The 144,179-nt window shown below is 38.2% G+C and overlaps 3 protein-coding genes and 3 long non-coding RNA genes across 12 annotated transcripts in view; 3 read left to right on the top strand and 3 right to left on the bottom strand.

The window, feature by feature from the left end:
• Positions 1 to 46,029: 46,029 nt before the first annotated feature.
• LOC127961435 (ras association domain-containing protein 10-like) lies at positions 46,030 to 48,904 on the bottom strand. The gene has a single exon (XM_052560518.1). It carries the CDS (start codon positions 48,688 to 48,690, stop codon positions 47,344 to 47,346), a length of 1,347 nt encoding a protein of 448 aa, XP_052416478.1. The 5' UTR covers positions 48,691 to 48,904; the 3' UTR covers positions 46,030 to 47,343.
• A 3,467-nt stretch (positions 48,905 to 52,371) lies between these two features.
• Positions 52,372 to 126,824, bottom strand: LOC127961682 (transcriptional enhancer factor TEF-1). Of its 6 annotated transcripts, none has more exons than XM_052560910.1 (15): positions 126,634 to 126,823; positions 126,095 to 126,202; positions 104,626 to 104,878; positions 78,078 to 78,142; positions 75,456 to 75,518; positions 75,301 to 75,363; positions 70,296 to 70,307; positions 68,238 to 68,372; positions 67,896 to 67,942; positions 66,419 to 66,480; positions 66,194 to 66,318; positions 63,893 to 64,066; positions 61,252 to 61,392; positions 60,605 to 60,757; positions 52,372 to 56,119 (listed from the first exon to the last, which is right to left on the bottom strand). In XM_052560910.1, exons 3-15 carry the CDS (start codon positions 104,771 to 104,773, stop codon positions 56,006 to 56,008), a joined length of 1,302 nt encoding a protein of 433 aa, XP_052416870.1. In that variant the 5' UTR covers positions 104,774 to 104,878; positions 126,095 to 126,202; positions 126,634 to 126,823; the 3' UTR covers positions 52,372 to 56,005. The 6 variants fall into 6 exon arrangements, with proteins under 6 accessions (XP_052416870.1, XP_052416871.1, XP_052416872.1 ...); XM_052560911.1 differs by lacking the exon at positions 126,634 to 126,823 and adding an exon at positions 126,340 to 126,550; XM_052560912.1 differs by lacking the exon at positions 126,095 to 126,202 and having other exon boundaries at positions 126,634 to 126,824.
• Positions 83,305 to 84,474, top strand: LOC127961686 (uncharacterized). Its single transcript, XR_008154489.1, has 3 exons — positions 83,305 to 83,442; positions 83,886 to 84,139; positions 84,352 to 84,474. It is a non-coding gene; the product is annotated as an uncharacterized LOC127961686 (long non-coding RNA).
• LOC127961684 (uncharacterized) lies at positions 84,527 to 86,036 on the top strand. The gene is made up of 3 exons (XR_008154486.1): positions 84,527 to 84,577; positions 84,706 to 84,775; positions 85,480 to 86,036. It is a non-coding gene; the product is annotated as an uncharacterized LOC127961684 (long non-coding RNA).
• LOC127961685 (uncharacterized) lies at positions 118,432 to 125,948 on the top strand. 2 transcript variants are annotated; one of them, XR_008154488.1, is made up of 3 exons: positions 118,432 to 120,152; positions 123,581 to 123,739; positions 125,613 to 125,948. It is a non-coding gene; the product is annotated as an uncharacterized LOC127961685 (long non-coding RNA). The 2 variants fall into 2 exon arrangements; XR_008154487.1 differs by having other exon boundaries at positions 125,608 to 125,948.
• Positions 126,825 to 140,352: 13,528 nt separating the features above from the next.
• The window catches only part of parvab (parvin, alpha b), a 10,492-nt gene continuing 6,665 nt past the window's right edge, over positions 140,353 to 144,179 (bottom strand). Inside the window, exons 8-13 of the mRNA XM_052562384.1 lie at positions 143,932 to 143,951; positions 143,069 to 143,130; positions 142,911 to 142,979; positions 142,721 to 142,822; positions 141,575 to 141,647; positions 140,353 to 140,556 (exon numbers count right to left, since the gene is read on the bottom strand). Coding sequence (XP_052418344.1) covers positions 140,480 to 140,556; positions 141,575 to 141,647; positions 142,721 to 142,822; positions 142,911 to 142,979; positions 143,069 to 143,130; positions 143,932 to 143,951 — 403 coding nt within the window. The 3' untranslated portion in view covers positions 140,353 to 140,479. The remainder of the gene's footprint in view (positions 140,557 to 141,574; positions 141,648 to 142,720; positions 142,823 to 142,910; positions 142,980 to 143,068; positions 143,131 to 143,931; positions 143,952 to 144,179) is intronic.

Below are 144,179 nucleotides of genomic sequence, written 5' to 3'. Positions count from 1 at the left end.
AGTTCGATGGCATGAGTGTGTAAAAAAGAGACAACAACGGTGCTGAGTATTATGAGAGAGATGGACTGAGCGAGTGTGATTACCTACATCTGATAAGGCATTCATTCTTTAGATCAATCTCATATACACAATAAAACATTAGTTTGAATGTCTGCTGAGGAAAGCCATATCTTTGTCATACTACCTTTTCATTTTCATTTGGCTGTCTTAATGTTTTTTTTTTTTTACCTTGTTTCAAACTCTTTCAACGTAAAATCTTTACTGCTGACTTTACTACAACAACAGTTTCAATGTACAAACCTGATTCCAAAAAAGTTGGGACACTGTACACATTGTGAATAAAAACAGAATGCACATCTCAAAAAAGTTGGGACAAGGCCATATTTACCACTTTGTGGCATCCCCTCTTCTTTTTATAACAGTCTGCAGACGTCTGGGGACTGAGGAGACAAGTTGCTCAAGATTAGGAATCGGAAAGTTGTCCCATTCTTGTCTAATACAGGCTTCTAGCTGCTCAACTGTCTTAGGTCTTCTTTGTCGCATCTTCCTCTTTGTGATGCGCCAAATATTTTTTATGGGTGAAAGATCTGGACTGCAGGCTGGCCATTTCAGTACCCGGATCCTTCTTCTACACAGCCATAATGTTGTAACTGATGCAGTATGTGGTCTGGCATTGTCATGTTGGAAAATGAAAGGTCTTCCCTGAAAGAGATGACGTCTGGATGGGAGCATATGTTGTTCTAGAACTTGGATATACCTTTCAGCATCGATTGTGCCTTTCCAGATGTGTAAGCTGCCCATGCCACACACACTCATGCAACCCCATACCATCAGAGATGCAGGCTTCTGAACTGAGCTCTGATAACAACTTGGGTTGTCCTTGTCCTCTTTAGTTCGGATGACATGGCGTCGCAGTTTTTCAAAGTTTTCCCCTTTGCCACAGTACATTTTAAATGAGCCTTGGCCAAGAGAAAATGCTTGCGCTTCTGGATCATGTTTAGATATGGCTTCTCTTTTGACCTATAGAGTTTTAGCCGGGATGGACCCGAAAATCACGGGTATCCAGTGTGGTTTTCCAGCCTTGACCCTTATGCACAGATGTTCCAGATTCTCTGAATCTTTCGATGATATTATGCACTGTAAATTATTTTCTTTGCAATTTTTCTCTGAGAAACTCTTTTCTGATATTGTTCCACTATTTTTCACCACAGAATTGGGGGAATTGGTGATCCTCTGCCCATCTTGACTTCTGAGAGACACTGCCCCTCTGAGAGGCTCTTTTTATACCCAATCATGTTGCCAATTGACCTAATAAGTTGCAAATTGATCCTTCAGCTGTTCCTTATATGTACATTTAACTTTTCCGGCCTGTCCCAACTTGTTTGGAATGTGTAGCTTTCATGAAATCTAAAATTAGCCAATATTCGGCATGACATTTCGAAATGTCTCACTTTTTGTACAGTAACCCAACTTTTTTGGAAGCAGGTTTGTAGCAATGTAACTAAAATCACCATCACAAACACACACACACACACCATTTCTCAGTACTAAATATGGCTATTAAATACTACTGTTATTAATATAAAATATTGTTTACTGAATAATAATATTTGGTAAAGAACAACAGCCATTACAAAAGTTGCTAGGCAATTCAGTCAAAGATGTAAAGTGTAAATGGAAAATTAATACACACACAATAATAATAATAATAAAATATATCTGACACAAATAGGGGCCATTCACATAGGGCCAGCATCCTGCAGAGTTTAGCTCCATCTTGTCCCAAAATACTGTACCTGTCTGAAAGATTCTAGCAATCCTAAAGACCTTGATTACCTTAGTTCATGATTGTTTATTTGAGGTTGGAGCTAAACTCTGCGTGAGAATTGGCCTTCCAGGAACATAATTGGACATCCCTGCCTTAAAAGGGGCATGGTAATGGAAGAATTAATAAACAAAATGAACGGATAGAACTTTCTGTAGCTTCTATAATATGAACAGGTCTCTGAGTATAAAAAAAATGCATTTCCGCTTGTAGCTAGTCACTCATATTTAATGCAATTTAGTTCTTCTTGCTTGTCAAGTAACATCAGTCCATTCCTGACAATATAAAAGCCTTTGCTAATTTGTGGAATGTGTCACTTTTCTGTGTCGGCTTGCTAGACTGCTGCTGTGTCACTAATACAGCTGGGCACCGAAGAGAGCTGCTTTTCATTAACTCCCTACCAAACCACCAGAGTCCTACAGGGGGCCAATCAGCAATGGCAATGGGCTGACCTGCTCAAGCACACTTCACCTGAATCAGTGACTGTTACGGGGCCCTTAGAGCTGTAGGCACGAGGTTTTCCGAATGCTTTGTTTCTGAGAGTAGAAAGATCAGAGGCCCACTGTGGAGACACAGCAAAGTGTCCTCAAGAATTACACTGGGCTCCACCTCATTAGACGTTACTGTATGAGAGTAATGACAGGTGTACCAGGCCCGTGGGGCACTGCTGTGGACTTTGACCCCATTCACAGTGTGGGACAGCAGAGTCTCAACCATGGTAGATTTCCAGCTTTGTAAAATGGCAGTCTGTGGATGGGAGCAAATTACAAATTTAAACAGCTTCTATGGTAACATTGATGTGATTAAACTGATTGAAGTGCATCAGACAGGGCCTGGTCAAATTTTTCCACTATGAGAAAAACACAAAAGTTTGGGGTGGCTTAACTTTAAGCCTTTATAAATAAAGCATTATAAAAGTAGTAGTTAATGCATCAATTATGCCTTGTAATGAATCGTCTTGGTTACAAATGTAACCCTCGTTCCCTGAAGGAGGGAACGGAGACGTTACGAATGGGGATCTCGCCCGAGAGCCCAATCACCTTCGAGTGGTACAAAACGAGCCAATGGTACACAAAGTACCTTGGTCTGCGGAATTTGCATCGCGAGCTCCGCCCCGCAGAGCGGGTATATCAGGAGCAACGCGAGCAACTCGCATTCAAGTCTTCGCTGAGGAGCCGAGCCCGTGACCCGGCCGTTCAGCGGAACAGCGATGTGGCAAGGGGACGTACCGTCTCCGTTCCCTCCTTCAGGGAACAAGGGTTACATACGTAACCAAGACGTTCCCTTTCAGTCGGTCACGTTCGACGTTACGAATGGGGTCCCTTACAAAACGCCACATGGCTGTCTTCCAGCGACCCGTGTGAGTGATAGCACCCTGTCGTGAGGCCAGCACGAGTGAGGGCCTACAGCTCGCACAGAATACGCTGGGTAGCATATTCCAGCTGGACATATGCTAGCAGGCTGCCTGCCCGTGGGAGGACTTACAGAAGTAGGTATCTACCAAGGTGGTGATACATAAGAACTCTGAGGTACCCAGCCCGCAGGGTGGAATTTTCAACGACAGAGCTGGCAAGGGCTTGCCAAGGGAAAGACACATGCTGCGGAGAGACTTACTGTGGACATACACACGTGGGATTACCCAGAAGGGGAATCACGACACATGGAGGCACCTAGTCCCACACATGGCTGACCAAAGGGCATGTACGCAAGTGTTGGACATCAACAGTGCTGGAGGAACCCAGGGTTCTGACTGAGGAACTCACCTGAGGGGAATAGCGCACGCATCCAGTCCGCGGAGTGGAATGGCGCAGCAAGCGGATTGACACCGAGCAGGTCCTTACTGGCCCGAATGGGCGAGTATCTGGGAGGACACGGGCTTTACACGGAGATTATAAAATCTTGCGAATGTGTTAGGTGTCGCCCAGCCCGCAGCTCTACAGATGTCTGCTAGCGAGGCGCCATGCGCCAGCGCCCAGGAGGAAGCTACGCTCCTAGTTGAGTGAGCTCTCACCCCTAGGGGGCATGGCAGGTCTCGAGCCTGATAAGCCAGGACAATAGCATCCACTATCCAGTGGGATAACCTCTGCTTGGAGACAGCCTTTCCCTTCTGCTGGCCTCCGTAACAGACAAAGAGCTGGTCTGAGGTCCTAAGGCACCGAGTTCTGTCCACGTAGGTGCGGAGCGCACGTACTGGACAGAGCAGCGCCAGGGCTGGGTCTGCCTCCTCCAGGGGCAGCGCTTGCAAGTTCACCACCTGATCCCTAAAAGGAGTGGTGGGAACTTTGGGCACGTACCCAGGCCGGGGTCTCAAGATAACGTGAGAGTTAGCCGGCCCGAATTCCAGGCACGCTTCGTCAACTGAAAATGCCTGCAGGTCCCCGACCCTCTTCACCGAAGCCAAAGCCGTCAGGAGCGCAGTTTTCAAAGATAAAAACTTTAGCTCTACTGAGAGCAAGGGTTCGAAGGGAGCTCTCTGCAGTGCTGATAGAACCACTGTGAGGTCCCAAGAGGGGACTTGCTGAGGGCGAGGCGGATTGAGCCTCCTTGCTCCTCTCAGGAACCTGATGATCAGATCGTGCCTTCCAAGAGACTTACCTTCAACAGGGTCATGGTGAGCCGAAATGGCAGCCACATAGACCTTGAGGGTGGAAGGAGACAGCCTTCGTTCCAACCCCTCCTGAAGAAAGGAAAGCACTGACCCAATCGGGCACTTCCAGGGGTCCTCACGCCGTGAAGAACACCAAGTGACGAAGAGGTTCCACTTCAAAGCATAGGCATGTCTGGTGGACACGGCTCTAGCTGAAGTGATGGTAGCTACCACCTGTGGTGGCAAGGTACCTAAACCTTCCATGACCCGTCCAGAACCCACACATGTAGGTTCCATAGATCGGGACGTGGGTGCCAGAGGGTGCCCCGTCTCTGAGAAAGAAGGTCCCTCCTCAGAGGAATAGGCCAGGGAGGGGCTGTCGCGAGGAGTACAAGTTCGGGGAACCAGGTCCGGCCGGGCCAAAAAGGCGCAACCATGAGGACCTGCTCCTCGTCCTCCCTGATCTTGCACAACGTCTGTGCAAGAAGGCTCACTGGGGGAAACGCATACTTGCGCAGGCCCAGCGGCCAGCTGTGTGCCAGGGCGTCCGTGCCGAGGGTGCCCTCGGTCAGGGAGTAAAACAACTGGCAGTGGGAATTTTCTGGAGAGGCAAACAGGTCTACCTGGGCGTCTCCGAAGTGTTCCCAAATCAGCTGAACCGACTGTGGGTGGAGTCTCCATTCCCCGGGGCGAGACTGCTGTCGTGAGAGCTCGTCGGCTGCACGATTGAGCCTGCCTGGAATGTGAATGGCACGAAGCGACCTCAGATGCTTGTGACTCCACAGGAGGAGATGGCGAGCGAGTTGCGACATGCGGCGGGAGCGTAGACCACCCTGATGGTTGGATGTACGCTACGGTCGCAGTGTTGTCCGTACGGACCAGAACGTTCTTGTCCTTCAGCAGGGCCCTGAAGCGGTGCAGAGCAAGACGTACTGCTAGCAACTCGAGGCAATTGACATGCCACTGAAGTCGGGGTCCTGGCCAGGAGCCTGACGCAGCATGCCCATTGCACATGGCACCCCAGCCCGTGGCAGAGGCATCTGTTGACACAACAACATGTCTGGACACCGGTTCTAGGGGCACGCCGGCCCGTAGAAACGAGGGGTCCAACCACGGGGTGAAGTATCGACGGCAGGCCGGAGTGATGGTCACTCGGAGCGTGCCCTGTTGCCATGCCCATCTCGGGACTCGGTCGTGAAGCCAGTGCTGAAGCGGTCTCATATGGAGTAGCCCGAGCGGTATGACTGCCGCCGCGGACGCCATATGCCCCAGGAGCCTCTGAAACAGTTTCAGTGGAACCGCTCTCTTGCCCTCGAATTGTCTCAGGCAACTCAGCAGTGACTGCGCGCGCTCGTTTGTAAGCTGCGCGAACATGGCGACCGAGTCTATTTCCATACCGAGAAAAGAGATCCTCTGCACAGGGGAGAGTTTGCTCTTTTCCCAGTTGACCTGAAGACCCAGTCGGGCGAGGTGTCTGAGCACCAGATCCCTGTGCTCGCACAACCGCTCTCGAGAGTGAGCTAGGATCAGCCAGTCGTCGAGGTAGTTGAGGATACGGACACCCTGTTCCCTGAGAGGAGCCAGGGCCCCCTCCGCAACCTTCGTAAAGACGCGGGGAGAGAGGGCCAACCCGAATGGGAGAACCTTGTACTGATATGCCTGCCCCTCGAAAGCAAACCGAAGAAACGGTCTGTGTCGAGGAAGAATGGAGACATGAAAGTACGCGTCCTTCAGGTCGACCGCTGCAAACCAATCCATCGGACGAATGCATTCGAAAATGCGCTTGGGCGTTAGCATCTTGAACGGGAGTCTGTGCAGAGCTCGGTTCAAGGCACGCAGGTCCAGGATTGGCCGTAACCCACCTGTCTTCTTGGGTACTATGAAGTAAGGGCTGTAAAAGCCGGACTTCATGTCGGCTGGAGGGACCGGCTCTATCGCGCCCTTTGCCTGCAGGGTCGCGACCTCCGCGCGCATGACAGGGGCATCTTTGCCCACCATGGTCGCGTGGACACCCCGAAACCTGGGGGGACGCCGGGCGAACTGAATCGCGTAGCCGAGCCTGAGCGTCCGGATGAGCCAGCGGGAAGGCCTGGGGAGCTCTAGCCAGGCTCCCAGGAACCGAACCAGCGGGGTCAAGGGGACTACAGGCGTACCCACAGTGGGGCAGCGTGGTGGAGCAGACAGCCCCGGCATGGGAGGCATAGCGTCCCTTAGCGGGGGCGGAGTGCGGGCACTCGTCTGACTCCAAGTGGCAAAGAGGGCATGAGAAGGCGAAGCGTTCTTGAGCCATCTTTGCATGGAAATTGGCAAGGGGAGAGGGGAACGAGAGCGGCGAGGAAGCACGTCGCCAGCTGTCATTCGTGGCCTCTTGGGACCCGGAGGTAGAGGAAACAGCTCTTTTAGTGAAGATTTGGGTACCACTGGCCGCAGGGCCAGTGGCGGAACAAAAGGAAAACGAGAACAAAGGATTCTCCCCCGGCCCTCCTCCGGGGGAAGGAGTGGTCCTGCTACCATCTCCTGATGAGCTGATGTCTCCAACTCCAGGTCGCCCGTCTCAGGAACGCCGCTTGGCCTGGCGTTTGGCAGGTTTAGGGGCAGAGACGGGTTGCGCCGCCCTTCTGCGGCCATCTCCTCGCTGCGGCCGGGGGGAAGGCTGCTGCTGTGGCCGAGCGGGAGTGGAGGAGGCCGCAGGGGGGCGCCCCCGGCGACGAGCAGGCTGAGGTTGCGCCGGCGGTGGGGTGGAAGCAGCAGAGGGCCGCCGGGGCAGGATGTGTCTGAAGGCCTCAGACTGCTTCTGGGCGGCAGAGAACTGCTGGGCAAAGCTCTCTACCGCGTCGCCGAAGAGGCCATCCTGGGAGACCGGGGAGTTGAGGAGCTGAGCCCGATCAGACTCCCTCATATCTGCCAGGTTCAGCCATAGGTGGCGCTCCTGGACCACCAAAGTGGACATCACCTGACCCAAGGAGCGCGCAGTGACCTTCGTCGCCCGGAGAGCGAGGTCGGTTGCAGTGCGCGCCTCCTGCAAAACCCCTGGGTCAGCACTGCCCTCATGCAGCTGCCGGAGCAGCTTGGCCTGATAGACCTGCAGAGAGGCCATGGCATGCAGGGCAGAAGCGGCCTGGCCCGCAGCTCTGTAAGCCTTGGCCACAAGCGTGGATGAGAACTTACAGGCTTTGGAGGGCAGCTTGGGACCACCACGCCAAGCGGAGGCGCTCTGTGGACACAGTTGCATCGCAACAGAGCGCTCCACCGGGGGAATCCCAGCATACCCCTTGGCCGCCCCGCCATCGAGGGCAGTGAAGGCGGAGGAAGAACCAGAACGGTTTCGGGCAGTTAAAGGTGCCCTCCATGAACTAGTTACTTCCTGGTGCACTTCCGGGAAGAAAGGAACCAGAGGGGGGTGCTGGCGATCCGCATGAGCAGCCCCCAGGAACCAATCATCCAGCCTCGAGCGCTCAGGACAGGGTGGAGGATTCCACTCAAGCCCGATGCTCTCCGCTGCCCGGGAAAGCACGGCCGTCAGCTCGGGATCAGACTCGGACAACGCTGGCACTCCCGAGGGAGGCAACGCAGCCGAACCCTCATCTCCCGAGGACTCAAGCCCGCCTTGTGATGCGGCGATCGACATACGGTCCTCTTCGCGAGCCCCGAATGAGATGTCAGGAGCCTGAGAGGGTCCAGCAAACTCATCCGGGAACTCAACCGGCTGCGGCGTATGTGAGGGGGGTGTGGCCCGAGGAGGTTCGCTCGTCAGGGAAGCCCACACGGTAACCCTCAGATCACCCTGGCCACCAGCTGAAGTAGCTCTCTTACGAGAAAAAGAGCTAGAACGGGGTGTGGCAGAGGGGACTCTATACCTTTTAAGGTAATCGAGTCTCGATCTCAACGCCGAGATGGTCATGTCCCCGCAATGAGAACATGAGCCATCCACGAACGCAGTCTCAGCGTGCTGGAAGCCCAGACACGTGACACAGCGATCGTGACCGTCACGAGGAGCGATATATCGACCGCACCCAGAAACACACGGGCGAAATGACATCTTTAAAAAGACGCAAATCGGCCCGTATCTCTTTTGTGAGAGAAATTTGTCTCTTTTAGAGGTGTTGAAGCGCTCAGGGGAACGCGGGAGCTGTCGCAGGAAACCCAGACGAACCGCTGAATCGCGCCGTCACACCAACACCAGCTCTTGCTTGTAAACACTCCGGTGATTGCAGCAAGCGATGTGCTCGGCTCCGAAGCGAAAGCTTGAATGCGAGTTGCTCGCGTTGCTCCTTATATACCCGCTCTGCGGGGCGGAGCTCGCGATGCAAATTCCGCAGACCAAGGTACTTTGTGTACCATTGGCTCGTTTTGTACCACTCGAAGGTGATTGGGCTCTCGGGCGAGATCCCCATTCGTAACGTCGAACGTGACCGACTGAAAGGGAACTAATAATGCATTGTAGGATCTCATCAATGATTATAACCACAGTTATAATAAATTATAATACTTATCTATATATTAAATTATAATGCATTAAAACACATGACAAACAAACCTTCAAATCCTATAGTGCATTAAGGATACATTTTTAATGGTGTAAAAATAAAGGCATGTTTCTGAATTGTCTTGTGTATACTGCCAAGACTGCATTTATTTGTTTTTAGTTATCAAAAATACAGTGCAAACAGTAATATTCTGAAACGTAAAAAAAAAAAAATTCAGATGACTCTTTTCTATTTTACTATATTAAATTTTCCCTATGATGAAAATTCACCATCATTACTCCAGTCTTCAGTGTCACATGATCGTTAAGAAATTATTCTAATATGCTGATTTGGTGAAACATTTTAGTATTATTAACAATGTTAAAACCGATTGTGCTGACATGATATTTCATTGTATATTTTTTTTTTTCATTTTGTTTTGTAAAAATATAGAAAGCGTCTGCTGAAGGATTCAATGCACATTTTAATAAATTTAATGCGTCCTTGTTGAATAAAAGTATAAACGTTTTTTAAATGTTTAAAATATTTTTAATAATTAATAAATTATTTAATTTCTTTAAAAAAAAATCTTATATACACAACATAGTCATATATAATATAACAATTTGCATCTGCTAAACCTGATAAGGGCAAATTTTGAGTAAACCAAAGTTTAATACTTAATAATAAATCTTGCCTGAACAAGTAGTAATAATTACTGTAATGCAGTCAAAAGTTCCTGTGCTATTGTTACTAACATTTTCCTATCTTGGGGATTATGTATTCAGTGTTTATTGGCTTAACAGACTCTTACCTGAAAAGTGAAAAATTCTGCCTGAAAATTATGTCCTCTCATTTGTGTCAGTGCCCAACTTTGAGTTTACCCTGTATTACTTCAGTTCCAACATTTCATCCCATCATCCTCAGCTCGCCTCTATCTCAGGAAAGCCAGAAGTCTTGCAAGTCACAACATGGACAAGCCCCAGTCAAAACAAACAATGCTCATTGTGAGAAATGATTGGTTTCATACTTGTATTAAGGAGCAGTATTCATTCCCAAGGTGAGATGCCAGAGTCACAGTTTGTTTTAACATTAACCATTCAGGTAAATTAAATCATCAGAGCCCCAATATATTTTATATTGGTCTTATCGAAAATCATTGTTTCTTTTTTGTGTAATTTTCTAAAGCAAACAACATTTCCCCTAATAAATAAATAAACAATTTTATTTAAAATTAATTCGAAATTAACTTTTCTTGAAACTTAAGTGTTGATGTGCACAGAAAGATTAATTAATTAATTAATTCAATTTTTTTTAAAGACACTACAATAAACATGTTCTTTATTTAAAGTTAGTAAACTAAATTAAAATAAACAAAATTTTTGTTCAATTATGCAAATCTTGTTTTATATCATAGCTAATTTTGCTTTTGTTTATTGTAAATTAAAGTTTTAAAAAGTCTAATTCTCTCTCTCTCTCTCTCTCTCTCTCTCTCTCTCTCTCTATATATATATATATATATATATATATATATATATATATATATATATATATATATATAGAAAATGTATAGAGAATTTGGGTACATTTGAACATATTTTGCCATTGAGATGACTAGGAAAAAATGGTCCAATTAACCCCTATTTTGATCTTAAATTTATTGATACATAAAGTGTTCTGCTTTGATAGGTAGTAGAAAAGTAATAGCAGGCCTAATAATAGTCTAAACATATAAAGCTACTGTAGACTATTTGCTCTGGGATAAGAGAGACACATATAGGGCACAGAAAGGTAGCTTATTTTTGCTGAACAATTATTTTTATACAATATCCTCTAGATTTCAGGCAGTCTGGATATTTTTTTTGTTTTATTTGTACTTTTTTTATGAGTAAGATGATAATACTTTGTTTCTTTGTGTTTTTTTTTTTTTATGAGACCTGACCCAGTGCAAAACCTAAGCATATTTCTCAGCAATCTGATTCGGTTCCATTGTGTCACATATGATGAGACTGATAAGAAAGAGCTTTATATAGATTTAAATGTGTTCTAGGTTACTGTGGATACTGGCAACGGGTTGATTTCTTCTGTTCTGAAAGGCAAACATGAGTTTAAATGCTGCCATTGAATAAAGAGCTCAACCTTTATTTTGCCAAACTTGTGCTGAATTGGAATAATCCTCTCGATGACCCTCGGTGACCCAGTTCTCAATGTCAGCAAATCATGTGTTGACATGGGAACAGAGAGGAATGCCAGGTATGAACACGTTTCGGAAGTTGCTCGGTGTGGGTGTTTTGACTGTGTCCACAGATGTGTGACTGAAGGAGTGCTGGAGATGTTGACCTCGAAGGAAACAGATTAAGCCTAACCTTACTCAATAATAGCTATAAAACAAAGGAATGCATGCAGGGAGGATGTAAGGGTATGCACAAATGTTTCCAAGGATAGTTGGAATTTTCACTGCTACTTTAATTATTCACAATGATTTGTTGTGATTGTTTTACATATAATATTTCCAAATGATTCCAATAAATAAATAAGCAACACACTGGAAAAAAACTGTAAAAATGGTGCACAATGTATTGTATTAATATGAAGGAATTATCTGTTCCCTTTCAGTCAGTTGCTCTCAACGTCACGTCGGATGACCGACGAATTGGGATATCGCTTCCATAGACCAATCTACTTCGAGTGTAAACTAAACAAGCCAATCCACATTGGCATGCAATTATTGCATCCAGCTGCAGCTGATCACAGTGTGGGCATAAAAAGGCAGCAGGTGCAATACATACCAGCTTTTCGCTGAGGAGCTGAGCGACAACATTGTTCTCCTCTATTCAAGTGTCTTACAGGTACTTGAGATACGAGTTCAACCCGCTCTTGGAAGCTTTTGGTGTTGTCAGTATGTAGCTTCAGCGGTGGTCGTTCCTGTGTCGAGTGGGTTGCATACTTCAGGCTGCACTACCCCCTGTTATGCTGCAAGCGGCAATTCCCCTGTACATTCCCCTGAGAGTTGCGGACAGCCCAACACCGGATCTTACTCATCCTTCTCCTTTGCCAGCCAGCAGCAGCGGGTGGTTCGAGGGTGTCAAACTAAGGCCCTACTCACGCACCCTCTGCCAACTTGTGGAACCAAGTAAGATTTGTAATGCACACTCAGAACCCTCTCCAGTCTGGTCAAAAGCACCCCGAGTTGGGTCCTGCATTCCACCACGCTGCCCCACTGTGGGTATGGCGGTGGTTCCACTGGTCCCCCTTGCACGGTATCTGGGTCCCTGGCTACCGCTACCCAGCCCGTCTCGCTGGCTTCTGTGGAGCATCAGACTCGGTTATGCGATTCAGTTCACCTGGCGTACCCCCAAGTTCAGCGGCATCTGCTACACAACAGTGAATGGGGCCAATGATACTGTCTTGCATATAGAGGTCGCAGTCCTACTGGCAAAGGAAGCGATAGAGCCTGTCCCTCCAGCCGATATGAGGTTTTACAGCCCTTACTTAATTGTACCCAAGAAAGGTGGTAGTTTATGGGCAATCTTGGACCTGAGAGTCTTGAACCGGGCCCTTCATGGGTTACCGTTCAAGATGTTGAAACAGAAACGCAACTTTGGGTGCATCCGTCCCCGAAATTGATTTGCAGCAATTGACCTGAAGGATGCATATTTTCATGTGCAGATCCTTCCGTGCCACTGTCCTTTTCTGCGGTTTGCGTTCTTAGGGCAGGCATATCCTTTGGAATGTCCCTGTCCCCCTGTGTGTTAACGAAAGTCACGAAGGCGGCTTTTGTTCCCCTAAGAGAGCAGGGTGTTCATATGGCAGCTGCCGCAGCACTTACACCACTAGGGCTATTGCATATGAGACCGATTCAGCACTGGCTTAATGGCAGAGTCCCGAGGAGGGCACAGAAGCAGAGCATTCACTAGGTCAAAGTAACACCGGTCTGTTGCTAAACCTTCAGCCCGTGGTCAGATCTTACATTTCTTTTGGCAGGAGTGCCTCTGGAACAGGTCTCCAGGCATTCTGTTGATTACACGGATGCCTCCACCACCAGCTGGGGGGCCACATACAATGGGCACGCAGTGTCGGGGTATGGATGGGCCCCCATCTGCACTGGTATATCAATTTCCTAGTGTTGTTTGCAGCACACCTTGCCTTGAGCTGTCTCGAAGGGTGCTTACGAGGCAATCACATGCTTGTCCGATCGGACAACACAGCGACCATTGCGTACATAAACCGACAAGGTGGTCTGCGCTCCTGTCTCATGTAGCAACTCACCCGCCACCTCCTTCTTTGGAGTTGGAAAGTCACTTCATTCCATTCACATTCCAGGCCTGCTTAACCATATGGCCGACAAGTTGTCTTAAACTATGCTCCCAGGAGAGTGGTGACTCTATCCTCGTATGGACCAGCTGATTTGAAGATGTTTCGGAGCTGCTCAGGTAGACCTGTTTGCCTCACCAGAGAACTCTCACTGCCAGTTGTTCTATTCCCTGTCCGAGGGAACACTTGGCACAGATGCACTGGCACACAGCTGGCCGCAGGACCTGCGCAAGTATGTGTTTCCCCCAGTGAGTCTTCTCGCACAGACGCTGTGCAAGGTCAGGGAGTACGAGGAGAGACTGTATGCCTACAACTCCCTTCAGGAGTAGTAGGCATATAGGGGCAGGGGTGTGCCCATTCAGGTTGCAAGCTCACTCAACTTGGAATGTTTCATCCTTCTGGGCGCTGGCTCGGGGTGCCTCACTGACAGATATTTGTAGAGCTGCAGGCTGGGTGACCCCAAATACATTTGCTAGATACTAATATTGTGTGTAGGCGATCCACCTGTGTTCTCACCACAAACGGGAAGTGGCACTTATATAGCGCTTTTCTAGGCACTCAACGCACTTTACATTATAAGGGGGTATCTCCTCATTCACCACCAGTGTGCAGCATCCACCTGGCCATATTGTGCCAGGAACGCCCACCACACACCAGTTTACTGATGGAGAGACAGAGTGATGAAGCCAATCAGCAGATATGAGGATTGTTAGGAGGCCATGATGGTCAGAGGCCAATGGGTGAATCTGGCCAGGATGCCTCTACTCTTTTCGAAAGACATCCTGGGATTTTTACTGACCACAGAGAGTCAGGACCTCAGTTTAACGTCTAATCTGAAGTATGGTGCTTGTTGACAGCTTCAGTGAGCAACCGGTCTTGAGTTCCAGGGTGATATGTCTGCCAGGTATAGCCTCAGAGCCCGCGTTTCCCTGGCAGACTTCAGCCATTTCCAAGAGGTTTACATTCACTTACAATTTTCCATATGCACCTAAACGAATGTTGAGTGTGTATTTGCTCCTGAGACCTCCTTCAGGAAGGATGGAGCTTCAGCAACATCCCTGTTTCAAGTGGAATGGGTACATTTTCCCAGTGTTATCCAATCTCACTGAGTGGGAGGTGCTTCGACAATGTTGAATGGAACTAATTGTTGTGAGCCCCCACCTACACCAAAAGGGGGTGCAGGTGGCTTGCACAGGGCACTGGAAGGGGCAGCATCCATGTCACTTTGGTAGGAATCCCAGTTCGTCAGTCATCCGTTGTGACGTCGAGAGTGACCGACTGAGAGGAACGTCTCAGTTATGTATGGTGTATAACCTGTATATGGAACTTTGCACTTCATTGCAGTGTTTTTTTTTTTTTTATTATTATTATTTTTATGGTTAACAGAAATGTTTGAAAAATTGCTGGACAATGCCCTAGCAAATGACATTTTTTTACACAGGGTTGCACAGCCTGAGTAACCTATGGAGTATAATTATATAACTATATTAATTATACATGTGCAAGAGTGTATAACCAAACACAATGTCTTTGGAATGAAATTGCATCAGAAGAATAGCCTCAAAAACTGTTTAAAAATGTAATTAAATCACAAATAGCACTAAGGCTGTGTCATAAACATCATGATCCAACTGCTATTAGTCTTCTTCAAAAGTGCAGGTACTCAAATAAATGTCATAATTCATTATTTATAGTTGATTTTTTTTAAACACAACTGTGAATTTATTAGCTTACTTCATGGGAACTTGCCATCGGCTGTCATCTGCCTTGAAAGCACTTTGAGTGTTTTTGTGCCTCACTACTCCTTGTTTGCTATGACACATGATGCCATTAGGAGAAAGGTTAAATGGGGAAACCACTCACGACTGAAAAAGACCGAAAAAGAAACATGTACTGTATACATTTCCAACGGTTTATCAACAACTGCATAATACACCACCTCAAGGGTTTTCTGTCACTTTGTTGGGTAACAAATACACATGGAAGAGTTCTGTTTAAACTTTTCCTGCCCGGTGTGTGGTAACATTGTTTGCCAAAAGAATTTGTCCTACATAATTTTTGAAATTTAATACAAACCTTTTGTGACAGGAAACAAACTTACCAGCCTGAACTGATAAAGCACGGGACTCCAGCAATTGTTTGGATGTGAGATACTATGGGACAGGCCTCAGGGACTATCCATTCACTTTTATGGAGGCACAGATAATTCAAGGAGCTCCAGCAACACCCAGACATTCTCATGTTGTTCTTTTACAAATGACACAGAAATCATGTGTGGAGCCCACGATAAAGACACAGGCTATAGGCAGAGATGATTGCTCCTATACGCGTATGTGGAAAAGCTCATCTTCTTTCAGAAGGAGGGTGTGGTAGTGAATCTAATCTGTCCTTGTGAGCATGTCTGACACTATCTCATCTTCAAATTTTTTTAAGCTTTGTCTTGAACTTGGCATTATCTCATCGAAGATAAGGTAGATGCACAGATGTTTACATTAATACACTACAAATACATTTCACTAGAAATACATTTTGCATTGAGTTGTAAATATCACTGCTTTGTCGTGTGATTATGTAAAAACATCCTATATCCTTTGCACTGTGCAGATATCTTTAGCAATAAATCACCAGTGTAGTATTATATCTATAGATATAGTAATGTTATAGCAATAGATCTTCAGTAGAATATTCATTCATGCTGTTTTTTATACATTATGGTGAACGCTTTATTAAGAACCATTATTGATTCCTGGTTTTGTTTAATTTAATAGTTTACTCAAAAGTTGATATTTTAATTACTTTATTTATTTATTTATTTATTTATTTATTTATTTATATTGATGCTTTGGGAATATTGGTCTACATAAAAATTTAAAATAGCAATTAATACTTTATATATGTAATATTTTATATATTATTTTATGTATTTTTAATAATATATATTATTTACAATTTTATTTTATTTTATTTTATCAATGTAAAAATAAAACACCTTTAACTTAAAGGTCCCATTTTTCTCGCTTTTTTGAAGCCTTGATTGTGTTTACAGTGTTCAATATAACATGTGTTTATGTTTCGCGCGTAAAAAAAAAACAGTATTTTTCACACAATTCACCTATCTGTATACCGCTGTTTTCACTGTCATAAAAACGGGCTGATGACTTCCTTGTTCTATAAAGTCCCTCCTTCAGAAATACGTAATGAGTTCTGATTGGGCCAGTGGTTCCTGTGTTGTGATTCGACAGCAGCTGAGCGCGCGCGGCCCTCCTGCAAACGCGATTGGACTAGTTTTGAGAAGCAAGTAAATTCGTTTTTTTTGCACAGACCTAAAATCTACTTAACAAAGCTTAACCGAGTTAAACATAAATTGTAACCATTAATCTCCAAGTACAGCGTCCCTGGGAAGGCCAAACAAAGATGATTGGACTCCGAGATGAAAATAACAGTGTTTCAACGACATGGCGTCAAACACAAACAGCTCTTCCTCTTCTCCGTTGGAGCGCAACAAGGCCACACCCTCTTTTTGAATTCATGTGGGCGGAGGTTAGTCAAAAAACTGTTTTAGTGACATCATTACTGCAGGAACTATGCACTATTACTGCAGGAGGGATGTAGTCCAAACGGGTCGTTTTTTGTAGGCAAATTCTGTTAAATCAAATATCTCGCTTGGCATTGAACTTTGAGCTTTAGAATTTTACAGATATTATTTATACTCTAACAACAACATTAAACACTAACTAAAGTTTAAAACATGGGATCACAAAGAAGGGGACCTTTGAAAGCTTTAGTTCAGAATAAGTATACATTTGCTGAAAATATCTTTTCAACTTATAAAAAAAAAAAATGTTGTATGTTATGAAAAAATAACATTAAAATTAAGGAAATGTTAGTTAAATTATTTTGTTAAAGTAATGGAAACATACCTGTACCTGATGTGTAGCAGACTCAAAAGCTAAATTAAATTAAATTAAATATTCAACTCCTCTGTCTTGCTTAAGCTAATTTTATATCTAAGGTTTTATCTACAGCAATTAAATAAGAATTTCAGCTAATTACAGATTACAATTAACAAATATTTTATAACACTTTTGAATTAGTTTTTATTTTTATATTTTCCTTTTTATTTCATTTATTTATTTTTTTAAAGACTTAGTCATTTTGATGTGTGTTTTTGTCATTTTTAGTAGTTTTTGTTTCTATATATAATAATAATAAATAAATAAATAAATATTAATGTTTATTTGATTTCAAGATTTAATTTCAGTTTCAGGTTAAGTTTAAATTAACTATTACCCTGTAAATGATGCACAAAAAAAAATCCTGCTCACTTCATTTTATTTATTTATTATTAATATTTTGTTGTTGTTGTTTTCTTTAAACATTACATTACATCAACACTGATGCTGTTATCAACTTTAATTAAATAACATTAATAAACTACTTATTGTGGCAAAATTGTTAGTTATTATGCACTGGGCAGTTAAAATGGATAAACAGTACAATGTTAATAATAAATAAATATTGTTAGAGTTTATGGTTGTTTATTTTTATTTAAAAATGAGTTTGAATAATCATAGACTTTAAAATGCTATAAATATTTTCTCTTTCTAAGATTTAAAGGCTAAAACAACAACAACAAATATTTAGACATTAAAAGCGTTTGCAAAGTAGCAGAAATAAAAATAGAAAAATATTTTTAAGATAAATAATTTCCTTTTAATTTGAACAATTGAACAAATACCTATACAAACTAAAATGTACGTGTCCAATACACAGATGTACATACTCTGCACTGACATCATGCACATTTGCTGTAGACAAAAGGAATTTCACACTGGCTACATCATGTAACACAAACTAGCCAATTAACAATTAGTCCCAAAATACTTCACATTGTCTGCATGGTCTTTGGCTTTGTTCTTATCTCACTCTCAAGTGAAGTATAAATGGTTCTTTGTGGTCGTCATTTAGGGGTGAAGCCAAAATGTAAAGAGTGAACTTAGTTTTACCTTCCTGACGACATGCCTGACCTCGAGACCATCTCCAACCTTTGACATCTGACCGTCCCATGGGGCACTAATGATGACTAAATCATCAGCTAAAAAGCACACCTGGTGCCTATATGCTTCATAAAAGACCAGTTAAGCATTTAAATAAAAATCTATTTGTATCACTCTTTTGTGTCTTTGAAGCAATAAAAAAAAAGTCATACAGTAGGTAGCACGCGTATATTTGCAGCAATAGAACAACAATACATTGAATAGGTCAAAATCAAAAAAAATTCTCTAATGGCAAAAATCATTAGGATATTAAGTAAAGATCATGTTCAAAAAATATTTTGTAAATATTTTCCTGCAAATATATAAAAACTGAAGCAATATGCAGTGCTAAGGACTTCATTTGGACAACTTTAAGGTGATTTACTAAATATTTAGAATTTATTGATTTTTATTAATTTTTTTTTGCAACCTCAGATTCCAGATTTTTTAAATAGACGTATCTCGGCCAAATAATGTATAAATAAATTTTTTTAAATGACCTTTCTGACTGGTTTTGTGGCCCAAGGTCACATTTAGATTTTCAAATGCTTGGTTACCACTTTATAAATATATAGAAAATATACTGCAAGATAAAAGAAAAAGAAACTCTCCAAAACTCATAGGGTTGGTTTTTGCTCATGTAATCACCAATGTATATGCGAAATGGGTAATACAATACAACACAATACAATAAATAAGTAAAAAGTAAATATAAAAATCCCTGTTTGTTAACAATGCATGTGCCAACAATATAATTGTGAATTTGATCATAAGTAAGCATACCCCTGCAGGGCTACAATAAGGTTCTCATATAATTCCAACCATATAAAATCAGAAGGAAAGCCCGCTCAATGAGGAATTCCCACGCTTGACTTAACCCACCACGTCCTCAGAGTAACAAAAGAGCTAAATCATGTCGTACTGCTTCCCACAGATGGGCTGCCTTCTCTGTTGACAAAGGCATGCAAAATAGTATTTACAGATGGCAGAGCGGGATCTTGTTCTGCAGCATAAAGGCTTCCCTTTTGAGAACCGTTTTAGGGCCATGAGAAAACATCTGAGCTGAAGTGTGTGGCGCTTGTACTGCGATCCACATCCCTTCCTCCCTCCAGGACCACATTGCTGTAGTCTTTCACAGCAGTCTGTGGATTTAGGAAGCAGATGCTCACAGAGACGCCACTGCTGTGAGGTCATATAGAGGATGTGACATGCATGTTATGTTCAGTCCCCTGCCGCTCATATTCTCTCAAAGGACAGTCCAATGAGTGTATGTGGCATTTGTTTGCACTGTCAGACTTCTGGAGGCCCTGTGGTAAAAATGCACTGAACTCTCACATCACTGAGACAAGGGTACGCAGTGAATCTGATCTCATAGGATTGACCTTTGCCCTTTTGCATGCATTTGTTTTGTTCCCCAAACTGTAGCTTGATCTGAGAATGTTTGCAATCTTTCTCAATATGTCGATAAGGTCTAAGGTCATGTTAAAGCTTTAAACTTTGTTCTTTTATGGGTCAAAGGTCATAAACAATTCAGTTTCAGGTAACAATTTATTCTGTCCTTGTTACATACTGTATATACACTTACTATAGTAATAACAGTAAATGATGCATAATGCAACATACATGCAACTAACCCTAATCCTAACACTATGGTACATGTTACATTGTACAAAAAATGTATAATAACACTAAAAAGACATCATGAATTAAAATGCATTCCTGTTTTGCTCTCCATGTAAACACTTTTAATGTTGTTCTGCACTCTCAGAAAAACATACAAAAACTGTCACCACACGTTTGCAATTTTGTACATTATTTTCCCCATAGGGTGATTATTAGTACCTTACAGATATAGGCCCTGAATGTTAATATGTTGTTATAACACAAAGTGTACACATTAGTACCTAAATAATACATATTAATTAGTCAATTTGCCAAAATCAGATGACACAAAAAATGTGTTAAATCTATTTTTGTTCAGCTTTATAATGAACTGATGATTATAAGTTATTTTTCTATAGTTTTGAAAGCTTTTTGTTTGTTGGTGTCAACACAGAGTCCCTACACAGAGAGTGTTTGGCACAATTTTCAGAAAAAAAAAAATACAATTCCACATCATTGCACAACTTCTCAGTTGTTCTCCATCTGTGGTCTGATATTATGAAGCTATTCCCTTCAGAAGGGTCCAGTTTGGGTAAATGGATGGGCATCAGTCAAATTATAGTTTAGCAATTTTAGTTTAAAATGTGTTAGATGTGTTGTAATAATGTCATATGAAGCTGTAGTTTTCAGTGAATAATTTGGGATGTTTGGTCTGTTCCTCACATAAACTAATATATATATATATATATATATATATATATATATATATATATATATATATATATATATATATATATATATATATATATATATATATATATATATATAAAACAAATCTGCCATTTGTTTTTTTTAACATCAGTTCATTAATGACTGATTTTTTAATTTTGTGAACTGGGGTCTCATTTATAAACTTTGCTTATGCACAAAATGGGCATAGAAACATTCATAGGAAACTTGTGCTTTATAAAAATAAACTTTGTGTAAATATGTACGCACTGTACGGACATTCTAGTTAGACCATGCATACAAACTCTTTTTCCTGTAGTGAGAAAAGTAATGAATTAAACAACAATTTTAAACTCTGTTTTCATGATATACACATTTACATTAAATACTCCAATTGCATTAATGAAGATAAGCACTAAAATTACATAATTTTACACAAAAACACAACTGCATAATTTTATTAACAATAGGCTGCACAATTTTCCTGTGGTATGACCGTGAGGAGTGCTATAGGTGCACAATAATTCATCTTTAAACTAAACTACAGATCACATGTTATGACAAATATTTTAGCGAGAACAATCAATGATCAATGATGCACACTTATTTGGGGGACACTGCTGGATTCAGAGGTCGAACGGTCCATTTTCTGGTATAAAACCAATGATAATAGCTTACAACCGCAGCTGCACGGAGGTGTTGATGTTGTGTGAAGGCATCTCAACAACATAATGAAAAATACAACTATATTTGAAGGATATACAGTAACTAGGAGAAAACAGTAAGATTTGCACGTTTCCTTTTTAAGATACTTTATCCGTGATTTGCCAAATCAGACAATTGCAATAAATAGAGAAAAGATGTTTATTAGCAAAACTGTAAACATTTACTTGGATTTTAATTGTTTAAAACAATTGAAATACTATCTGGCCAGTGTAAAGCATGAGATCAACTCTATCCTAAAATATATCTGAGAGCAACTTTAAACCATTTAGTTTTTATGGATATTTTCATATATTTATTATAAAACATAACTAGATAATTTTTTGCAATTCAATTAGGTCTGCATGGCACAAATTGCATTATAGTTCCCATATCATATGTCATTCATATTTTATTCTCTCGGTGTTAAACATGGTGTCACCTGCGTGTGAATATGCATGGAAATGATATGCAGATGGGTTATGCATAGTAAAACAAGGTGTTGTAAGCTCCATATATAGTGATTTCAGGGAGGAGTTGAGGTGGAGAAGCACATATGCACAATCTTCCTCTAACAGGGATTCATAAAGGGATTTTTGCACTGGTTCTGGGGTACGCATGGTTTTATAAATCTGAAAACTTTTGTCCCTACGCAAAATCTAGCTTTGGTGCCTTCATAAACTTTTAGGATGAAATTTACAGAGAGACCCCTGGTCTTGTCATGAATTTAAACATAAACAAAAATTATGCATAAAAAATGCCAGATGCTTATGGCCAAAAGGCAGTTGCTATCCAACACGTCTCCATGAGTGTTCATAGCTTGTTTAGTTTCTTTTTTTATTTCTTAAAATAAACACACACACACACACACACACATTCAAGATCCATGCTGAGATTTTGATATAGACCGCAGAATATCCAGCTTGGAAAGTGTCACTCATCTGGCTCCTCTGTGTCAGCTATTACTGAAGCACAGTAGGACCCTGCAGACAGTGACACCACACAGGAAGAGCTCCAAAACATCCACTGGGAACAGAGGAAGTGGAGAACAAAGAACAGATGCTGTGAGGGCTTCAACCAGTCAGTCATAAATCGTGTGAAATCACAGATGATTCGAACTGCTATATCGAGGGTTGATCATGAGGAAGATTTATCTCCGTACAAAGAACCCTTGTGCATGGTGCATTGAGCTTCATGACATGGTCTTGGGTGATATATGTGAGATACCAGATGTAAAAAATCTGAGAATAATAGCTTTAGTGTAATGTAAAATACGTCTTGTCAACAACTAAAACTAGCTGGTTGTCAATAGGCAATTTGTCACCATGAGAACAACCCCGTCACCTAAATAATACTATGCAACTTTAAGAATGTCAAGCAAACCAGCCTCGCAAACACAGAGAGGTCAAAAAGAATACAGCAGTAAAAGAATACAAATTCATTCATTTAGTATCAATGTCTGAACAAAGTAGAAAGTTTAAGCTGATGTACTCATGTAAAGCAAGCAAAATAAGTTCTGTGTACCTTAAAAAATGAAATCAGTGTTAACTGAATCATAAGAAATCTAGAGAGAATCCAATGCTAAATATCACCTCCATATGCTCTGCAAGTATAGAGGATGCAGTCAGTTACAGCACCTCAGAGCCTATTTCTCATAAATCTGTGCATAGAGAATCTACATCAGCATTGTGTTAACTGGGCTTTTTCAGCTTTCAAGGGGAGCTTTGGCTATATATATAATTTTTTTATATCTGCCTCAATTGTTTATACATGGATGTTAAAATTCCATGAACATCTTGGTGTTTCTTTTTAATGTTTTTTATGCACATAATTTTTATATCACAAAATGTACGAATAAGAGTATGGTAAAGTTTGCTTACATAGGTCACATGGGTTTTTCCGATGTGCTCCAGGGATTTATTCAGTAAATATGTTTCCATAAGAATTTATTTCTTATAAAATTCAAAATAATAAAAATCTGTCTTAAATGAGTGCTACATTTTGATGCACATTTAACTGCATGTGCATCTGGGCATTTCCATCCAAGGTTTTTTTTTTTCATTATTGCAAAATGTGCATAAAAATATTTGGATGCTAAGTATAAGCCATTGTTACATATCAAAACAAAATAAATCAGTCATTAGTCATTACTAGATGATAACTGCTTGGATAGTTGAAATTAACTTAATATATATACTTATTTTGAGTCTTTATTTTATATCTGTTGCGTTAACGCTGGGAGGAATAAATCTGTTCTCCACCTTGAGTTTTACAGGGTAACACCCATTTAGAGCAAACAAAGGCTGGAGCATTAAGAATGTCAACCAACAGCCCTAAACTGATTTTTCTAGTTTCTGATATCAAACTGCTGCTATAAATCACACAAGAGTAAATAAAAGAGAAAACTTCAGCCTTGCACAGCTCGTCAGTGCACTGAGGTTGTTAAAGTTGACAGTTGGAAAGCTTATGGTTCTTACAGTGCACCTATAGGCATGCGCAGATCAGAGCTATGAGTCATGTGAGAAAAGAGCAAAGAAATATTCTGAGTTTGAGTTTAAGAGCTAACTTACATGATAACATACACATATATAACTATAAGTTTCAATAAATGAATGTATGAAAAACCTAATGAGTTGTTTTATAGGGGATCATAACTGTATTATAACAGGTGGTTGAAGAGATGAGATGGACATACATTTTGCGTATATGTCAAAAATCTCTTAATTTAGCAGACTGTTTATGCTGCTCCAGTCTCTATTTTTGGCAGGATCATCTGATAGTGTTCCCCTGATCAAAGGCCTGTGCTCTTATCACACAGCAGTCAGACTTCAGCTGAGGGCTGGATACAGTGAGAAGGATCTTTCAGAGAGACAGCAGTAGATTGGCTGCAGGACATGTCTTGCACTGTCTTTGAAATTCTAGAGAGCAATGTGGTTTTGGTCCAGTGCTCTAAGGCATGACATGCATGACTCCTAAAAAAAAAAAAAAAAAAATTTTTATTATAAAGGGCCCCAAAATCAGCTGTTGCATACAGTGTGACAAATCATTAATCAACTGTTATATTTTCTTTGTAAAGCAGTAAAGCAGAATTTTGGATTAATTCTGGTCAGACAGTTTGTCGAAACAGTAAATTAACCAGTTCTTAATTTCAAATTTAATTTGATTCACTACATACAATTTTTTGTTTTCGTGCCATATAGCTTGTTTACTCCTCTGACTGTGAAAATAAATTATATCCTTTAATACTGAATTGATTAAAATGTATGGTTAAATTATATTGGATAGTACACTAGCCTTTAAAATTTGGAGTCAGTGTCACATTGTGATGAACTTTTATGTTTAGTTTAGTTTCCTGTTCTAGTCTCGTAGTCCATTGTAGTTTCTTTGTTGATTAGCTCTTTGATCATTCTCACCTGTGTCTTGTTTCCCTGTTTGGACTGTGTGTATTTAAGCCCATGTGTGTTCAGTGTTCATTGTTCATTGTTTGGTCTTATCATTACATGGTTGTTTTGTTGGACTTATACGTTTCTCTTTATGAAAACAGACCAAAAATATTAATGGTTTGTGTCTGTTCAAGCCAATGTGAATGTTCTGCACACACACACACACACACACATAAATAAAAATGCAAATTAACTCCATGACAGTAGATGGTGCTAACAGAAAAGCAGATTTGTAGCATTAACCTGGTAAACAAACCACCTTTCAGAATTGCCTTTCTGGAATTATGCTTTTTATGGAGAAACTACGGTGGCCGAGAGATTAACACGCTGCAACTAAAGAAAACACATTCAAATTGAAAAAACACCAGCAAATGAAAAAAAAACATCTTCATCTGTGTTGCAAATCATCAAAACACATGCATATAAAGAAATGCTCTGCAAATCCTCACAACACATGCACATTAAGAAACAATTAATGAAGCATTGGAAATGTATTTTCATTAAACCTGAAATTATATTTAGCTGAGGATATTAAAGTTAGCCATCTTAAGTAACGTTTTACATTTAATCATGTAATTATTCAGCTTATTTAGGCTAATAATATCCAAAAGATAAAGGAATCATGCAATCAGGGTGTAAAGACAAAAACAAAAACAAAAAAACTCACCTTTCAGTTCACCAACAACTCCACCGACCAGTAGCAACTGCACGATAAGCAAATTATATGCATGTGTTGTGAGGATTTGCAACACTTGCGTTGTCAAACTGATGAAGATGTATTTTTTTTATTTGCTGGTGTTTTTTCAATTTGCATGTGTTTTCTTAAATTGCAGCGCGTTGAGCTCTCTCAGTCACCGTAAGAAACAGTATTTGCCTGTTTGTAATAAGCAGTTAAGCAATTTTTTTTTTAAACATAAGAGTAAACTGACAAGAAGGCAAGTTCCAGATCTGCTGTTCACTATTGCTCATCAAAATGCTCTTGTTTGTGAATCAGTGACTCTGGGCATGTGACCAAAAGCGCAAATTCTATTGGTTTGTCTGCTTTATTTACAGTGCAGTGTAAAAGAAAGTAGAACACCTTTTGTTAAAAAATTATATATTTTTTTATATTTGCAATTGGTTATTCAGGAGTTTGGACAGACTTTGACACCATGGCTCCACATTATGATCACTATCACACGGAAAGTAGTGATCGTAAGAAAACTTTCACTATATCATTTCATGGTGTCTTTAACAATCTGCAGTAGCTCCGAGGCACATCTATGATCAGTGCAGGTTTGCTAGGAGAATTTCTTCATTCAGTCTAGGTTAATATGATCATTACCTAACCTTGCAGAGTGTGTTCACTAAACAAACTAACCTGTTAACTAGGCAAGTGAGTGCAGTTCATGAACGTACAGCCCTACGGGTGCTGGCAGTCAGCCACAGCCTTTCAAACATTCAGAAGTCTTTACCTGCGCTTGAGTGTTCTTAGAGAAAATGTTGAATCATTCCAAAATATCTCTGACAGCAGTAAGGTCTGGATATTGACATTGTTAACAAAGGATACAGAAATTACAAATGTTTGCATGTTGTGTGAGCTATTTTTACAGAACTTTTTTTTTATTTAGATTAATGTAATTTATATATACACTAATGTTCATAGCTAATTCCTGCTAACTCTTTATTGTGTTTGCAGACCTTAACAAATGAAAGTCAAGGCCCAGTCTTATCTTTATTCCTGATCCTTTTTGTGTTTATTACAGAGGGCAAGGTCAATTCCAGGATTGGCTCAAGTGTTGGGGAGTAAAAGTGTCAATATTACTAACTTAACTACATTTTTCAGCAGTGTGACAGTATCTTATCTGTTGCGAGATACTTTGCTAAGTAGGGGTGCAGCGTGACAAATTGCTAAAAGACTCACATTTTCTTTCAGGTCACACTGAGTTGCACACACAGCTTTACTAACGACCACCGTGATCAACTGCAATATCCAAATTTCTTTATATGGCTTCAGATAACTTTCAGATATCCTTCTTTCATAAATGTATGGTTTGCTAAATCTTATTCACTTTAATCAGTTGCTAAATTTGGACAGTTTGTTTAAATGAACCAGTTCAAAAACAATTCAACCAATATACAGTGCACACACACATCTTCCAGTCACAGACTATACAAAGCTGGTTATGCTCCAGTGATGTAGGTATGTTACTGGTTACTTTTGCCCCTTCATGGACAAAGATGGCTTGCAGGGAGTCACTCGCTGGTGGTGACGATATGTTTTTCTTTAAGGGTGGAGGCCAGGCTTCCAAGGACTTTAGTTGGTGTTGGAAGGATGTCATTCCATGATGTAGCCTGTGATATCCTCAGTCCTCTAAGATGAGATATTATGAACTGTAAAGGGCCACAGCACCTGTAAGGCTAAAGTGCAGACACCAGGCCTTTGGTCTTCCAGTTAGTTGAGTGTTGTCAATGGCCCATAGTCCATCACTGACCTCCTTCCGCAGTTGTTGTACCTGTTCTTTGCATAATGCCACCTACCAAGGCTTTTCACATGCTGCTCAGATACTGTTGGGATAGGGTCATGAACTTGGTGTCACTGAACTCTCCCTTGACAATAGAGATGCTACATGATTTTTTAGGTTTTATCTTCATTCAAGCCCATTCTTCTAGTATATGGCACAGTGGTGGTCAGAGTAGTAATGTCATCCATATAGGCTCTGAGGGGAGGGAGGCGCAAGTCTGAGTTAAGCAGCACCCAACTCCCATCTTAAGGAGGCATTTCTCAAGTCAAGTCAAAATGTATTTCTATAACACATTTAGAACAACAGAGTTGTGCTAAAGTACAGTACAACACAGCACAGTATATAAAAAGCATAAGAGGAAAAATAAACACATTAAAATAGATTTAGCGCAAACTTAAACTGACATTAATCAAAAGGAAACAAATAAGATTTGAGAACAGATTTAAAACTGGCTAGTGAAAAAGCAATAATTTTTCTGCATAAAAATGTTTTGTGCCATATACATACTGCCCTGACTGTGAAAATAAATTATCTCATACATCATGTGTTAAAATGTAAATACTTAAATTACATTGAAACGTACACTGTTCAAAAGTTTTGAATCAAGATTATTATAATTTTTTAGATAAATGAATACCTTAATTCAGCAAATTGATTAAAAGTAAAAGTCGAGACATATCAAAAAAAAAAAAAAAAAAGGTGTTCTTGTGATCCTTCGACACTGGAGAATCCTAAAGAAAAAAATCCACAAAAATACTAAGCATATGTTTAAATGTTTTCAGTATTGATAATAATAGGAAAAGTTTCTCCAGCACAAAATCAGCATATTAGAATGATTTCTGAAGGATCATGTGACAGTGAAGACTAGAGTAATGATGCTGAAAATTTTGCTTTGCCATGACAGGAATACATTGCTTTGGTTAGAAATAAATTTATAAACTTTTTTTTCAAAAACGTTAAAATAAAAAAATCTTACCGTTTTCAAAATTATGAACGGTAGTATATATATCTGTCCCATTACTGCTCATTTCGAAAGAGTAGTTTGACTATATTTTACCTACTTTAAAGTACTGGTATGTAGTTCAGGAAGATACAGTTTCAAAGTGCTGTAGTTTCCCAAACACTGTCTCTCTGCATGACACAGAACTCAACCCCTGTGGCACAACCGTCACAGAGGAATTTCACACACACATCAAATATCCATAACTCTCTCTGTGTGTGTGTGTGTGTGTGTGTGTGTGTGTGTGTGTGTGTGTGTGTGTGTGTGTCTTTGTAAATTACTGTACAAACTTCATGCCAAATCTATTGTCACGTTCAGAGCACGGTGTATGGTCTGAATGCTCATGCAAAATAATTACTTTTTCATGCAACCACCATGGAAAGTTAGGGCCATAATTTTCCCTTTTCACCAGTTTTCCCAGTCCTTTTATAAACTTTCAAGAAGAAATTCAGATGACTTGAGGTCTGGTTTCCAGACCTGACAGCACCTAAACCCTAGAAATAGAGAAAAAAAGAAAAATAAACTCTATTTCTTTCAACCTTTCCATTTATGTACTGTCAGGTCCATATATATTTGGACACTGGTAAAATGTAAAATGTTAGCTGGCCAAAACATTCAAATTACAGTTATATATACACATTATGAGCTTTAATTTGAAGGTATTCTCATTACATTTGGAGGAAAGGTTAAGGAATTAAATCTCTTTAACATGTATCTGCCATCTTTTTTAGGGGACCGCAAGTAATTGTACAGTCGACTCAAAAGCCTTTTCATGGACAAATGTGGGCTGTTCCTTCGTTATTTCTACATCATTAAATCAGGTATAAGATCTGGATTTGATTCTTGTGTATAAAAATGCTTGTAATTCCTAAGCATTTTATATTATATTTTAGTTCAACACCTTGAATTAAATATTAAAGTTTTTTTTTTTTTCATATCCATTGTAGAGGTGAACTGTATAAAGACAAAAAGCACAAAAACTCATTCAGTGTCCGAATACTTCCAGATCTAACTGTATTTCTTCTTTCTATCCTGTACTGTGTCATTTCTGTTACCTTTCAGTTGGTCACTCTTGACGTCACATCGGTGACCGACGAATTGGGAAATCAAATTCAAAGGCCAATCTACCTTGAGTGTAAACTGAACTAAGCTTCTGTTGCATGTCACCACTTGCCCACCACCTCCTCCTACAGAGTCAGAAGGTTCTAAGGTCACTTCATGCCATCCAGATCCTGGGCCTGCTCAACTATATGGCCAACGATCTGTCTCGAGCTACATTACCAGGAGACTTGCGACTCCATCCCTGTATGGTCCAGCAGACATTTCAGAGCCGCTCTCCAGAGACGTCTCACTGCCAGCTGTTCTACTCCCTGACTGAGGGAACACTCGGCACAGATGCACTAGCACACAGCTGGCCTCAGGTCCTGAACAAGTATGCATTTCCCCCAGTGAGCCATCTTGCACAGACTCTGTGCAAGGTCAGGGAGGATGAGGACCAGGTCTTGCTTGTGGTGCCACATTGGCCCACTTGGACCTGGTGCTCCCCATGACATTCCCTCCCTGGCAGATTCCTCTGAGGAAGGATCTACTGACTCAGAGACAAGGCACCCTGTGGCACCCACGTCCACATCTCTGTAAACTTCAAGTCTGGTCCCTGGACAGGACGTGGAGGTTCTTGGTGACCTACCCCAAGAGGTAGTGAACACCATCACTTCGGCTAGAGAACCGTCTATGAGACACGCTTATGCCTTGAAGTGGAATATCTTCGTTGAGGGGTGTTCTTCTTGCGAGATGCCCCGGAGATGCCCGATCAGGGTCGTACTTTCCTTTTTGCAGCAAGGGCCGGAGCAAAGGCTGTTTCCCACCACCCTCAAAGTCCAGGTTGCTGCAATTGCTCGTACCATGACCTAGAAGGGAAGTCGGTGGGTAAGCCCAAGGTTTCCACTACTCCCTTCAGGGATCAGAGCTTTGCTCTGTCCCGTCCAAGCCCTGAGATGCTATGTAGACCGGACACAAACCTTTAGGACCTCAGACCAGCTCTTTGGCTGTTATGGAGGCTGGCAGAAGGGGGAAGGCCATCTCTAAGCAGAGGATTGCTCACAGGATTGTGGATGCCATCACCCTGGCTTATCAGGCACAGGGTGTGCCCTGACCTTTCAGATTGTGAGCTCACTCAACTAGAAGTGTTGCATCCTCCTGGGCACTGCCCTAGGGTGCCTCGCTGACAGATATTTGTAGAGCTGCAGGCTGGGCGACCCTTTACACGTTCACTAGATTTTATAGCCTTCGTGTGGAGCCGGTATACACCTGTGTTCTCACTTCAAAAGCGGCCCCAGTTAGTGTCGGCTTGCTAAAACCGCTCCATAGAGTCCATCTCGTAGACCAGGGATAGGAAACTCCGGTCCTGGAGGGCCACTATCCTGCAGAATTTAGCTTTAACCCTCATAAAAACTCACTTGCCTGTATCTATCTAGTAATCCCGAAAACACAGATTGCCTTGTTCAGGTGTGTTTAATTAGGGTTGGAGCTAAACTCTGCAGGACAGTGGCCCTCCAGGACCGAAGTTGCCTATCCCTGTAGTAGACCCTGTAGAGTTCCTCTGTCCCCTAAACAGCCAGATGTGGCAGAGCATCTGGTGCCAGGTCTTCACTCACTGAATCCATAAGAACTGGTAGAAGGCTGGGATCCATATGAGAGATCTAAGTAGATCCCATATGTTTAAAGTCCACAGTCCAAGTTTTTTTCCTTGAGCTATTTGCTCCTGAGACCTCCTTCAGTAAGGATGGAGCTTCAGCAACATCCCTGTTCCAAGTGGAATGGGTACGTTTTCCTAGTGTTATCCAACTCACTGAGTTGGAGGTGCTTCAACACGTCCCATCGCCACAGCTGTTGTACCACCACTGAGAGGCTGAGTCACCTGCTCGACTTCTCAGCGAAAACCTGGTATGCATTGCACCTGCTGTTTTCTTATACTCACGCTGTGATCAGCTGCAGCTAGATTGGCTAATTTAGTTTACGCATGAAGTAGATTGGTCTGTCATAGGGATATTCCAATTTGTGACATTTCCGTTCCCTCCTTCAGGGAATGAATGTTACCATTCATAACCTAGACATTATTTCATCATATTTTATCATTTATATATACACATTCATGAAATGTATGCACAGTTTAATGTTAAAGTACATTTTAAGTCTTTCTTTTAATATTCCTTTGTAAAAAAAGCTTACAAGGAACATGTAAAGTACTTGATTATAATTTTACTTGTGTTGTGTTATTCACTATTACATTTTAAAATATTATATTTTATAATGTACTGTATGATAAAGAGGTCCCGTATCAACAAGGAGACATGCTAAAGTTCAGCTGATTGAAATTGATATAAATGTAAAATAATTATTTTATTTCATTGCAATTAACATACAATTTTATTATATAAATATATATATATATACAGTTTTGTTCAAAATAATAGCAGTACAATGTGACTAACCAGAATAATCAAGGTTTTTCGTATATTTTTTTATTGCTACGTGGCAAACAAGTTACCAGTAGGTTCAGTAGATTCTCAGAAAACAAATGAGACCCAGCATTCATGATATGCACGCTCTTAAGGCTGTGCAATTGGGCAATTAGTTGAAAGGGGTGTGTTCAAAAAAATAGCAGTGTGGCATTCAATCACTGAGGTCATCAATTTTGTGAAGAAACAGGTGTGAATCAGGTGGCCCCTATTTAAGGATGAAGCCAACACTTGTTGAACATGCATTTGAAAGCTGAGGAAAATTGGTCGTTCAAGAAATTGTTCAGAAGAACAGCGTACTTTGATTAAAAAGTTGATTAGAGAGGGGAAAACCTATAAAGAGGTGCAAAAAATGATAGGCTGTTCAGCTAAAATGATCTCCAATGCCTTAAAATGGAGAGCAAAACCAGAGAGACGTGGAAGAAAACGGAAGACAACCATCAAAATGGATAGAAGAATAACCAGAATGGCAAAGGCTCAGCCAATGATCACCTCCAGGATGATCAAAGACAGTCTGGAGTTACCTGTAAGTACTGTGACAGTTAGAAGACGTCTGTGTGAAGCTAATCTATTTTCAAGAATCCCCCGCAAAGTCCCTCTGTTAAAAAAAAGGCATGTGCAGAAGAGGTTAAAATTTGCCAAAGAACACATCAACTGGCCTAAAGAGAAATGGAGGAACATTTTGTGGACTGATGAGAGTAAAATTGTTCTTTTTGGGTCCAAGGGCCACAGGCAGTTTGTGAGACGACCCCCAAACTCTGAATTCAAGCCACAGTACACAGTGAAGACAGTGAAGCATGGAGGTGCAAGCATCATGATATGGGCATGTTTCTCCTACTATGGTGTTGGGCCTATTTATCGCATACCAGGGATCATGGATCAGTTTGCATATGTTAAAATACTTGAAGAGGTCATGTTGCCCTATGCTGAAGAGGACATGCCCTTGAAATGGTTGTTTCAACAAGACAATGACCCAAAACACACTAGTAAACGGGCAAAGTCTTGGTTCCAAACCAACAAAATTAATGTTATGGAGTGGCCAGCCCAATCTCCAGACCTTAATCCAATTGAGAACTTGTGGGGTGATATCAAAAATGCTGTTTCTGAAGCAAAACCAAGAAATGTGAATGAATTGTGGAATGTTGTTAAAGAATCATGGAGTGGAATAACAGCTGAGAGGTGCCACAAGTTGGTTGACTCCATGCCACACAGATGTCAAGCAGTTTTAAAAAACTGTGGTCATACAACTAAATATTAGTTTAGTGATTCACAGGATTGCTAAATCCCAGAAAAAAAAAATGTTTGTACAAAATAGTTTTGAGTTTGTACAGTCAAAGGTAGACACTGCTATTTTTTTGAACACACCCCTTTCAACTAATTGCCCAATTGCACAGCCTTAAGAGCGTGCATATCATGAATGCTGGGTCTTGTTTGTTTTCTGACAACTACTGAACCTACTGGTAACTTGTTTGCCACGTAGCAATAAAAAATATACTAAAAACCTTGATTATTCTGGTTAGTCACATTGTACTGCTATTATTTTGAACAATACTGTATATATATATATTTTTTTTTTTTTTTTTTTTTTTTTTTTTACAATTAGGTTTTTGAAAATACTGCATCCAGTTTGCACTTATAGTCCAAGTCCAAGAACCTTAAAAATGGCATTATAACCTTTCCAACATCTTTTTTCTGCAGTTATGGTGTTTCCATTAATTGTGACATTATTTAGAAGTTTTGAATTGAGCAGCTGGATATAAAGCTTCCATATACAGTATGCCCAGTTTAAACTCAACACAACATTCCCTTTTTTTGAATGTTTTACAATTTGTGAATAGAAAAGTAATGGGATTTACCCAGCCTCTTCTCAATAGTGTCTTAATTTATTTTTAAACCAATTTAATTTACTAGCCAAACCAGGCACCCAGAGCTAAATAACAGTTGAGTCCACAGCCTTTTCTGAGACACAAGAGGCCAGTATGGTCTCTAGGGCACAACATACTTCAGTTGCAGCGATTAGACTTTACTTTTCAGTACTAGGCACTGGTCCATGACCTACCTGACACCATTCTTTGTTATAGCATCTCTATTCATCCTCCCAGTTTGAGTGGGATTAGCTCTAATGAAGGTCCTCTGCCATTGGCCCTGGTCAAAGCAGCAGCCTGTTGTCCTACAGCCTGCACACAACTTTAAAAAAAAAGTATAATGTCTCTTTGTCATGTTTAACTTTCATTATAGGTATAATTAATAAAAAGATACGTCAAAGGATGATTACTTGAAATGAGATTCAAGGGTAGGCCTATATTGAGCATACAGTTTATAAATATTCAATGAGCTAATTCAACAAACTCACAAACTATAATTGCAATGAAATTTTAGATTTTAAAAGGTAAACCCTTTACAAATAAAGGTCTCATTAGAGTTAATGAATTTACGAACATAGTGAACAATATGTTTTTACTGCATTTTCAACCTTAGATATTTAAAATGTTAATGTTAGTTCATAGTGCATTAACTAATCTCAACAGATATAACTTTTGATTTTAATAATCTATTAATAAATGTTCAACATATATTAACTAAAAATAATACAGTAAATGTAAGTACTGTTCATGTTAACTAATTTAGTAAACTAGTTTTAAAAAATGAAACCTTACCTTATAGTGCTAAATGCAGACAGAATTCTTTATTTAGGGTGAATAAATACTTAAAATTAAAATCATTGTTTAAGTTGAACAATGTTGATTAAGATGTAATGTCTTAAAAGAATTGCTGCATCACTGCAGACAAAACTGCAAAAACTGTGGGGAAAACCAGTGAAATGTTATTGTTCCTCCCCTTGCCAGAATAAACCTCTTCATATGCTATCTAGTTTTATATTTATCTTAAGGGCAGCATATCTTGAATCAGGCTGGGTCTGAGTAGGAGGCATGTTCATTTTGTTCATTACTGCATCAGAATGGCTCTCCATGCCCTCCAGATACAAACACACAGACACTACTGAGGCTGACTCACTGTGTGCTGTGAGCCAATCTGATAAGAAGGCTTTCTTTGGGGGTTTACTTCAATGTGGGTCCCACATACTCCTTACACATTGTGTCAAGACTCAGTGTGATTATTTTCATTTCAGAAATGTGATGCACAGACGGTGTGTCTACGGGTGTGTGCTTAACAATTAAGCGACTGTGTAAGTGAGAGAGTCTATTCAATAACAGAGCAGTCGTCAATTATCTACAGGGAAAACAGAGATAGTCTAGACAGATAAAGATGAATTCATACCACAAATCATAACACAACAGTTTTTATACACAAAAAAAATTATTATATGATGTATTACTGTACACAAATGTCATAATTTCAACACCATTTAGCATTACTTTGGAAGTTAACTATTGATCTATGCTTGCACGTCTGCTCTTGCATTATACTTTCATGACTGCGTCTCAACAAACTTAAGCACACTTTTAAAAAGTGCACGTTTGTTCTGACATTCTTTTGTTGTGCTTTAAAGAAGTTTACTTATTTAAATGTGTTGACTAACATAAAGTACATGTAAATACTTAATTGTACTTATTGAAGAAGAAAAGTTTTGTTTATGTGCTATAAATTATATCTCAAAAGTCAGAATCTAGAGATAAAGATTTTTTTTGGTGTCCACGCCATAGTTTTGTCTCTCTTCATGTTTTTATTTTTTTCTTGCCCAAATTTTAAAAGCATATCCCGTGGAAGCAGAACAATGTGTGAGCACTGATGCTATCTGAGTAACAGAAGGATGCGGCTCTAGGCAGATGAAAGGCAGTATTGTGCATGTTGTCCACAGGTCTGCTGCAGTGAAAAGCAGCTCTCAGAGGCTGAGAAAGTGAGCAGGCACTCGAGGCTGCCAAAGCCACCATGTTTCCAGCACTGCAAGCTCTGCCTTTCAACACTCAAGTTTCTCATGGAGGTAAAGTTGAAAAAAAAGAAGAAGAAATTTCAAAACATCAAGGTCATTAGGTCAAGTGCAGAAATCTATGAGAGCTGTAGACTACCTGTATTATGTTGATAAAACATCCTAAGAAAATTGTGTAGGCTGTGTAATAGATCTTGTACATGCATACATCCTCCTTAAAAAAACATCCAAAAAATTTAATTTCATTGAACTTGTTCTTTGAGTTTGAGCTTTTTGCATGCAAATGCAAACATAGAGGCAGCTTTGTGCATCCCTCCCATGAGAGCATGTCCAAAAGGCCTTGACAATTTTCTAAGAGAATTCAGCCATCTAAAGCACTGAATAGAGTTTACTGAATGTCCAGCTTGACTCTGTGGACATCTGCTAAAGGATGAGGCGTGGACGACAGACAACGTCTCCCCTTACACATGTCAGACATTAACACTTGACCCTCAATCTGCTACAGATGGATCTGGTTTCACTCACTCTGGTGTTTGTGTGTGCAACACAACCTACTGTGAGTGTACAGAGGAATACAGGCCTCAGATAACTACTACCTGAGCAGATTAACTTACCCTCCATTCACTGTGACACCGGATAGTGTTCACACATACAAAGTATGTGGCTGCATGCAGTTTGCATGAAAATTATGCTATTGGTGTTAGAGCAATGCAAGGAGTGTAATATATGTGCCAACATTAATTACATCTTTAAAGTAGTTCTGCTCAAGAAATAGTTTAAACATTTCAAAAATTGAGTTCGAGTTTAATCAAAGGTCACCTAATACAACAGATGAATTAAAAGGTTCAAATCATTACAATTTTTTTTTTTTTTTTTTTTTTTTTTTTAATCTTTTGAAATACGTTTAATTAAAATAAGGTCCTTGATTCCTTCGGTCTGACCTTTAACATTGATGTGAAAATGTCTATGTGTTTGGTCTTGGCAACTGCTGTAGCGCAAGTGTGGACTTGTTATTGCCAATAGATATACAGATGTGTTGCTGAATAGACATACATAAATCCCATAGCGTATCTAGACAGGTGGAGCTGGGGGAGGTGGAGGGTCTCAGAGGAACTCTAAATAATAAACAAGGCTATTCAAATGTTGAGAAAGCAATATTTAGGCCGCAGAGGCCAATCATTTTAATATATCCTGTTGTCAGAAATCCTGATTCTTCAAAAAATAAATGTATCACTAGAGACACTGACAAATGTAGTAACTTTAAAGCTTCTCTGTGGAGGGCTTTTATATTCAGTTAAACCAAGTCAATATAATCTGCACTGTAGGGTACACTTTAATTTTGTCTAATATGACTGGAAAGAGAGATTTGAGCATATGGACAACAGTCTTTTGATAAACTTTATTTATAGGGCCTTAGCCTGACTAAATATGAATATATAAGTGATAGTGCACTAGTGAAATACAAGGTCATTATCTGCTGCGAATATTGCATCTGAATTTAACAAACTTTTCCACTTCAAATCCCTATGAACTCCCTGACCTGACTGCATACAAAAAGTTTCTGCTTAATCCCAGCTATCATCTTTGCTGACCCAGTATGGCTATATTTATTAGTTTTATATCCTGGTCTCCTTTAGAACATCAGTGAAGAAAGAGATTCCCTCAGTGTGCGGGTGTTGGAAGAGAGATATGACCACTTTAGCTCGCAGGTTTGTAATCTAATCCCATGTTTTAAAAAGGGAACCCATTTAGCCATCATATTTCTGAGTGCTATTTCTCTGAAGCAATGCCAGAATTCCCATTCTTAGTCACTGTAGTATGTCGTATCCACAGAGGTACGCTTCAAGGTGACAATCATGGGCATTCCATCCAAAACAACCTGAAGGAAGTTATAAATTATTTACACAGTGTTATGAAAACCCATGAAACTCTGTGCTGCTGTAAGATGAACTAATTCAGAAACAATAAGAGCTCATACAGCAAATGGTTCAAATGAAGTGATATATCAACAAGAACATGGTTAATAGTAATTTTGCATGGCTATACTTTCAGGAAAAGAGATACAGTTGGCAACCTGCCATTTATTCACACTAATTTGAAAATTTCCTTTTGCATAATATTGCAATATTATATTAGTAAAAAAAAAAAACTATTACTATTTATTATTATTATTAAATTAAATGGGAATCATCATACTGTGCATACATATATGTGATTGCTTATATAATTTGACATTTTAATCAAAATCTATGGGTCTTGTTATTGAGATTTTGACAACTTTCCCATGTGGCACGTAACCACAAGCTCTGCTCCTTAAACCAAGAGCTGAAATTATATGTCTCTAGAGAACTAAACAAATTACATAAAACCCACAGCTTTACACATGACATACTGTAATCCTGCAGAGACAGGTACACATTAAATAAACATGATTCACGGTTTACTACCGGTGTACTCGAAGACAGAGATAAGTACTGCTACAGTTTCACTCAGGTTTTCCAACACAGGAAACTAACAAGTTGATGAATGATGCATAAAATTGCATTTGCAAGGGTAAACATTTAGTTTGTGGTCTGATCCCAAAACTGGAACCCAACATGAACATCTGCAGTAGAAAATGCAGAAACAATCTAAGAGCATTTGTGAGGGTGAAGACCACAAACTTTGTAAGAGGCCCATCCCTCAGGAAGTAAATAGATGCCTAATAGGAACTAAAAAGTACTTATGTTAGCGTTTGGTTCAATGAAGCATGACTGACATGCTTGGTTGTACAGCCTTTGTTCTAAATCAGTTTAAGGTGGCTCAGTGGCTTTCAGCCTGGGGGGCGACCAAATTAGCTGACTGAGACACATTAGCAGTCCACAGCATGCTTGTAAATCTCTTTTCAGAAGAGGCCATGTTTGAGATTTCATCAAAATAAGTGAAAGAAGAATCAAGTTAGAAAATGCAGCATCAATTATTAAACTAGTTTTAGTTACATTTTCTGAAATTAATTTTGAATGGTGCTCGTCTGTGCGCAATGCACCACTATGATGCTGAATTGGATGGTTGCTATGGTATTTACATAAGGCTAAGCAGTTGCTTTGGTGTTCTTGGTATTAGCCTGGGTGTTGCTAGGGTGTTTAAGGGGTGTTATTTACTGGTTCAAATAGTGATACAATGGCCCCTGACTATGGCTCAGGTTGTACTTAGAAAAGAATAGCATTCATAGATAGATACTTCCTAACAAAAATATGTTCTAAGACATGTTTAGCTAACATTCCAATTAAATTATGAAAATGTTATTTCTGAATGTTCTCTGAGTAGCATCAATTTGGCTGCACAGGTAATCTCAACTTTTTTTTTTATTGAGAATTTTATATAACCTAAAATGGGATTCTAAAACTGACGTTCATGGGAAAATGTTGAGAGAACCTTTCCAAAACAGCGAAAGTTCTGAGAATGTTCCCATGATTATGCACAAGATATGATCTATCATCATGTCCAGAGTAGGATTGGTCATGACAAGTGACACGCCAAAGTTTAATACTAAGAGTGAGGAGTGTTGCGGGATGAGAAATTACAGTGGGTATGGCGTCAGACCTGGGAGAGGCTTTTAAACAGATTAAATGTAAAACAAGCATCAATTGTGAAAAAAAAGTGATCATGGGGATGAAAGTGTACAGAAGAACAAGGTATCTGATGTCCTTGTAATTATAAGAAATAGTGAAGGCAAGGAGTGTCAAAGGGATTCAGGCCAAGCATAAGGGACAAGGTCCTGGCAGCCACAAAAGCTTCAGTCCGGGGTCCATGGGGTAGTGTCGTCTTTGTAGTGGTTGTGCTTCTCTCGGATGGTCAATTCCAGCCCAAAGGTGGATGCAGCACAGGATCATAGGTCTGGCAACTTGTGATTGTCTCCTCCTGGATCTACGAGGACATCAGCATCCATGAATGGGGGAAAGAGGCACATTCTGCATTTACCAGCAGGAGTGAGGCATTCTAACTCCCACAACAGGCCAGAACAGGGACAGAGAAACACGGTTTCAGTTTACAGCCTCAACAAAATCACAGGGTAACTGAAAATATAAGATAATCATCCCCCCCCCCCCCCCCCCCCATTGTGGTTCAGAGCCCATTTCCAGTGATTCTCCATCCAGATCTTTACGAATATCCAGGCGGAAACATCCTACGAACTTTCACAAAATTAGTAACGTGACATTCAGCCAAGTATGGTGACCCATACTCAGAATTTGTGCTCTGCATTTAACCCATCCAAAGTGCACACACACAGGAGTGAACTCAAAGCAATGAGCAATGACAGAGACAGTGGGTGTGGCATCAGGTCTCAGAGAGACCTAATTTAACATAAAAAACCCAATATGAAGTTGCAAAAATAGGTTTGGGAGTAGCCTAATCATTTGGTCCTGTTAATCATCATTATGAGGCTATATAAGCATCAGTCACTGCGCTGTCCCAGCAACAGTTCTTCTGGCATTCCTCCACCTCCCCATCTCCTCCTCTATTTCTCCCTCTATGTAGTACTGCACTGTGGGTGCTGACCTCGGAGCTCAAATCCGAGCCTTGGGTTCTAGCCTCCATTGAAAACAGCAAGCAAAATACATTTTCCATTAACCATCAAGACTGGATGGGCAGGCGAACTAGTGAAATGTCCAAATAAGGTAAAGTAAGTGTTTATGGGAATAAAAGTGTCCAAATAAACATGGTACCTCTGGTGTCCTAGATGTGACAGGAAATCATGAAGGCAGCGAGACACTTGCATCCCTCTTCAGACCAGGGTGCAAGGGATGGAGGCTTCTTTGTAGCAGCTCTGCTTCCCTGGAACTGCTGCCTTTGAAAGGCACACTGATGGTGATGACATGTGCTTCCTGCACTGGGCTATAGGTCCAGTGACATAGGGTAGGGTAATAGGGTAATCCTAATACATAGGGTAATCCTTCCCTGCTCCCCTCTTGGACCTACAAAGATACTACCATGCATGCATAAGGGAAAAGAGACCAGTCTCTCAAGGAGAGGCATGCTCAGGATTTAATGGTGACTGTGACAAGGTTTTATTCACTTCAGGTGTGCCTCATCACACCCCTCCTCTCTCACACATGCTCCCATTAGGAGCCTGGCAAAGGGGCAATCTAAGGAACAGGGTGGCCCTGATAATACAGGCACGGGTTCACAGGAGTTGTTCTAACCCTAAGTACAGAATGAGAAATATAGCAACAGTGATGCTTGCCTTAGCAAACACCACCAATGAGGGTGCTGTGGGCCAGAGTAAAATTTAATGAGATGATAAAGCACAGCCACATAAATTAATCTCAAGGAGATGAGTGTTGATGAATAAGAAATTTCTCATTTCACTTCAGCTTCATCATGAGGTTCTCATTTCTTGACAAGACAGAACTTGTCGTTTAGCTCAGCATCAGTGGAGAGACTGCATACTGCACAATGGGAGTGGAACCTAATTTGCAAACATTCTTATCTCTGCCTCACTGACCAGGAAAATAAAAGTCTGGCATTTTCATTTGAGCAGCATACCATCTCAACAATTATAGTCATCCATTATGATTTGTATATCTAATGTGCTTAGAGATCTCACCGAATGGAACCAGGTATGCAGCAGGCTCACATTTAGTGAGTTTGTGTGTATTTGTGTGTTTGTAACCCACCCTGTGTAGTGACCACAGCTGGCTCTCACTCTCCTCTTCCACTCCACTTCCTCCACTTCATCCATACAATACGGCCCACCTCAAATACCCTCCCGCACACACACACACACACACACACTCCGACCACAGCTGCCCTGCAGAGAGAAGGCCACAAGGCACAATGAATGACAGCTTGACCTGCTGTCTCCTCTGCATGCTCTCCTTGAAGCACCTTTACAGCCTGACCCATGAAATTTCATTTGAATGCTTCTCTCCCCCTCACGGCTCAGCATTAATAACAATCCAAATGGAAGAAGGGTGGGTAACTGTGCGAGAGTGTTTGCATATGACAATTTTACTAATAAAAGAAGCAAAAGATTCATCAATTCATTAGTGCCTGCATATCAGTGTTTCCCGAACTGCTATTCACCACCACTGCTGTGGTGACACCTAAAGAAATTATCTTACTCATCTTTTTCAGTTTTGCTGAGAAAAAAAAAAAAAAAAAGCTGAAGTCTAAATTGAATGTGATGGTAAGGAAAGAAATGATCTTTGCTGGCACAGACAGCATGACCATGTCTGATTTGCAAACTAATGGCTCTTTGCAAGCCTTTATGTTCTTTAAATGAAACTCATGAGTCAACAGACTGAATCAGTCAAACAAATCCCTCACTGAATGAATCATTGAATCTCTCTGGCTGCTTGCTGAATTAACACCTGACTCATTTGAACGTGAACTGAAAGTGTTGTCATTTCGGTTATGTCTTCTTCAGAATAACTTAAGATGTGTTTTGTCTCATTGTTCATATAAGAATGTGCAGTTGTAAGAAACACAATGTTTTAAGATTAATCAATGCAAGGTGAAATTAAAAGAAAATATTAACCCAAAAATGAATCACTCAAATATTAAAATATTTTTGTATTTCCTTAATATTAATATTTCATTAATTCATTCATATTTCATATAATCTAACTGAATATGAATTTTGTGGGAAAAACACGAAGAAGTCGGTAAGGGCGGTAACCTTAAAAAAGATACTATGATGTGTACTAAAATGTACCTTTAAAATACTAAAAGGCACTGTTTAGAGGTAAGTAAGGTACAACAATGTACATCCTAATAAAATACTGTCCTAATGACAGTTTTAGTGAATAGTTTGCAGAGATGTATAGTAACGAAGTAGAACTACTTCGCTACTGTACTTAAGTACTAAAAGGCGGTATCTGTACTTTTCTAGAGTATTATTTTTTTCTCCTACTTCCACTTTTACTTCGGTACATATTTTCGCTGAGTTTAATACTTTTACTCCGATATTTTTTTTATGTGCTGCATCGTTACTCGTTACAATTATAATAATGTTACGAATCATTCCATTACAAACCACTGCCAGAACTGTAGATGGCAGGTTTGATGAAGCTGGCACATCATTGAGCGAATCAAGCGATAAGAAGACTGCGCGTGCTGACTGAACTGCTGTGAAGAGAGAGATGAACACCGAGCCGAGCCAGATAATGATTCGTTCACGAGTCAAGAACCGGTTGCATCGGTTTTCGGATGACCAGTAACGTTAGTTCTTTCTGACAGTTCGATTCATTGAAGAAAACAGTTCACCGATTCTTTTGCGTTCGATGCAATGGCGTCATTGGCGTTGACTGCACATGGGCTCATAACATTAACACATAATCAGTTCAGAATCAATCACCAAAAGAATCAGTTCGGTTCCAGACGCTCTGTGTGTCGGTTTGCTTCACGCTAAATCAAACATGCGCAGTATCATCAGCTCCTCGGTTCACGAATCGGACAGAAACGGTTCTTGACTCGTGAACGAGTCATTATCTGGCTCGGCTCGGTGTTCATCTTCAGTTCTCTCTTCATCAGTTCAGTCAGTGTACTGTTTGAGTCAATGAATTACTCCGGGATATTGGTTTGTTTTAACTCCGAGGGAGTGTCAGACACATTAAACAAGTTAAGCTTAATTCATCTGTGGATTAATGCGTATTGGAGACGCGAACTGTTTAAAACGATTCAGTTCGATTTGGTGAACTGTTTCAAAAAGATCCGGTTACATCGAATGATTCGTTCGCGAACCAGATATCACAAACTGCTTTGTTTTTAACTGTCTTAAAACAGACACGGAAGAGAAGACAATGCTGAATAAAGTCATAGTTTTTGCTATTTTTGGACCAAAATGTATTTTCGATGCTTCAAAAAATTCGAAATGACCCTCTGATGTCTTATGGGTTTGAAACAACATGAGGGTAAGTTATTAATGACATCATTTTGCAAATTGGGCTAACTAACCCTAGTAACCGTTTTTTGTTTACAAGAAGTTACAGTCAAAGGAATTGTGATTGTCCTTTAGGTTAATAATTTGAAATAGTAAAAACAATATGTTCAAACTTTTGACTACTTTCTTTAATAGCTACATAACACAATACTTCTACTTTTACTTTCAGTACTTGAGTAGTAAATTTTAATATAGACTACTTGCAATACTTAAGTACAAAAAATGTTGAATACTTTAGTACTTCTACTTAAGTGTGGTGCTTAAAGAGCACTTCTACTTCTACTCAAGTCACTTTTTTGATAGAGCACTTGTACTTTTACTCAAGTATGGTTCTCTAGTACTTTATACATCTCTGATAGTTTGTAACTTCTTTTCTGAGAGTGCAAGTATTGCTCAATGTGTCAAACTTTGCAAACTTTTTAGCTGGCACAAACACTATATGCAATTATGTAAACTGTAATCAAGTAATTAAAGTGAACTTTGAAAATAAAACGTACTTTAAACATGGGAAACTGAACATTGAACATTTACACCATACACCAAGATATAATTAATGGGAAAATTCACCGGAAAATGGAAATTCTACCATCATTTACTCATGTCATTCCAAACCTGTATGATTTTCTTTCTTCTTTCTCATAAAAAAGAGAAACAGTATTTCGAGAAATACCTTAGAAGCCAAAACTGTCTGGGTACCAGCATTCGTCAAAAAAACATTTGTATTCTGCAGAAGAAAGAAAGCCATACAAGTATGGAATTACACGAGGATAGAATTCTCACTTTATGGTGAACTATCCCTACACATTTTTATTCAAACCATTTCTGTCTCTCACTATATTCATATTTACATAATAGCCATACTTCCGCAGCATAGACAATTACCTTTGAAAAACAGCTGAGGTGAACACTTCGGTTATGTCACCAAGCAAATTTACTACAATCTAATCGTATTGCATAAAGGTGAAGCACAAAGGCCTCCAACATCACAGAGTGAATGCATGTGCCCTCAGGCTTATGTTTCAGGGAGAAAACCACAGGCACTTGAAGCTGTGGGAACACACAACTGGTTGAACGGTGTGTGCTCAAGTGCATGCTGGCGCACAGGTGTTTGTACACAACTCATCACACGTCTCTACCCTCACGCACCTTGGGACAAATCAACAATATGTTTCGCAATTGTCCTCAACAAATATAAAGGTATCTAGCCAGATGAGGCCTGTGTGCCAGTTCCTCTGCGACATGAGGGCTTGATGGTTTTATCTTTAACTGCACTTGCTTGATTGGTTGAGATGGATGGATACATCTAATTCAACATTAATACGTATTTTTGTGAAACCCTTTTTGGAAACCCTTGTGAAAAAAAAAAGGAAGTACACCATAGCATGCTTTTAAAAAGAGGAGGTTTGGAAGTAATATACTTTAAAAGATTATGCATAAGTGCAAAATAAGACACTTAAATGCATGTTATTTACAATTCAAGGAAAATGTATTATAATTTGAATTTACAGTAAATGCATTTATACAAAATGATTTTTTTCCCATCTTTATATATAATTTCTGTTGTTATTGACATTATTGATTTAAAATGCACTTTAAAGTAGTTTATCTGACTCTGACCCTGCCTAAAACTGAACCCTGTGGGTCCTGCCTGTTTCTGGGGTCTTTTGTGTCCTGGGATGCCTGAGATGTGAGCACGTGAGAGGAGGTTATCTGGGTGTGTTATGTAAATGTCCTGCTTTCACAATGTCTGGCGCTCTTTGAAAACCTGTGTAAAATATGTAGCTCACCTCCCCGACTGTGCGCTGCCTGCTTCTCCTCTGGGACGGAGGATTGCGTAATGATTTATGCCACCAGCAACTCGCCTCCCCAGTTCACACAACACTCACAATTATTTAACAACGCACGTTTCTTTTCTTTACATTTTAGTCTGAACAATATTTCAAGTTTTGTAATTATACAAGCAGCGAAACATCTGTTTTTCTGCAACACATATGTGTTCTATTAAACATCAGAAAAAAAAAAAAAAAGAGTTAGATTTACATGATGTGTCAGGTGCAGATGTAATTGTTTTATAACAACTAATCCTCCTATTAAAATCCACCCTAAGCTCATAAAAACAGATCTGACATTTCTCACTAAACACAAACAACTAATGAGCAGTATTTTCTTTCTACAACTGCTGGGAAAGTTGTGATTTATCGTGGAATGTTGCCATTTGTGTTGTATGCATATATGTTGTTAACACTCACAAATCAATAATAATAACAAAAAGTAGGACCGTTATTATTATGACAATTAAGCCCATTTCTCTCAACATTAGAGTAAAAACAATTATAAGTGTTATTTAAATCAGCATATAATAAAAACTCCATTAAAACTGCATTAAAACAGCATTATACTATATATTGTATTATAGTATTGTTCATGAATTGCTCAATGTTTTGTGAGTTGATGTGTTTCAAAATCAATAAATGAAGCATTCTTTAGTATTTCAGTTTATAAGACAACACTGTGCTATGACAGATTCTCATGTTACACAAATTTTACATTTGTACATTTCTAAATACATGGATTCTCTATTTAAAGAAAAATTATAATAATAGTTTTTCCACATACATAATTATACTGCACCTTTCTTGAGCTCAAGCAATGCCATAATGCAACTTAAAGCTGAAGTGTGTTTCTTTTATGTTAAAACACTTTCTCTTTTAAGGAAGTATATAATACAGAAATTAATATTCCTAATCATATCAAAAAGACTATTGTTTGGCTTGCCACCATTTATCCAGAAGTGCATAATTTAATATCAATTCTGCCATCAGCAGAGTCGTAAACAGCATGTGACAAAGCACTCTGGAGCTCCATGAAAATATCAGAACAGTGCAGACAGGGAAATTTTATTTTATGTTTATTTCATGCTTTTGCACTGCCAAAACATCTATTAAAATATCATTAAATATTTGCAACACTGAAATCAGTGTGAAAACCTTTCGATTATTTAAAAGAATTCTGTTTGGTGATGCACAGAAATCACACACCAGCTTTAAATAGCTCATCGTAATGCATAAACCATACTGTAATGTAAAACCGATTTGCAAAGCACTTCATAATGTTGGAAATGATGCCAACCCCCTAGATTTCGATCCTGAATATTTTTCTCAAAATAACATTGCTGTGATCACAAATACATGTATGAAGTTAACACTGATTATTGGAAGCTTATTTCTGCAACAGAACAAAATATTAAAAGGATGACAGTGAGTTTTTATCTCACAATTTTTACTTTTTCTCACAATCTCTGCAATTCTGACTTTGTCTTCAGAATTTTTTTTTTTTTTTTTCAGAATTAAGTTTACATCAAGAAATTCTGATTTTTTTTAATATATGATTTTGAATTTGACAAATGTTGACATTTGACTCTTCTGAGAATTCTTAGAACTTAGTTTTTTTTTTTTTTCAGCTTCCATACTTTGCCATTTTTATTTTTTTTATTCAGTGGCAGAAAAAAGCTACCATATATTCTTATAGACATCTACATGAAAAAAAAAAAAAAACTAAGACTCAGAACGGTTGGTACGTGCATAGTTATGTTCTTAATGTGTTTTGATCATGTCATTTCATTTTGATTTGCAGTAAAGGTCTTTTTTTTTTTTTACTTTGCAAGCACTCATGTTTGCCTCCGCTTTACGTTTGTTTACTGTATGCAAATGTAAAATGTGTTAAATTAAGACATGCATTGTTCATTTGAACTATCCAGCAAGGGATAATATGAAAGTAGGTTGTTGTTGCTGTTTGGTGTTTTTTTTACACCAAAGATTCGCAGATGGGTGTGATATCTGAGTCTTGACTGTGCATTGAGCTGAGTCCTGTATCTGAGTCGTCATCATTCACGTCACATGCTTTTGAAAGCCCTCTTGCCTGCTCCACCCACACACTGTCCCCCTGGAGCGGCATCAATCTGTCTGTTTCTATTGTGTTTTCCTCTTTCAGCTCCTCCTCAAAATCCAAAGAGTTGACTTTCTCCATTAAATCCTTCAGTTCTTTCTCTTTCGCCCCCCATATCTCCTGGGTCAAGTCCAAATCATTCCTTATGGCCTCCAAATCGGTGTTTAGCCGCAGACCGATGTACAAACTGGCGTCAAGCTGGGTTCTGATCCTCTCTTCTTCCAGAAGCAAGTCGTTGTCAGAAGACACATCCCCCGCTGAAGGTCCATCGTCTTTTTCTCGAGTTGTGACTCTTAGAGACGTCTCTCCAGAAGTGGTTTCAGACTCTTTATTCGCGAGTTCCTCGTGTCTTCTTTTCATCCACCTCTGGTTGAGTTCCTCTTGAATCTCAGTCGTAATGCTCTCCATGAGGGCCTCGTGGTTCGCCAGCTCTTCCTCCAGTTTGATGACCTCCTCGCGTCTCTGAGCATATTCCTCAAACTGGGCGAGAGCTGCCTCTGGGCTCGTTTTGTCCCCCTCGCTAACTTTATCTGGGTTGGTGTCCACTAAATACGTATCCTGGACGTAGTTGATCCCATGCATCTTCATTCTATCAAAATGCACTTTGGCCTCAAACCTTTCAATGTCCCTGTCCAGCTCTTTTATCCTCTCAATCTGCTGGCGGATGGTGTGATCTTGAGAAACGACCAGGTGCACAAGGGTCTCCATCTTCTCCGTGGATGAGGAGTCTTTAGACGCAGCCTGCGCCCGCTTCTTGTTGATTTTATCCAACTTTCTGAACGCTTTCCTGACTATCCGTCTCTGTTTGTCCTGTGACAGAGCCATGGTCACTCTGGCGGTCCCCTTGTAGACGCACGGGCTCTCCTTGCTGAGAACGACGCGCGCCTCTGCGCTCCGAGGCCCGTTGCTGGGTAAAGACGCCTCGTTTTTCACCAACACGAACTGGACGTTTTCTTGTTCCTCTCCCCACGCGCTCCACAGTCGCAGTATTTTGGTTTTGTTCGGTAAAATCCGTTCAAATCCTCTCCATTTCTCCACGATGCAGTAGGACTGAGGAGAGCCCGAGAGGGACACGCGCTTCTCCAGGTTCTGCTCGTCCAGTAAGACCCGGATCACATCCGCGCAGCTCGTGCGCTTCGACAAACCCGACACGAGCTTCTCTTCGCGACAAACCCACACTGAAATTTTATTCTCCTCTGCCTCCATCTTTCAGACTGATCCCATGAAGTTTATAAAAGTTTCTTGTTGCAGGGAATTATTCAGGTGACTTGACAAATATGATTAAAAAAAAAGGTCAAAATGTTATGGGTTAATCCTCAGTAATAAAGAAAAATCAGAATCGGCCCGTTTGGGAATTGAAGAGTTCGTCATTGTCCAGTGTTGGCAGGTTCTGTGTGTGTGCCTCGGTGTGTGTGAGTGTGTGAATGAGCGCTGACGGGACAGCGCTGCTGCTGTGAGAACGCTACACTCGTCACGTGACTCACAGCGCTTATGTGATACCTGTTGTGTGCACTTCTATTTAGAAATAATTATTGCATTTAATTTTCAAATAAAATCTATTTAAAGTGTTAAGTTTAAACAGAAAAACATTTTTAATGTTGTTTTGTTTGTCTGCTAAAGAAAGAAAGAAAGAAAGAATTTATATTTAAAATATTTAATAATGATAGTCATCATCATCCATCCAGGAAAAACAAGAAGGAGGACCTGGTAAGGTTTTGGTTGCCTACACACACACAAAAAAAATATATAATAATAATATAAAATAAAAAAAATAAAAAATTACGATGATAATGATAATTAAAGTCACTGAATTTATGATTCAGAAAATCATATTAATTTATTACATACATAACATTGCCTTTAAGGGTTTAATTTAGTGCTGTCAAACGATTAAGCGCGATTAATCGCATCCGAAATAAAAGTTTTTGTTTACACAATATATGTGTGTGAGCCTTGTATATGTAAAGACACACACATACAGTATATATTTAGAAAATATAATACATCAATTAAATTTTTTATATTTATAGGCTAATCATATATATTTTTTTATATATAAATAAATTTAAAATATAACACATTTTTCTTAAATAAATATATGCATGTGTATGTTTATATATGTGTATGTTATATATGTTATATATATATGTTTAATATATATATATAGCCTACACAGTACACACACATATATTGTATTGTATTTATTTCTTTATTTATTATCTTTTTTAAATAAACAAATGCAATAAGCTTTTACACAAACTTTCTTATGACATATTTTGTTTGTTTGTTTATTTATAATGCTTAAAAAAAGTAAAAAAAAAAAAAAAAAAAAAAAAAAAGTAAATATACAGTTAAATCAATAATGACAAATCCTCTTCCTCTGGTTGAGCACACACACACACACACACATATATGTATATATATATATATATATATATATATATATATATATGTGTGTATATATATATATATATATATATATATATATATATATATATATATGTATATATATATATGTATATATATATATATATATATATATATATATATATATATATATATATATATGTATGTATGTATTTTGCCAAGTAAGACATGTTTCTGGATCAACATTATTGTCCAAAAATATAGACTTAACACAATCGCACCTATATATATATATATATATATATATATATATATATATACATATATATATGTATATGTATATGTATGTATGTATGTAGAAAGGAAAGGAAAACAAATTAATGAATAAAATAGAAGTAATTAGATAAATAAAAATACTTTATTATCCGGATATAATTCTAGATTTTTATATTTATGTTGCAATTACCACTATTGTCTTGAAATAAACCCCGTGGATGTAACATTTCACAAAAGAAAAACTTCTCAGGCTAACTATGATATTGTAGCGATGTGCTTTGTACAGTCAGACACCATTCAGTTATTTTGTCAGCAAAAGTGGAAAACCGGATGCTTACAGAGACTAAATCAGTAGTATTTGTTGCTCATATGATATCAGTATGTCAGCCCCCATGGGGCACCCCTCCATGTACAATAAATCATCTTTTATCAGGCAACTGATATGACTAGAATCATCTCACATGAGAGGATATGATTTAAAGCATGTTTTCAAAAGCACTATTCACCTTTAACCTGAGTGCATATTTAACCTGGTGTTTCCAAGACTATAGGAAAGTAGCCTCTCCCAACCCTGCCCTCTGAACAGAGTCCACTGCTTGACACACCTTGTGATGGACACAGTGTGACTGAAGGAACTTTTAATAATAGTGTTTGGTGTTGTTTTAGTTTTTAAAGACCAAATAAGGTAGATTTACTTCTTCAAGCTTAGGGTAGTTTAAAGTTGCTTCATGGGAGTATTGCATGTTATTAAGTGCATCACAAATCAAACACTTATGCTTATCTGCACTAATTATTAATCTAGAGTTTATGTGCTATTTTATGGTAAAATACATTTTAATTGCATGGTTAAAACAGATCCGATTTAGGTTTCAATCAAGTCACTAAATATGCAAAGGAATATGCAATTATATAGTCCATCTCTCTCTATTAAAGTGATTATATTTTCTGTTTTGCTTTTTAACTTAATAAAAATAATAAAAATGTATTGAATAATAAAAAGCTTTAATTTAGAAATTCATGGTTCGCCACTTTTTTGAGAATAATCCTGCAGTGACCTCTGCTGTTCACCTTCATTAATGGAATATTCACAAATAATAGTGGAACAATACCGCCCCCTAGTGTTCAGTACTAGTACTGTACGAGAGGTTAGAGCTTGCAAATAAACTATAAATAGAATAGTCCGCCTGTAAATTCAACAGTGGTGCCCACCCTGTTCCTGGAGATGTACAGTACCTACCTGCAGAGTTCAGTTCCAACCCTGCTTCAGCACACCTACCTGCCTGCAAGTATCAAGTGCTCCTGAAAATCGTAAGCTGGTTAAAGCTTTAGCTGGTTACACAATGTTTGATCAGTGTTGGACCTGAACTTTGAAGTAAGGTAGACCTCCCGGAACAGGGTTCGGCACTACTGCTCTACAGTGAATGGGTGCCGTCAAAATGAGAATTCAAAATCTAACAATAGAACAGTTTTGGTGCTTCTAAACTGTGCTTAATATGTGCATATTTCTCATCAGTTTTGGATGAGACAATATTTTCACTGAAGAACGCAATATTGTTGATAGAGGACTCATATTTAGTCATAAGCAACAGTTTGAAATGTAAAAATGTCTTAAGGATGAATTTTTTTATTACAAACATGCAGCTTTTCACTTCATAAGACATTAATTGATGGACTGGAGTGGTGTGGATTACTTGTGGATTATTGTGATGTCTTTATCAGCTGTTTGAACTCTCATTCTGATGGCACCCATTCACTGCAAAGGATCCACTGGTGAGCCAGTGATGTAAAACATGTTATGTACGTTTTTTTTTTCCAAATCTTTCCTAATGAAGAAATACTAATTTACATCTTTAATGGATGTAAGGAGAGAAAACAATTTTAAACTTGTGACGAAAGTATGCATTAAATGGTACAGTATGCTAGGTATTGCATACGTAATGTACAGTTCAGAATTAAACAGCTGTACTAGATAAAGTGGTAGTTGTATTACCTCCAATAAACTTGCACTAAAATGTGTGCCATAAATGCTTAAAAATAAATAATAAAACAACACAATTTTTTTATTTTCAAAGTCTTTTCCTATAAGTGTCTACAGATGGCGCTGGAGGCTTGAAGATTTGTATTATTTTTTTTAATCTTTTTGGTGCTCTCAAGAAGAAAGTCAGTCGGGGTCATACAAGTTTGAAATAAATGAACTTTCCTTTTCAATGAAGCATGAAGAAAACAATACATGACCAGACAAGCTGTTTTAATTACTTATTTTATTCAATATTGTATACATACAAAGTATCTAGAAAGCTACAAAATATCTACCACTTTATCAAGAAGGCATCAAAATGTTACGGAGCAAAGACAAGACCAAATGCGATAAAGAACACACACATAATAGTTTTTTTCTTTTCTCTCAGCCTTGCTCCAATGTTTTTTTTTTTTTTTCATCATCAGGGATATTAAAAGATATCACACCTTTGTACCAAGAAAAGCCAGAATATATAATTTTATACAAAGCACCTTTTTACAAAAAAAAAAAAAATCTCTGCACACAAACCCAATATCTTTTTTATGATACTATCTGAACTAGAGAAAAGTTCACTTTAAAGCCAACATCTTAAATGGTAATGAACATATGAGGTACCAGTACCTACACATAGACAAAATACAAACATATATATATATTTATAAAAACAAAAACAAAAAAACAACAGAAGCTAAACTGCTGACATACTGTATTCTGGATTCCGCTCAAATCCTTGCTTAGTGTCCGTTACTAACAAAACCATGTCTGTTTCATCATATTAACATTCATCATATTGAAGGCATTAGTTCTCAGATCCCTAGGGAAGTAAAGGGGACTGTTAAGGAGGAACTGATGTAGCAGATGCACCAGCAGCGCAGCAATAACAGCACCACCAACCAAACGGGCTCCGAATATACTGACATCGTCACAAAACCATGGCGCACATGTAGAACAATACGGGAAGATCTCCATATGAAACATGAACACCAAACAATCAACATCGTCTGCCATTTGGATATGGCGCGTACTTAACTCCACAGTTCACTTGAAGCGCTACAACACACACAGCTGGAAATCTAACTTCATCTCTCACGCTTTGAGGGCTCGATCCACTTTAATGAACAGCATGAATAAATTACGCAGTGGAGATGATATGGTTTGGTGAAGCTTTGTCCGTGAAGGACTTAACGTGTGACTCTGCGGTTAATATCACCGACTACATTTAAGGTCTGAGGAGCAACACAACATGGCGTCACTTGATATAGTTTCTATTTTCAGAATAAGACATTGAAATGGCTTGATAAAAAGGAAAAGCAAACACCATTCAGCAATCAATCTCCACAGTGCTGTGAGGTTTTACGATTCGATTAGCCAATGCACTAGAAAAGTAGCTAAAGCTCTGTCGAATAAATCTCTCACAGAATGGAACCGAAGTTCATAGAAAAAAAAAAATATTTATATGACAGCTTGCCACATCCACCAAATAAATCAAATGCTGATAGAAGTTTGTTTTTAATATTACATAACTATTTCAGAACATATCCACTCACTAGCCCATGTTGATTTTTCTATAAAATTCTTATGAAGGCAATGTGGTGAATATTTGACCTACATCCACTTTTTGTTCTTCTTTTTTGGTTTTTGATCATTTTAAGAACGCAAAAAAACATCAGTCTTTTCTAAGCTGGAAAAACCGTAACCAAAGGCACTTTCATGCTACAGTGCAGGAAATAAAGAGGAGCTCGATGCGTCTCCTTCAACTTTTTGGTCTTTTCGGATAAGAAAGGCAAGATCTGTATGTGTAAATATGTCTTCCGTCTCAGAGTGAAAGGTCAACCGAATGGCCAGTGCTCTTTTATAAAGATGACTCGTGGGATCTTAAGGTGCGGTCACATTTGCGAAACTGTGGCAAAATTTAGTGGGCTAAAAGTCCACTGGTTATTATCAACAATATAGCTATGTGTAAGCACAGCTCACACAGAGGTCACTTTCAAACCAAGCATCTCTCAGCTGGTCAGTGCCACCAACTCACTTTAAACAACTTAAAAATGAGTAAAAGTTCTGCCTTTATGCAAAACTCCCAATCACACAAATTCCTATTGGAATGACTGGTTTCATCTGCACCGATTTCTCCACCTAGCATCAGTAAATATGACCGCACCTTTAGCGTTAGGTTATTTTTTTCCCAAAAAACGACTGCGCTCATCCACGCTCGCTTCATACACTAAGGCACTGTGCTTGTATATTGTTACACTTTGGAAGGTTAGTACTGTATAATTCCTACAACGTGACAATAACAAGCAAGTCTTCCAGCTTAGAAAAGAAGTCACAGCTTTAGTGGCATCTTTTGGAGTTCACACAACCGCTATTAAGGCTTGCAGTCGTAGAAATCGATTAGGCCACAGAGACGAGGGCTGTGTGGGGAGGTCAAAGGCAGCAAGGAACTCTGGGACAGATTTTTACAGAGGATGAAGGAGTGCTCTGTGACGTACAGGTGTACAGCACATTCAGGGATGGGCTTCGTGAAAAGTGGGTCTTTCCAAGCGGCAAACACATGCTAAGTCTTGTCCGACAAGTGGATCCAAATGCTTGGGTCAATCTGATAGATAATCCATCAAGCCCTGGTAGTTAATGCAGTGCTTCTTGTTTCTAGATTTATCTTTTACACAAGCAAGAGGAGTTTAGCTGTACAGTCAACAGTAAGGGGTCGATTCTCTGCGTTTTCTTATTGCAGGCGATGACATGACAACAGACACAGGTTGGTATAAACATCTCGTATCACAGTGCAGTAATTCCTCAACGAAAAAGAAAAAAGTAGTGTACAAAGTAATTCTTTTCAAGGGCTGGGCTTTAGAATTCCCTGAATTCTCGGAATGTTCAGAATGCAGGAACGCTTTGTTTTCCGATGGCCACAAAAATCTTTTTAAAAACACCTACAGTAGCTTTCATTTTAATAAATCTATGTTACAGAATGAAATTTCTCAAATACTTTTTCTTTCTGAAAAATACCTACGCATGTGAGAATGTATATACATCTGTACACCTACATCATACTCACACACAAATCTGTTGGCTGGACCACAAAACCAGTCATAAGTGTCAATTTTATATTAAACTGAAAAGAGTTATACATAATCTGATATCTGAATAGATAAGGTTTCCATTGATGTATGGTTTGACTGGATAGAACAGGAGATACAGCTATTTGAAAATGTGAAAAAATTTGTGAGAAAATTGCCTTTAAAATTGTCCAAATAAAGTTCTTAGCAATGCATATTACTAATAAAAATTAAGTTTTGATATATTTACAGTAGGAAATTTACAAAATATCTTCTTGGAACATGATCTTTACTTAACATCCTAATGATTTTTGGCATAAAAGAAAAATCTATAATTTTGACCGATACACTGTATTGTTGGGTATTGCTACAAATATACCTGTGCTACTTATGACCAGATTTGTGCTCCAGGGTCACATTTATGGCGGCACACATTCGCCCATTTACTTTCAGATGTTTACACTTTCGAGTTTAAAAAATCAGAATGAGGTCGTTTTCAGATAGATTCTAACTCAACCTAACCTTTAAGTTGAATGATACTGTCACTTTATATGTGTAGTCTATGAATTAATGTTAATTCGGGATTCTTTGACATTCTTTCCCGTATTAAAACATAATACAACTGTACCATGATTCACAGCTGCAGTTAAATGTCAAGCACATATTAATAACGAAGAAAAAAAAAATATATATATATATTTATATAATAATTATACGCATCACCCAAATGTGATGTGAGTGAGTGCTGAGCTAGAGGCACTGCCACTGTACTGAGGTCCAGAGTCTGTGTGAAAGAGCTGCTTCATTCCTTCACTAGTCTGTAGATGTGATGCTGGGCTCCATGCTCACTGTTTGACACTTCAAACACACAGGCCATGCACAGCAGGGTCTCCTGTGTGTCTCTGTTTGTTACCACCTGAAACACACACACAGACAGAGAGAGAGAGATCATATCCAGGATCCAGGTCATATTTTCACTAAACGTTTAGAAAAATTAAGTCTACAATCCCTCAATTACTATATAATGCAAAAAAACATCATTCATAGTGATACCACACTACAGCTCAACAAATTTATTTATTTTTGTGTTTATTTATAGTCTTACAAAATATCTTTTGTAACATTAGTTTTATATATATATATATATATATATATATATATATATATATATATATATATATATAATTAAATCGTTCTTTTAGCTTTCACAGTATTACTGAACTTAACTGTAAAAAAAAGAAAGAAGAAAAAACGTATATAACCATGGTTACGTATATAACCGTGGTTACCCGAAGGGAACGAGACGCTGCATCCGAAAACGTTATGGGAAAGCCCTTCAAGCGTTACCAGCTCTGAATAATATGTGAAATCAGTCTCATGAATGGATGTGACGTCATAGGTGGGTGATGTAGCGACCAGGAAGCTATAAAAGCATGTGAGGTGGAACGAGCATCAGCTTTTAGGAATGAAGCAAATTCTGGCAGGGATGCTGGAAGTATGGCCTTGAGACGCAGCTTCTCGTTCCCTTCTGGGAACCATGGTTACATACGTAACCTGGGACGTTCCCCTTCTGGAACTCGAGCTGCATCAGAAAACGCTATGGGAATGAGAATGTCCACGCCGCCAGACTTGCAAGTCCCTGCCTAGCGTGTATACAAGGAGCACAGCTAAGGCAAGAGAAAGAAGAGCCGTGAGTGGCTCGCAGATCTAAACCATAAAATCTGATGAAAATATAAGGGACGTGGACCATCCAGCTGCATTGCAGATGTCCTGTATAGACACACCTGACAAGAAGGCCTTGGAGGCTGCCATACTTCAGTTCGAGTGAGCCTTGACTCCCAATGGTGAGGGAAGATCAGAGGACTCAAGGTTTTAGGATGGCGTCCTGATCAACCACTTAGCGTAAGCTTCTTCTACCTCTTCTAAGCCTCAGTGCACTGCAGAGTAAACATGTAACCAGAGGGTGTCTGCCCACTGAATGGCCACCAAGAGGGGCGCGGTAAGCTGTAATGGCCGCCACGTAGACCCTCAGGGTGGAGTGGGTCAACCCTGCAGAGAGAAGGGCCTGCAGTAACTCCAGAAATGTCCCAACTGGGCAAATAACCGGGTCGAGCTGGCAGTATTCGCACCAAGAGGTGAAAGGTTTCCACTTCAAGGCATACAGTTTCCTCATTGAGGGAGTTCTGGATTGGAGGATGATCTCAGCAACCTCGGTTGAGAGACCAGAAGCTACGAGATGTGGCCCCCTCAAGGGACCAAGTCTGCACCATGGGATCCAGCCCCAGTGGAGCCGAATGAGTCAGACAAAATCAAAGGGGACAGTGCGATGTCATCTGAGTCGCAAAACAGATCCACCTGACTAAATATTATCCATATCTGCTTCACAAACCTTGGGCCTAGGCCCCTGCCTCTCAACAGGATGTTTGCTCCCATATTTAGATGCCCAGGAATGTAAACTGCTCTCAGCAAGAGGAGTTTGCCCTGGGACCACACAAAGATATGGTACGCTAGTTTGTACAAACTGCGTGAGCACAGACCCCTTGGTGGTTGATATAAGAGACCACCACTGTGTTGTAGGTGCACACCAACACATTGTGACCACTTAGGGCTGGGAGAAAGTAGTGCTCGAAGCACGGCCAGCATCTTCAGGCAGTTGATATGCTATACCAGATGGCGGACACTCCACAGACTGTGGGAAGGGTGGCCACTCATAACCGCACCAGAGCCGGTGAGGGACGCATCCGTCGCTAGCATTATGTGTTGACAAGGAGCTTCACGCACCGGGCCTGAGAACAAAGATCTCCTCCACATGTCTAAGGCACTTAGGACTTCCGCGTGACCTTGAGCATGCAAACTGGGTTCCCCCTCAGGGAGAACCTCTTGGTCTTGAGCCACCACTGTAGGGGTCTCATGTACAGCAGGCCAAGAGGTATCACGTTGGACGCAGCTGCCATCAGACCCAGCAGTCTTGAACTGTTTGACAGTGAGTGACTGGCCTTCTCTTACTCTCATGACTGCGGTGAGGATTGACTCGATCCGAACAGGAGACATCTGTGCCTGCACCGTGGTCGAATTCCACACCATGCTCAGATAAGTGGTTCTCTGTACTGGAGAAAGCACACCTTTCTTGGCATTAAGTCTTAACCCCAGGTCTTGCGTGTGAGCGAGAACGACATCTCGATGCCAAACCGCCGTCCAGTCTGATTGAACTAATATCAACCAATCATCGGACTATGTGCTTAAATCGTGAAAGTGTGGGGTGAGAGTGCAAGGCCAAAGGAAGAACCGGTATTAGTAGGCTTTTGCCCCCAAAAGCCAACTTGAGGAACTTCCTATGATGGGGAAGGATAGAGTATGCATCTTTCAAGATCGATCGTGACAGCAGTCTTCAGACTTGATTGTCTGCTTTTAGTGCGAGCGTGGTGAACTTCAGTCCCTTGACTGAGCGGTTCAAAATACGCAGATCTAAAATAGGACACAACCTTTTATCCTTCCTCGGAACGGTGAAGTACTGGCTGTATGACCTGGACACCGCTACGTGAGGAGGGACCACCTCGATGGCCTCTGTCCTCAGAGGGTGTCTACTTCTGTTCCATTACCAGAGCCAGATCAGGGCCCACCAGGGTGGAAAAAGCCCCGTTGAATTGAGGCAGAGGAGAACCAAACGGGATTCTGTGGCCTCTCACTACAGTGTGCAGGACCCACTGAGACATGTTTGGCAGTAATTTTCACGCTGCTAAATTGAATCAAATGCAGGTAAACAACCAGATGAGTAAACACGGTCTGGCTTGTGATACAAATCATATCGAAGTGATAAAGGCTAACTTCTCATTGTCAGATAAATACTGAATTTAATTCCTCAGAATTACGCAGGTAAACAACCAGATGAGCATACAAGGTCTGGCGTGGTAAGATTCAGATCAAGAATAAATAAATGATATATGTAATTTCTCATGGTCAGATAAATGCCTCAGTTAATTCCTCATTTTTAAATGGAGCCAAACAACCAAACGAGTAAACATGGTCTGGTGTGGTAAAATTCACATCAAAACTGAAAATTATGTAGTGCACGCCTTGCCTCGGCAGCACGCGATTCGCTTAGTCACACAATATAAACAATATCAATCTCCTCTGAGATAGATAGCTGCAGCAGCGAGTTCACAGTCAGAGGCGTGGAATCCGAGCCTCGAAAAAAGGCTCTAGAGATTGCGAGTGGAGATAGGAAGAACCATCTCCAACCCGTCCGCCAGATCTCATGCAATCCCCGCGAACTTAGTCGCCGTCATGCCTCAGCAACAGCAGGACCGTAATCGCAAGATTACAAGCATGGGCACTCTCATAGAGGCGAAAAGCACAATAAGCCCCCTTATTTTTCCTTGAGGGCCGACTGCAGAGTACCGGAGCAGGCTTTCAAAACCCCAAGAGTGGGTGCGAAAGTGAAACCCGCGAGCACAGCCACCGCTCCGCCTAGGCAAAAGCGGGACCGCCACCGCAAGAAACGCTAGTGAAGGCTCCCTACTCAAAGAGAGCCTTCTGAGAAAGAAACATAGCAGTTACAAACCTCACATACACCTCACATGCTTTTAAAGCTCCCTGGTCGCTACGTCACCCACCTATGACGTCACGCCCATTCATGAGACTGATTCCACATATTTTTCAGAGCTGGTCACGCTGAAGGGCGTTCCCATAGCGTTTTCGGACGCAGCTCGAGTTCCTGAAGGGGTACCTACTGATATATATAGCTGCATTTGATTCTGATGCTATATATGTATAATAACAGCAATAACAATCTAATGAAAATCACCAAAAGTACAATAAATGAATACATTCATGCATAAATCAATCAATAAATAAAATCCTCTTAAAATGAATATTTAAAAATCTTCAAATAATGAAACTTTAAACTTTGATGTAAGGAAATGTGCTTAAATGTGCTTATGGGACAATGCAAAAACAATATTTCTGATTGATTCTAAAATAGTTAAAGGGAAGAATTAAATGGGCATTCAGATTTGTTCTTTTGATTTTGGACCCACCACCCTTGAACAACATATACTGTACACAAGTATTCACTATAAACACACCAATCTATAATAACAACTAAAACCTCCACAGGAGGTGAGAGTTGCAGCCCAGGAGAGCAGGTTTAAAGATTCACAGCACCAGGATGTGAGGGATCTGAAGTGCATTAGTAAGACCCTAACTATAGGAGAGAAAAGGGCTCTAATCCTGGTGTGTATGAAGGTTAGAGAAAGGGGTTCCTCCCCCTTTGCAGGAGATTATCAGGCTTTGCACAGCGCCACAGGAATGCCAGGAATGCTGGGTCATCTCAGCTCAGAGGCCACAGGCTCCGCCCTGCACTGAAAGCTCTCACTGATTGGTTTAATCATCACTGACTCACCAATAAGATGGTGAAGTTCTCCAGGACGCTGTTCATCATGTATTTCTCAGGAAGGTGTTTGAGTTTGTGGATGAAGTTGATCATGTATTCACACATCGGAGATCGACTTATCCGGTAAACAAAGCGTCCGTTCTCAAAGCGAGCATACTCTGTCTGAAACGACAGATGAGAGAGAGAGATGAGAGAACGCACAACAGAAATCCTCATTACATATACACTACCAGAAAATGTTAATTTAAGTTTGTTTTTAGCGTTTTTAAAAGAAATCTCTCATGCTCATTTATTTGACTGTAACAGCACAATTATGAAATATTATTACAATTTTAAATAACTGTTTTCATTTGAAATATCTTTTAAAATGTAATTTATTCCCCTGATAACAACGCAGAATTTTCAGCATCATTACTCCAGTCTTCAGAAATCATTCTAATATGCTGATTTGCCGCTCAATTATTTATAATGGTATATTCTTACTTTTGAAAACAGCTTTTTAAAATTTCAGACTAACTGCTAAGAACTCCATTAAGTGTCCTGAGTAATAAAAGAGCAATTTTATTTTCCTCTGGGAAACCCATATTAGAGGAAGAACATTTATTGCTCCTTTTAGACAATACAACGGTACTTAAAAACAAATGCATGGAATCTACCTCCACTTTCTCCACGACCTGTTTGCCAAACGAGCAAACCTTCGTGGAGCAGGTGATGGTCATGTTCTCCGGGCTCTCGTACTGACTGCTCACTCCATAGAAGGCCCCAGCTTCGTCCTGAATGTTGCAGTTCAAGTCAGCCTAGGAAGCAATGAAACTGTAGCTTTAATTCTCAATTTAATAAAGTGAAAGTGAAAGTGACGTGACATTCAGCCAAGTATGGTGACCCATACTCAGAATTTGTGCTCTGCATTTAACCCATCCGAAGTGCACACACACAGAGCAGTGAACACACACACACACACACTGTGAGCACACACCCAGAGCAGTGGGCAGCCATTTATGCTGCGGCGCCCAGGGAGCAGTTGGGGGTTCGATGCTTTGCTCAAGGGCACCTAAGTCGTGGTATTGAAGGTGGAGAGAGAACTGTACATGCACTCCCCCCACCTACAATTCCTGCCGACCCGAGACTCAAACTCACAACCTTTCAATTGCCAGTCCGACTCTCTAACCATTAGGCCACGACTTCCCCCAAAGCTACACTGTCAAATACTTCTATTACAGAGATATCTACACAAGCAAAAACGGATAGATCTATCACCATATTACATTAAATACAAAACTGACATCTAGTGGAGACTATAAGCACAGGTAAAATAACCTATATGGAGGATTTTGAAGCCTTAGGCCAAATCCCAATTCTACCCCTTAGCCCTTCCCCTTTCCACTACCCCTCTGTTTCACGCGTTCACGTTAAGGGGTAGGGGTGTCCCGATTCTCTTTTGGTTAGAAGGTAGAGGTAAGGGAAAGGACCAGATAGCCCTCCAAACAAAGTATTTTCATGACCACACTTCAAAAGAAGGGGTATGAATTATCTCAGCGTTAACAGACTTCAGCGGCAACATGGCTGCCCAAGTGAACAAAAAGACAATTAATCATTAGTTTTAGGTTACATTCAGTCGTGAGTGCATATTTACGGTCACTCAAAGAAATGTTTGCAAGAAATTGCTAAAGTTTGCTAAATGTCGTATCATTACAAACTGTACGATAGTGCCACAACATATATTCATATTTGATCAGAGCGGTAACCACCATACACATTGAGGAGGACTAGTACCCCTAATAATTATTAATCGCTAAACCCTTTTCTAAAATATTGCCAATTCGAGAGAGAGAGAGAGAGAGAGAGAGATGAAAGTTGCATGTATGAGCATCTGTGCGTTTCCTCTTTTTAGAGTGAATTTACATTAAAAACAGCAATTTTATCCTCTAGTTGCTGGAAATATAATGTAGTCAATATTTAGTCGTGGGGCAACATTGACAAGTTTCTTTGCTCCTTTAGTGTGAGCTGTGCGATATTTGATGTGAGTGCATGTGTGCGTGTTTCAGTAAGCAGTGCATTAATATAGAATAGTAATTAAAGGCTGTAATGCACACCAGCTAGGCAACGTATGATGATGTGTGAATATTTTCACCCCTAACCCTAATAACTGTTTCAAGGGACAAGGGGAAGGGGAAGGCAGAGGGGTATGGGTAGGGGTATAAAATAGAATTGGGATTTGGCCTTATATTTCAGTTTGTTCCTCACATAGACACGAAACTTGTATGAAACTTTTAAAATGCATTTATAGTGCTTTTTTGTCATCCAACCACATTATGAAAAGACCACTATGGACCTTCTGCAGTATATTGGTGTTGCATGAAAGTAAAAAGTCAGTCTTTTAGCTAAAACTAAGCTACCAACCGTGGCTATCTCTACATTTTAGTCTATTCAGGTATTAAAGAAAAAGGCTGTGTCTAAGGTTAGAGAGAATAGATTAAATAACTTTGAGTAAAAAGGCACTCAAAAAAAAAAAACTCTGAAAAAGAGTGGAAAAAAGAACAGCTCGCTCTCCGCTCTTTCAGTAAGCTAACACGATTTTCATTACAGAGAGAGCTCAAATATTCATTTCTGGCATACTCTCTTTTCATTAAGACAAGCCTGTTACATTTTCACATCATATTCAAGAGAGGCATTATTGTGCAGATCCAGAGTTTCATTTGAAATTCAGATCCCTGTGTCACTTCAAACGGAATTCGAGCAGCCTCGCTCCGACCACGACGAGGCCCACTTTGTTGGTTGCCGCTAGTTAGCATTTCACAAAATGCATGCAATGTTTGAATAGCTATTAGAGGAGCATCCAGGTCATCCAATTGTTTCACGATATTAAACTGAATAAGTGCGAGCTTTGATCACAGACACTTCAGCTATGCTGTGCCAAACATAGCCGTTTGGACACGTAAACAGAGACAGCTGTCTTTAAAACTAAAGTGGCCCAGTGTCTTTAGGGAAATGCACAATTATCCATGCATGTAATCACTCTGTGGATAAATATTTGCGTTAAATAGGCAGTTGTATGCGTGGTAAACATGATCTGTGGTAGTTTCGCTCTCATTAGTGTAGAAACCTGGCCCACAGGCTGGGCATACATTACACAGCACACAGCATGTGTGTTTATTTTTAAGCCTAAACAAAAAAAAAATACTATGTTCTTCTTGGAGCAATTGTGTGTTTCTTAAATGTCTTATTTTGTGGATAAATTGTCCCGCGCATGTTGTGAATCGCTAAACAAATGCTCATTCTTTGCAGAGATTCACTCACCCAAAACTTTATGAGAAAGAATGAATTCTGAGGACCCTTGCCAAACAGTTCCTTCAGCCCTCCCTTCTTCTCAGGAAATTTGTCGTAAATCTGACGAATGTCCACTGACTCGAGCAAGGCATCATTGTAAGAGTGATTTGTCTGACCGATGTGCACGAAAAGATGCTTGTTATACTGCACAGAAAATAGAGATGAAACAAGTTAGAAACAGGAAAACTTGTCAAAATGACTGAATGTTCATGATTGTTTAGTTTTTAACTAGTACTATATTTAACTAGTATCTATTTACAACTGTTAATTAATACATTTCATGATATACCACATATATCAATACTATATTTGGTGAGTTAAGCTCCCTAAATAGAGAAAAATCACATTTGTACATTTTATTATTTTGGGACACTAACAAATGACTGAATAAACATGACAAAAGGTTAATGTTCATTTATTGAAAAAATAAATAAATAATAATAATAATAATCTTGCTTAAAGGAAAACGCCACAATTTTTCCATATTCTACAATGTTCTTCCCTCAACTTAAATGAGTTGACATGTCCCTCTCCCATTTCAGTGGGTGCATAGTGAAATATGTAAAAACGGTGGCGTTTAATGCTAATGTATGCATGATATTGTTCATTGTTATTTAAAGCTTTTTGATAATATAAAAAATAATGTTATGCGCCCAGACATTTTAAAAATGTATTAGAATATGTAGAAATTAACATGTCATTAGGGCTGTGCAAAAAATCGAATGCGATTTTCATGCACATCTCATCAGTAAAGACGCTCCTTTAATTAGAAGTATTATCTCCAGCACGTGCGTTCAGATCAGGGTTGCCAGGTTTTCACAACAAATCCTGCCCCGTTGCTTCTCAAAACTAGTCCAAAACTAATCGCGTTTCCAGGAGGTTCCCAGATAAAAAAAAATGCTTCCCGGGTTAAAATATACTGGTTTTTTTTGGCATGGTTGTCTTGGTAAAATTCGCATTTTAGGGGCTAAATATCACGTTATTGGTTTTGTCGCTTCGACCTGCGGACATGAAAAACTTACCACAGACTTGGCAACAATGGTTGGCATTTACTACACAGAGCCGTAATTCACTGACAATCTACACAAAATCGATTTTAAAATCAGTGGCGATTCTTTGTCGATTTTGAAAGCGATTTTGTGTTAGTTGTCGGTAGACTACGGCTCTGTGTAGTAACTGCTGCTCCACCTGAACCAATGTTGCTAAGTCTGGGGTTGTTTTTCATGTCCGTGGTTCGAAGCAACCCCAATACCAATAACGTGATATTTAGCCCCTAAAATGCGAATATAACCAAGACAACCATGCCAAAAAACAAAACGTATATTTTAACTCTGGGAAGCATTTTTTTTTAAATCGGGGAACCTCCTGGAATCGCGATTAGTTTTGGACTCGTTTTAAGAAGCAACGGGGCAGGATTTGTTGTGAAAACCTGGCAACCCTGATCTGAACGCACGTGCTGGAGATAATACTTCTAATTAAAGGAGCGTCTTTACTGATGAGATGTGCATGAAAATCGCATTTGATTTTTTGCACAGCCCTACATGTCATAAAGTGTTCATTGGTAGTTCATGATATTTAAGTTAACAAATTTAATTTAATTGTAAAAAGTATAACAATTCGATTTCTTAAGGCATAATTCTGAGATATTTACAAATGTGCCATAGAATATTAAGAAACACATTATTAGCAATGGTGCTTTAATATAGTATAGAAACAATACTTTTTATTTAAGCTTGATGACATCTAAATTATGTTACAAATTAAAAATAAAATAAAAACAGGACACTGTGTTTTGACAGTCCTCAAAGACAACATAAAATGTTATTCACAACTAATTTTCACTGTATTACGGTTTGGGTTGCAAAAAGGTGGACAATTTCCAGTAAATTTCGGAAATATTCCAGGGATTTCTGTTAGGTTTCAGGAAATTTACAGGGAATTTTCCACCCCTTTGCATCCCTTATTACAGTATGAGAATTTTTCTGAAGTAAACATTGATCTGAGATATTCCAAGAGCCAAAAATGTAGGGCGGTATTTTTCCCCATTGGAAAGAGATTGAATTGTGAGAAGTACATGTTGCATACTAGAATGTGCGTTTTCAGTCAGTCGTGGAGGAATTCTTTCTAAAAACACTCCACTTTGAGAAGGCTTTTTGACTAGTAGGCTAAAGGTCACTGATGAATTAGGTGTAATTAGACCAGGAGTGTGTATTAGGAATAACAAATTTTACATTTCATTTAGACTTATAGTAAGATTAAGAAGCAACTCACAGAATCTGGATCTCTCTGGTGCTCCAGAAAAGCGGAGAACTCCACCAGTCTGAGTTTAGATGTGCCGACAGATCGTCCCTGCCAGGCGGGCACTGTGGGCGCCGGCGCTGTCGGCGGATCATAACCTACACACACTGAATATTAGCTCTTCTAAACAAACAGAATGCTACATCTGAATGGGAATTGATAAAAACACAAAAACATCGCAAGCGGGGACCGACATACTTGAGATTGTAGTTGTGACTGCTGGCTGGATGGGGTACGCTTGCTGAGCAAATGGCTTGATGCTAAAACATAGACAAAGGAGAATTAAGAACAGGAAAACGAGCAGCCATAAGTTTAACTGCACTACATACTGAACAGATTAAGAGGCTCCACAGCAAAGAAGAAACAAAGCTGCACCAAGTATTCAAACTTGGATTCAACCCATCCCTGTTTCTGGGAAAGGCTTCCTCTATCTCTGATCACTCTGAGGAAAAGAAAGAAATCTGGAAGGGTCGGGGAAAATACAGACATCAAGAAGAGATGAACGACAATAAAGCAGACAAAACAGAGACAGGTGGAATAAAGAAGGAAATGCCAGTGCTTGCAATTGCAAGGCAGAAAAAAACACAAGAAAGTTTTGGGCTATATATTTAGTTCTCTAACAATGTAATGCAGATTCAGATCACAGTCATGACACTCAAGCTTTACCTCCTCCTGTTCTCACATTCTCTTCATTTCATTGGATATTGCAAGTTTTTTGCTGAATGACTGCGTGCACGCCTGACAACTGGCTCACTACATTTCAAATAAGCTAACTAATTTACAAAGCCCCTTTCACACTGCCATTCCGGCAAATACAGGGGTAAAGTGTTCCTGTAATTATTCCCTGGTCGCTAGATTTGGCACTTTCACACTGCCAGTGATGAAAATAAATTATTACACTCATTAAAGGGTTAGTTCACCCAAATATTAAAATTATGTCATTAATGACTCCCCCTCATGTCGTTCCAAACCAGTAAGACCTCCGTTTATCTTTGGAACAAAGTTTAAGATATTTCAGATTTAGTCCGAGAGCTCTCAGTCCCTCCATTGAAAATGCGTGCATGGTCTACTGTCCATGTCCAGAAAGGTAATAAGGTGTTTTTCTTACCTTTCTGGACATGGACAGTATGCCATACATACGTTTTCAATGGAGGGACTGAGAGCTCTCGGACTAAATCTGAAATATCTTAAACTGTGTTCCAAAGATTAACAGAGGTCTTACGGGTTTGGAACGACATGAGGGGGAGTCATTAATGACATAATTTTTTATATTTAGGTGAACTAACCCTTTAATACTATTAAATTTAGACAACACACCTAAACATGAAATTATGAGCATTGAATTTAGAGTCTAACCACCCCATTATGGTAAGAATAAGCAGTAAATTAACTGCAGAAGAAGAAGGTGAAGAATAAGATGATGAAGACAGTGGAGAAGATGTAGAAGGATGTGTAGAAGGTGAAGATCATAGTGGTGAAGAACAAAAGGAAGGAGGTGCAGAAGAAGGTAGTGAAGAAGAGGCAGAAGAAGAAGGTGTTGGAAAAGAGGGTGAGTACAATGATGAAGGTGCAGAAGAAGAGGAAGAAGAATGTCTGATGTGCCTTGCAATCACTGTAGCAAGAGGACAAGCTTTAGTGGGTCAATGGGAGCAGAACTTCTAGTAGAGATACTCACTCTTGTGAGGATCCAGGCTGGCCCGTGGATATCATGCCCTGCCAAAACTAGAGAATTAGAGAAATAAATAGACAACAAAACACAGCCTATCCACAGGCTCACACACGTCTGTGCACTCTTGATACATCAGTTATCACGTTCATTGAAAAATGAGATGGACTATGTTGGATACAGTCTAGTTATCTTGAGTGTGGCATTAGTGAGCTTATCTGATGAAGGCAGGTGATGTGGGCACGGCTCTGAGGGTGTGTAATGGGATTGGAGCTGACGGTGGCGGCTCGTTGGCCAGCCATGTGGCAGAAATAAGTGTACTGATAGGTGGGTGCCAGAGGGCGGTCTTACCCCTGCTGCTCCGGGGAAAGCAGGACGCGGGATGCCCGGAAGACCCAGCTTGTTGTGGATGGCAGTGGCAGAGACGATCTGGGCTGAGGACATGGAGGCCATACTCTGAAGAGCTTTGTCCTTCACGCTCTGATCCTTCAATAGCATTTAGAAAAGAAATTAGGATCCAGAAAGGGGACAGACATAGTGAGCTAGAAGTTAAATGGTTTCTTTTAACAACACGGTTCAGGATACACATTTGTACCATGGTTTTATCTCAGTGCCAGAAGTCTGACACCACTAGTGTAAATGCTTCTAAAACTGTTCTCTAATTTATAACAAAAGTGCATTTATTTGACCAAAAATACACTACCATTTAAAATTTTGGGGCAAGATATGTACAAAATAAATGATGAAGCAAGCAGGCAAACCAATCAATAAATAAAACTTTTATTCAGCAAGGACACATTATTTTGATCTAAAGTGTTTGTAAAAACTTTTACAATGATATATTGGATTTCTGTTTCCAATAAATGATTTTCATTTGAACCTATTATTCATAAAAGAATCCAGAAAAAAAAAGTTTCACAATTTTCCCAAAAATATTAAGTATTAAAAATGTATTAAAAAAGTTTTCAAAATGTATATTAAGAACCATTATCTTTATTTATTTATTTTTTTTATTGAATCTTTAATTAACTGAGACTCAATAACAACCTTTAATAATTAAGCAGAAAATCAGCATGTTAGAACACTGAAGACCGGAGTAATAATGACTGGTGAAAATTCAGCTGTGTCATCACAGGGAAAATTACATTTGAAAATATATTTAAATATAAAAATAAATAAATACAAATTTAAATGAATGGTAGTGAAAGTGCAAATTATCTCCTCATCAGCTTAAAAAAAAGTAATAAATAAAACAATCTCTTAAAAATCAAAGCTGAACTGAAAAATAAAATGTTAGATTTATTTTTTTTAATGCAAAAATAGAACATTTATGGACATCAATACAATAATTTACAGAATGATAACAGACGTAAACTGCATAATAGGCTTTCCTGCAATAATGACACTGATATAGAGGATTAAATTAATAACCATCACAAACATGGTTAAAAATAGAAAAATCCTATATTACTAAACTGAAACTGTATACAGAACCATGGTACAGACCGAACCGTGAGATAATCGAAACCATCACCCCTCTGCAGTGCACACAAAACACAGGACAATGAAGCAGCTCACACCCTCACACACAAAGATCCACAGACAGAAAACATGTTAAAAGATTCTTCAGAGCTATAAAGCCGCTGATCTTAAGAGGAATGTGCTAGCATTAAAGACGAAAAGTCTGACAGGAGTGAAAGCCTTTAGCACAGAGCACGGGAGATGATAATGATTAATATCAAGCGCAGAGCTGAAAGAGAACGAAATCCAATGAGATGTGACATTGATGTTACAAATTATCCAGCTCCTCAGCTGCATTATGTCTGTCAGGAACAAGGGTTAAGTAATACTAACTTTCCTCTCCTACAGTGTGTAATGTTCTCATTCTAAAAGCTCCTATCAAGGTCATTAAACCGAGCAGAAACAGTAGAGATGAACGCATCAAAGAAAAGGGCCTGAAAGACATGATTTCTCCTTTACACAACCTCCTTGTTGTTTTCACAAGAAGGCTAAATACGTTTTCTCAATATAAACTTTATATAACACAAGGAATGTCTGGTCATTGATGGATTTCTAAAACTGGTAATTTAATTAATCGTGCTAAAGTGTGTAAGCCTGAATGCTACAAAGACGAACATTCCCCATGCAGACTGTATAGCGTGCATGACTGCAACAGGATGGAAGTCCTGCCTCTAAACATGTGAAACAGCCAGTGAATAGAGCACAACTTCATTGAAAAGACAGTGAAAAGCGGGCACGGGTTGAGGCTAAACATGCTGGTAGCAGCGGCTCACATATGGCTTAGAGGGAGGCAGAGAGGCTCAGAGATCAAGCAGGTGTTTATCAGCTGCTATACTGTGATGGCGACACATCGATGCACGGTTAAGAGCACTGAGAACTCGTACTTACCATGCTTGTCACCTAAACGCAAACAAACAAGGTTGTATTGTCAATGTTCAATTTGCACTTTTTGGCAAGTTTAATTCAAACAATCTACATGAATGCTGAGAGGTTTGTGGCAATCCACACATTTAGATCTGATTTACAGATTTATTCCTGCTGAAAATACCAGAATATGTTGTGTTTTGGATGCTGGTGTCAGAACCAAACTAACTTTTAACTAGTTGTGGTCACATATGGTGCTTTTCCACTGGGTGGTACGACTCGGCTCTTTGCATTTCTACTGCAGTTTTGTATCGCTTTAGAGTGGGTGAGATTATTCACATTTCATTATAGTTGCGCTATTGACTACTGTAAAAAAAAAAAACACTCAGCATTGCCCCATCAAGCTCTCGCTGGATCTGCTCCTCTTCTATCAGCTGAGAAACATCGGTACTTCCTCAACAGACAACAAAACAGCCACTTTTTGGTTGTTAAAAAAAGCTTGTTCAAAAAAAGATGTATTCGATCCTTCGCTGGCTGTATTGATTTAAAGGTGCTGTATGTAAGTTTTTGACTCTACTAAAGCATAAAATTACCATTATATGTTTGCAGATATTTAAGAAACGTTCTTAGTTAACATACTTTCTCTGAAAAACAATGCTACAGGTCAGTAATTCTCCTTTGAAAATGTGCATTTCGGGCAAGGATGTCAATCTCTGTTTTGGTTTGTGAAACCCGCCCAATGCTAGTTTACCCAATTGTATTTTGGCATCCCAGGTTGCCAGTTGGCGGAAAGCACAGCGTATATCATTTCATTCATCGTCAAGTGCACTCATTCCTGTTGGTGTTGTCAATCTGAAAATCTGCATGTGCATCAAGTCCGAGGGAGAGGGGACAGATGAAAAAAGCCCTCTCCAACATTTTGAATTTGGACTGCAATACCTAATTAATCCACTCGTTGTCAATCATTGTTCAACACCTTTAAATCCAGCAGTTCTGTTGTGTTTGTGTCACAAGTTTAGTGACGCAGTAATTGACGATTCTCTCCGGCCAATCAGTGATCAGAAGAGTTAACGTGTCACGTTTTGGCACCAAAAAAAGTTCCAGTTACCAGGTACTGTAACCAGTGGAAAACACCACTAAAGTGAACCATACCAAGCCATACCGTGCCGTACCATGCAGTGGAAAAACACCAATAGATTCCTCCAGAAAGACCATGCTGGAAAATCCTCACCAGCTTACACAGTGTTCACTCCAGCTGTGTGTGACAAGTCACGACATGCCAAAACTACACTGCGTCTGCACTTGATTTGGTGTTACACAATTCAGTTGATGGATGGCACATTTCTAATTTTGACAAAGTGCACACATAAAACAGTCATTTTATTGTCCAATTTGATCTTAAATATATATATTTTTTTTTACAAATATCATGAATTGATGGCTATTAAACATCAATTATACGTTTAAATAAAAACTGTTTGGCTTTTCGGCTTGTGACCACTGTTATACAATGTTGTAACATTATGTATTATTTTTAACATTAATTGATTTTCTTTCATCTGAGTAAGTAAAAAGAAAAACAGAATGAAACTGCTTTAAGTTTTATTTTATACAAATTTATCAATCTGGGGTGTGTCTCTCAAATGCATCAGAAGCCAACTATGGTCTCATCTTTTATCATTACTAACGCAGCTCCCAACAAACAGTTTGTAACTACAATACAGCTCTCAACTTTGAGTTTTGAAGCATAGCTTCCTGTTTGTATGATGTCAATTTACACAGACAATTCTCCTGTAGTACATTCTGTACATTTTATTCAATTTATTCAATTTAAATTATATATACACATTTTAATTTATATATTTTTTGCATGTCAACAATCAGCACTGTTTATGTGAATGAATTAATATGGGAACCCCAGGGTATTGACATAAGAGGGAGCCTGCAATAAATCAAACATCAAAAAAAGCAAAACTACAGGGATTAATATTGAAGTATCTTCAGATGCCATGTTCGTTACAGAAGCATCTTGGAGAAATGACATTAAGAAGAAAGCTGATGACTTAATGAACCACATGTATACAAGAATAAATAATACTCCATTTACATACTGCTCTGTACTGTAATGTTTACTCAGAGGTGAATGAGATGAAACATGATGTTGCATTCAATAGTCCACCTACGCCGTATTTCATCATGCCACTGGTTTGCATCTGGTCTGTGTTTTGGAGGAGGCGTGGCTTTGGAGAGTGGGATCTTATGCGTTTAAAGATAGCTTGCTATTGCTAGCCTCTCAGAAATCAGTTAATTGGTGTGTTTTGCCATCGTAAAGAAAAAGTGTCCCTGATTGGTCCATGGTTTGGTCATGTATAACTACCAGCTGGTGAACAGGGTGCTGAGCAGTGCAGAACTAGTACTAACCAGCATAAGCTAGAATTGAAATATTGGTCCATGCTGGTATTTTCAGCAGTGATATAACACAGTGACTGAAATGTCAAGTTAGATAACACCACTTTCAAGGACGTACTGAATATTACTAATTTTGATTTTGATCAAATTGTGAATTCAGTATTTTTTCATTTTATAAATATTCTTTTAGTCATATCCTCCCTGTGATATGCTAAGCCCTCTGAAGTCACACCGCACATGCTAATAGTAAAACCAAGATTAAGGGCTCAGTGAGAGTGCTGGTCAAGCAGATGAACTGCAGAAAGCATCTTTAGGGAAGATTTATAGCTGATAATATGGCAGTTTGAGATCACTGTGGCTAGGGTTTCATTACAGACCAGCTCAAAGAGTGGCACCATAATGACAGTCATTTCAGTCAACATGTCTCAGATAAGAGCACACTGGGCAGGTTTACTATAATGCTACGCTGCAAATGGCAGGAGGGAGCTCAAATTCTTCCCCGCTCCTGATTTCTAATTTGCTTTAGATGAGAGTAGACAGAGACCCATACAAAAGCTGGCTGTTTTTACTCAGGCAGCCGCCAGTGTCCCTGAAAGACCAGCCATTCATGGAGGAAATGCACACAGATGCTCCACTAGGCACACACACACACACACACACACACTCTTACAAGCATGCACACAAATGGGGGAATCATTAATCTATCTGAGTAAACTGGGAACTGTGGAAAAGTGTGCTGGTCAAAAGGAGTTAGTCATCACCTCACAAAAAGAAAGAAAAAGAAACAGAAGTCAGACCAACCTCAAGGTCCTTTCAGTAAACACAGACATTAGGAAACGACCTTTGCAGATGTATCTTAAATGACAGGTCAATTTATTATCAGATTATCCCTTCCACAAAAGCCCCCCTTTTTTGTAAGCCGCAGCCTTTGTGGATGAGATGCATTTGATGTAAGGTGATTATATGCAGCACACTTTGCTGTTTATATGACTGAATCACAAAGGGGGGGACGATTGGACATAGTGGGAGATTATGGGGGGGGGTGATTTCAGTAGTTTCATTAATGCGGCATGAGAAAAGCGTTTGACGGCCAGTGGGTTATAGAAAAAAAGCCAAGAGAAAGAGCCAGGAGAGAGGGGATGCCACAAAAAGCATCTGAGTGACGGCCCTAATGGGCCTCTTTGGTCCAGACTTCTTGTGCAGAGCGTTTGGGAAGAACAGATGACCTCATTAAACTCCAGGAGAGATAAAGGCAAAGCAGCGCTGGTTTTACTCTAGACTGTGTTTTTCCTGCAGTCATGTGGCCGCTCTTGTTGTTTAAGCAGTGACCAGAATCCCGCTGAACTCTGACCTCCAGCTCTCAGCCACTCTCACCAGCTGAAGCGTACTGCCAGCAAGAGACAACACTCCACACACGACACAAACATGCAAACACGACACACAGACAGACATTCATGTGACCAGCAAAGTGCATTGTGCTTCTGAGGCTTTGTTTCGTCATATAATGGTGTCAAATTTTTATATCACACATCTTAAAGGACTTTTTTTTCATGGTCTCATGATGCATTTGCAGAGGCAACTAGAAGCTATTTGAAGGCTGATTTAACCAAAAGGGGTATAAATGCTGTGTATATCACTATCAAAACATTCTTCTGTTTTTAGAGCATCCTAACAGAGCAAGTCTGACTCAACCAACAGCTTTAGTTTGAGTGAGGGGATATTTGTTTGCCTGACCAATGGACCAATAATTAATCCTTTTACAGTTATTTTATTGCATGCATCTCTTAGTCAGATCTCACAATTAATTTGGTGAAGATAACACCACAGAAATCACACTTTCACCTTTCATATGAAACTTAGAAATCATAGTTATAATATATAGTATAGTTATAAATTAAAGACATATGGATTTATCCTTGAGCAGTAGACTTAATATCTGCACTGTTTAGATATAAAAAAACTGTATAAATAAGTTTTTATTTAGTCCACAATATATTCTGATTTATTTATTTATTCTATTGAATCCACATACATTCTGATATATATGTGTGTAGATTTAATCCATTTAGTCATTAATTATCTTATTGTATATTTCTGCAGCCCACAAAGATGGAACCTACAGATTTAGTTTGTGAACTTCTAAAAATGCCGTCCCCAAAATTACAAGGGATAGAAAACTGGGATTTATAAAACCTCCATTCCAAATCAGTGAGCAGCAAAAATGTGCTTCATTATTGAACAAACGTAATGCTTGACTTTGCTCTCCAGACCTATTGAATTACACATCCATATTCATTTCCAAAGCATATGCTTCTTTTCAGGTTTGCGGCTATATTTAACCAGGAGCCGCCATGGGACCTATAGCGATAGACTCAGAGCACACACACTTAGCGGTCAACGAGAGACAGAGGCCAAAGCGGCCAGGAAAACAGACGTCCACTGACAAGCGTGAAAGGAGGATGCACTTCGGGGATGGAGTAGAGGCACTGAATTATGTATGTTAAACAGGCCGTCGCATGCGAGGGATCTAGGTTACAGGAATTAGAGCAACAAGGCATTCACAGGAAACAGGAAGTGAGACGCATGGCAACCACAAGCCCAAAAGCAGAAAAGCGCATACCTTTAGCTTGGAATGAAATTCGCGAGATTTCCTTCTGGCAAGAACCTGAATGTGACTAGACACCTGCGGGGTAGGGGAGGGGAGGAAAACAAAGGAACAGCCTGTAACCATGGCGATGAAAAGCCCCCCCTGCAGCTGGGCAGAGCCAGACGTACCTTGATGGCAGCTTGGATTTCTCGAACTTTCTTTCTTGCTAAGACCTGTATGTGACTAGACACCTCCGTTTTTCAAAACGAAACAAGAAAAGCAAAAAGAAAAAGCAATAAAGAATTACAGACATGTTACACAAGCAAAACATTCAAGGAGGGCCTCCGTAAAAAAAATGAAAGCGTGGCCAAGCCGACGGCCGCCCAGTGCACCGGCCCGCTCAACTCCTCACTTAAGTGAACTGATTAAGGAGAACGCAGGCTTCTTAAGCACATTAAGAGAGCGCAGATGTGATCTTCTGTGTGCTGAATGAGAATGGCCACGTCTAGTATTCTTCAGGGAGGAGTGCAAGAGCAGCTGCGCGGGCCCCGGGGCCCTTTAACCGCCGCTCTGCATATTCCTACAGGTTGGAGTTGTGTTTTTGAATTATGTACTAATGCTGCATTAATAGTGATGTGAGGTGGGAGGTTGTGTGATGTTGTAACGAGGCTCTACTCCAAGGGGTTGCGTGGAGAGCGTCCCTCGTCTTAATCAGACCAATCACACACAAGTGGCTGTTGAGCAGGCCTCGCGCTTGACGCCGTTCGTTAATGAGGTCTCGACTCTCCAGCCTGACAAAGTCACATTTACACATATCTCAGCAGCACAAGTGGTCCTATGACCTTTCCGAATTAAGTACAATAATCACTTCAATGGTTCAGGCTCAGCCAAATGAAATTACAATGGGATTTTTGTGATGTTTGGGTCGATTTCTGGACGTTTTGCTGTGCTGTGAGTTTGAGAGGTGTCGATCTTTTATATTAGTGTCCATCTAGGTTTATGTCAGTTAGGAAATCGTTTTACGTAAAGGCATGATCTTGGTTAAATACAATTTAAGCTCTGTGGCATGCTGCCGATTACAAAAGATAATCATTAAAAACCAGGCCTTAGTTTATATATTACATTTTTTTTCAAGTTTTTACTACACTTTTAAATTGGAAGTTCAAATCAAAATCAAAAAACACACAAAGTTTAATTATGTTATTTAACATGTTTAAATTAGCGTGATCATTTAGATATTGTGCTGCTAAATCACTTCGAGTAACACACAGTGATTTACTCTAAACCTCTTTCTTGTTTGTTTGAGAGATCAGAGAGTGGCCTGAATACTATATAACATTCATATATAATATTCATATAATTTAAAACAAAAGGATGTCTTGTATTATGTTTCCTGTCTGCTGTAGTAAATCTATCTGATAAGAGCTTTGAGACGGAGCCGTCTGAGCACAGCCCACTGAAGTGTTACAGCTGCAGCAGCACATACAGGTCACCATAACAAATTACATTACAGTCAAGTGGAAAAAAACTGAATCATGGATTTAAACAGACATTTCGGTTCTGAACAGGTCATCTGTGTAAAAACACATCTATTTGAATTGTTTTTTAATAGTAAGCCTTTTAAAATAGTGATGCTTTGTGTTTGCTAATTTGTGAGTGAGTGTCTTTGCCATAACAGTTGAGCGACGTGTTCTCATACAGCTGAACGAAACATCTGCTGGCTGAGCCTAGCGTCCAGGGTTCGTCTTTCCTACAATTGCATTAGCGTTCTTGCACCCAGCCTGAACATGCTGCAAAGCTCCATGCTCCTGCATGAGTGGCTATAAATGTGTGTGTGTGTGTGTGTGTGTGTGTGTGTGTGTGTGTGTGTGTGTGTGTGTGTGTGTGTGTGTGTGTGTGTGTGCAACAACCTATGTGTGTATGAGCAGGGGTGGGCAATATACCAGTAAACAACAAACCACTAAAATTCATCAAGAGAATTGGTATTACAATCACCTCAATCACTCCGCAGTAAAAGATGGAAGGTTAAGGTTGTCTCAAATGCTCCACTTGTTAAAATAATGCTTGTTTCCCACCACAAGCCAAAGCAGTACATATTTTTCATAGCATGCTGAACTTTTATCTATTTCCAACACAGGTTTTTCTGTTTAGGTGTTCTATTTTAGAACAAAATACTGGAGCACACTATTCTTTCATTGTTTGAAAACACATCAGTCAGGCTTTACGGGGCACACACACTTTCTATTCATCTGACTGAATGCAGACATTTTTTGCAGTTTATGGTCACAGTTTGGGTTTCGGTTCAAGTTGTCAATTTTATAATATTTTTCATAATATATGTTTATATATTAACTATAATACTTAATGCTTAATGTATTAATAAGTTAGTTATTTAATGTTTATATATTTGTAAATTATAAACGTATTTGTACTTACCAACAAGCGAAGCCTAATTTTATCTTTGAAATTCAAAAAAGTGATTATGAGCAGATGATGGATTTTAAACATTGCAATTTTGATCACTGAACATAAAAAAAAAGAACAATAATCTAAATCTAACTCTTATCTCTTTTCTGTGAAAAAAATAAACATTATGTACAGAACATCATCTTAAATTATTATTTTAAGAACACTGTAATAGACATTTTACTTTCTATTGCCCACCCCTAACTGCGAGTATCTTTTTATTTCTGCTGTTCATTGTGTAAGTGGTATGTTTTTAATCCTGCAAAAGCACAGATAGCAGGTGCATTCAACAGTACTGGCCTTCCCATTCAGTGGCATGCATGCAAGAACACAGATTCTCTTACCTGTTTCCGTGTCCTTGTCTTCCCAGTTCTGAGTTTAATGTATCTGGCAATCAGCTCATTCCGACCTACAGAAAGACAATAGATGAGACGCGTTAATGTAAGAACTTTGGAAATGTAATACTTTAAATTGAATTAACCTAATCAAAGCAGGAATACACAGCCTTGAGTTTGTATGCATGAGCCAAAATTTCAATTGTGTCAGCAACATGTAGCAATCTTAACCCTAGCGAATGAACAAACACGCCTAATTTAAATGAAAACTTCGCCGTGCGTGCTATTACCATGAAAATAGCCCAACAACTCTACGGCCTTTCAATTTAATCTAATTTAATCCCAATTTCTTCAAAGCCTCGTGCTATGAAAAGAAGCAGATCCAGACATTCATATGGTTACAGCACGTAATGGCAGAGGAAACATATTCATTTAACACACTAAGGTTCTCACTAAATAATAATTAAAGCATGGTTTTGTAGTGATCTCCAATTAATGGCAGCTCTACACATTCTTGCGCCCTCGGCACTGCTCTAATTACTGATGCTAGGCACAATGACCCCTGCTTAGCCTTTTCATATGTTAATAACATACCGCCACCCCAAAACTATTACACAAATTATAGGTAAAGAGCCACTCTAATTATGTGTCCAGCTGTAGCCAACGGTTGCCATAGAGCCCTTGTTTTTTTTTTTTTTTTCAGGACTGTGTAATAAAACTAGCTTTTTAAACAGGCAACCGCAGAATTGATGAAGTTACAATTTACCACGTGTCCACCGATTTTACTTTGGAACTACAATGAACTGTATTTTCTTCAAAATATAATTAGCATAAAGTAAAAAGAATATTGAATAGAAACACGAGACAGAAACACATGTTGCTTTGGGTATATAAATTAAAAATCCTGAGAGACTGATTAAGTTGGTCAAAGGAGTATAATTGTATTAGAAACACCCATACAGCAGCATTAACCAGTTTTCTGTAAATAAATTCCAAAGTAATTCAATACAAACTAGTCTTAAACATTTTGTAATTGACAAATGTTTTGAAACATTATGATTGTTAAACGTTTTTATGTGCTCAAAATACAGTAAAACACTGTAAACATTTCTATTGCAATATATTTTTAAAATGTGATTTATCTCTGTGATGCAGTTTCATTTTCAGAATCCTTAATCCAGTCTTCACTGTCACATGATCCTTCAGAAATTATTCTAATATGCTGACTTGCGGCTCAATAAACATTTATTATTATTATTATTATTATTATTATTATTATTATAAATGATTAAAACAGTTGCTGCTTCGTATTTATGCAGTAACCATGATATGCCAGTATTCAAATGTTTGAGGTGTGTGTGGCAAATATGCGTTCAATTGATTAAAAGTGCACAGTAAAACATCTATAATGCTACACAATATTCTATTTAAAACAAATGATGTTCTTTTGAACTTTCTATTTCTCAAACAATCCTGAAAAATGTTTCCAAAATTGTAAGCACCAAAAATGTTATTCTATTTCAAAATATTACTGATTTTGGAGTATTTTCGAAAAAAATAAAAGCAAGCTTTGTGAGCATAGGAGACCTTATTAAAAACGTTTAAAAATCAAACATTTTAAAAGTACTGTATATTTAAAATAAATAGATAAATCATTTCTTAATCAATGTGGAAACGTGTCATCACAGTCTGTAAAAAGTGTCCATAAGAAATGACCTGAACTTTTAAACAGCCATATAAACACCAGTGCTCATCATGGAACTAACTACCAAGCCATGGGTCTTAAAAAAATTAAAAAATAAAAATAATTTCACACATTATAAGTAAAGGTAGATTTGTTGATAAAAGAAAAAAAGCAGCAGATGTGTTCTGGCTGTGGAGTGGGGTGACTGGCCGTGGCGGTGGCTGGGCTGAGGTCTGTTGTTTGTCAAATGTGCACACACTGAGATAGCAAAGCCGCATCATCCACCTGCTGTGTGCTGGGCTCGCTGTGTTCAGGTGGGCTGGGTAATCTCCTGAGCTTCTGCTATTAGGCACACCTGTCGTGTGAAAGGGAATCTCTTTCTCACTCACCTTCTCTCTCTTACAATCCTTTCTGTCAGTAAAATCCGCATGAGTTTTAAAACAAAGGGGAATCAAGGAATTACACCTGCTGTTATCAGTTTTACTTTGCACATCCTATCGAACTCAATTCAATAAACAAATCATGCAAATGAGGTAATTATGCAAACACGCCCACAAAATCAGTCCTAAACACAATTTGTATGCCGCTATTTCCAATATTTCAGGGTCGGTGCTGGATAGTAGATGTAGCAGACCGAAACAATCTGCCATACTTTACTGAGACTCTACAGCATCACCACAAATGAATAATCTGGATAAAATTTATTACAATTACTTGATCAAATTCTGCTGCCTTGATCAACAGAAAAATTCACTTGAATCTTTTTAAAATCAAATTCTAAGCAGACAAATTTCTTAGAGATGTGAATAATGTGTAAACAAAGTATATGACCTACTACTTTTGGCAAGATTCTGAAGTGCACACTAAAAAGACACTTTAGTGTCCCATCAGGATGATGCTGCTAGGACAAATTACAATGACAATATGATGGATGCAGTTCTTCTATATTTCATTCATATTCTACACATATGGAATATACTTTTTAATGGCTGAAATAATTACTCAGTCATTTCAGCCCTGCACCCTTATTAAGATCTAAAACTTGTTTGTGTTTAGAAAAGAGATGCTTAAAACTTAGGTCATGAGCAATGGCAAAGTGACCCAAAAGTTGGGCACTGGATCCTTTGAAGAAATTCTGGAAATACCCACAAACAATGTACACATGTGGCAATACTGAGATGTCTATATGAAACAATACAAAATGCCTCTTCGAAGACCCTGTCCTAACAAGTGTTTAGCGCTCCCCAACACAGCCTGAGGCCAATGAGCGTGTAATTCCCCACATGCGTGCTTGATGCATGTGTGGGCTGAATGGAGGGGCAGCTCTCTTTCCTCACGTAAGCCATTCTGTTAAGGCCATAACAACGGAGGAAGATCATGTGACCTCCAGGACAAATAAATAGCATCTGGGGATTTTCAGTTCCAGCCCACCTCCCCAGCATGCCAACACTGTAATCTCTCCCAGATGAAGCCAGGGCCTCGCCACTTTCAATAATTCACACACTGTGTACACATAACATGACAATAAGGGCATTCATGCAGACGCCTGATTCCTAGATCAAAGCTCACAAACGGCCAGCTGTAAGCATGCTTACTGCTGAATAATTCATTCTTTTCACCGCCTTGAAAAAAACCCTGCTCAGCGGGACTTGGCCAGCATGCTTTCTTTCCCGTGTTTGCCGTGCAAAACAACGCTGGCAGAAAGAAAGAGAGTCAAAAAAAGAGAGTAAGGATACACTGGAGGTCCAGAAACCCTAGCTGCCCCCCATGACAATAATAAGAGAAAATATTTTTTAAAGTAATATGTGTTCCAGTTTTTATTCTAAAAGAGTGTGAACAGGTGCCGTGTATGAAGCTGGATGGTGAAGCCCTAATTCTGTTACAACACATAAAAATTAATATACAGATGTTAAAATAAAGTATTAATATTTCTGGTTATTGAAACTCATATGCAGTAGGGCTGCATAAATTTGTCAAAAAATCTAATTGTGATTGTTTTGTCATATATTGCATTAATGAGTCAAGTCAATAAGAATATTTTATGAATAATAATAAAAATAAAGTAAAAAAGGGAATATGGCATTTTCGCTTTGTGTGAACGGGTTTATAGGAATGCAACAATTCAATTTAAAGTCTCATTTGTGATGGGTATTCATGGGGAACACATTCATTCTGCATTATGGTATACATGAATACGACAGAGCAGTGGGTGGGAATCGGGGAGGATGTGAACTCTTGCAAGAGCTCTCCAGTTGTCAGTCAAAACAGCAGGGAAAGGATTAGGTATTTATGGCCCGACTAAAAAGCAGAATACCAGGGCAAAGAAGAAATCTGTCCTCTCGAGTAGGAAAAGACTTCCCTTAATTTCAAAGACACCAGAATCCATATCAATAGCTCCTAAAACAGCAGAAGCCACTCAGTGGGGCCTGCTGGCACTCCTCTTTCTAGGATTGTCCCCCAGCTGACTTTTCGGTCAATTAGGAATGCATCTCCTCCCTTTGCACCAACTCCCTCAGAGGAAAGAGGAGCGGACTCCCTCCCTGCTCCCTACTGAGAGCTGTCAGCACTCCCACCTCAATTTAGACACTAACTCGTCCTCCCCTGCTCAGACTTCACAGATATGCACGGACAGACTCTGGCCATTGAAGACTTCCCTGAATAGGGTGTGCCTTTGATAATTTTGCTGCCTGGAGCCAAAGTGTGACTGTATCTGGACGCTGGTTAAGCTGAAGAACAATTAACAGTCCCGGAATAAGAGTTCACCCTCTCATTACATCCATCCATCCCTTGGCTTCTGCATCCCCTCCTTGAACTGAGGAGGTTTACACAGCTGCTGCATTGGCCGCTATTCCCCCCATGACCCCCTGCTGCGGCCCACTTTACCACACATTCACTCTCACCTCACAATGCTGCATCACACTTCTTTAATTTGGATGAAGATTCATTACCTCAACTGGGCAGCTCTCGAATGGCTCGGCACAGCAAGCATTTTCTCTGTGTTTTACGGCTGTTTCTCAGAGTTGCCAAAACACCCAAGCAGGATTGGACTTTCAAATTACTAATCACCATTAATGTGTCAAGACTCAGTATTTTTTCTCAGCTTGCAATGACACCTTTCCAGTTGAAATGTTCATAAATTGTTATGAAAAAGAAAACTATATCAAATGTGCTTCATTGTATGCTCTGTGCAATTACCTCTCTACTGTTGCTTTAGAGGATCAATGTTGGCACTTTATATACAGCTCTGTTTAGCAAATCAGTTGGGCCAAGCTGATCTAGTTGATCTGGTTGATCAAGCTGATCGGTCCAGCTGGTTAGGACCAAGTTAGAACACCGAAATTCAGTTTCCATGTCCCAAAAAATCAGCTTGACCACTTTAAGCAGGTAAGAGCCCATTTATAGCCATTATCTCATTAACAACAAAAAACAGCTGCTACACTCTAAAAAACGCTGGGTTGTTTTTTCAACCCAACTGCTGGGTTGAGGCCGTTGGATAGGACTTTGGGATGTTTTAACCCAAGTTTGGGTTGAAAATAATTTAAAAAAAAATTTATTTTAACCCAGCGGGTCTGGGTTGAGGACGCGGACGTGAAGGAGAGCACGCACGTCACGTCAAGATCGTACGTCTCCAGTGCGAGCAGCCGCCATTTTCTCAGCGTGATAGAAGCGAGAAGCGAGTGAAAGACTATGGTAAGTAAATATTCAAAAAGTAAAGCTACCTTTTATTGTTTACCCGGTTGTATGAAAGGCGGAAGGTTTTATGAAAGGCAGAAACAAAGGAGCTTAACGTTATATATATTTAAAAAAACGGACGCGTTTTTCGCCTCAGACACGGAGGTCTTAACTGCCTCATGTAACGGTACTGAACGGAGGATGTACTTTTAATATAACGTCTGTGAATGTATTTTGTCATATTTACATAAGATTTTACATTATCTGTACTTTTTGAGGCGTTAACAGACGGTTATGGTCACGGTTACGCTCATGTGAATTTGTCTTTTTTTTTCGCGGTTAAACTGAATGTGTGTTTGTCTCCTAAAGGAAACGGCATTGTGTAGTAAAGACTAGCATAATTATTTTGAGGCTGTTGAAGTGGTAACTGTTAAAAGTATGTTTTACATGTAATATTTCAGACTTGTCAAGCTTGTGTCTTCATTGTCCTCGCGCTGAGAGTTAAAGACACAGAAGCTGTTTGTGTGAGGAGTCACAGACCTGTGCGAGGATGAGGAGGAGGTGTTCTTCTGAAGAGAGGGACAGACGGTTTAAGGAGAGTAAACTTCAGAATGACATTAAGTTATCTTTATTTTTACTAAGACTAAAATAATGTTGTTGTTTTTTTAGATGTTGCAATCCAGAGACAAGATAACTTCATTCTTTTGAGACTGTTGTAAGTTAAGTTATTATTACTTTTTTTTTTAGAAAATTATATATATATATATATATATATATATATATATATATATATATATATATATATATATATATATATATATGTATGTATATATATATATATATATGTATGTATATGTCTGTATGTGTGTATATATATGTATGTATATGTTAATATTTTATTGAAACCATTGATGTCCCTCTTTGCAGAACTCAAACTAACTGGAGTTAAGGACACACAAGTGCTTGTGTGAGGAGGTGGTTTTCTCAGCTTCTTCTGAAGAGAGAGAAAGATCGTTTAAGGCAAGTAAACTTCATAATTTCATGTTAACAGTTGTTGTTGTGTTTTACTAAGAGTAAAATAATGTTTGTTTTTTGTTTTTGTATATGTTAAAAGCAAGAGACATGGGAGAGCATCATTCCTTTGAGATTTTATGTAAGTTATTTTTAGAAAATAAATTTTTCTGTTGTCTCCTGCCGGTTTACTTCACATTTTGATGCAACAACAGTGTGATTACGTGCTCATTTCATTAAGACCATTGATGTCTGTGTTTTTTATTGCAGAAATCAAACCAAGTTTGGAGTTGTCTTGTCTGATTTGGAGAGTCATTATTCTTGGTCTTCGCTCTTAGAGGTAAAGTTCACACAAAAAATCATTTACTTGCCCTCAAGTCTTTCCAAACCTATAAGACTTTTGTCTGTCTTTACAACATAAATTAATATATTTTTAGTTTTCTCATAATATTTGTTAATCTATTTATAGTTTAGATAATCAGTATTTTCAAGCTTCATAAATATAGAGTTATTGTAGAAGTAAATTCTGATATTTATATATGAATACATCTTAAATCATATGATAGCAAACATGTATGTTCAAAATAAAATACTGGTCTCCCAGACCAGCAATGGAGGACACAAAAAGAGAATATTAAATATATTCATATGTTTTCCAAAAAATGAGCAGAGTTTGTATGAGTCTGGAAAAACATGGGGAGAGTAAATTATGAACATTTTAATTATTTGGTGAACTAACGGTTTGAAGAGCAGCCCTCCATGTACATGAATATTGTGAGGTATGTGAATGTCATGTCTGTTTTAATGTTTCAGTAAAGAAGCTTTCTGAAAGCGATATTTATTCAAACAATATCGCATGTCCTCACACTAGTGCTGCCATTATAGACTTCATGAGAGCTGTGATAGACAGACATTAAACAACCACACAAAGTGTTGAAACTTTAACACCGATTATTTACCTATCCTTACGGATGTGAATACACCTCTACCTGAAAATCGATAGTTTAATTAAATGTTTAATTTTTTCAAATGTGTTTCTCTTAGGCCACTGATGAAGAGCAGGCGGTGACTGGGATGAATCCTGGTCAGAGAGGAGAATCTTCTTTCCCCTAAACTGATGCAGCGGTGGTTTTAAAGGAGGACGCTGCCCTGGATGATGTAGAAGATGTCAGATGCTGTGCTGATGGGGTTTCTTCATGATTACATCAGTTATGCTAAAGAGATCATGAAAATTGACCGTGATGCATGATCTGTATTCATGAACTATGAAACAAACTGTAAGTGTATAATTTGTTAAAAAAAAAAAGTTAAATGCTTTTTCTGTGTTGTTTAGTAGAAGAGTTTACACTCTGTCATTCATACACCTGCTCACATTCTTTCACACACACACACACACACATGCGTCTGTTAAATGTTATAATATCAAAGTTAATGTTGTGATTTATTTGTGTACTGTCATGCCAGAATAGTTGGAAAAAAACCTAACTAATTGTACATTTATTGTATGTGTTTTCGTACATTTTTATACAATATATACAATTGAACAAAGTCCAATTTGATCTTAAGTTATATTCATCAAATGTTCAATGCTTTGTTTATGAACTCTGTAGCTGTTAATGCCATCCTTTTCTGCATTTCTTCTAACATGTTACTTTTTGACTTTCTCTTGTTTTTAATAAATATTTTCCTTTTGATAATTATTATTTGTGTGTAAAAGTGATATTTAAAATGAACAACATTTGTAGGTTTAATGCCTAGCTCAATTTGGGTTAATTTTAACGTAGAAATGCATCGTTTCCCCACATGGCTGCACTCTGCGAGATTATTTTCTGCCAGCAGGAAGCGCTAAGAGCGGGAGAGGTAGGTTTCTCCGGTAACGGCTGCAGAGAGGTGCTGAGCTCACAAACGCTGCCTTATCAAGCACATGCGAAATGATATCGAACATTTTCTAAATACAGTAGTTTTCCTTCTGAAATACAGTGATAAAAAACACCCGCTCTGGTTTTTGAAACCCTGCAATATAGTCATTTTAAACCATAAAAAAAGGCAACCCAGCAGGCTGGGTTAAATATGATAACCCAACTGGTTGGGTTAAAATAACCCAGCGCTGGGTTCGTCCCTTTTTGACCCAGCGCTGGGTTGTCAAAATAACCCAAATTGGGTTGTTTTCAACCCAGCAGTTTTTAGAGTGTATGTCCGGCAGCTCTCATCTCCTCTCTTCACAGTTTAACTGGGATGAACCCATCATCATCAGCCCTTACATCATCTTCTGAACCCTACAGAAGGCTCAAACTGTTCTAGATTATTGATTAACTGGATTATCATTGGTAGAGTAGTTTTCAACATGGTAGACCACCCTGGTCAAGCTGTTTAAGGCTCGTAGACCACCCTGGAACCATAATAAATCAGCTGCTATGTTACAAAAACCAGCTTGACTGCCTTATACCAATATGACCCGGTTTCTTTAACAGGTTAAAGCAACACACAGCAGCTCCTTTCTCCTCCTCTTCACAATTTAAATGGGATGAAACCATTAACGGCAGTCCTTGCATTATCGTCCTCTCAAACCTAGAACAGATTCAGTGTGATCAACTGAAAATCTTGATCAAGCTGGTTAGAGATGGTAGAACACCTCTGAGCACCATCATCTCCAGTTCTTCCATTAGCATCCTCTCAGTCCTACAACAATTTAAATCTGGACTACCATTTGGTGGACCTGTTTTTAACCTGGTAGATCATCTTGATCAAGCTGGTTAGAGCTGGAAAAGCAACTAACCATTATTTCAAGTCCCAACATAAGTAAGTGTTCTGATTTTTACAGGTCTATCTAGCATGCATAATCACCAGTCCTTCCATTAGCACCCTACCAGTCCAACAGCAATTTGAATCTGGTCAAGATCGTTGATTAACAGGACTATTATTTGGCAGACCTGTTTTCGACCTGCTAGATCATCTTGATCAAGCTGGTTAGAGTTTGTATAGAACACCTTAGAGCAGCAACTAACCAGCATTTCAAGTCCCAAAAAATGACCACCTTAAGATGGTATGAGCTGTCCTTTTCTAGCAACATGTGGCAGTAACCTCCTCCTTACAGGTCTAACTGGGATGAAACCATCAACACCAGCCCTTCCATTAGCATCCTCTCAGCCTCTCACAGATAGCACTCCACAGGAGCCAAAGAGCCTCTACAGCAGAAGTGTGTTATATCATTTAAAAAGACAGCATAAAATTGCCATTGATTCCACACCGAGGGGGTGAAGCAAATAAAGCCCCATCATCCTTCCTGCCAGCATGTCATAGCAAAGATGATTTAATCAAAGCAAAATCCTGCAGCTCGGCTCAGACCCCATGCCATAAACATTGTCCTCATTTATAGTTATAGCATATTAAAGCCTTTTAATGGCTTGGGTTATGTTCTTTGATTGCTAAAAACACATCCCTTTTTTTCTCAGAGCTTTTTAAAGGACTCATTTCCTGTTGTACCACATTTGTTTAACGCAGGCCTGACCGCACTCACATCTGGCCGATTGGACAACTATGATGTCAGTGGATGCTGGATCGCAGCCATACAGCCAGCAAGCAGTGAGAGATTTCTCACATAAAGGCATTAATCCTCAATATCATTTTTTTGTCTTATGAACAAATGACTTTCACGAGGCACTTCTTTTAATCAATTAGTCAAAAGAATGCAAACCGACTGAGCAATGTTATTTAGTCTATTGCTAGTTAAAATAAACAAAGACAAACTGTTAATGTTAAATGTTATAAATTGTGCATTAGCATATATGGTGTTTTGGGAGTACATTAAAAAAAGATTGCTCGTAATTTGGGGAAGTGTAATTACTGAGAAGTACTACTTCTACAGTCACTATGCACAATCACAAAAGCATGAATTCTTTGGGTTTGATATTCTCCCAGTGAGACCTGTGGAGACAGCAGCCCTTTCTCCCGTGTGCAGTACAAAACACAATGCCCCTGCTTCCCTGTCACATGTGATAGATGACTCGAGGGTCATCATTAGCATCACAATAGGCTAAACCAACAATATGGAGGCATTCACTCCAAGGGTCCCTGGCTCGTTTGGGCTGGGGGAAGGGTAAGAGCAGGGCAAAGGGAGGCAGGCAGGAAGCCTTTTACTCCCAAGAACAACGGCATTTGAGGAACACTGCTTGCTAGGAGAGGAACCCACATAGATAGGAGACAAAGAATGAGATTTGTGCCTTGGAAGTTGAGCAGGTGACACAGAACTTGATTCAAGTGCACAAAATGAAGCACAGAAAAAGGTTCATGCTAAAGTTTCCCTGGCAAAATCTGAAAAGACAACAAATAACTTTCAAGTACATTCATATCTGAAAATAACTGAGCATGGAAACTACAACATTTTCTCATAACTATTCAGCTTCAAGCAACATCAGGTTAGCAAATGTGACCATATATTTGAACCTGAACGTGCATCAGCACAAAGGAGAACAATCTGACAAGAGAAAGTGCATAACCTTAATCTAGCTACTGAAATCTATTTAGAAAGACTGTTTATAAACATCTGACTCATGCAAACCAGCTGCCTATTTCAGGGGCTTATGTTTCCTCATTACAGGGCCCCTCGCTTTAGAGAGAAGATAAACATTTCCTATAATGAAGAACTTTTTACATCAATTGCACAAAAAGTCCTTTGTTAGTTCTTAAGATTATTAAAACGTTATTCGCGCTAACAAAATGTTTCTTTTAAGTACTTTTCATTGAATGGCAACCAAAAAAGTGGTTTATCCCAGCACTTTTATGTCGACCAAATTTGTCACACACTTATATTCTGGTCTTTTTAGGGTCAAAACACTGGCCTCTCACTCACCCCTTGACTTGAACAAGAGTTCAAGACCATGCATTTTGCCTCGTGACCTAATGAGTGTGTGAGCACGTGTCTGGTGTTAGGCCATTCGGACGGGTCCTCTGTGCCATCTGCCACCTGCTGAGAAGACCTCACTCACACACACACACACACACACACGCACAATCACATACATTCATGCATCACCCACTTACCACACTCAGAAAGCCCCTTCATGGGAAAATGGAACAAGAAACAAGCTTTTCAAACCACATGTCATGTCCATTTATTAGTGATGGATTTGATATTATTATTACACAGATATGAACAAACCACTAACCAAAATTATTAAAATTTGGCTACAGCCTGACAGAAAATAAAAAGTAAAAAATGTTCTAGACTTAGACTGAAGGCGGGACTAACGTCAGAACCACCTAGCAACCACAGTAAATGAAACACTAAAAACCCAAGAATGCTTCATTTATTTATCTGCGTTCAGCTCTGTCTTGAGCAAAACTGAGTGCACAAGGCTTTCAGTGCATACTCCATTGACCATAAGCATGGATGGATTCATTTGGCATGTGTGCATCTAAAGAACCTCCTTTTAAATGATCAGATCACTTGCACCAGTGTCTACGTGGAAACACAAATAAAGCTATATACAAATGGCACGTGTGGAAACTAGTGGAATGTGCTGCTGATGAATTGACAATGTGGACCATCCACAAACCAGAGCAGAAAGTGAAGAAGTGAAGCAGACTTTTGTCTATACACTGTCAGAAAAGGGCAAAAAAAAACTGGCACTAGGGCAGTACCCTTATAAACGGTACTGGTATGTGGCATTAAGGAACTGATATGCACTCTTTAAGGGTAACTGAGGTACAAAGGTTTATCTTTTGAACAGTAGATTTTTCCTGAGACTGTAGCAAAAACTGATAATGCATAAGCAATACTAACTGTGAAACTAACATAAAAAGCTATAGTGAGATTCATCAAAACATTTAAACAATGTTCATATAAGGAACTTTAGTCTGAAGCTTTTACAGCTGCTGACACCACATTTGATGTGTTTTTTCCTCTTTTAAACACCATTCCCATCATCACAAAGGTGCCTGTTAGTCAAGTGTTCAAGCAAAAAATCAGGCTGATTTTAGGGGTATCAGGTAAATGGAAGTCCTTGTTCTAATGTACGTCCTGTGCACATTTTCAAAGCTCAAAAACACATTTAGCTAATACAAAACTATTCATAAACTAATATTATATTAAATAAGCATACTACGAAATCCTTGGAATCCACTAGATAATAGTTTTTGAGAAGCCTTTAAGCCCATCTTGTAAGGAGGCATTCATTTTGTCATTAATGCACAACATCTCTCACCAGGACCCAGGTACACTGATGGTCTTCTTTAATCTTTCAGATACTCTATTAAATCTAATTTCACAGGCTTTCATTTATTCCGATCCACACTTCAGCCAAGGATTTCTGGCTTTGTCTCACAGCCTTCATATCTATATGCCTATACTTCATGAGCCTTTTCTCAATGCACATAAAAATCGTTAAAAGCATTTAACCTTAATGTACAAAAAGCAGCTTCTGTTTGAGCCAATTACTTATACTGTATGAAACTCATGGGTGATGGCGAATGAGGATGGATTAGTGCACTGTAACACACGACTGTATTCAATAGCCACACTTGTTTTTGTGGTCTGCAAGGAATGAAAAACAAGTCTGCGGGCCTGAAAACTTCTTCATGTTCCTAATTCAGCTATCACGTCTTACTGAAAATTCCCCCACTCCATCACTGTCACGCAGTGCTCTACTGGTCTGAAGTGAGTGGGATTCTGGTATGTAACCAGGATCTAAAAGCAGACGTTGGTAATAGACCATCACTTCCATCCAAAAGGACTGCCAGAGCCTAGACCACTGAGAAAAACTATAGCTAGGACAATTTATCAAGGGCCAACGTAAAATTGGTCTATTTAATCAAAAAAATACAATAAAAATCTCTGTGAGTACATGATCGAAAAATGTTTTTTTTAGCATGGTTGTGATTAGCTTATTTAGACTATAAAGAATGTTTTCATTACAGCGATAGATATTTTGGCCAGTATGGCCAATTTTGACTATTTTAAGGTGTCAGTAACACTATTTTAGGAGTCAATTCTTACAATTGACTGGCTGCTAATTTACATGAATTTTGCAAGCATAATGGTTGTTTATTAATACAGCAGCTGTAAAAAAAATAAATAAAAAAAAAGTAAAAACTTGATAGCCCACTAGTTAGTCATATGTCCAACATTTTACATTTACTCTCAAAAAGATTCACAAAAATTTAGTAATCTAATCCAACAACCAAGTTATTACAAAGAAACAATGATTCATTCACAAAACTGAACATCACTAGGTCAAAGACCACCAGAAATCGGTCAGTATGACTTAAGAATACAATTTGGTAATGCAGTATTTAACACTGACTAAGAGACGATCAGTCTTACCACAAGTACATCTACATGACAACCAATCAATTAATTCCTCATAATACTGTCTTTAAAAATAATAAATACCACTTTAAAAATCAATTGAAAGTGTATGAACACAAAATGGGTTCGATTGATAACTCCCTGTGACCTGTGGTCGGGGCTTTAGGTCACGAGGCAGAAATCCGCGGAAGGATTAACGGTGGGCATCCATTGTGAGAACAGACAAGCCACCGGCAGAAAGCTGTGGGTCGCAACCTCGAGGCTTCAATGAGACAGAGAGGATTACACTAGACGACCCCTCGTAAATCTTCACGGCGAGGCGGCAGGTGAGGAGGAAGAAAAGGCCTGGGCATCTTTTCTCTATCTAGACTTCTGTGTTTCTCAGCAGGCAGAAAAAACGCCCTCCCTCCCAGGGTCTGCTTGTGCTCCCATAGGACCAATTATTACAGCAAGTCCTCCACTGAATCACTCTATCAATTAGGAGGTGGTGAGCACAACATCACATGTATTACTGCTGAGGCAGGCCTGGCTGTGGGGGTTAAGAGAGAGAGAACGGCGGAGACGGATGGATGGACAGCGGACTGATATGCTAGAGTCGGTCGCCATCATCAGGGCTCCCCAGAGGTACGGACAACTCCACCTTCAGCCCCGCGGATGTGTGAACACACTGTCGGCTGGCACCTCCCAGCGAGTGCACGTTCAGAGCAAGAAAGAGGGTTAAATCAATATTTTCAATCTCTCAGGATCAATCCCACATCTGAACATGAAGAGAAACCTGTTAGCAGTCACCAATATGTGTAAATGAAAAGCCAAACTTCATGACCTTGATAGTTCTCGTCTTTAAGTTCCCAGCTCCATCTCCTGCAATGCAGCTCTCTAACAAGCCCAAACTCAGCTGAAATGTTTCGAGTTTCCAATGAACTGGGCTCCTGTACCACACCACCTTCGAGATTCATCCATCAGAATAAAAATAAATCAAAGTTAAGTTAAATAAAGTTTCTGACCAAAAGAGTTAGTAAAGCACCTTAATATTTTATATTTGCATTCTATATACATATACACAATACATGTATATTTCATGATTTAATTTCACTTTTCAGTCACTTCAGGGCAGTAATACAATCCTACCATACGATAAATTATGCAAACTGTGAATCATAACATTTTTCTGCATTTTCCAGAATGTGCCACACACAACAGAACACACTTCATGCATCCCACAATGCAAACCGCTCTTTCTTGACTGTAAACTTCCAATATGTCACAATCACAATTTTATTTTTTCTATAACAATGTCTTTCTTAACCCTTTATTAGATCAGAATGCTTAAAGTTAGGTCTTTAATCACCAAATTTGACCACAAATATCCATTTACATTTCTGAGATAATAACTGGATACCGATTAAGGAATTGAATCAGTCAATGTAATTAAAACGTGATAAAAGTACTATATTTTACTGTTTAACAGCATTTATCACTGTGTAAATTTCAAATACTATTTAAAAAAAAACAGAAAGCAGTATTCAGTCAGCAGCACAGTAGTTAGTGACCACAATATGTCAACCAATGAACGCTGTTGTTTCTTTAAATGGAGCAGAATGTCCTGCTTCACTCATACAACAGCAGCCAATTGGAGAGATGAAATACGAGACCAGCCTCAGCTCTGGCAGATTCTGCTGGATTTGCTCTTTAGCAGTGAAGAAGACAGCTCACATGATCACCACAAATCTTAGCAGTCACGTCTAAAAAATGCAGTCAATTCTGTTGAGCCGGCACATTCATTCTTTATAGGACACTTAAAATACCTTAATTATTGGTATGACATTAAACTTGAAGTAAAACTTAAAGTATGTGAAAAAGAAAATGTAAACTGACCTAAATTAAAAAATAAAATACTATACCACTGGATTTAAGTGATTTTTTGATATTCAAGACTTCCATTCTTCTTATTCTGATATCCTTGAGAATCACAAAGTCATTTTATTTCAGGCTAAAGATGAAATTGTTAAAATTGACCACAACATTTTACATGCCCTCATGCTCTCTGAACTTCAAAACAAGCTCTTTGTGCAATCAGAGAAGCTGTCAATAGTATCATGTCACATTGTGGTCAACAAATAGCAAACATGAAATGCCTTGGGCGATTTGCTTTCAGACTTGGCCAGCCAAGCATGGGATAGACCAGACAACCCAAAGCACTCTGGGTCACACTTCTTTCCACCTGGCAGGCCTGGAGAATGTCTGACCAGTGGGGACATGCAGCATGGGACCCCAGGGTCATTTAAACAACTCCGAGGGTCAACACTGGGGCAAGTCCTGGCAGAGAACACTAGAGATAAATGAAGGAATCTGAAACCTCCATTGAAAAACAGCCTGTGTCAATCCTAACAAAATTAAATTGGTTTTCTGACAGGTCCATATGTTTACAACGTCTAGGTCCAAAAGAACGCAAAATTCCTTTTCATTCATTGTTGGCACAAAACATCAGATGCTGACAAGCCCTAACAAGGCCATCGATACTAAGCTTTGTTAAGTGTGACACGACCAGAAGGCGTAAAATAAAGTCCACGTCCATCATTCTGAAAATGGCTTAATAGCTTGTGGTCTGACAGATTTCGGGGCAGCTTTTGTGTTTTCTGGATCAAACACATGCATATTTTTGTCAGTGCACTGCATAGCCCTTCTCGCTTATTTTGCAGTCAGACGGGCGGCAGTAATATGAATTTTAGGGCATACAATCAATGATAACTCAATATGCTTTCTTAGAAACCACTCCAAATATTTCAGTAAAAAAAAAAACATTAGGCACATAGAAAGAGGCACAGCTAGTTTACTGCTTTGAATTATCCATACATAAAATCAATGTTATTTAGGTTGCAGTGTTCAGCTGATTTTTACACAAAATAATACAGCGGTGAAAAAAGACTAATCATCATTATGTTGTAAGAAAAAGGTAGCAACCGGTTTCATACTCCAGTCCGTTTACTACATGAGAACAACCCTGGCGGTATTTCTGACTCATTTTGGCAGAGTAAATCGTAATCGTGTCGTAATCAGAAATGTGTTTCTTGCAGGTGTAAAATCATTGTAGCGTGTCAAAGCTACAATTGCGCACAAACAAAAGCGAGGGATTATATTGGAGGTGTGTGTTAGACTAAAGTTCTCCAGACTCCATTCTGAGTGAATGCAGGAAGCAGGGGCCTGAGCGGATCCCAGAATTCCTCATTATCCTCACAGCGGGTAGCTAGGGTGCACCAGCGGTGCGAGTGCGAAGCGGGCCGCCGCTGAGGCAGGTCTGGGAACAGAGCTCTGGCAGCCCCACGGGGGAGGCCAGGCTCGCTCATTAGGCCTAAATGATCCACGGCAGCCCTGCAAACCAAGTGCCACTTAGTGCCCGTCGGAGACGCCAGTCCGGCCCTGATGAGATTGCTGAGCACACTGCATATCTGTAATAACACGGCGAACAAAAACCGACTCACAATGGCTGAGGGTAACTCTGGCAAATGGGTCCAGCAAACGTCTGGGAGATAACGTGGCAGCGCACTCCCCACAAATGTCTTTCATCCTTTGGTCGGGGTTGAAATGACACAATATGATAAATGTTTTCCACCTTTAAAGCAAACAGATGCACTGTGGGAACCGCTCTGGTGACAAAAACCTGATATCAGCAAGTGCGTCTCCCACTAAAAGCAGCTTGTTGCTCCTGAGACAGATGGTCGTTTCACACGTAATAATTACAGCAGTCTTATGTATTCTCACGCTCCTGTCACATTGTGATATTTACACTGCTTATGGTAATAATCTGCCTGATTACACTAATAAATGTCACAAAAACTGAAATGCAATGCATTCTACTATTTCACAGCCAGCTATGTTGTCGTCTTTTCAAGCAAAAATATTCAAACATCCTTAAAGCAATAAGATAAATTTACTAGAAAACTTGCACTATGTGTGATATGAAGACTTGAGCATGCATCTTACTTTTTTTTTTTTTTTATCAACTTAGAAAACCAAGCAATACTACTGTTTTAGAAAATGATTTATTGCATTTAAGACACCGTTGGACTGACCCGAATCTTTAAGAAAAGCTTTAAAGGGATAGCACATCCCAAAATTTTGTCAACATTTCCTCATACTCATGCTGTTCCACAACCCAAAGGGTGACATTTTGAAGAATTGTTTTAACCCAACACTAACATTTCTCATAATATCTTCTTTTATGACACACAGAAGAAAGACATTTGTGTGAGTCAAAACAGACAGAATTTTCTTTACTGTTGTGGGGGTGGGGGGGGGGGGGGGTGAACTATCCCTTTAAGATGGTGTACTCCAGGGTTAAGGCTAGATAATATACAGATTTGTCTACTGGGCATGCACAAATATCAATATAGTGTAATTGTTTTCACACTGTAATACAATATTTACTGTTTTTGCCTTATTGAAAGGGTAGGTTTAGGGTTGGGGTAGGTGTAGACGTTAATAAAACAGGTAGAAAATAGGTAATAGGTAGAGAATTTAATTTACTGTTAGCCTCTGGTTTTAGCTGTATCCCTTTTAGCCACAACCGCTCTTCAGTCCAATGAGATTTCAGTGTGGGTGGGGCTACCCAGTGCAGCGAGCAACCAAATGGGTAATTAGGACAAAAACTCATGAAACATGGAAAATATAAATGTGGTGCTTTATGCAATCAATAAAATTTTTTCAATGCCATTCTATTCTCCAAATATCTGTTGAAAACAAAGATTAAGTTTTGGAAAACGAAACTCAGAGTTTCTACATATTACACATTACAGTCAGAATCGTGCTGTGGCACATTATTTCTAACAATATGACTTAAGGCTCTGCTGCGTGCACAATAACACCCATTAAATGCAATTTCTGGGAACTGAATGTCCCATTGTGCGTTTCTTGCCATATTTCACATCTGGTCATGTGTTCATTTATATACTCCGGAGGGTATGTAATCACGCAGGGCGTGCTGAATGGAGGCTCGCAAAGCAGGTGAATTATGTAAGTGCTGCGTCTTCGCTTCTTTCTGCTGAAGGGGACCGCCACTTTCTTCCAGCCCTTTTCATGCTCCTCTCATCACAAAGCAGCTGTTGTGATGTTTTTCACCGCGGTCACAATTAACCTCTGAGGCTGGGCAGGGAGCCAGCCCCGGCACAACTCAGGGCGCTAGAGAGCCCATCAGGTAAACAGTATGATAAGCTTTGCTGCAAAAATTAGACATTGTTTTGAAGTGAGAGGCAGTTGCTATAGTGACTGTTGCTAATTAACTGCATTCAGCCAGGGGAACAAAGGGCTTAAGGGTACTCAGGACGGCGTCTTTCGCAGAGAACTATGCACAGTGAACATGTGCGATCCCGCGGGTCTCTATGCACCAAAATACCTGCGCCTCTGCTTCTCTTCTCCTCATCCAAGCCAGGAGACGCATGACGGTCATTTTATCAAGGGCTAAAGGCTGCTGGACAATAATTAGAGAACTGTGTGAATCTCGATGCCATCGGGTTCGAAGCTGCCCTAAAACAAAAATAATCATCCAATCCCCAGCCAATCAGGGTGCTTCATCAGCATGGAGGAGCTCTCGAAGGAGATCTCATCAGCTCCTGTGGCATTCTGGAGAGTGGCCTGCCAGCCAGTGCATTTCATTAAAGCGATGGTACTCAATGGAGAAGAAACACAGAAACACGAGTCACAATGTCTTAAGGTCCCTGGTCCGAATTGTGCTTCAGGAAAATGGTGACCTGACAGGGTTAAGAAAGGTTTACTAGATGATCATTAGATTTTTAAAAAGTTGCAGAAAAGACTAAAAGATCAATGGGTGGTCACTACTGAAAAAAAAACTAAACATTTTAAGATTTGGCCAAATGACTAATTTAAGAAACATGGATTTACAGGAATAAACGTATACATGCAACTCCCCTGAGAATGCTTAACTGTGCTAACTTTCTAACATTTGAAAACTGCTTGCCAGTTGCTTACTGTCGGGGATTTGTTGTGTCATGTCAAGACAGTTTCACCGTTTATAATGGGTTCTATAGTATTTTTTCACTCTGTACCGCTTGCATCCCACATATATTTTTTTTTTTTACAGTGCAGTCTTTTAACAAACTTAGGTAGCAAGGCTTCCTTTGGGCCAATTAACTAACATAACTAACTAATAACCAGCCCTAACATAAACCAGCCTGGATTGGCTTTAAGTTCAAATTTTGGGTTCAAAGATTTTTATAGAGGGGGGTCAAACTGACATCAACACAACTTATCCCTAACCCTAACCAAATGTGAAACAATAAAAGACAAATCTATTTAAAATGGTAAACTTTTAACAATTACTACTTCACACATTGCAAAAAAATAAATAAATAGATTTTAAAAAGTGTAATGTAAGTGTAAGTGTAATATAAATTTCATACATTCCACAACACATTGTGTGTCAACACTTTGCAGGGATGTTCAAGACCCTAAATGAGAAAAGTCACAAAACCTCAAGAGAAACTTCATCAAAAAGCAATGCATGTCAGACTAACAAACAACATAATTTATGGATTAAGTACCAGTTTCACAAAGGAATGTTGACAGAAAGGTCAGAAAATGATGTTAGTTTAATGCAGTTAGGCACTAATGTAAAATAACTTTAAAGTATTTATTAGTTTTATTAGGTGTTTGCAGAATGACAACAAATTAATTTCAGTTTATCAAATTCCTTGATTTCAAGGGTAAAGCCTATTATGCCTATTTTGTATAATGACCACAACAAACATGCACAACAACCCAAGAGTCAAAATAACCTGTAAAGAAAAATGGCCCATTAACCATATTCAATACACCAAAAATGCCAATCAAGTCTGTTTCTCTAATTTGTCCCGGAACCCCACTGACAAACACACCCTCTTGTTTTGACAGTTGTAATGGCCCTTGTTAAAGGTTGAGTGAGTGTGTGGGTCACAGTTCACGGTGTGATGGCTTTGGCACTAGGACCCAGTGACAGCTGCAGAGCTGAAAGACGAGACTATACAACAACTCTGTGCTCAAAGAGAAGACAACCCTCAATCTGCTGCTTTCAGTGTCCCGCCAAACTTTGTAAAAAGCAAAACACTGCCTTTCAGAGCTCTACTCTAGATACAATGCTCACCTAGATTAGAAAAAAAAGTTTATAATGACAAAACATACACGTACCATATTTTCTGGAATATGAGTCATGTTTTTTCATCATCTGAAAAGTGCTGAGACATAATCCAAAGCAACGTATCTAATGCAAGCATTTAAATGATATGGCACCTGTACTTATGGAACCGGTATGCACAGAACCGGATCAGCACACAGATTTCGGTGCCTCTTAAATGCCTGAGCGATTGATTGAAATATTTGTCTTGGTTCTCAAAATTTACACAAGAAGCAAGGGCATCGCTAGGCTTTTTTAGCGGGGCTTGATAAAGTACACAAATTTGCGATCGCCTCAGAGTCGGTCCGCTTAAATGTCATATGAAAATGGCATCAGACCGGTCTCCTCCCCGTCATTTAGCGCGCTCTTCAATCCGCAGACCGCGTTGGAGCAGTGCGAGCAGACTCAAAACAGTGGACACAAGGTGTGTGTTTTTCGATAGATTGTTAGAATATCCGTATCTGTGCGGTTCTTTGTCATAAATACAGTTTACAAAAGGTCACGAGGTAGCAGTCGGTTTCTCATCTACTGTAAAGTTTTTGCTCCGTTTCCGCTCATCACACTACAGCTGTTTCCTCCAGCGAAAATCGATTATTTAGGCTTATTTAAATATACTTAATTTAATTATACGTACTTTATGCATACTATAAGTCTTAGGCAGTCTGTTGTCAGAATGCATGTGCATTAAACAATCTCACTAGATTATTATTTAAATTTATAGCAAAATGAATGTTTAGAAATGTAAACTGGTATTTCCTACTGACACACAACAGCAAAAGATATAAATAACTGGCTTGAAACTCTTTTTCAGGGTGAAAATACTACTGTGCCTAAGACTGTACTTTACAAACAACATTGTTGTTACTTTGTAAAGAATGAGCATACAGTCATTCACAAAACTGATGAAAAAGTGTCAGACATTTTAACTAAATATCAGAGTGATTGACAGAGATACAGTAGAAACATTATGTGTGGTTTTCTATTAAATAATTACCCAGATTATGAAATACATTTATTAGCCTTAGAGTTAGGGAAGCTTATGAAATGACAGCATCCAATGAGTGTGTGAAAGCTATGGATTTATTTTAAAAACTTTTAATGTTCTTTAATGTTATCTTTTTTAGTTTTTTTTAATTGTATTTATTTACTTATTTTTATAGAAGCATTGGTTCAGGCACCGTTTAGGCACCGGTACCATTTTAAAAGTATCGAAATGGCATCGGTATCAAATAAAACCCAATCGATACCCAACCCTATGCAACATATCTGTGTTTTTGGTTTTGATTTTGCCAACTGTCGATATATCGGATGACTACTACAAATTATAACAAACTATATACTCTTTCATGTTTTGTCTTAAAGGGATAGTTCATCCAAAAAATTTTATCCTGTCACTAATTATTCACCCTCATGTCGTTACAAACCCATAAGGCCTTAGTTCATCTTCAGAATACAATTTATTTTATTTTTTTTTAAATTATGAAATCCGAGAGCTTTCTGACCCTCCATTGACAGCAAATTAACTGAAATGTTTCCAGGCCGAGAAACAGAGTAAGGACATCTGTAAAATAGTACATATGATTTTATAAAGCTACGGGAATATATTCTCGAAAACAAAAATAATGACTTTATTCAATGATTCTCATAGCTTCGGAAAAAGCTTTGGATTTATTCGGGTTTCAAATGAATTAGTGTTCTGAATATGAATGAAGGTCTCATGGATTTGGAACGACATGAAGGTGAGTAATCAATGACAGAATTTGCATTTTTGAGTGAACTATCCCTTTAAACATATTTTGTATTACTTTGCAAGGAAATGGTGAAGGATGAAGGGAAGGCCTCCTATCCAGACTGTCTCTTTGGCTTAAGCAGAATTTTACATACTTTTCTAGAGCCAGTTCCTGTCTGCAGGAACCATTTGCTATTTTATGCTGAATTAGGACATCCGACTGCAGTCTTTCTCTCTATCCTCACCCTGATTGACACATACAGCCTCCTATTTGCTCTGTTATGAGCACAAGCCAAAATCTTCCAAATAAATCATGGGGTCTGCATTTCAGGAATAACGGAATCAATATGCTTTTATAGCAACAAGTCTAAACTTTGCTGGCAGTGATTTGTCCCATATCTGATTTGTCTACAGTATGCGATCATCTGCTTGTAATATGCATTGCATGTGTAACAATGTGGCTCATAACACTGTGCAGCTTTCTTGATGTCTCTGCCTGTGGTCTGGATGACTGAGAAACATTACTCCTGAAGATATGATGGACATCGCTGTTGAGTAAATATGTAACCGGACACCCTGAACAGCTGCCAAAGCTGACCTCTGGTCAATCTTTGCACTCTCAGACAGGTCAGCATCCCCGCACGTCCTGATTTTGCCAAGTCCGATGTGTTCCTAGGTCAACATATTTTGTTGACCCTGGAACAACATTTTACTCCAAAAATATATTCTTAACCATATCCCTACACCTAAACCTAACCTTAACCATGAGTAATCCCTAAAATCAGAGGAAATGATAGATGAATGACACTGATGTAAAAGCACCAAACACTGATTTTAAGCATAAACTTCACAAAATCTATAAACTGGTTCTTCAAATCTGATTGGTTAATCACAATGTTGTTCCAGGGTCAACAACGATGTTGTCCCAGGAACATGTCTCACTTGGTAAAATCAGGTTCTGCCAGCATCCCCAGCACTGCACACCAGCTCTCTACTGGTTATGCTGTCAGGAGAGTTTATCATTAAGACTTTCTGTTTGATCTATATTGGCTCACATATTACTAGTGGTCAACCGATATATCAATGAAATGATCTGACAATGGATTAAAAATAAATGATTAAAATACATGCTTTAGATGACAAAGTATTTTCCACAAATAAGTAATTATTTAGTAAAACATTATTTAAAAGAAAGTAAACACTGTAACCAATAGGGCACTTAGAATTCTGGGAAGTTTGGGTACAGTAGGAATCATACTGCGCTCTGTGCGCTGCCACTCTAAATGCTGTCAAAATAAAAGTCCCGCCTCAAAAACATTGGCCAGGAAGAAAAACTTATTAGCCAATGCCGATATTTGAAATATGACAAATATCAGCCGATATATCGCTCTTGGCAATATATCGGTCGACCACTACATGTTACTTCTTCTGTACAAATAATATACAGTAAATGGTAATATAAAATTCAGGATGGTTTGTGCTACCTACTCCTGTTCTTAATCCGTTTTTTGTTTCTTCACCAAAAATACATACATTTAAAACTGGAAATGTAAATGTTTGAAGTTCCATTAAGAGTTTCAAGCATAAACCTTGAAGAAATACATTTTAATCATATGGTTTATGCTAAAAGCAGTGACAAATCTGCTAATGGAAAAAAAACCTTTATATCCGATATATTTTAATTATTTAAATGATCAAATACGTGAATACTGTTTTTATACTCCTAAAAATATTAAGCAACAAAAACATTTTTTATCAATAAGCAGAAAAAAACTTCCTAAGAATTAAATCAGCATATTAGAATGATTCCTGAAGGGTAATACAGATTTGCCATCATCACAGAAATAAAATAAAATAAAAGCAGAAACCAGGCATTTTAAATTAGTCACAATATTTCACAATAACTGTTTTTACAGTAAGGGCCTTTGAGAGCAAAATAATTCAATGAAAATCTTAAAAGACAGAAAACTTTTTAATTTTGCAAACTATTTGTTGTGAACTCTGGCTTAAAGTTGTAGTTTCTGCATGAACTTATGAAGAAAACCACAAAATAAACCCTCTTTATATCAGTCTGAGCACTGCTGAATCTTGCACTTGGACTTGATCATTTAAAACTGGTCAGCCAAACCTATTTTCAGACTTTAACCCTGAACAGAGGGAGTGAATGAGAGCGAGTTTGAGAGCAGAGGCTGTGTAGGGTGTTTCGGTGACCGTGTGGCCCGAAACACTTTTTGTAATGGCAAATGAGAGGCTTTGCTGCCACTCCTAAACTTTACATTTGATTTGGCCGGAGGGGTCACATGACAGCTGCAAACGAATGCCCTGAGGGCCTTCTGCTTTCACTTGACACTGACAAGCTGTGAGGGACTCCAACACCGCGGAAAGAAAATATTCCCTCTTTCCATGACATCATCCAGCCTGGAATGGAGGAAAGGGGGAGGACGGCAGGAGCAGGAGAGGAGGAGGAGGGGGTGGCACAGCTGGTGACAGCCGCAGTACCATCTGCTCCTGACTAATAGTTCATGCTGCTTTACTTACACTCCCACTACCCTGCTGCAGAGGCCCGCCAAGACTTCAGAGATGTCTGATTGACAATGGCTCTCATCTTCCCCACCACTTCACTCTCATGTGATTCCTCAGAGCCCTCCGTTTCACTTCTCACCTCCAGCGATCAGCTCTGGGACAATCCAAGAGCCCTGAACACCGAGGCTACATCGTAGGGGATTCGTGTTGTTACTTTGTTGTTTTACATTGACGACAGGTCTTTTAAACAGATGCAAAGTGGCAAGTTACCAGCAACAAGTTATAACTCTGTCCACGGTAAAAATAAAGTATTTCAACATACTTAACACGAAAACAGTGTTCACAATCCATTTTATTTTAATAATGAAATGTGACACTGGAAAAATCTAGTATCAAACTTTTTCAACCTGTAATGTATTGGTTCTTAAAAAGTGGTCAGGTGGATGAAGGAGGGAAAAATAATAATGCTTGGTGACATTTTACTACAATTTGAAGAAAAGATTACAAAGGAAACAATGCATGCATTCATTTATGGTGTTAAAATGTGACACTATTAAATATCTAAACTCTAATAGTATAAAGTCTATTTTATTCTAACAATATCCCAATCGTTAGTTCTGCAAGACACAGGCAGATTTAAAAAAAAAAAAATACAAATTTCTCATAAAAATTACAATTGCTATTTAAAATTTGATTTTAAACAATTCGGATTTGCTGTGCTTGTTTGTAGGGAACAATTTGGCCATACCTTTGTGATTATATCTATATGGTTAAATAATAATAATAATTACTTAACTGCAAAATAAAAAAAATATATATAATAATAATAATAATAATAATTTTAGATTACTATAAAATTATAATACTAATATTTATTTTAAATTAAAATTAAATTAAATGTATGCATTTAGCAGATGCTTTTATCCAAAGCGACTTACAGTGCATTCAGGCTATCAATTTTTACCTATCATGTGTTCCCGGGTAATCAAACCCCCAACCTTGCGCTTGATAGTGCAATGCTCTACCACTTGAGCTACAGGAACAGTGTATTTAAAATACTTTTTTTTTTTTTTTTATTATGACCTGAATTGTGGCCAACAAGGCCAGGAACATGTATTACGAAACCGGGTCAATATTGATTTCCTGTTGATTTACCAAACAGGCATTGAGCAAGATTTTGGACCAACTAGATGTCACTATGTCTGGGGGCCTGCCCAGTGCAGCAAAAATTGGAAACCAAGTGATCCTAAGTGTCCAATTGTCATGATCAATGGTCGTTCTTAGGACAAAACCTCATATGAGCATTAAAGAGATTTAGCACTTTTATTATTTGCCATTTTATAATTTGTCAACTGAGCTAAACCAAAATTAACACCTTTCATTTTTCTCACTGCTGTCGAATGTGTTTCCAAAGAAACAGAAAAACTGATTTTGGCCATATCCTGTTTGGAAGAGCCACTGAATTCTTACCATACATCTTGCCCTCATCCGAGAGGATAATTTTGCGGCGTCCACAGGGCGGGTAGATGGCCAGTGCCTCCTGAAAGCTCTGCTCTATGTCAGGACTCCACACCCCCTCGGCATCGTTGTCAATGGGCTTGTCTGCCGAGTCGCTCATCCTCTCAATATCCTCGGCAGAGCTTTCACTGCCACTCCAGCTGCTGGGATCAATGGCGGCGGTTGGGACCTCCAAGCCGAAGCCTGGAGCAGACTAGGGTGAATCCTGAAAGTGACAAACAAAGACAGAGTTGTGGTTACACTCCAGAACAGATGTCTGTCACTGAGATATCAGGTGATGCAGTTGTTCGGTGGTAGGATCATTTTCAGTTCATGCCACTGGTTGAGCCAAAACATTTCCAACCATTCATAAAAATAGAGCTAAGTTTTAAAGAGGTTGCCCTCTTTGGTGAATTCAGTGAATGGCTTTTTCATAGTTGTCTCTGCACATTAAACTGGCATTAGAGAAAGTATTTTAACATTGTAAAAATTACACATTGCATAGTACTGTTAAATTGAATTTGCTTGCATTTCGTTAAAAAGATGGGAATACTGACATGAATATAGTGCAGTTTTTTATATGGAGAATTATGATTTTATGAATTTTGAAGACATGCTTCTTGTAACTGATATCCAATTGCCTGAGGAAATTAGGTTTCTGACTAGAAGGTTTAACCTTCAAACATATCCTTAAACCACCTGACATCTCAAAAAAATTGCATAGAAACCATAAAACTCCTCTGACGAAAGGAGAACAATATCAACCCCAGCTGCCTGGTCTCGAGTTGCCCTTGCTTGTCAACATCCAGGGCAATACTGTTATCATATTCCAATGAAATTAAATAATGAACCAACATCTATTCTGTAATGTGAATAGCCTGAGAAACATACAATAGCAATTTATTAATAATAAATTTTAATAATACAATTTATTAAAAATAAATACAATTTCAGAGGATGTTGAAAAACAAATGGCCTTCCAAATAGTCATTTAGCAGTTTGCCACCATTTTACTTCAGTATCTACATTTACATTTTACATTTATTCATTTAGCAGACACTTTTATCCAAAGCGACTTGGCAAAGAGTTTCATATCGATATGGTTGACAGCCTCTAATGCACAATTACCATTTTAGATCACAAACTGTACTATATACGTTTTATTTTCAACCTGAAAGCATAAATCTAGGCTATGCCAACGGTTTCAAAGCACAATACAAAACTGTGACATTCATCCACTGATGCTCTTTAATCAGCAGCGCTTAATCCGGAAGCACGTATACTTACTTGCCAGCAACCCGCCAAAATAAAAGTTTGAATATGATGAAAATGCTTTTGTTTATTTATTTAACAATACATTTACAATACTTAAAATTGGGAATACATAAAGCGATTCTTCCTAAAGAAGCAAACAAAGTAGTAGTAAATAGTAGCATTTTATTTTGACGTTTATTTAGGCAAATAATATTTTAATAATATTATCACACACTATTATTTAGTTTATTTACTCTTTTTTTTTTCTTTTAAACTAAATAAGTAAAGTTTAATAATATTATAACTATTATTAATTAATTTTTTTATAGTTGCATTTAATGGGTCACACTATATGCAGTATACTCTCTTATGAGAACCAGGCTGAAAAAATTATGTGCACCCCTGTATATATATATATATATCATATGAACCATTAAGCAGGGTTATTATAGTGATTGTAAACTAAAACCATTATAAAATTACTTGAAATAAAATGAACATGAACATAAATACAACAAAAAATTATTTTTATTTACTTAAAATAATTTTTCAACTAGCTGCCAAAGCAAAATTTCTCATTTTAAATCTAAAGTAACAAACTAAAATAAAAATAAAAAAATACATTATATAGACATATTTTAAAAAATTACAAAACTAAAATTAAAATGAAAACCGAAAAAAACTATTAAAGATACTAAATATCATGTTTTTTGTTTGTTTGTTTGTTATATAATGTTGACTTAAGAAGGCTTGAACCAGCAACTTTCCGGTTACCAGCAGAGTTTTGGCAACTAATCCAAATATCCCCATAAACTGGGGTCATAAACCATAAGAATGCAATTTCCTCCTGAATTTTTCTTTATTCTCTACCCAGTTTCACAAAAACCAACAAGGATGTCCAACACACAACACCTCCGAGGACTTTCATTCTTAGAGACTTTCCCCATTACTCCGTGTGCCACCCCATCTCTTCCCCCACCCTCCCGACAGCTTCCTCTCTCCGTGCCTGCTTCCATTCAGCCAGCACAAGCTGTTGTGATGTGGGACTAGCAGCATATGTTTCTTCTAGAATGTCAGTTCACGAGGGGGAAGGGAGCAGGCTGTTGGAAAAAAAAAGGGGGAAAAACGCTCTGGGAGAGTGGAGGGAGCTTTTACTGAATTCCGTGTTTGTGTGCTGAATGCTGACACTGCAGAACAGACTCACAGACTGATGAGAGAGGAAAAAAAGCCTCCCCTTTCTGACCACTAAATGGTTTGGGCCTTCATGCTCTCCCCCCCTCCAACCTAACTGAATAATGAACTACACTGGTAATCACTTCCAGCGCTGCTGCAAACATAATGTGGTTGTTCAGTGCAGTACCTCATCCTGGAACCGCTTTCTCCCCCCACTGTCAGATATACAAACTGTTTAAAGATGGCCAGTTTAAGGGGAACGCTCAGAAGCTCAGTGTAGATAAACATGTTTACTTCAGCTATCCTTGCAGTGCTGGCTCCCATTTGCTAACAGAAAATCTTCTTGAAAAATGGCTGCCATTGGTCCCTCGGCCAAGCGTGGCCTAGTTGAGAGAGGGAGCTAAGGCCAATGTCTTAACACGTCCGTTTCGCCTGATGGAGTTTGACTTCCCTATAGAAAAATACTAGCGACAAAAGGGTGTGGTTTCAAAGTGACATGAACTATACAACTTTAACAGTTAGATTTAGTTAAGCGTTAGCTAGACCATAGTAAGTTTTTACTCTGTAAAAAAAAAATAATAATAATAAAAATAAAGTTGTAAAGATGGAATGATTACCGGTTTGTTGATAAATCATGATTAAATTTCCCACGGTAAATATTAACGTTTCTTATTTTAAAGGGGTCATGACGTGGTTTTTTTTTATTTTATTATTATGGTCCCCTAGGTGCAATTATAGTATTACTATAGTTAAAAAAAAAAACTTTTAAAATGTAGTGAATTATGACATTTTCCCACCCTGTTTCTCATCCTTTGATTCAAACAGTCTGTTTTTGGGTTGTTTCCCCTTTAAGAGTTCAGTGTTAACGCCCACTGTTATGATTGGCTAACGACATTTGATGGAACATTTGCTGAATGAGCGTAACTGTTTAGTAGCAGGTGATGCATTCGAAGCGATGGCTCTTGCAATGATAAAACCTTATATGTTTGAGCCGGAATCAGATGAGGAATCAGAGGAAAATGAACCATCACCACAACAACGAAGACTGGATCAGCCCGTGTCCACATGGAAAGTGAAACTATTTTGAATTAATAAAAAAATTGTAACCCGAGACACTTGAAAACGGATTATTGTTGCATAATTATTCTATAGCTTAATATGCTAACAGTTTAACATTATTTACCTAATTTCAATTAAATGAAAGGGTGTACTGCGGACAAAAATGCATGCACAGGTCATATTTGAAGATGCAGCATTGATAAGGCAACATTTTTAATCTTTTATTACATGTAGGCCTACTAAAGGCGACATATTTTCAAGATTCTCTTATACAAATGTGTTTATATTAGCCAGTGATTAAAAGTAATATTGTAAATACCCTTAAATGACAATTCTACATAAATAGGTGAGAACTGCTCTGTTTGTTAGAACGTTAGAAAATACAATGTAAAGTTTTATTCTATCAATTGTAATTGCAGTATTATAAAAATATGGACTATAAATACTTCTTTTTAGGCAATAAAGCTTTTAAGCTTCTTATAAATATAATTATGATGACACAGGTTAGGATTATATAAATAATACCTTTGCTACGACACTTTGCTACGACACTTGTGAGGCGCACGGCGTGACAACGATCCGAAATGAGCATAGTTGTCTTGTGCTGAAGGCGGTCATATGCAAATGGTTGGAACGTCACTTCGCACCGTGACATCACTTCTTACCATGGATCCAGAACGAGCTGTATTTAGAGCTTGATTAAATAAATGGCTCGTTTATAATGGGGAGGACGTCTTAAGCTATGAAACTTGCAGGACGTTTTAATGGTACAAAGACCTCTTATATTCCAAAAGATCAAGGCAAATTTGGTTTCTCATTTCATGACCCCTTTAATTATCATTAAAACACTATTACTGCAATTTAATTAACTCAGGATAAGTAAAAAGACTATAAAGCATAAATTAAAGTTTAAATAACAGTATCACGTGTGAATAGCACATTCGGAGTGAAAACATGAAATTTTAATTACCGCTATATATATATATATATAGGTAATTATACAAATTAATATGAATTAATTAATTATATGAATGTACCTCTTCAGAAAAGATTCAATGACATTTTAGTTTCATCTTTGTTCCATATAATAGCCCACATAATTACAAAAAATAGTGTTCTTAATTGCAGTTCTGCTTTATCCACGGAGGTTAAGGGAAAGCTTTAATTCTGCTGTTCCATAAGTGCCACCTAGTGTCAGAGAGTGGATTTACATTCAGCCTGTGTGCAGTTTTTGTCTGACCAAAATATTTTATAGTCCATGTGACATCAGTGCTTCAACCTTAATTTTCTGCAAGAATACTTTTTTTGTGTGCGAACAAATAAAAATAATGAATTTATTCAACAATTTATTTTTTTCTCGCAGATTCATTAAATAAAAGGTAAACCACTTGGACTACTTTAACAATGTTCTTCCTATGTTTTTACTATGTTTCTTGAATGTGGTAGTTATGGTGCTGTCTATGGAGGGTCAGAAAGGTCTCAAATTTCATCCAAAAAAATAATAATTTGTGTTCTGAAGATGAATGAAGGTCTTGCGGGTTTGGAACGACATGAGGGTGAGTAATTAATGAGAGAATTTTCATTTTTGGGTGAACATGGTTCATTGTAGAAACTGCCATGGCAGCTTCAGCCTTTCTCGTCACTTTTTACAAGTATGAGCCAAGGAGTTAAGAATGACATGTAAAGAATTGTAAACGGTACAAGACTGACGGTACAAGATTCGATTTAATGACATGGCAGTAAACATGTATGCCAGGTATGCCTGAATAAAAGCACATACTGCACTTTTACGAAACTAAGTAAGCAAACTGGGATTTGTGGAAACATGAGCACCTGTAACAATGCTACAAAGTCACATACTGCAGTCAAGCATCACATATTCATTAGCAGCCAACATTACGGCAAATTGGTGACCTGTAGCAAATTGTTCTGCATAATATGCATTTAACACAACATTGGAGTGTAAATTCAAGATAATTTCAAAAACAGACGATCAAGATTTGAAGTAAAGCATTTTTTTATAATATTACAAACCCTACTGACAAATCACAGTCATTTGTCTGTTCTAAATGATATATCACATTTAGCAAATTACCATATTTTCAAAGATTATTTAAGCCTTCGTAGTAAAATGTGCAAGTAGCAATTAAAGTGTAATTTGCACAAGATGAATGCCAAGCTTAAACTACACAAGATGGATGTTCAGAATAATACTAGACCATGGCAATTTCTAACCACTCACTGCTCTGAGGTTTCTCATCAGACCAAATGGATCTACTCTGAATTTACATTTCCACTTACATTAATTGGAGGTTATTCTGCCTTGGATGGTAATGGAAAGTGTAGTACCTGGTTTTGGATAGGCAGACACTCTTTAGTGAAGAGAAACAGTTGACCTGATGCAGCGAATCACTGCCACTTGACTGGGTCATATGATTAGGTAAATGTTAGAGACCAGGCCATGGATTGTAGGCCGGTAACTTCTTAATGTTACATTTGCATTTACAAGTAAAAACAAGCAATGTTTGCTGTTGCAGATCAAATTTGAAATAAACATGCATTTACAAAAACCAGTGTTAAAGAAAAAAATCAATAGCCTAAAAACAGCCTAATCACACTGCATGGCTGAAGTCCCTCGATGATCATTTAGCCTTCGATACATCAACGTAAATGATTCACCCTTTGCCACTATTTCATACAACATCTCTCATGGGAGACCCAGATCAATGCCGCCTAAAAGATAATGATAATTTCCGCCTAGTTCGAGAGCGCTGCTTTATTGGATTACTTCAACATGCACAATAAATGGGAGTATGATTAAAGTAGGATTTTATCTTTTAGCCTTTTCCCCTGCAATTGATAATGAAGCAGTCATTCAACAGATAGGACCAAGAAAATCCTTTGCAAGTCTTACAAGTGATGTAATAGGGGGAAAAATGTGCTTGCTATTTTGCAAAAGTGAACAACATAGGAAGACGATTCTATCAGGTCACTGTCTTATTGTGTGCGCTCTCAGAAACAATTTCACAGCAAACTGTCAGTTCTTACATGTCTTGTCTAAATAGAGACAAGCATCAGTTAAATGTTTGCTGGGGCCATTTCTGTACTTCTAGGAGGGGGCATATTAAAGTTACACCTAAGAGAAACAGACATAGCTTTCAAAAGAATTAAGAGCTATGAAAGTGATCTTTTGAAAGTAACCCTTTAATATTATCTAAACTAATGTTGTCACAATACAAAAATCTGAGTTGTTGACACCAATATCAAGTGAAATTTCATGATAGACACCAAAGTAGGGGTGTCGCAATATACCGGTATTGTAGATAACTGTGATATTCAACGCAACAATTATCGATACCGTATTAAATTAGTGTGTGATGATAAACGGTTATTAGCGATAACCAGAATATTTAGAATGAACAGTTCTCTTAAATATGATAACACCACATGTAAATACTCCATCACCAGCTCCCAGGTGACAGTATTGTGCCTTAACGCTGATACCGGTCACACAAAAAGACGACACAGCACTCGCAGCTATTCATAGGAGAGCCGTGTTCATCAGAGTAAGTTGCCATTATTTTACTAGTCATATAATGGGAAACGTTATATTAATAGCCGTTTTCTGTGTTCATATATTGAAGTAAAGGATTAATAAGTACCGCGTTTTCTTTACTCATCTTATTTTTTGTATTTGCAATCAGTACAACCTGTGCATAATAACACTATTTCTTTGTTCAAATCTATTAATAGTTACATGATTAAAACTGATCTTGAAAAACTGAGCGACCACATTGCTAAATTAAACTTGTAAAATGTTAAGTTGGTCGCAGTGCCATGCACTTAACACCGAATCTGCGGGCATTCTTCAGTAAGGTTCATTAGTTAACATTAGTAAATTTCATTAGTTAACATATATAAATAACAAATAATAATGAACAATATTTCCACAGCATTTATTGATCTTAGTTCATGTTAATTTCAGAATTTACTTATGTATTATTAAAATCACAAGATGTGTTTGTAAACATTAATGCACTGTGAACTAACATGAACAATGAATGACTCAATTTGTGTAATAAATGTATTCTTCATTGTTCATTCATGTTAGTAAATACATTAATGTTAACAAATGACATCTTATTGTAAAGGTGTTACCATTAATATTTATTCATCATACTGTTGAACTTCACAGTATTTTTCTGTCTTGTTATTTCATTGGATTTTCAAAAAAAGATGAAGAACAGAGTCTTGTTCCCTGCATTTATCAGTATCCTTATGTTCGTTGGGTGAAAAAGAAAAACTCCAAGTAAAAAATAATTTGACTGATATCTTTTCCCTACAAGGTTTCTATAGATATCACGATATATCGAAGTTGTGAATTCTTATGGCCACAATAACCGTGATATGGAAAATCTAATATCGTGACAACCCTAAACCAAAGCAAACATGATTGTGCCATTAAAGAAGCTCCTTCATAAAAAAAAAAAAAAAAAAAAAAAAGAGGTTTAAAAATTCAATTAAATGAAAACAATGTCATGTAGCCTTCAAGTATTTCACTTACATTTTTGGCATCGTTTTCACTTCATGGCATGCATAATTATTTGATTTACTAATTTAATACAGACTTAATGCTGTTGGAATTTGTAATTAAAATTAGTTGCAAAGTTGTTGTTTTTTCTGCGTTTTCATTTGCATTAAGGATGTACCAGTACTGATCCTGGAAATATTTCTGATGATTATTATTTTAACGGTTTGGCAAATAACTAATTAATATTGCACTATTTAAACCCTGTACTGTTTATTTTAAAAAAAAATTAATAATAATATATATATATATATATATATATATATATATATATATATATATTCTACTCTACAAGTGAATTGAAATATATTACAAATATTGAAATATATTTAAAATAAATTTTTATTTTAAAATGTGTATGATGTATTAATACCTCAGCAAGATGGCATTTTGACCAAAATGTTCATTTAATTCGCAAATGCAGCCATCACGGTGAGACCTACATATAAATATGTGACTGGTATTGTCACATTTTTAATACAGACTTGGAACTTTCACTTCCAAAATGCAAACATGTTGGTCTTACCTAATGAAACATCTTGAAGTATGTCTACAGAAAGGCAGATAAAGTGAGATTTCCTTAGGTGCAGCAGCTCACAGCCACACACAGCCAAAAAGCCTTGACAAATGCATTTTGGCAAGAGTGAAAAAGGATGTAGCTGGAAGCCTTTCCATTTTGACTCATTAAAAATTACACTATAATGGAGAAACAAGTGCTACTCTGTGCTCAAACAATGTGAGCACCTGCATGTCGCATGGAGCACACACTTCCACAATACCTACAGGAAAAAAAAAATCCTTTTGAATATCTTAAGCCAAATTCTGTTTCGGGCCTAACATTTATTCTCAGAACAAAAGTATATCACACACTAAAATATTCTAAATAATATTTCAAAATTATCTTATAAAAATATATAGTCTTTCATGTGAATGTCTACTTTTTGTATTCATCTTGCTGAAGTATGTAAAATCACTGTGAATAAACAACAGATCTAAAAAAAAAGATATTTTGATTATTAGTATGTTACCGGGAACTATATTATCGTATTGCCTTGAACTGTATCAGGCCTGGCCTGGCTGGGTTTATGGATATTTTAACACTGCTTCTTATAATCATCATATTGCCAGATTTTAGGAATCAACACAATAAATATAATTGTATTCCTTTGTTTCAGACTTGCATGAGATGAATAACCATGACGGTGATCATACAAGCCCACAGTATTGTACAGAATGGACTGTTATTTTTATTTTCCTATATGGCGGCTGCCAATCAAACTGTAATTCCCTGTATCAGCCCGAGGCACCACACCAAACACCGTTAACCTTCTGCACACATTAGAGACATCCACACTCATTCACTTCTATACCTCTCTATGCATGCATATGTGTGTGCATACTGTACATACAAGCTTTTGTGTTTGTGTGCTCAAGTGTGTCAGCACATTTGTGTTGCATTATGCGTGACAATACACCAACAGATCTGAGCCAGGATGTGCCTAAACATGCCTCCCTCACAACTCGATGCCATTATATATTCTCTCCCATAACAACTCCACAGCTCGGGATACATATGGAAGAGAGGAAATGTATGAGAAGTGACACAGAGAGCTCTAAACATGTCTGTGGGGGCGTTTCATCATTGTCATTAAAGTGAACACATGCCTTCATTGTCCGATTATTCGGATTATTTAAGACCAGACAAAGAGAGTCACGTGTGAGAGAACAAGTTATTAGTCAAGCACTGTATAAATGTGTACCGTGAACTCCTTTGAATACACATATTTGATGCTTTTCTGCTGTGCTATAATGAATATATTACATTATTAGCATAATTCTTATGCTAATTCATATACTGGTTCTCAAATAAGGTTTATAAATGTGCCCTTTAAGAGGTTACTCTTTTGTGGTGGAAATTTGCATTTCAATAACTTATTTGTGTTTGCACATCTCTTGCTGCAGTGGTGTATATGTGCTACAGTCATTTTAATCATTTCACAATGTATAATACTGAAAACACTCATTTGGATGTTCATTAACTTGTCGTTATTATATCAAACTCTTCTGAATAATAATAGTATACAAACAATCGTGTAAAGGATTATAAGTAGAGCCACGTGTTTCTGGGTACTTTTTTCTATTTTCTGTGGAAGAAATTAAAATATGGTAAAATGCATTGAATGAAGGGGAGAGGACTAAGCATTATATGTTCATATAAACTATTTATGAACATGCAAGGACAATGGACATTTACATTTTGTAAAATGTCCAGCTTTAGAATTCTATGGAAATCTGCAGAGCTTTCTATGTTAAATCTGTGGATAATGATTCCAAGAAAACCTAAACAGAGAGAGTTTTTTCTTGTGGGATGCTTGGTGGGAATTGCAAGCCACTAATCACTATAAAGCTGCTTTGGAATAATACATATTCTGAATAGTGCTATACAAATATGTTAAATAAATTTTAATAAACAGGAATTTAATGAATTTTTGGTCTTAAAATATGTTTTGTTTTTACTCCAAGAGGTTTCATTTAATTTCAGCATTAGTAAATGTTATTGCTTTTTTGCTTTTTAAGACTTTTGGGAATTCTAAGACATGTTTGAAGCAGTATTGTTATTGTTAACGTAATCTTTTTTTCTTAAATTGAAAAAGCAGAAAAAAATATATAAGTATAGCATGGGAAAATTACACTTAAAAAAACTTCAATTAATTAGAAATATTGAAGTATTAAAATTACTAAAACTAAAAATAAATTAAAACAAAATATATATTTTTTAGTGCTGAAAACATAAAATTTGAAACAAACACGAAAATAACAATACAAAACATTTATAAAGACTACTATAGAACATGGATAATACTAAAATAACTGGTGTGAACTCAAATTATATATTTTTTATTTTTAGAAATAAACTTTTAAAGGAAACATTTAAAATTGCTGATGTATCATAAGTATATATGTATATAATCTACTAAATTAAAATAAATTGCATTGCTAAAATAATTTGGTCTTGACACAATCTGAGGAGAAATATATATAGTTAATATTGAAATCTGACTTTTGATTGCTGATTAAAAATGGAAAAAAATACATTTGTTACAAACAGCCAATTTCAACAATAAACCCAGAACCTGACCAATCATACATGGCTTCTAATTAGAACCGATTAGTCAAATAGTCATTCGGGCAACCCGAGGATTAGTCAACTTTTGTAGTTTTGCGCATCACTTTTAGCTCGAACCTGAACTAGGCAAAATCAACAGTGCCGAACATTCATAGTTGCGAGATAAGTGGCTCTCCACTAACTTCAGCGTGATCAGCTTCCTACATCTCCGGCTCTGGTCACAAGCCTGTCAAAGCCAAAGTCTAGTGTGCACTGCCTGTTAGAACACTAATTATCACAGCTTCTAAGAGGCAGGAATGTCACCTGTGGAAACAGTTGCAGCCTTAACAAATAATTGCATGTTCCTTTCTGCCCGTCTCCAGCACCATGGAAATGGTCTTATTAGCGAGATAAAGGAGGAAGCAGGCAACAAGTGAATGCCATGGTGAGAGCGGCCCGTGGCTGTGACACGGCATGATGGGAGATGACACTTATCGACAGATTACATAAACCACTCAGGTTCTAGCTAAGCAGGAATTTGGCTCCCTAAATGAAGAGAACCAATTTCAGCCATCGCACAGGGCCGAGGTAATGAAATAGAAGATGAGAGGTCTGAAATGTAATTTTCCACGCGGACTCCTTTTGTGCCACTATCTCTGAAGGTGCAATAATGGTTCGCTGAACGACTTTCACTGACCCCATAATGACCCACGGTAGTTAAGGTCCCTGAATGAAGAACTATAATTACCATATAATTACTAAATACCTCATATTGTGTATTATTTGCTGAGGGGAATTATTTCAGTAATGTCTGAAGTATTTAAAAGTATGCTTGTTTGGAACAAGCTGCATCAAATTATGCATATTCATAGCAGCGAGACATAACTGAGATTCCACGCTCCGCATCCGTCCGCTAACAAATTCATTATCGCTGGAATGTTTAAAACGACTTTAGTACAACGCATGAACCTTGAGAGGCAATTTTACTAATTTTTAAGCCAAAATTGAAAGGGACCATTCAGATTTCATTAACATTGTTTGCATAATAACATATTTTCATAGAAACCAAAGTCTACAATGACTGAAACTAAATCAAAATGCTTCATCAAAATGCCTTGTCAGCCAATTATCAGTTTCCTCATCGCATATAACTTTCTAGTTCTTGCTATGTCCCTTTCTTTAAATATTTTAACTTTCATTTGATTTCAAAATGTTTTAGAATTAAATAAGTGTGTAAACATCGTTATGAATGCTTTTTGAGTTTTAAGTCTATGAACACTCCAAGAATCTCTGTTTGCAAGGAAAGAGAAAATCGATTGATCTGTTTTGTACTGGATCTTTCTGCTGGTTCCATGAATAAATCTAAAGTCCCAGAGCGCTGATCAATCAATGATTGAGTCTCTCACAACCAATCTCCTAAAGCAGACTGCAAAGGTCCAGTGGAGTAGACGGCCACCAGCGCTCTCCTGCTGGCAAGACCCAAGCGTTTATTTCATGCCTCTTTAAACTGATAGGGTTAGATGCGGTGAAACCGTCTGATAGCATCCAACTCAAACCTGAGGCCCGAAGCTTACCGCCCAATGCTGCAACCCTGGGCCGCTTTGGGATCAATTTCTGCTGGCCGGAGTGCTGGATTGATTTACAGGGCCTGTCAAAACAACTTTCTCCACCTGCCTCCAATGCGCCACAATCATGTGCAATGTTTGGCCCATCACACCCATGGCACACGAAAGGGCAGAGGCATTAGTCCCATTTCCTGCCTGAGGCTCAAAGTAATGTTTTGCACAAACATGAAAATTTTCATGACTCATTCCAAACCCGCATGATTTTCATTCTTCCGTTGTTTTGAAGAATGTTCATTCATGCTCTTTTCCATACAATGAAAGTGAAAGGGGACCCAATGAACGACTGAAAAAAAGAAGTCTCTACTTCTCATGCACTACATTCCCAAGTCTTCCGAAGCCTTATAATAGCTTTGTGTAAGGAACAAAAGAAAATGAAGGCTATAATGTCATTTGTGTGACAGAAATATGCACGTTACGAGAAAAATGCAATTTGACTTAAGATCAATGTAATAATCCAGAATAATCAACATAAATTTGATTGCACGGAAACGACCTGCATGAAAATTCCGCTCTTTGTGTTACAAAATAGAAAACAATCAAAGATTGGATTCAAATGAATGCATTTCTTTAAATAACAATAAAGAATTCAATTATACTTCAATATTGTTGACCTTATCCATGCTTCTTAAGGATGCATTAGTTGACCTTATTAAAAAAGCATGTCTATTACATTATGCATCAAATTCCACATTCCCAACTTGCGTTAGACGTTAAACAAGTGTGGAAATAGTGCATATAAAACAAGTACTAAAAGCTGTGAATAAATCCTGAGACTTCCCAGCCAGAACGAGGACACAGGCCGAGCGACATGCGGTGAGGCATGAGGAATGAAATGGCAGTGATGAGCAGAGAGGCCATCTGCATTTCACAAGTCCCAGCATGTCAAAGACAGCGTCGGTTTGGACTGCACCTCCATCTGTCATAAATCACTTCTTCCCACCACAGCACTAATGGCGGAAAGGTCACATGGAATTTTCTGACACGCTGTTTGTTTGTCATCCATCGGCAAAGGGATGCGCCCGTGTTTATTGGTGCCTCATGAGCAGCAGCGACCAGATGAGACCCATCCACCGGGCTCTGCACTAACATGCTAGTAAAACCACCCAGCTGGTCAGGTTGGGCAAATGCTATTTAAAAATATTATTTTGAAAGGCTATTGGTTCAAAAAGCTTAATGACAATCAATCATGGACATGTTACAAAATGTTACAGTTTCTTACAACCTCTAATACAAGTTCAAAATTAAAAGAGTTTCCTTAAGGGACAGGTCGAACAAAAAATTTTGTCATTTACTTACCCTCATGTTGTTACAAAACTGCATGAATTTCTTCTGTTGAACACAAGACAATATATTTTGCAGAAAGAAAAAAAATGTAAACGTGTTTATTCAAGCTAAAAATGTAATTTTTAGGTTAATAATTAGGTTGGAGACAGACCAGCAAAAATCATTTTTATGGGACCAGTCAAATAGAAAATAGATCCTTGAGGAAACATTTGCCACTTTCTCCAGTGTACTTACACCTATACTCAACTGTTTTTAGTTTAAAGTTTAAACTATAAACCACACAGTTGGAGTGTGTAGCTTGTTCAATAGTGGTGAGCCAATAACTGTTCTGCAAAAACCGATTCAGTCTGCCATTGTTCAGAAAACAGTGAGTCTCGTGCTACACTCATGCCATTGGCTCAAACAAATACAGTTATGTTTAGAAAGCACCAAAGGATCTTAACCGTAAGGTGTTTGTGTTCCACAAAAGAATGAATGTTGTGTGGAGTATTCGTTTACCATTAAGAATGATTCACTTCACCTTTAAAATCAATGGATGAATAACATAGTAAATGTCTGCAGCCACTGCAGCCCTGTATATAAAACAAGTCGAGCCCCTGGAACTTAATATTTGCATAAGGCATTGGAGAGGTTAAGCAGTGTTTACAAAGCTGAAGGCCGCACTGTAGCAAGATTTCAAACTCATTGAACATGCCCACTTTGCATACTAATGTCCAGAGGTAGCTTAAAGTCTGTATCTTTTCCCTGTAAATCCAGGCCAGCTCCAGGGCAGAGGGAATCTGCCCGGGCCCCGCCGCTCATGATAACAATACAGCAGGAATTAATGAAAGGCCTGCTAGGGATTTATTACGACGGAGGAGACCAGAATACGGTGCCAGAGATCCTGGACGCTCGACATTTGAATACAGGCCACAAATTATAAACACTTTCAGTAAATGAAGTGACTGAGTGTCTTTGTTCCACAGGCGTACATCTTCCTATTGCTAGCAAGGAACAGGGCGCTCAAACCACTAGCGTGGCCAGCTCTGGGAAAGGAAGTTATTGAAGCCTGGATTTCCTGCTTTCAGCTGTGGCCAAGAACTTGGAGGTTTATGGCGGTTTCAGGAACTGACTCATCTAATGATTCATGGATCAAAGATTGCTTTTCACATGTGTCTGGTCACGGAAAAACTTGCTAGAATAAGAACGTACAACAGTCAAACAGTATGCTATAGATGGCTGAAGGGAAGGGTATTATTAAATATAAAGGACAAGTTCTTCAGAATAACATTTTTTTTTTTTTTTAAAGAAGTTCAGACACCATTTGTATCAACATTAATTTCTTCCTCTGAACTGACTAAGCCCTCCATCTGGTTTGAATTACAAGGATGTAACTTTGAAGTGTTGGAACTGGTCTCTCTAGCCTTTTCAGGTAAAACAACAAGCTAAAAATTCTCTTGAATTCACAGAAAATCTCTTCTATCAGGAATGTTTACTTGAAGAACACTCCAAAATCAGGCAAAAATTTAATTTCAAACTAACGTGGTCTCTGTGTTTTAAAAAGTGTGCATGTAAAAATAGCTCCAAAGCATATTAGCGCATCATAATCACTTCTGCAGCTGATAGGCCAATTCAAAAATTTTTACATTTTTATAATATTACCAATGGGGTGCAAAACATTAACAGCACTAGCAGAAATGGTCGTCGGGACGAAGTGTGCTCTGAAGCTGGCAGTCATTTTATGGCAGTTGTCCTGAAGCACATTTACTTACATGACGTCAGTGGCTAAGAGCCAGCTTTTCATTTTGGTGGCAATTTACCTCAGCTTCTTTAAGGGCTTGTTGTTACAACTAACAGCAGACCACACTCAGCTATTCCCTTGGAGAATCAATTTACCGTTGGTCGTGCTCAGACGCCAGGCTACCGGTTTCTGTTTCTAACACAAAATTAAAAGACCACAAATTTTTTCAAGAAGCGCATGAACATTTGATTTAACCTACGTTAGATTAGTAAACATTAAATACACATCACTCAATTTAAAATCAGAGAAAAATGTGTCATAATGATTCCTATATTCTTCCTCCTGATTCAAATCCAACCTGAAAGTTTCAATGTAACGTGAAAGCAAAAAATTAGACCTTGTCCTAGATGATACACATTTGAAAGAAATATAAGGATTAGAAAAAAAGTAAGGATTTGTCTGCATATGCTACACTTAAAAATGTGACAAGAAACTAATTTCACTCAGAAATTGCTAGTACATTTTACAATTATTCATAAAGAAAAGTGCAAGTAGCACCTCGTAGTAAAATCTGACATTTTGAAGTAGAAAAGTTTTAGAAGCATTACATTTTAAATTATTTATTTTTTTCAATTAATTTAATTTTAAACTACTGTTTACTTAATTTGCATTTAAAATACAAAAAATTCCATCAAAAAAACAGAAAAAAAAAAACATTAAAAGAGTGGCAGCCCTTTTCACAACTTAATTTAAACGCTAGTTTAAACAATGAATTAAGTGAGGAGCACTGAAGACAGCAATGCGCTGAAACGTTTGCTGGTGTCCATTCTGTTTTTAACTCACATGCACTTTGCACTTTTTTGCACAATGCAAATTGAAAAATAAATAATTTTTGTAGACTTTCAGTCTTGAGTGGATCAGTGTGCGGTTAGCCATTCCTCCTGTTCATTAAGTGAACAGTGAACAATACTTGATGGACGTTGATTAGTTTTAAAATGTCATTGTAGCAGCTGCGGTTTTGATGCTGCAGAAGAGGCCATCTTTGGTAAGTATGATGTTAATAACCGACTTTCAACCATTATGACACATTTCTTTCTTTTTTTCTCCATCAAACGTATGGAATTCATTTTCTTCAAAACATTGCATTGTGTTACAAACAAAAACAGAGGCTCCATCCAAAGATCATAAATACATCTGTTGAGTTCATCAATCAGGAAAGAGTGACTAATACTGGGGTTTGTACAAAACGGCATCTGATCGGTTCAGCTCTTTATTTATAACAGCTGTTTCCATTACATGAAGAACGCTCTTGTGAGAAGAGCCATGAATATTGCTGAAAAATATAACTATCCTCGTATAATACGAAATGCAGTATTCCTTCTTAACCTTCGCCTGCTATTATGTCAATCATTAAAAGTAGGACCTTCCAAGTACCTCATATTTTCCATGACTTTGATGTTTTTTTTTTTTTACCCCTCCCGGTGATAATCTTGATTCCTCTTCGACCACAGACAGATTCTAATAGGAAATGATGCCTATGAAGAGTAAAACACACAGGAAGTGGCTGTTTGTGTTGGTCTGTCTCCCAGCAGAGTTTAGTAGTTCACATTACCCCGACCACAGAGCGCAGCAAAGTGAGTTAGCTGCTTCTAGAAGTGGCAAAGGCACTTTTGTGCGGTTCATTCGTATCTTTTGTAGCCTTGTTGAGGTAAACCCTATTTCATAGTGTATCGCCATTATAAACCTATTTGTTCCACGCTGCCCAACGAGTGAACATAAATCACACGCAGTCAGTAAAAACATCAACATGTGAGAGAACATACGCCTAGCGAGGCCAAATGCATTTCTTGTTTTTAATGTCCCAGGTGTTAATTCAAGAAAACCGCTCATTAGGACATTATTCAAAAGAACTCTTTAAATGATTCACTAGAATGATGCAATGTTTCCAGCAGGGGGTACAAAAGCAGATCAATGGCAGGTAGACCATTTTGGAAACCATATAGCAGATTTAGTTTGAACAGTTTATAATAAAAAATACTGAAGATGCATATACTACATATTCCAACTCCATGTGATTTCCATCAGTCATTAGCTATGTTTCCATCCACCTATTTTAATGCGAATTTTGGATTATCGCATAAAATAATGCTGGATGGAACGTGAAATGCCAAGACACGCATAAATTCTAAAAATATGAAGAAAAAAAATAAACATATGTGCACAGGTGAGTAGGATAAACTTTTAATCCAATAAGAACAAATTTGCATAAACTACGATAGAAACACATTTACCGAATAAATTCTACAATGCGCATTGAAAAATGAATGTGACTTTGCACTGAAATGGGAAAAATTGTCTAACGAGTGTGAACCGATCTCGTTACCAGCATCTATATGTTGTTTTGGTCATTCTGAAATGCCTGAGAAGAGTGTGCCATCAAAGTATTTCTGTATAATTACTGTCTTACATGACTGCGTTTCCAAACAGAAGGCATCTACCTCTAGGAGCAATGACCGAATTTATTGTTTTGCGTCTGCTCTCTCTGAAGAGCAAGTAATTTATTACATATGAAAATTATTATATTCAGTGACTTCTCCTTTTTTTCTTAGAGGTATGTTGTGCCAGTGTATCAGGAAGTGACGATTTTGTTCTCTTTGACTCATCGGATTGTTTATTCCCAAATGTTTTATACGATATTACAGTTTTGCCCATATATTACTTTTGCATCTTTGGATGCAAAGATAGCTACTCATACACAAAATTTGTAAGCAAACATCCCACACGGGATCATAAAAAATACGAACTAAGGAAATGCTATTTAGCCGAGAATATTCTCCAACTTAAATTCGACTTTTTGATCTTTCAGCCTTTCAAAAGAAACTTCTTACACTTCGATGGCAGTCAACAGAAAGTTGGCGACTTAAATATGAAGCGATTTAAAATGCCATTGATAAGCTCAGGGAACACATATCTTATCTGAAGCATAGATGGGACATATGGTGCCACAGCCGCCTGTTGCTGGCATAACAATAGCCCGTCCTGGCCATGGTATTACCTTGGATTCCCTAAGCAGTAAACGCAAGAGTGTACGTTTACATTTGCATTTTTTCCCCTTACAGGTGCAGAAAGGGTCTAAACCAGATGTCTGCTTAAGCACAACACTGTTTGCCTTCTACAATTCAACAGCCTCACACACACTCCTCCCCGGCTCAGCAACAGGAAAAACAATAGGTTCTCTCTGTGCGCTCCCGTTCCCCCACAATCCTCCATTCCCAGAGGTAACCCAATCCACTATGTCTGAGCAATGCACCTATTCTCTTCTCATTTCACAACTGAAAGACTGCTTTCTTCCTGAGCCACGCCGGAGAGCACCACTGAAACAGAAAGTATTGAAATGAACGTTTTTTTTCCCTCCTGATTCAAATTCATTATTTATGGTCAGTGACATGCGATTTTTCTTAACAGAGATTGTAGCTCTATTATAGAAAAGGGCCATGCGGTACTTTTGGGAGGTAAAACACAGCTTCAAACTGCCTCATTTGAAAAGGAAGCAGTAGGAAAATCAGCTTCAAAAGTTCTGGGCAATAAATAACTAGCCTATTTCCATTCTTTGTAATACATACTCGAAGCTCATTGTATATCTACACAAATAATGAAAGGTGCAGTTTGTGAAATGAAGATTGCCTGCATATATCGATCAATGCTGTGCAAAATTATTTGAGCCACATTTAAAGTTAATAGAGAATCTATTTCTCATTCAGAAATAATAATAATATATCATTAACACACTAACGGTAGATAACATACAACAAAATCGCTCAGACAACACAACTCACTAAACTAAAAGTTAACTATTTGATCATGCATCAAAAAATATTTCTACTCCAATAGCATGGTTTATTTTTTTATATGCCATAATGAGTACTTTGATAAGGTTCCTCCATTTCTCTAACCAACTTATCAAGAGTCAGATGTTTGACATCAAGTGATGGGTTCATTAAATACACGACAATGTTTCATTCTCTCACTTGAAAATGTCAAGCAAGCATGTATTCAACAGGTCTATGTGTGAGCACAGAGCACTTATTGCTATGCCTATTTTACACAACAAGCAGATTTGCTTCTCATCACTGTGATACTGTAGATTCTGACAGAAGTCAATCTGTTTACTGTAGTACATGATAATGGCCCAGTTAGAGGACACAAACAACGCATTGTGTCACTCGGACCCTTCTTTATAAAAGGGCCAATGTGAAATATAAGACAATAATTAACTGCAAGAAAAGAGGTCTTTTCCCCAAAACACACAATAGAGGAACTTGTTCCCTGTTGAGAATTAAAGTCCAGAACAGTTCAAGGGACAGCACTGTTAAAGATTTTGCATTAGAAAGACAAGAAATACATAATAAAACAGCTACTGTTTTTTTCTTACCTTACACTGTAAACGTGAAAAGCTATTTCTACCTGCGCTGTATCAGTTTGTTTCCATCCATTAACAATCATTTTGTTCACGTCTACAAAGTATGTCAAAATTCATTAAAGATTACATTTAAATTGGTCAAAAAAAGACTCTGGCATCACTGATTTACCTAGGGCTATAAAATGCGCTAAACTGTTTTTAGTTTCTACAGTTAAAACTGTAATAAATCATCAGGGTTCTAATTTAAAGAAGCTTTCTGGTGACTAATATTAAGTTACAGTCTTATTACAACAGTATAACAGCAAGCATCTATAATGGATGAATCATAATTAGCTTGATTATACAGAATTCATAAGATAAAAGTGAAACTCACAGCTCATCTAATTTTTTTTTTTTTTTTTTTTTTTGAAGCTGGAGGTGTGAATGAGGAACAGAGGCATGTGCGATGTCATAATTAAATAAATCACAAAAGGACAGTGAAACGGTTAAAAACATTGTAGAAGAGTAATCTTAACGCTATTAGCTAAAAGACTGGATAGTTTTAGAGGAGTTGGTGAAGCTAGTCAGTGATGAAGTGCTAAGCTAAGCTACGCCGTCCCGCTGTTACTATCGTTACGTTCATAGTTCCGTTCCTTGTGATGAAACCGCGTTTGTAAACAAGTGGCTTTAAAATACACACGGTAACTGACAAACTGTGTTTTTAACCTGTGTTTGTCTTTTATAAAGTCCAGATACGACACGCCGAAGCACGACGTTACTCCAGAGGAAACAGGGCGGGCAAATCCCAACAAAGGAAGGAAATGACAGAGGAACAGCAGCCAGATTCTCCCATGCAATCTTTCTGGAACAAGCTGATACATTAAAACTATGTCAACATCTGCTAGAATGGTGTCTGGCAGTTTGGGACAAATAAAAGGGATACTTCTATAATTGTACAACAACAGAGAAGTAACGTGAAGTTTCTCCAGAGTAAACAAGTCTGGGAAGTTCAGTGCGAAGTACGCAGGGTTGATGTTGATGTTGTTGTTGTTGTTGTCTTTAAAATAAACGACACACATATTAAAGCTCACGGATGTGGTCTGTGTTTTCCGAGTCGTTCTGTGTGTGTTACAGTAAATAACCAAGCGGCCACTGTGATATAACTCAATAAAGATGCCACGAGTTTACGTTAAGTTGGTTAAATAAAGAGAAGAAAAGTCAAATGTGTACTTACGGATGAGATGTGAACCGAAGCTGGGGAATAAACGCCAAAGATACGCGAGCAACAAGTCTCTCTCCGCGCTATATTTGTGCTCCGCTCCGAAATGTGCGGCGTAGCCAACTATGGAGGAGAAAACAGCAACATTTGGATCCGTCATCTTGTCCAAAAAAATTATTTTCATGCAATAATCAATGTCCAAAAAAATGTTCCCTCAAAACGACGCGTATTGTTTCTGGGTGTAAATGTACATGACTTACTGCAGAGCACGAGCGCGCGAGGTCAGCTTCTTTAGCAAAAAATGTGAAAAATGTCAAAGATTTTCGTGCTATGTCAGACTGAGTCACTGGACAAAGTGAAAGCACCCTGTTGCTGCTGCAGCGTCGAACTAAATCCCATTGAAAAAAAAGATACTTTGAGTCCGACCCATCTTGTTACATGCCTATCAATAGTCATAATCGCTAAAAACAGTTTTGCATTGCTCGTCTGTTTTAACTTAATCCGTAAAATCGTTTGCTCACAAGCCGTCAAAGGCTAATTACCTTAAAACTTACCTTAACGTCCGCTTTATTTATATCAACATTTAAGTTCGGCCCCTTTGTTTTGTTCTACTGTGGGTTTGTATAGTTGTTTGCGAACTGTGTAAAGTTATTCTTGTGTTTTGGGGCCGGCCGGGAATGTGAACGGGAATCTCCGCCGCACCGAGAGAGATGCGAAGAATGCTCGGAATGAGAGCAGGAATGAAATGAACGCGAGTTGCGTCGAGTTTGCAGCAGGGCGGAGCCAGAGGGTGGCGTCATCCCGCAGCTTCTCCCACATCCATGGGGATGACCTCACAGGACACGTCCAAGCCGTCCTCCAATGGGAGACAGCGCTTTCTTCTAACCCACTTGTTTGCAGCCTATTGATTCGGATGGATGTGATAATAGTTCTTGCGAGGTTTTAATAGCTCGCTGTCTTTCCTGTATATGCCTTTATTTAGGTTAAATTAATATAAGAAAATAGTTCATCATTTTTAATTAATTAAAAACATATTTCTAAAAATGTATAATTATCGTACAAATAGCCTATATAACATTTATCACAGTACTTTTATTAGACGTGGCATGCTTATGGACACTGGTGCCATCTACTCTATATATAAAGCATTAGATTAAATTATGTAAACACTTGTACATAACATGTGTAAAGTTATGTACAGCATGACATCACAAACTGTAATTAAGAGTGGCACTTGAAATTGCCAAAAATTGTGCTAAATTTATGAAAACTAAGAACCCACCATGCACACCACAGATCCATCTTAATATCCTGAAATTACTTTTATTTAGACACAGAAAGTAGTCCAAATATATTCCCCACTTTTCTTAACACTAGCTATATGATGAATGCAAAAATATACATTACCGGTCAAAGGTTTGGAAGGATGATTGTTCTAGTGTATTTGGGGGGACAGGCTGCATATATTTGTAACATTATTATGATTTATTTATACTAGAACAATAAAAACAGCAATATTGTGAAATATTACAATTTAAAATGTTTTATATTTGACTATATTAATCTAATATATTTTTATTTTATTCATTATTTTTAATGTATTCATATATATTAAGATAAATATAAATATAAGCATATTCAAATGATGTATGATATTATAGTTTATTTCTGTGATAGCAAAGCTGAATTTTCAGTAGTCATTCTTCAGTGCCACATGATCCTCTATTTTGTTCAGTTGTTTTTGGTGATAATTTTAAATAATGTTTCTTATTATTTTTCCTCATCAATGTTAAAATCAGTTTTGCTGCTTAATATTTAGGTGAAAACTGTGAGATTTTTTCTTCAGAATTCTCTTGTATCTTTATAAATGTCTTAACTCTTACCTTTGATCAATTTAAAGCATCTTTTCTAAACTAATGTATACATTTCTTATTCTTCTTCTTTAAAATCTTATGTACCCCAGACTTTTGAATGGTAATGTAATGCAGCTTCCATTAAAACCTTTAGCAGCACTATTGTTGTCAACATCGATAATCATAAGAAATTTGTGTTGAGCACCAAATCAGCAATTAAGAATGATTTCAGAAAGACTGGAGTTAAACATATATTTTTGAATTACATTTTAAAATATATCAAAATAGATAATAGCTACTTTAATACTTTTAATAATATGTAACTTTTCCTGTATCTTTTTTTCTTTTTCAAAAACATATATATATACTGACCTGTAGTGTATTTTTGGGATTGAGGGACCAAAAGTAATAATTCACAATGAACTCTATATGCATTTACTGTTTATACTGTTCACGTGATTCACACCTTTTTAAGTGTCACTGTGGATGTTATCAGCAGTGCATTAGATCAGTCTTTTCTTTGATCAAGTCAACACCATAAAAGTACAACATACATAAAATAGCCTCCTTGAAGCCCCTAAAGTTTAATTACTAGTGAATAATGAGTTTTGCTTAAGTGCAGCGCTTCCCTTTTCCCGCTGTATCTGCAATATCAGCACCACGTCTGCTTTCCAAGGCTGTCTTATCTTATCTGCCGCTTCTCATCCTTGCGAATGGTGTCTGTTCCTTCAATACCAAACTATTAAGCATCAAAAGAGAAGGCTTATCTATGCAAATCCAGCTAGCCCTGGAGGAGCCAGCCTTTCCCTTCAGCTAGGCGCAGAGCTCCAGCACCTGAGTGCAGTCACAGCAGTGATTCATTCACCGTCATGGGTCATCTGCCAGAAGGGTTTCACAAGCTCCTTGTTAAACATTAGCTCTGTGTATCCAGGAAGCCTCAGCGAAGGATCCCTGCATAATAGAGGACTGTAAATGGCTTCATAGCCTTACATCATAGCCTGTTTTCATTGCCTTATCTAAGAGCTGAGCTGCCCTAACAGATTGGATTGGTGGAAAGCAGCCTTCCATGTCTGTGAACCCAGGTGGAAATGTCATTCGCAAAAAAACAATGGCAAAACAAATGGCTACCGCTAAACACATAAGACATACTGGAGGTCTTTGAGGTGCTGTGCTTAGCTTCCTGTGGCTCAGTAGTACAGCATTGCATTAGCGGCGCAAAAAAGTTGTGGGTTCAATTCCCAGGAAACACACAAACTGATAAAAAAAAATGCCTGTATATAGCCTGAATGCACTGTAAGTCGCTTTGGATAAAAGCATCTGCTAAATATGTAAATGTAAAGGCCGTGTTTGGCTCTTTGAGGAACAAGTACATCAGTCAATAATGCATTTACAGATCTTTGCCAACACAAAATCCAAGTAAATCAATGCCGCTGTTGGCTAAAGTAGGTTTAAATCATCTCGTCGTAGTGTAGAACTTGGATCTGCGGATGTCACAGACAATTTAAGAATCACACACGGCCTGTAAACCTATGGATGAGATTGCATTTCTCACGATGGCACTGTTGAGGTGCACACCGATAAAATGATAAAGTGGCTCATTTGAGAAACCAATAAGCACTCCAGCTTCATGCAGCATTCTGCACTCTGATTCAATCAATTTCATACAAGGTACAATTGAGCAATATTCTCGCAATCCCTACCAATGCCCGAGGCTAATCATTCAACCGCAGTTTGATGTATTACAAAAAATATGAGAACTTACGCAATTTGGAGGAGCCTTGGCCTAGTTAAGAAACTACGTTATGCATGTGATGACTCTATAACACTGAGTTTGTAAACGCACACCTGGCATTTGTTATAAAAATACATAATTATATAGTGGTTCAACCTATAAACAATTATCTAATACTGCCTTCTAATATTTAGGTAGTGGATCACACCGGCAGAGACCATGTGGAGCTTTGGACAAATCAGATTCTGGTTGATGTTTACCATAAAACACACTCCCAGGAGTCTACCTCCATGTGTCACACACACACACACACACCCACACACGCAGGCCTCTCCATATGCTCAAACAGCCAGTGCACACAAGCAGAGCTCACCTGAATTAACACTGGGTGTGGCTAGAGAACAAAGCGCCTGATGCACAGCGGAAACCTGAGAGTGCCTGTGTCAGAGAGGAGCTGCTGGTAAAGCAGGAGTAAATAACATGCTAAACTCAGGACATTCAATGCAGATTCTGCTTTTCATAAAAATGGATGTAGCTGGTCAAATAAAGCAGTTTAATCACTTCTCTGTTTAAAAGTGGATGCATTTTGGAAGAAGTACTTAAATTACTCTTTCTGAAGTAAACATGAACTGTGCTTTTCTGCACAAAACTCTGCACCATAATTCTAGGGTGTTCTGCGTGTCTTTTTAGCATGTTGATAAGCAGTTTCTATAAGGTGTTTGGGATAGTTGCTTAGTCTCTATACTCTGAAAAAAAAATACAAACTCTTATTACTCTAATTTGTTACAGCCAATGTTTTAGTTGTTTTCCAATTATATTAATGTTTTGATTAAAACTTAAATTATTGTTTAAAATTAATAAAACTTTTCCCAAAGAAACATACTGGTTAACACACTGTACCTGTCTTAAGCCATGATATATATTTTCTTCAGACATACACCAAAATGTTACTCAACATGAGGCAGTATAACAGTTTTGTGGATTTTTACAACTTTATTTCACCAAAAACAAAAATTTGAAAGGTGAATTAAATGTTTCAATTCAATGTTTCATTTAGTTTACTTACTAGACACACACCAAAAAAGACAACCTTGGAATGTTTTTTATGATGTCTTTTGAAAATATGCATTATATTTTCAGGTACATAGAAAAACAAAACAGATAGAGAAAAATCAATAAAACAGAAAAAAAATGGATTAAACCACACTTTTAAAATGCACTTTGAATACATAACATTGTCATCTCACTTTTGGCAGTCTAGGTTGAGTTTAGATGCACATTAATAATTTCAGTCTATATATTAGTTTTTAAAAATGTAATGCAGGTGCTCAAGTATGACTAAAATCCCACCAGTCCAGTTTTAGTTGGGTGTTGATATTTGTGCACTTGCTCTCAAACACTTTCCTTTGGCTTAATATATTTACTTGAAGTACATGTGATGACTGAGATTTTATATTTCACATATTCATGGTTTTACTATATCAGTAAAAGGTCACAACGTGGAATTACTTTTCTAATTAATTATAATTCATTCAACTAACATATATTATTATTATAATTGCTTTTATTGTTAAATAGTTTGTTAAATTTTTCAATTTCATGTTTAGTTTCCATCAACTCACAAACCCTAGTTAGGAAAAACTGATAGTTCACTGAAACATGAAAATTCTGTCATCATTTACAAACCCACATCATTACGAACCTGCTTCTATGAATGCTTTGTGTTCTGCAGAAGAAAGAAATTCATACGGGTTTGGAACAACACAAGGGTGACTAAACAAACAAATTCCTATTTTAAGGTTAAAGGGTTCGTTCATATAATAAAGCAATCTTATTTACAAAGATACTCTTTAGTTAATTAGATACAATGTTCAGTTGCAGCGGCTTAAACGGACATTAACAAACGCGTGAAACAAGCTGTAGCTCCTTTGCTTGATTGAGCGTCTTTTCCATGTCCATTATCAGCGGTGTAATCTGATGTGGGCAGATAAAGCCCCAAAGGCCTCGTTTGTGTGTGTGTGTGTGTGCGCGCGCACTTTGAACACTGGAGTGTGTCAGCCTTTTTGCTCCAGGGGGCTAGAGGTGGAGCAAGGTGGTACAGCTCTGGTTTGGTTAACTCCGCTGTTGCCCTGTGACCTCACGTAATCAGGGGCCCCTGCGAGGCCAGGTGCAGAGCAGACCCGGCCCCAGAGCTCTACTCTGCCTATTCACAGCCTCTCTATACCAAGAGATAAGGGCCGCGTCAGCCAGAACCATTCACTGATAACAACACAGAGCTTCATTGCAATCAAAGCATGGAGCGACGGGGGGAAAGAGGTCCTGGTTAAATCAAAGCCACCACATAGGGCTTTTTCATCAGATTTTGCTGGGTGTCTTTAATGGTAATGACTTTGAAATTAAGCACCTTCAATTAAATGAAAACACAGCAGCAACTTAAAGAAGATGCCAGCGTGGAAAATTCATTTTAAACTGCGTCCAGCTGGGAAAGAATTGCACGCTGAATTAAAATGCGTTTTGATAGCATGCCTGCGTGGACAAAAGAGCTTCAGTATTACTCTGGACGCGTTCCAGTTGTGGTTCAAATTTGAGATTGAGTACTGTAGATATATGGAGTCGCCACCTTGTGGTCAGTGCTGGGGTCTCACAGGTCACACGTAGGCCCTCCTCAAAAACATTTATAAAAGCATACATTTAAATCACTATATTGTAGAATAATAAACTAAAAATATAAAGGCAGAAGAAGCGAAAGTATCAGAGGGGGAATGTGTTTGGCACTGGTCAACAAATAAAAGAATTAATCAGAGGCACAGGAAGCTGTGTACGCATACCGTTGCTTTAAACAAAGAATTCATTACTGAGAAATGTTGATTAAATGCCTGATATTGTTGATGTTGCTTTTCATCGGATTCCTCTGTCGAACGCCAGAGTAATAATTGACATGCAAAATTGCTGGGGAAATAATGTTATCAAAATTTAATTAAAATCATTTTGATGACAAACAAAAGAAGCAAATGTCTTGATGCCTGACTGCTTATTGAAATATTGTGGTATGGGAATTTAGTGTTACATAGAATAACAGAACCTATTCATAAAAAAAGTATAAAAAAAGGGACATTCCATAGGCGTAATGTTTTTATACTGTACAAACTGTATTTATTATCGCCCTAAACCAACCCTACACTTAACCTATACCCCTCACAGGAAACTTTTTTTCATATTTATTTTCTTACATTCCTTCGATGTAGTGATTTTTATACTGTACAAACTGTGTTTTATATCCTCTTACCCTAAACCTACCGCTCACACAAAACAACAGACATTTGTAGATTTTCAAAAAATGTAATCCTGTATGGTTTATAAGCTTGTTTCCTCATGGGGACCATAACAATGCCCCCAAAAGGTCATAATTGACTGCTATTACTATCCTTGTAACATAGGGAATACCATGTACACACATACACGTTCATGTGTGCAAGGTTTTCATTTATAATGTCAGTGACATGCAATTTAAGAAATATTTACAATTGAAATAATATATATTTGAATAAACTGAAACATATTTTAATATATATTGTAATATATATCGTAAGAAAGTGCAGTATTTTGATTTTGTTGTTATTTCTTTTATTAATTATTGGCTTTTCATTAACTCACAACTCCCAGTTTGGAAACAAAAGAAGCAAATATGTTGACACCTGACAGCTTATTTCAATTTTAGGGCATGGGAGTTCAGTGTTGCAGTATAATATAACATTTTCATAAACAAACAATCACTTTAAAAGAAACGCGAATTTTAAATTTTCTAAACTAAATGTGAGCAATTCCTCCTAAACATTGTGCACTTGCTCTGAAACAGGGATTCCATCTGTTTTAGTTTTTTGTTAGATGAATTCATTTGGCCTAAACTATTTACTTGAAGTACTAGAGATGGATATGAAGTTAATATTTCAATAACAAATCATTTTTACACACACTCACACACAGGTTCATGGTTTTCCAATGTAAGTAATTTAAAAAGCTTTTATATTTATATATATGTATGTTTGTTTATGAATAGGTTATATCATTCTATGTAACACTGAATTGCCTAGCTTAAAATGTCAATAAGCAGTAAGATATTTGCTTCTTTTGTTTGACACTGAAATGATTTTAATTAATTTTGATAACATTATTTCCCCAGCAATTTTGCATGTCAATTATTACTCTGGCGTTCGACAGAGGAATCCGATGAAAAGCGACATCAACAATATCAGGCATTTAATCAACATTTGAATTCTTTGCTTGAAGTAACGGCATGCGTACACAGCTTCCCGTCTCTCTGATTAATTCTTGTGTTTGTTGACCAGTGTTCAACACATTCCCCCAGTGATTTCACATACTTTCATTCCGTCTGCCTTTTAATGCTTATTATTCTCTAAAATAGCGAATGACTTTCTTTTCATTTGAAAATAATTCATTTCATTTTTTGCATTTTTAGAACTGATTAATTATTCGCTTTTCATAAACCCGTAAACCCAGGTTTGCAAAGAAATTCTTAACGTCACCTTACATTAATTTTACGGCATGGGAAAGTGTCGTTGTGTCACAAGCAACCCCTCTAGAGCTGTGTATGTGAATATGGGCAGTCCTCATGCAAAACTCACCGCCACAATATTTGGATATTTTTGGACAGTTGCCAAAGCTTTGCAATGTTGCTAGGGTGCTCCAGCTGGTTTTTAAGGTTGCTTACTGGTGCAAGTAAAAACACCTCATCAGCCAGCCCCTGAGTCCTCAACAAGTCCACCTTTTGCGGTATAAAACATGTCGATAACAGAGCATTTAGTAGTGCATATGCTCTGTGACAGCGGAATAAGAAATCCGTCTATGTTCTGTGAGGTTTTGAGATGTCACTGTGTTCTGGCTGAGAACCAGGAAGAGCACTAGTCTCCAGGCAACAGCTGAGGTTTTTGATGTCCAAATGTTTGTGGACTAAATGTCTCTTTAATTCAATTCTGTAATGCAGTGTTTGAAGATATGGATCAATGGCTACTGCCTTTGATGGTCCTCCTGGTACTCAGAGGCATGTCATTGTGACAATCCCACACTGCGGGGACGCAACAAATAAAGCTATGATCATGTTCTGCTGCTGATGTTGCTCTAAGAGAGAAAGGAGGGGGGTTTAATAGCCAATCCTTGCCAGAAAAGGATTAGCCACACATGTTATACGACAGACCAGCACGCTGAAAGGGGCACATCATATTGTTCTTTTGTGTCCTCCCTGTTTCTAAAAGCATGCTATTAGGTTAATGTAAGAGGAGCACAGTGAAATGTGGACGAGTGAGGTTTCTAATGACCGTCCATTCATCATTTTCACTTTACATTTATTTAAACATCGTCGCAAGTCTTTAGTAAGGCATGGATTTGGCGAGAAATGATTTAATTAAGCAACTTATTTCCATTTTATACTAGCAAAAACCCTGAACGGTGAGGCTCAACAAGACTTTTATAAACAAACAGGACCTGTCAAAGCTAGCTTGAATTGGAAATAGCTTCTGGCATAACTTATCCATTAAATATGATTAGAACCAGATGTGAGGGCTGATTAGATCAGTGACACAGGGCTACAAAAATGGCACAAAGTGGGTTTTAGCGACTATATTAACCACAGCAGGAGCAAAATGATCAAAATGTTTTCTTACCAGTATTTCATTTACATGTTTTTAAAGCAACATATTTTACATATTTAAGCAAAAAGGTAAAGAGGTTGTGCTATATTATGAATATTTTCATATATGTGACTCTGGAGCACAAAACCAGTCTTAAGTCGCTGGGGTATATTTGTAGCAATAGCCAAAAATACATTGTATGGGTCAGAATTGTTGATTTTTATTTTATTCCAAAAATCATTAGGATATCAAGTAAAGATCATGTTCAATGAAGATATTTTGTACATTTACTACTGTAAATATATAATTTTTGATTAGTAATATGCATTGATAAGAATTCATTTGGACAGCTTTATAGGCCATTTTCTCAATATTTCGATTTTTTTTTGCAACCTCAGACTCCAGATTTTCAAATAGTTGTATCTCAGCCAAATATCGTCCTATCCTAATAAACATTAAATCAAAGGATTATTTATTCAGAAAGATTTATTGGTTTTGCGGTCCAGGGTCACATACAGCTATGACTATATTCACAAACAGTTATTTCATAATAAAACCAAAATCACAAAAATATTTTATCAAAGTGGTCATATGATGATAAATATATATTTTTTTTTTTGATGTTTTTACATAAAATGTCAGAAAGCTTTATGTGTCGTGAACATATGCTGTAACTCAAAACTGCCTCCCCAATTCAAAACAAGCTTTAAAACTGGTTAAAAAATACATAAAGCAAATATATTACATGAAATATATTACAGATTTACAGGAAAAAGCATGAGGTGAATCATTTTGTTTTCAACATTTGTAATGTTTATAATTCAATATGCGAATTAATCAAGTTCATACGAAAAAAAAAATGCTATTTATCTAAACCTTAGTCTCAACCTCACTCTCCAATCATCTGTTGCAAAGCCTAAATCTGATTGGCTGACTTCTATAGACCATTTCAATGCAGTGATGTCACTGACCCATGCACATTTCCTGCTGATCATCCAACTATGCCTTCAAAACGATAACGGGAGGCAAATCAGTCGTAACTATCATTAACATGGCTGTTATAACACGTTTTCATACAAATGTGGACCTTTCTTTATTTTAACGTTTCTGAGAACTGCAAGCTGGTATATAACTGCTATAGCGCTTTAGAGGTTCAAGTACAGTAAATGCTAAATTGAAAAACCTAAAACCTTTAAGCCATTTTAGAGTTTAGGCTGATTTGCATCAAGGAGGGTAACTGTAATGATAAAAATAAAAAAATATATAGTGCTAATATATATATATATATATATATATATATATATATAATATATATATAGAGAGATATATATAGATATATATATATATATATATATATATATATATATATAAATCACTCTAATTCTATGTTAATCCAACCCGATCTCACGGCAATTCGTACATTTTTCACAAGGTGGCTTATTCGTACAAATTCGTATGACCACACTTGTACAAATTCATACGATTGTTGATTGTTGATTGTTGTATGAATTTGTACGAATGACCTACACCTAACCCCGCCCCTAAACCTATACGTCACTGGGGTTTAGAGAAATGGTATAAAATCGTACAAGTGAGGTCGTACAAATTCGTACGAATAAGCCACCTCGTAAAATACGTATGAATTGGTCGTGAGATAGCGTTGGTTAATCCCACTTTAAAGAGCTTTTTTTAAAGGCCCACGTTTTTTGCAGTTGACATGTTTAGGTTTAGCATTTGTAGTTAATTGTTGTTTTAATTTTATTTTTTATGTTTATTGCCCTCATGTGAGGTCATTTCTTCATTGCGATCAATCATAGACAGTAAAAGAAAGCGATCAATGGACTACACCAGGATCACATGACTTCACCATCACCACCACCAACTCTTTCAGTCTTTCCTCCAATACATCATGCCAACAGACCTTCTTCAGTCAAAGGTCTTGCTAAACTAGGCTACCTAAACCTTTACGTCATGATTTTAGCATAGCTGAATGCTGTATTAACCAATCAGCTTACATTTCATAAAAAAAAAGTTTCTGTCCTAACAACACAAGCCCCTTGCTAATATAATTCAACATGAAAAAAGCTTCAAAAGCACTCTCTGGTGGGAATAAATGCCAGAGGCCTTCTAATAATCCTCTAAAGACACTGCTTAGATGCTGGAATCAATTACTCATAATGACCGGGATCTTTAGTACAAATCAATAGAAGCTCAGATCAGATGCTCGGCCAGCAAGAGTCAAGCATTTAGCAGCTATTTCAGTGGCTCCTCTCCTCACCCGTTCGTATTTGTGAGTAAACATCGGTTCTGGCTCGGTGAAGCTGAAACGGATGAAGGGAAGGATCAGAAGGAAACTCAGGGGAAGGTAATTGCAGTGGGCCGCTAATGGTGGGGACACCGCTAGTCAGGACACCTTCGCGCAGGACGCTTGATTGCACAGGTGTTCTTCTCTGTTATTTCTGCTCTCAAAGGCACTTCTCTGATGACGACACACTCGCCATGTAATCCCCTGCCTCTAGTGATAATGGGGCGGCAGAAAATGCGTCAGAACAAAGGTTTATCGAAAAGCAATTGTTGCAGAGTCTCCTAAACACATGCTTCGTATTTAACACCGGCACTTAACACCAGCCAAAGTATATGATAGGAGTACAAAAACACTTCATATGCCAGACGTGCTGCAATGCAGGTCAGTACTTTAGAAGGGAGAAGAAAAAATAATAAGACTACCAAACAAACAGCATACAATGTTTTAGGACTGCTCAGACACTTCTGTGCTTCTCAGTATGACATTTTCTGTGAAAAAAAAAAAAAAAAAAAACTGCTTTCTGGACTACATTGTGTCACAAAAACTAGTACGATAACTTTAAACAGATACCAACCCTTGAAGTAAATTTAGTTTTGGCAAAATAGTTACTAATACAGATTTTGTGCATGTTAAAATTCGCTGTGCTGATCAACAGAGAGCTGCTTGCTTTGAAACTGACTACAGAGTGAGCCAGGATTTACATGAGATACACTATTGAGAATGGACCTTTTCAGAAATATTGCTATAGAAATATTGTCACCTTTAAACTGAATTTTTATACAGTAGTTGAATATTCACCAAAACCTTGAAAGGAGTGAAATGTGTCTAAATAAACAGAATAAGCTTCGAACATGCATTTATGAAACCTGAGCAAATTCAGCTAAATGAATTTTGTAAGCCATAAAACCATTCTTGTATAATCATAGAATTCCGATTAATATGAATGTATTGATGAATGATAGTCACAGAAATGTGTTCAGCTTATGATTTATGAATGAGGCCCAATGCCACAATCACCTTGTCAAATGTGGCTATATTTATAACTTATATAATTATTACATACAACTTTTAGAAATGGCTTTATGAAGGAAAACTATATCCAGAACATGTCAAGGAAATTAAAAACTGATTACAAACACTGTAAGCGGTGATTTACAAGTTGTTTTGCTTTGTGTGAGTGTGATATTCCTATTTTCGGGATGGTTTTCCATTTATGGTACACAGGAAAAAGGGGTGATTTCACAGGGAGTTCATTTTCTAGTCATGTTATCCTAAACCTCAATGGTGAAAAACTATTTCGGCGAGCTCCAAATTAAAACATTCAAGAAAATCTCTTTTAATCGACATGCACATGTTACTAAAAAGCCATCTTCTGCTTCGATAGACTATAATTCTCCAGCAGCCTGATTGTTGTCAATCCACTTTAAGAATGATAGGACAGCATTAAATTTTTTATTTGATGAAAATTTCTGCTATCATCAAAATACATAAATGTATGCATTTGGTAGATGAATCCAAAGAATCCAAGTGACTTACATTGCATTTTGGGCAGACAATTTATCGGTTCATGCATTCCCTGTGACGCTTGGCATTGCTAGTTCATTGAAAAAACTGTTGTAAGACCATTGTAGCAAATATATCAAAGAGTGACCAAAGTGATTTGGAAATTTACATGAACACTCATGTCGCAATACATTGATTTCACAATATATTCCACACATTTGTCTATTTTCCATAACCATGTTTATCATAAAATCATTATATATATTTTTAAATCATCTTGCAGACTTAATAAATATTCATACTCCATTTCAAACATGAAAGATATAAAAAAAAAAAAAAAAAAAATTATATATATATATATATACACACACACAGCGGCTACAATAAGTATTGAACACATCACAATTATTCTCAGTAAATATATTTCTAAAGGCGCTGTTGACTTGAAATTTTCACCAGATGTCTGTAACAACCAAATTAATCCATACATATAAAGTAAAACAAAACAAATAAGTTCAGAAATTAATTATAAAATGGAATGAGACAGGGAAAAAATATTGAACAGATGAAGAAAGGGAGAAACAAAAAGGCATGGAAAGTGAAGACACCAGCTGAAATCTATCAGTAATTAGAAAGCAGTCCTGCCCCTCGTCAGTGGAAATTAATATTAGCTGGTTCAGTCCCAAACCCTACAGTACCAGGATGATGAAGATGAAACAAGGGTGGACATTTCAGCAAGACAATGATCCCAAACACAGCCAAGAAACTCTCGACTGGTTTCAGAGAAAGAAAATAAAGCTGATCACCTGACTTGAATCCAACAGAGAATAAGATCAGAGTTCACAGAAGAGACCCACAGGATCTTCAAGATTTGAAGACTGTTTGGAAGAATGGGTCACAATCACACCTGAGCGACGAATGCCACTAGTTTCTCCAAACAGGAGACGTCTTCAGGCTCTCATTACCAACAAACAAGGGCTTTTGTAGGAAGTATCAATACATTTCAGTATTTCAATACTTTTTCCCTGTGTCATTCCATTTTATTACACATAACTTAATTTCTGAACTTATTTGTTTTGTTTTGTTTTATTTGTATGTAAGGATTCATTTGGTTGTTACCAACATCTGGTGAAAATATCATGTTAACAGTAATTTCAGAAACGCATTAACTTGGGTAAATGTTCAATGCGTATTTTACCGCTGTGTGTGTGTGTGTATATATATATATATATATATATATATATATATATATATATATATATATATATATATATATATATATATATATATAGCAAGATAATACTGATAAGATTGTCTTTGTATTGAGCATTTTGGTAGTTTGATTAAATCAAGACATTTGTGTCACTCCACATTCCTGTACTTGGTGAAGAGGTTGTAGAGGACCCTCAGTGTGGACTTGAGGTCACAGATGACAATGTCTGAGGAGACAAACAAAAGATATGATCATGACCGTGGTCTGTAATGAGGCGACTGTACAGACAGTTCATTTCAATATGAAACATTCCCCATCTTCCTTCTCTCAGCATACCTGGCATCTCATACAACTGCTTATGTCCAGTGCTGCTTCTAAAACACATTAACAACTTGATTTCCACTTTCTTTGAAGAAAAAATGTGCACTGTCACCCTATTGGAGCAAATGTTTTAATATTCCAATAGTTCCCATTAAATACTTTTATAAAGTTGAAAGTGTCCTGCAGCGTGACAGGGAGACCAGTTCTCACTACTAAGTAACAATTAACTATGACTTTTGCCTCACTGAACTCCTAATAACTGATATTATTTAGTTAGTAAGGATGTAAAATATGATCATGCAGAATAATGCATTCATTAATAAGTGCTGTATAAGTACTAATAAACAGTCAATACTAATATGCATGCTAATAAGCAACTAGTTAATAGTGAGATTTTGTTTTTTATCCTGAATCTAAAACTAGTTAAACAGCACTGCTGTGCAACCAGTTTTTCTTTATTTTAGACATTAACAGCAAACATATTTTGGTACCGGTGTATTTTGCATTATGCCTCATTTAGTGAGAACCGTCCATGAGGCTTATTCTCAGTTAGATCATGTGCGCCAAATTATCCAGATGTTGTATAAGCCCTGAGATTTGACTTGTGAGAGAAACTCTGCTGCAGCAGCAAATTAAATGCAATTGTAAATGCAGCATGCATTCGGGACATTCGCCAAGCCTTTTGGGTAAAGCAACTACAGCACAACTCAAGTCCATTCACATTCATTTAGATTCAACAGCAACAGGACAGGAGGCAATGAAGAGATCAATTACACTGATACACATGGCAAATCCTCTTAACTACAATAAACTACTGCAATCAGGCAACATGCCATGTTCCTTAGAAATCAAGCACTGTGAAACCTGCTACACAAAACACAAGCACACCTGATCTCCAGTCTTTTTAGAGCAAGGAAGTTTACCTTCTGGCCTGGGCTTTGGCTTCTCCATTTTGCCATCTTGCATCAGCTCAAAGGAAAATGAAACATTGTGCACCTAAAGCATACAATGCAAAACACTGATGAGAAATTAACAACAATTTTAATACAAATAGTGGTGCTAAAATGTTGTTTATATAATGTATAATAAATCAGTCCATGAACCCCCCAGGAATGTGTGAAGGTCCATGGACAGATAAAAAAAATATAAGAGTGTCTTTACAAAATGTTTACATTAATTTTGTATTAAAGTCAGTATAAAATAAAATAAAAAAGTATGCATATTACTTACTGTGAACAATTAATCCACTTTACAAACCTTTTCTGATTTTTGTCCTCCAAAAAGTCAATTTCACCAAAAGTTTCAGAAAGTTCAATTAAAGACATTGTAAAAGTAATACATATGAATTGAGTTTTCTGTAGAGACATTACTGCTTTGTTTGATAAACTATTATTCACATATAAATATTAATGATCAATAAAATAAAATATGTGACCCTGGACCACAAAACCAGTCTTAAGTGTACATTTTTATGCTTTCCATTGATGTAAGGATTATTAGGATCAGACAATATTTGGCTGAGATACAACTAATTGAAAATCCCCTTTGAAATTTTCCAAATGAATTCTTGACAATGCATATTACAGTACCAATCAAAAATTAAGTACAAAATAAGATACAAAATATCTTCATGGAACATGATCTTTACTTAATATCCTAATGATTTCTGGCATAAAAGAAAAATCGATAATTTTGACAATGTATTGTTGTATATCAATGTATTTTTGGCTATTGCTACAAATATTCCCCAGTGACTTAAGACTGGTTTTGTGCTCCAGGGTCACATTTGGCAAATTAAAGAGCAAATGTGTTTGAGGTTGGTTTGTGCTTGAGGATGTCACACAAGCAAGTCTGAACATACATCTGACAAATTTTAATAAAAGCATCTTTCAAATTTGTGTTTGGAAAGTGAATGACTAATTTTTAAGTCTCACTGTTCACATCCATTTAATAATCGATGAATACAATTCTAGATTTTTAGTTTTTTTTTTTTTCATTTAATTCCTATTTCCTGTGAAAGGTTATTATGTTTAAATTATTAACCACACTCTCACAATAATTTACAGTACCTTATGATCAAAGTTTTCAGGGATGAGGAAGAAGCTACAGAGGGGCACAAAGTATCCTTCTAGGAGTCCCATCAGTAAGACCAGGTACACACCATCAGCAAACTACAGGAGATCACAAACACTGACATCTGGGTTTTTGAACATCTCTCCTTACTGATATTCAACTCAACTCCAGTCATGGTCATGTTACCTGAGTTTCCAGCTCGGACACCTCCAGGTTCAATTTGTTTAAGTGCTTGTTCACAAATGTAATAAGAGTCTGATAAAAAGACCAAGAGATCAGAGTCAGATCGTCAAAGCTCTCTGTTTGTAAAGCCTCTTAATAAATCGAGTGAAATGTGCACTTGCCTTTTTCACCACATTCAGTTTATCTGGTGCATGGTCAAAAAGGGTATCAAAGGCATCTCGCTCTGTGAAATAAAACATCATTTCTCAAATGCAAGACCTTAAGCACTAGAGAAGGTACAACAAGTCCACTTTAAAAAGCATGCTAAGATGTACAGTGGCTGCAAAACAGATCTGAACACTAAAGCTAAAATGTGGACACTAAAATACAAAAATGTCAAAATTATGATTTATATTAAACCAAGTGGCACCAACAAAACAAATGCAGATGTTAAACCTTTTTTCAGATTAACTGCAATTATTTTAACAAACTGGTCTGAAGGTGACTTGTATGAATGTATGAAGTCAGTTCTTAACTAAAAACACAATCCACTTAAGTTTGACAACCATGAAATCTATAAAACCATAATGTTTGTCTTTGTGTTTATAGGTATATCCATTGGTTTATTTAACCAATATTTCTGATCCAGAGCCATAATTTTACAAAATAACCGTTTTCTAATTTTGCTGCTCTGCATACATATTTTTCCTCTCCACGTTTATTTTGATATCTTTTCTTCGTATAATTAAATAGCTATATATTTATTTTACTTACACATTTAATTAATAAATTAAATAACGATATGAATATATGGTTATTATATAATTATTATTAAAATATGTTGATTATATAATATAATAATATATGATACTATATTAAATGATTCTGCTATTGTACAATTGCTTATGCAGATCAATAGATAGATAGATAGAGAGATAGAGAGATAGATAGATAATATATTGGCATTAGTGCAGCTTAATTGTGAAAATGTTTTTCGGGCCACTGTAACTGAATTTAAGATGTGCAAATGATATATAATACATACCATATATTCCAGACAATGCCCTATGGGGAAGGAAACAAGCATTATTATTTCAATATCAATTTGGGAAACAAAAGAGTTCAACGATGTATTTATGTCTGAATGAAAGGGTTTTACAAACAGTCTAAATGGCAAAATAATAACCAAATTCAGAGAGACATATCAAGAGTGCCAGGATGAAAGGCAAACAAAAGGATTAGGGGGGCAGGGAATGCTCCGGTCCCAAGAGCGGGCCGATCAAACAGAGCTGG

This window comes from Carassius gibelio, chromosome B7, assembly GCF_023724105.1.
Source record: "Carassius gibelio isolate Cgi1373 ecotype wild population from Czech Republic chromosome B7, carGib1.2-hapl.c, whole genome shotgun sequence".
In the NCBI taxonomy this organism is placed as follows: domain Eukaryota; kingdom Metazoa; phylum Chordata; class Actinopteri; order Cypriniformes; family Cyprinidae; genus Carassius; species Carassius gibelio.
The sequence above is the reverse complement of the archived record's forward strand: the minus strand, read 5'-3'. Positions and strand labels throughout refer to the sequence as shown.

What these genes read in the sequence shown, in the direction of transcription:
- LOC127961435 (XM_052560518.1), bottom strand. Translation starts at nt 48,690, where the DNA reads ATGGAGGCAGAGGAGAATAAAATTTCAGTGTGGGTTTGTCGCGAAGAG.
- LOC127961682 (XM_052560912.1), bottom strand. Translation starts at nt 104,773, where the DNA reads ATGAGCGACTCGGCAGACAAGCCCATTGACAACGATGCCGAGGGGGTG. An exon ending in AGACAAGGACACGGAAACAG is followed by an intron (nt 75,519 to 78,077) that starts GTAAGAGAATCT and finishes TGAAAAACGGAG; the next exon opens with GTGTCTAGTCACATACAGGT. An exon ending in AAATCCAAGCTGCCATCAAG is followed by an intron (nt 75,364 to 75,455) that starts GTACGTCTGGCT and finishes CCTACCCCGCAG; the next exon opens with GTGTCTAGTCACATTCAGGT.